Below are 121,196 nucleotides of genomic sequence, written 5' to 3'. Positions count from 1 at the left end.
GTTTGGATAGTGTAATTCTGAGTTTCTCAGTTCAGGTGCTTTCCCAATGAGGATAAAACATGGGGACCTTCAGCCTCTTCCATACATATACAGTATGTTTGGTCTTGCTGATTTACATCTAAATGAGGCATTTCAAACTGCCCCTCCCCTCCGTCTTTTTTTTCTGTTCTGTCTGTGTATTGTGAGTGATGATGTCATTGTTGGCAGCAACCCCCCCCCCCCCCCCCCCCCTTGGTCCCTTGCACATTTGTTCAGTTCTGTGCTTCTTGCCTAGTCCCTTTATCTCCCAACATGTGGCAAAAAAATGTCTTCTAAATGCCAAAGAGAATGGTAGGCATACAAAACAAGTGAACAGATAACACCAGTATGTTATCCACAACCAAAGTAATTCTGACAAAAAACATCATATAAAGTGTATTTAATGCATGTATTTAATAATTTATACATGATTATGCAAACCTATGCATGATTATACCAGCATAAGTAAACAGTTCAACCTCTATGTCTGACCAGCCGCTGTGCCTTGGCTGAAATACACAACACCAATGTTCATGTTGTGGTGTAGACCCAACATAAAAATTCTATTTCACAATGTGTTACTAGTAAAATCAAAATGGAGGAGCCTTAGGCTGCTTGACAAATGGGCTGAAGCCACAAACCCCACAGAAAGAAGCCAAGAAACCTGTATGCGGTGCAACAAGAATAACCTTCTGTTTACACAGCTCTCGGCGCGACACAGACTGCACCGGCTGCTTTCCAAGCAGATGGACCGCAAGCGATCTACGGCTATAGCTGCTTGTACACCGTGTGCTTAATCTGTTGAACACCATTGTGCATCTCCGTTTCTACAGAATGAGCTGTTCTTTATCAAGAGTTTTCTGCCATGTCACATAGGTTAGCACGTTACACAATCAAAATTGATTGCTGTTCATGTCATTTTGACACTGCAAGCAATTTTAATAAAGCTGAGCAATGTTGAAAAGCAATTTGAAAAATCCATTATTTTTTATTAACTATTTTTCACATAAAGTTAAAGAAATTGCGATTAAGTGATTTGTGGGGGAAACAACAATCGTATCCACAGTGGTGAATGTCGACTTTTTAAGTTAAAGACAGCATAAAATAAATTGGATGGGAAAAGACACCTCTAGAACATCCTAACAAGATTTGTCATTGCTAATCCTAGTCTAATCTTTGCCATTGACTTTAGACTTGAATATAGGACTATTCTGTCGCACTATATCATTCCCAAATTTAGACAGCCAGTGCACTCCATGAACTTTCACACGCTATTTAAGATGACGTTTCGTGTAGTGGAATTTAGTCATTTTAACATTATTTTACAATAAACCCATACCACCCATCCGACATATAGCCTAATCTGTTTTGTGGCTTCTACAAGTTATATTTGCACGACCCAATTCATTTTGCATAGCGCATCTCAATGAGATTAATTTTGCTTTTCAGAGCAAATGCCGATGGAATTCGAAATGCAACCCATTGAGATCAGAACGTCCTGTTTTCTCCTTCGTTAATAGCCTACGTCAGTGCATCTCTATCTGGTACACATTCATGCAAACCGGTTTAGTAGAAATAACAGTTTGATGATTGGCAGCTACAAAACTCATATGCGGCCGCAGGACGATGGTCTGTCGCACTGCACGAGTCCATCAGTCTCCGAAAGGCAGAGAACTTGACCTCAAAGCGAAGCTCACACGTCTTCGGCTCGGGCTCATGAATATTCAGTGCGCTGGGTTCTGGTTGTTGAACGGAGGCGGGGGAGGGAATTGAGGACAGAGGGAAGATTTTGGAAAGAGGGGGTGATGCTGACACTTGCCGTTCTAGAGTTGAGCTAGCTCATTAACCGGCCTGTTTTTGCTCAAAATCTGTATCAGCCAGCTTAATTCGTTCAAGATCGGGAGGGGAAAAACGTAAAAAGGGCTTTGCATATGACATAAAATAGCGCTGCTATTGTGTCTGTGGAGAGGGATGCTTGTGTTCGCCTCTGTTTCACCCGTGTTGAGATGTGCGAATGAAAGTACAGGAGATATCTGCATCGCCTAGGAGGGGCTCTCCGCCACACGACCGGAACGCAATAATCACAGGTAATTTACACGGATCCATTGTTTTCTTACCATCCCGAAGCAATTCTCGAAAGTGGTCCTCCTCCTGTATCCCCGCGGTATCTGCATTCTTCCCTACGTTCCCTCTTTGGCAGTGGGGATACGGTGGTTGTTTACAATGTTTTGTATAGCCTGTAATCATGTTCTATTGATATAAGCTACCGATAATTACCGCTGTGTTCTTATAATTGCGTGTTTTGTAAATAATTAATTTAATTCAGTAGGCTTGTACATTGCAGAGTTCATTTAAAAGGCCTATTTTTGGCATTTTAATTCCGATATTTTCCTTCTGGAGAGCTAATGTAATTTGGGCTCGTTTCCCGCAAAATGAAACAGGCTATTTGTTCGAAAGGAGTGAAGTGAATAAAGGAAAGGTAGGCTACGTGATTTTGGTGTTTATACATCGCATTGTTTGCATTTGCAAACGAATAAATAACATTACATTAAAACATTGTTTGTGGAGTCAGTGCAGTGATATGAGCGCAGTCATATCGCTGGTCTTGTGCAAGCAGGTGTAACTGAAACATGCTCATCCCAGCTCAGCGTTGTTTTTCTTCTCACTCTAAAATGGGGACGGCTTCTGTTGCAGCGAATGACCTCTGTTGTTAAGCTGTCTTTGGTCGTTCTGGTGTGTGTTTGCATAGCGTCTTATCCGATGTAGTAATAATAATAATACTATATCCAGAAGACGATGACAGTTTCTTTCAGCCGAGTAGAGCTCATTTTTTGCTGGCTTTTTCTGCGAGAATCAGTGATGCTGGAACGAGCGATGCTGATGCAATAACAGCAATGGTCGCCTACTGCAAGCAGAGACAGGCTACATGTGTTGGGTAGAATCGAACTGAATTTATTTTTGGGTTGATTTATGTGCAAAAATATTGCACCCTTAAAGAAGAGAGCATGGCATCCTGAGAATGTATACCTGAAAGAACAAACATCCGTAACAAGTGTTTTGCTGCCATTAAAAAGCAATGTGCTGTACATTTCACTTCACTTTGTATAACATTCTCGTGAGTAATAAATAATATATAGTAAGAAATGGCTGCAATTGTTTACAATTTCAGATCCAGAATATATTACGTTTGTGTGACGGCAGAACTAAGTATGTATGGTGAATAGTCTAATCCCCCCATAACCCCACCCCACCCCCACCCTAAAAAATATATTTTTAAAAATCAGAATACTAACAGAGTTAAGCACTGGGTGAGTTGCGATTAGACTGAATCATGGCTTGTGTCTAGCCTGTAAGAGACAGATAAGGGTGCTTGGAAGGCTCTTATCTAGCGTAGTGTTCCCAGGCTGACTGCAGGCTGGCCCGGACCCTCGGTAGTTTGACTGCAGTGTCAGATCAATTTAGCCCAACAATCATTTCTACCACTGAGAGTAGAGATTGGGGGCAGTGAGAGAACTGCTGGGAAATTCCAAACCTTCCTTTAAATGTATATCTCCATGATCTTCCTCCTTGCCTGGAGGTTCACTGTAAGCTTCAGATGTAACACTTATCTTCGTTAACAGTTTGTTTCTTGTGATGGAGTAGGAGCGCTAATTATATTATATGATGTGCCGTTGAACTGGTCTTCCATCAATGTTAAGTCACATAAAACATTCTATAATGTAGATTATGTCTGTTACTATTGACTGGCAAGCCAGTCTTCAATTTTTAGTCTACCTACTGAACTTGCTAATTTTGATGGTTGGCCTTTATCTTATGAAGTGCCCTTGGGATCTGGAAAGGTGTTATATTGCCTAATGCCATTTCGTTTTTGTCATTCTTCGTAAGTCCACTTCATAGGCTAAATAAATTTTGGTGAAGATGGAAGTTAGTTATAGTAGAGTTCAACTCAATTGAGCATCAACAGTGTCACACATAATTACCTTTTCTTTATTTGACTGATGTGGAAATAGAGAGTCGTTGCTGTCCGTATGCTAATTAGCACTCTAATGCTCCCCAGCACCATATGTTTCCTGGCTGTATGCAGTCTCATTTTATAACAAAATCCCTCACACCTTTCTCTCTCACCTTTGAGCTCAGGAGAATATCTGCAGCTATTTTCTAAAATGGAGAGACACTGATATTTGTGTAAAGGAATTAATAATGTCATATTTTGAGATGTGCATTTTAAAGGGCAGGGAATGCCGAGACACTCAGTTACTTTTTCATATATTATTCCATAGATGGTAAACATCTCCGTATTCATATATATAAATTCTACTATTTATATATTTTTCCTTCTTTTTAGGGCGTCTGCTTTTCCTGATTTCATGGTGTATTATATTGGTTTTTATAGTGGTACCCAGCGTGGTGGTGCTATCCAGTTTGGCGCCAATAGAAGCATTGATGTATTCCTGTATCTGTGAGTTTACTTTATCTGTTGACTGTTCTTTGCCTCCCAGGGCTCTCTGAGGGTGTAGATCAGTGGGTGGATGTGATGGAGGCCCCGCTGGTCAGTCTGGATGAGGACTTTGAGGATCTGAGGTCCTGCCGGGCGGAGGAACTGGGACCCGAACCTCTGCGCCTGTACGGGACCACTCCCCCAGCCCGGGAGGACTTCTCAGAGCTGGATAACTTCTCAGAGATCATGAGCTTCAAGTCCATGGAGGACCTGGTCAACGAGTTTGACGAGAAGCTGAACGTGTGCTTCCACAACTACAACGCCAAGACTGAGGGCCTCGCCCCCGTGCGCAACCACGCCCACAACGATGAGGATGAGGAGCGCCTGCAGGACGAAGAGTGAGTGCTGGCGCATGCTTCGGCCGACATTCCATCCCTCATCTGATCTTGCTAGGAGGAGAAATCTTGAAAATCTTGATATAGGACTAGAAACTAGATCAAGATTTTTTTTGAGAGAGAGAGAAAGTTTTGAAAAGCTTAAATCCCTCATTCTGTATAAATTGTGCTGAATTATGTGAACCAAATTCATATTCTACTTGAAATGGTGTAGATTGGGGCTTCAAACAGTTGATCTTGTGACAACATTCATTTAAAAAAACATTAGGGAGCATTCTTTAAACAGCTTTATTAATGGTCTGGAATTTAGACCACTGCATATTTTTATACGAGTTTTTGAATTTGGGGGGATGGGAGCATAAAATTATTACAAACATGAGCATGGACAAAATCCACCATTATGGATATATGGATAGGTGCTTTCTGGGGAAATCTGCATGGATTAGATCAAAAGCTGCAAACATTGTCACCAGATTGTGTGACAAAGGCACCAAGTTAACAACTGTGCAGATTCTCCATGCCCTTCACCTTTCCAGAAATAGCATGACAGCTTGATATTTTCATTAGATATCAGAGATGAACTGAGGGTCTATCAAGCAAAATATCAACTCAACCAAAAAGTCAATTTAGCCAAATTCAATTTTCATTTTTATAAAGCAATCATTTAAATGGGGAGATTATATTTAAAATGTTAAATTGAATTGCATTTAATGTTATTATTTTTATTTAAATAGGAGAATCAAATAAATTAAACATTTAAATTTTTTTGATAATGCACACATTTTTAAAATGCATCTCCGTAGTTATCCGTATTTGTACATAAAAGGCTCATTTTGTCTTTAAATATAAGATTATTGAATGGGCACTCAAACATTTACATGATACCTTTCTACAATAATGCGTTGTGTCAGTTATTTGTTTTTTTCTGGTTCTGCCTGCATTGCTGCACTTTTCTGTCAGTTCTGAAGCTGCAAACATCAAAGTTATTGAAATGAAGCAGTGTCTAAAAATGGCTCCTCTTGCTATATATAGTTTGTATGTGGTTTTTGGTAAGTATTTTTGGCGGATACACGTACCAAAATTCCCAAGATCTTTGCGTTTGCAATAGAAGCAAATGCTGTTTGTATTGTTTTTGTCTGCTGTTTACTGTATAGAAAGAGCCTCCTCAAAAATGTAAATTATTGTAAAATTAGTACAAAACCATTTACTCTGTTTGTTTTTTAATGCACATGGTGCATTTAGAGAGCGTTTAATTGTTGTGAAACCAAACGTTTACCTCATTTCTCTGTAATTGAATAGTAGCAGTGTGCACTTCTGCGTTTCTGTGTGCAGTGAGGCAGACATAGCCGGAAGCTTAATAACAGCATGTCATTTCCGACGTACCCTGGTAATGCAAGAATCACGAGTAGAAGTAAAACAAACAAATAATATATAACATAATCATTAAAACAGAACTATGAAAATATGCATAGCATGTACGCACCGCAGGACATTGCCCCCAAAACAAAGAAAGCGAAGCGGCTAATTAGCTGAAGCCGCGGACGCGCTTGTGAAGCCGCTCCGTACGGTATGTACTTCGGGAGAGTCTATTTTTAGGCCTGGGCATGGGGAGCTACGGCATGTGACACTGCCCCCCTGCCTGGGCCTAGGTACTGCAGCGTGGGCCGCTCGGTGCCGTGCGGTGCCAGCGGGCGCTGGCCTGTTGTCTCCATGTCGGGCCGGGTTCGCGACAACAACAGAGGCCCGCTGTGCGGACGGGGCGGCGGTGAATGGCCTTCTGTTTCCAGCGGTGCCGGGCCGTGTCGCTCGGACCGCGGGGCCAAACGGCGGCGCGGGACACAAAGAGCGGCCTCTCTTCTCCCGCCCCTGCGATGGCCGCCTGAGCCAGCCGCCGTACTCAAGAAAAGTGCGGCCCCTTTTTTAAGCGGCCCACTGTTCGTTTCAAATCTGTCTGGTTATCTGAGCAGCTCCATCTTTTTGTTTTGGAGAAACGAACAGCAAGGTTTGCACCGGACCCTTCTGTGCCACCCGAAATATTTGGTAGAATACTGCTTTTCTGTTGATCGTGTTCGGGTTTTATATTTTAGTCTTGTGTTGTCTCTTTTGTTATCTGGCCCCTCCCCATCATCTAATTTTATATTCCTGAAAAGTATAATAATGGACACTGTTTTCAACCAGTGGTCATTATATACTTAAGTAATTGCGTAAGAAATTGCACAAGAAAGAAAAGACCCTGTTACAATTGTAGTATGAGTCACGGTTGTCGTGGCGGAACACAGAGGTTTGCACACAGTGGCTGGCTTCTTCAGAGGGCGTGCGTGTGTGTGTGTGTGTGCGTGTGAGTGTGCGTGTGTGTGTGTGTGTGTGTGTGTGTGTGTGTCAGAGGAAAATGTAGTGGTGGATGCAGCTCCGCCTCGCCTCAGGGATTCTCTCATCATTGTGTTTACTTAAGCTTTGTATAATGAGCTGGAGTCACCCTGTCGCTTTCAGCGAGCTTTCTGCCTGAGAATTACTCTCGATAATCTGCAGATAGCATCATCATCTTACCATTCTGGAGCACGCTTTTATGTCCTTCTTCAGAATACGAAACGCTGAAAATACATGTCGAAAAGAATTGATTTCGTTTGTCAAAGCTGATGGAAAAAGCAGATGGTTTTCAGTGAGACCTGGGGAAAAAAATTGTGTTAATTTGCGTTCCGCTTTGTGCGTCTGTGTACAAGCGCGAGCCCGCCCACTGTGATTGTTTGCGTTCGTTTTGTCTTGTTTTGTTGTGTAACCCGTCCACCCCCTTTTTTCTCTCCCTAATTTGGGAACGGCGGTTATGCTGTGATTTATCACCGTGCCGCGTGCGTCTGTGCAGCTGAGGCGGAAGCACGTGCTCTGTGCTAATGGGCACAGAAATGTAGCCCTGTGCTAATACTCTGATGATGCTGATGGGTACAGAGATGTAGCTCTGTGCTAATACTCTGATGATGCTGATGGGTACAGAAATGTAGCCCTGTGCTAATACTCTGATGATGCTGATGATGGTACAGAGATGTAGCTCTGTGCTGATGCTCTGATGATGCTGATGATGGTACAGAGATGTAGCTCTGTGCTAATACTCTGATGATGCTGATGGGTACAGAGATGTAGCTCTGTGCTGATGCTCTGATGATGCTGATGGGTACAGAGATGTAGCTCTGTGCTGATTCTCTGATGATGCGGATGGGCAGAGAGATGTAGCTCTGTGCTGATGCTCTGATGATGCGGATGGGCACAGAGATGTAGCTCTGTGCTAATGCTCTGATGATGCTGATGGGCAGAGAGATGTAGGCTAGCTCTGTGCTAATGGTCTGATGATGCTGATGATGGCACAGAGATGTAGCTCTGTGCTAATTCTCTGATGATGCTGATGGGCAGAGAGATGTAGCTCTGTGCTGATGCTCTGATGATGCTGATGGACAGAGAGATGTAGCTCTGTGCTGATGCTCTGATAATGCTGATGGACACACAGATGTAGCTCTGTGCTAATGCTCTGATGATGCTGATGGGCAGAGAGATGTAGCTCTGTGCTTTTGCTCTGATGATGCTGATGATGGCACAGAGATGTAGCTCTGTGCTAATGGTCTGATAATGCGGATGGGCAGAGAGATGTAGCTCTGTGCTAATGGTCTGATAATGCGGATGGGCAGAGAGATGTAGCTCTCTGCACAGACAGCTTCTGGCCTGGGAGCACTGGCTACATTGCTGTGACCATACAGGAGAGCCCCGAGGAACTCTGGCTGACCAAATTCAACCTTGCTAGACAGAGCAAATAGTGTCCCATTACCGTAGCCTCGGTCGTAGTCGCAGCTAATGCCATAACTGCCACAGAGCCCAGCCTGGGCTCCTTTACCAGCCTTTTCCCCCTCTGTTTCTCTGCATCGTTATCCCTCTCTGTTCCTCAGGGTGTGGGACGCCCTGACCGATAACTACCTGCCCTCCTCCGGCTCCGGCTGGGACGACGACGACACCGAGACGCTCAACGGAAGCTTCTCCGACCAGGAGGTACGGAATCCAAAGCGCCCAATCACATTCACCGCCGGTGCAGCTCTTCACAGTTTAACACAGCCGGTTCACGTTCACACATCTATTATAAGCAAACGCAGCAGGTGTTATGCGGGGGAAGGTTGTTGCCCAGTGTTGCCAACTGCGTGCCGGATTTGGAGGACCCACGTAGTAGTTCTTGAAAATGAATAGAGTGGCAATATGCACGCGTGTCACTGTTATACATTCTGGCCTTAATGTTGAGTCATTATTAATGTCAATCTGTCACCGATGAAGGTGAGGGTAAGTGGTGAAGTGTGTAGCATGTTTCTGTGGCGTCAGGCGTTCGATTCTCTCTCAGTCTGTGCCGCACGTTAAAAGCTCAGCGCTCACACAAACTGAGTGTGCCTTCTCGCTGTGCCCTGCCTGGTCTCCTAGCACTCCCCACCCTGCAGTGACCACACCCGTGCTCGAGCGGTGGAACAGGACGGGGCGTGAGGGAAGAATGGGCGGGGCTTGTGTCCTCCCTTTAGAGCGGCGATCTTCATTCCTGGTTCTGGCAGGCTGCAGGTTCTGCTGGTTTTTGTTGTAACTCAGCACTAAATTGACCAGTTAAAGCAATCGATAGCTCAATTAACTCTCCTCACCTGGTGTTTTGGGTCTGAATTGGTTGTTGAAATCAATGCCAAAATAAAAACCAGCAGACCCTGCAACCCACTAGGACCAGGAATGAAAATCACTTCCTTAGAGGAAGTGGACATGGATTTGACGTTGTTTCTGTATGATGACTCGCTTCTCTGTATTTTGTCTCTTCAAATTAATTTCAAATATTAGAGGCGTATCCTTTTGAGAAACTACACATTTGAATTACGCATACACAGAAAGAGGGGGCAGACTGAGGGCAAGACTCACTGCGTCGTTTGCTGATGGGAGAATTCAGTTGAAATGCCAGGAGCAAGGAAATAATGAGGGGGTGTACTAACAATGTCACATCCTTTCAAATTCATGTTCAGGAACTGTTTTGAGGGATGATGTCACTATGTGCCCTTGTCAGTGGTGCGTGTGCAATTTTTTTCTTATGCACACAATGTTCAAGTGGAACGCACATTATAAAACTGGAAGGGGCTTTTAATGTAAATTATTCTCTTAAATTTATTCCATTCATGTTTTGCTTGAACTTATATGCAGCCATTACATCACCATGATTTTTTTCAGCTGATACAGGAAATATATATGTGACTAACTACTATTTATTTATTTTTTGCTGTTGCAACATTTTGCTGTTGTTAATATCTAGTCCCGTTGACTTATGTAAATGAGCTACATTTTTATCCATGTCCTTGTGGGAAAATTGACAAAGAGGACTGTCAGCGCTTGGAATGGTTTGCCAGGACAAGTATTAGAGGCAGAGGCCCATGCGAGCGACAGACTGCGACAGACTGCAGACTGCGACAGCGTTCAGTATTCTTTAGAGAGTAGGCTAAATGAAAAGTCGAAACGGGTTGAGTCTTTGCGCATTAACTCCCAGTTACAGCACGATCATTTATTGTACTGATTATCCAGCTTTAGCCTATGGGTTCTATTTACTTCTTACTGCTTACTGCTTCTAAAGTACATTTGGCCTTCAGTGTCTCACACCCGGAATAAGGACAGTAAAGCAGCTAGCTGCCACACGCACGGACTCTTATTGTCTTGGAAGCCGAGTGGCTTTGAAATGAACGTTGAGGTTTTGAAGCGAGGTGGGCGGGTGATTTATAAGATTGAAGCGCAGTGAAGTTTTCAGGATTAGTCTATTCCCGGTGCTCAGCAGACTGCCGCGTTTAATAATTTAAATTAAGAGCTGAGGGGAAACGAGCAGGAAAATGCAGATGATGAAAGCTGGACGCAAGCGCTCGGCGGAAAGCACTTGCGCTTGTACGCGCTGATTGGATTGCGTGTCTTTATTGGGGTTTGTCTCCGGCATCGAGGTTTAGATCGCATTTGTCAGTCCCTCCCTGCATTCGATTCGAGCTGCGCGAGTGAGCCATTTAGCTAAGAGGGGCAGAACGCGGGTTTGGCCAAGTTTCAATGCCGTCGTTTCAAATGCATGACCAGAGGGGCGGGGGATTGGGGGATTGTGGGGGGGTGCTGATACAGTGAAAGTGCAAGCAAAGGATTTTAGTGGAAGTCGACGATATGCTGTGATTTTTTAAATCGCTGCCAAGCTTTCGCCGTGCGATGGCGACGTGCATAGCAACAAGCTGCAGCAGAAGCGTGGGGGGGGGGGTTTGGCGTGAGGAACATACAGTATGAGGTCATACGTGAGGAGTCATGTGGTGTGTGAACTCCCCAGCAATCAGCAATGCCATACGGTGCTGCCCACGAATCACTGCTGCTACCCTACAAAGGTGGATGGATTTTAAACTGCCATGAAAGTGTTATTGGGAATCAGAAAAACAAGCGCTTCGATGCGCATAGCGTAACTAGCAGCAGATCAATAGACCGATTATTATTCCACTTAAGGCCCTTTAAAGTGCGTCAGACGCACCGCTGCAGACGGGCCACTCTCTGAACGCGCGCGCTTCCTCTCTCCGTCCGCAGATCCACGAAAAGGAGGAAGATGAGATGAACGAGAAGAATGAGAATGCGAGCTTCGTTAGCGAGGAGCCCCTCGTTACTGCTGACCAGGTGACGGCAAGCACAGTGCCCCATCCCAGGGTTCATACACGGCGTCTAAAAGTTATCTGACTTTTAAGGAAAATCTCAGCATATGTGATACTTCTCTGAGATTAAGTGTTTGTGAGTCATTAATATTTGAGTGCATTCCTGTGGCTGAATTTCTGAGTGGCAGAATATCCCGGAATAAATCTGGGAAAAATAGGATTCAAGCATGTGGAAAAGTTGCATGTGAGATGTCCGCTTAGGTATTAATCAGGTTTTGGGCTTCTGAACCTGAAAATGGGCGGAGTAGTCATTGGTTATCAATAGCAGATGAAGTGGATGATGATGGTCACAGGCTGTCACTTTCTGTATTGAACCAATCACAGAGTTTTTTTCTGTGGGAGCCTTTTGATTGGTTCATGCAAATAATTGATTAGCAGCATACTGTAACTGTAGCCATTGCATGGTTCATGCCACCTCACTTTCCCTTCATTATTGTAAGCTGCTGTACGTTTGTGTTTTTTTTTTTTTTTTGGTTTCCCAGGTGATTGAGGAGATCGTGGAGATGATGGAAAATTCTCCGGACCCGGGGGAGACCGAGGAAGAGGAGGAGGAGGAGAGCGTGGACTCGGCCGCGCAGGGCAACGCCTCCCTGCTGGAGGAGATCAGGGTGTTGTCTCGGGCCTCCAACAACAACAGCTCATGCGAAGGTACAGCCGGCCCCGCCCCCTGGGACAGGCCACGTCTCCGCTGATGGAGACTGCTGCAGTGCTTTAGCAGCCTCGGCTACGCCCCAAAGGGCAGGGGGAGAGAGAGAGAGAGAGAGGCACTCTATCACTCTCTCTGACTGGGACCTTTGGAGTGGGAGCCAAGCCTTTCATGTCACACACACTCACTTAAGGCAAAATGTGAGCAGAGGAAATACAGATAAATTGCTTTGACAAAATTGAGCCGTTTTATTCTAGCTTGTATTTTTTTTTTTTTTTTTTTTTAAGCTGTTGTTACTCAGTGTCTTGTGAAAGCACAATGTGTTGGACTAGGAAAGTACAGATTGCATGTCCATATGTGCAAAAATATGTGCATGTGTGCTTGTGTGTATGCGTGATTTGTCCCATCAAAATGGTGGAGTTTTGGTTTGCTTGCTTGACCTGATTGTGCCCGCAGTTATAGCCAGTATTGCTTGTTCATTGTTTGCCTGTGTCAAGCGCTTATCTACTGTCATATTCTGTCGTACATACAGTAGCTAGCTGCGCTCTATGGTAAACAGACGCCATATTTGTTTCAGATGGATTGTGCACCTCTTATTAGTGTACGTGTATGGTGTGCGCCTCTCATTAGAGTATGTGTCCCCGCAGGTCTAAGGCTGATGCCCAGCTCCGTGCTGGAGGAGTTGCTGTGTCGGCTGGAGTCAGCCATTCAGCAGTACTCGGAGGAGCTGGTGGAGCAGCTGGCCCGCAGGGAGGAGCTGGAGTACGAGAAGGAGGTGAAGAACTCCTTCATCACGGCCCTGATGGAGGTGCAGAACCGGCAGAAGGAGCAGAGGGAGCTGAGCAAGAGACGGCGCCGGGACAAGGCCACGAGCCCGCAGGGACCCGCCCGCACCGAGAAGACCAGCGCCATGCCCGTGAAGGTCTGCGCCCGCTGCGTGTGTGTGCGCGAGTGCCTGCGTGTGTGTGTGCGAGTGTGTGTGAGTGTGTGTGTGCGCGAGTGCCTGCGTGTGTGTGTGCGAGTGTGTGTGTGTGAGTGTGTGTGTGCGCGAGTGCCTGCGTGTGTGTGTGCGAGTGTGTGTGTGTGCATGCCTGTGTGTATGTACCTGTGCAATATCCTACGGATAGATCGCTTTCAAAAAGGATGTGTTAACATCCAACACACATTTTCTGTCCAAGTTACTACAATTCATGTTACAAAGGGAGACAAAGGACAACATGTGTTGTCTTTAACTAGACATGTTGTGTGTCATTTTCAACACGTCTGTTTTCAAAGTGTAAAGAGGTAATGTGCTAATATAGCACCAGAGTGTGAGATCAGGGACAGGACCCCGGATCATTTGGGTGTAAAGCACAGTCTACAGGCTGTGTGTTATCTCAGGTGTTAAACACATTGGACACCCCCCCTTACCTGAGCATATGATTTCTAACAGCGCTTCAGCATGGAGGGCCTCTCCAGCATTCTGCAGGCGGGGATCAGGCAGACGTTCTGGACCTCTGGAGCAGAGAAACAGGTAAGACTGCGCTGTGAGCGCTTCTCTGGCCGCGAGAGCACTGGGCAAGCGGGAGGCCTGCGCTACACAGGGTCTTTCAGCTGGAAAAGATACGCTTGGGATTCATTCTTCTGCCTAAAGAACTACATATCTCTGTGCAGTCTGAAATTGTAGTTTCCCACGTTACTGGTTCAATCTTAGCTAGTACAATGTGATTTTTTTTTGTTCCAAAGTCTCACACACTGAATATTGTGCAAATGTATTTTACTTCTAGAAGAATAACGTGTCTCTGTTCTCACCTTGAATTACTTAAGCTAGGTCAGTGTAATCATTCTTACAGATACTCTGAGAGCCCAAATGGTTGCCACATTATGAGCAGTATTTAGTCCTCTCTCTCATGCCCAGGAAGTCAGACCCTCATACAGGCCCTTAACTAGGTAATGAGTCACAGCTGCATGATTGCCAACGAGTTGCAGCTGCCACCGAGGCAGATTGACCAATCACAGTCAAGCTTCACTCAACTCTAGTCGTCTCTTGATTATTTTTGACTGATTTATTTTTGCTGATTATCTCTCGTGTGATTTTTTAAGTCGAGGGATGCCGAACGGCTTCCTCAGCGACAGGGGTCTCAAACTCCTGTTCTGAAGGGCTGGAGTCCCCGCTGGTTTTTCTGATTTCCTTCCAATCAGCAGCCAATTTAGGCCCTGGAAACAAGGTTTGCAGGCTCTTTAGCCGATCAGTGACTTAGAGTAAGTGAAGCACTTAAGTGCAGGAACACATAAAAAAACCAGCAGACACTCGAACCCTCCTGGATCTGAGTTTGAGATCCCTGCACTACAACACCAGGGGTGCTGTTTAACGGGCCACCCCCTTCTGTTACAGTATTTAAACACCGTGATCCCGTACGAGGAGAAGGGAGCCCCTCCCTCAGTGGAAGACCTTCAGATGCTGACGAGAAGTAAGGCATGTTGAAGTCTCGTCTTCACGACTTGCGTCTGAAAAACGTGACCTCACTCACTGATGCATAGATCGCACTAATAGACACACATCCCACGCGCACACACACACGCATCCCACGCACACACACACATCCCACTCACAGACGCTCCGAGGCTGTGATGATTCAACTTAACTTTGAAGTTTTTTTTCTTAAACAAACACAGTTTTGAGAGTTAATTTTACTGACTGTGGAACTTTGTGTAAAAAAAGTAAGGCTTGCATTTTGTTGCGAGTGTAGTATACGTTGATTGAGTCCGGGTGACAGACCAGGTTATAGACTTCTCACACACTTAAGATCAATAATGTGAAAACCCACCCACAGACACTAGTTTATTCTGTTTAACCTTTTTGCAGTCTTGTTAATAACGCACTAACTGTTTCTTTGATAAAAACATAATACACTGTATTTTGGAGACACTCATATTCTTATGTTGATGAGAACTGTCATTATCGTAATATGGAATAAAAATAATGATTTGTTCTATTGATATTTATATTATTTCCACTGAGCAGCTTTATGCATGTCATCCATTTTCTACAGTTCTTTATGCAATGAAGGAAGACAGTGAGAAGGTCCCTACCTTACTGACTGACTACATTTTGAAAGGTAAAGTTCCACATTCTAAACTCCAGTTTTCATGACAATGCCAGTGATTGTAACTGATGAAGATAAAGATATGATGCTGATGATGATGATGATGCTGGTAATGATTGTTATGTAAGGATGATAATGAAAGAGGTGAGCAAATGGTGATGAGGATGATGATGAAGATAGTTGTGGTTACATTACTGAAGGTGATAATGGTAGTTGTGTTGATGATGATGATGTAATAATGATGGTGACAAATAAGATTATGATCATTGTGTTAATGGTGACGATGATGATGATGACGATAGTTTCAGCAGTGGTGATGGTGATGATAATTATTATTATGATAGTTCTGGTAGTGGTGATTCTGGTGATGATGATGATGATGATAATGGCTCTTGTGTTTTTCAGTGCTGTGTCCCACCTAAAGAGGTGTTTGGGTCACAGAGAGAAGCGGAGAGGACCCCCCATCCCACCTGATCTTCATCTCCAGCCCTGACTGCATGACAGCCCATCTATGACTAATGATATATCACTGTATCTAACCATCCTCTCTTACGCATCCAGACCCTGAATATATCCATCTGCTCATCCGGTCTGGGCATGCCTACAACTGCAGGGCCACAACAGCAGCACTACACCCTCACAATGTTCAACCTCCTGGAAATTTATGCAGTTACCAGGCCTTCCGACAGTCGATCGGAAGCCTGTTGTTTTTTTCCTCTTGTATTGTTATGGTTGATGTCATTACTGGTTGTTCTGTCTGGGGCAGTGCCTTCTTTAACCAATTAATAACCGAGTAATTGAAAAGGGACAATTTCTTGTTTTGTTTTTCCAATTCCAATTCCAATTATTTCCAATTCTGCTGTTCCTAAGTTCACTGCGGCCATGTCCTCTGGCATTCTGGGAGAGCTCAGACTGCTGCGCTTCTCCTCAGGAATGCATGCAGCCAGTTGCTGCTTGTTGTTGCGCAGCTGCTCCGCATGCGCAGCTGCCCCATGCAGACTGCAGGCGCCGGATGCGCTAGACGAGCGGCCCCTGCATGCGGAGTTGGGTAGCCCCGCTGACCAAACCCCCGTCTCCCTGGGCGATGCGTGTGTCCATTTCATTCGTTACCGAAATGTGCGCCCTTTATGCTGAACCAACATAAAAAGCCCAACCTATCTGGATTTTAGAAACAAATACATGAGGTAATGTTATCCATAGGGAATGCAAAATTGAATAAAACAACCTTAAGGTCCATGTGAAGTTACCCAATTGGTACTACGTAGGGAACTATTATGCAACAACAAATTGTTGTTGGCAAATTACATGGTTATTACTTGGCTAAGGCACTATAAATGAAAGTTTAGCCATGAGTTTTGTTCTCCAAATGATTGTGATTATTCTCACCTGTTTTTCTTCTGTGTTGCAAAGCCATGCGCTAACATACATTGTGTGTTCGCAGAAATACATACACGTCTCGAATATGTACATGTACATTGCTGTATAGTAGCTTGAGGTTTGCCGTTCTACACAAGTAGCTACTGTAACTGACCTAACTAATGCTGTAAATGAAACGTTTCAATGTCATTCAGTTAGTCTGCTGCACGTCAAAAGGTTGGCTACTGCATTCTGTATATACTTGTCTTGAAATGACCTTGGCAGGAACTTGAGTCTCATATAATGACAGTTAACAGAAAAAACAAAACAAAATTGCAAAGCAGATGTTTTGTCATTAGATAATGGCAAGGTGTCCTAACAATTTAGCATGTTATTGTGGGCACTTTCCTCAGCCCTTCTTTCCTAGTAATAATAATAGAAATTCTCTACAGCTGTGGTACTGAAACTACAGAGGCAATGGTGGGTGCACGTCATTGGCTGAGAATGTTATTGCTGTTGAAGTCTGTAAAAAGGTAGAAGTAAATCAGGGTCACGTACAAGAAATGGACCTATTGCCTCAATAGATTCCACCGCCACCTTATGGATCCTTTACACCTTTAGGGGAATTTAGAAAATCGAAATAGCGTCAGTCATTATGATGGTAGCTGGTGGTGCTTACCGGTAATCCTGTAAATAACTTTACTGTATATCATCAAGTTTATCCCCACGAGGCCTTCAAGCATGCTTGTAAATCACGAAATTTGAATTACCGAATTACCATGGTCAGGTGACACAGGAGGAAATTAATTCAGATTCAAAAAGCCATATTTAACAATGTCATTTGTAAAAAAAAAAATGCAATAGAATGTGCATTTCTCAGGAGTCCCTACTGTGTCTGGTTGTATGTAGCTCATTCACACTCTCCCCAAGCGCCAACACCGACAAAGCACAGGGTCTTATACAGTGTCCTCTTAGCCCAAATCACACCATTTTGGGGTTTTGGGGAAAAAAAAGTAAGGTGTGTTCTATGTCCCAGGAATAAATCCCAATTTTTAATAAAAATATTCATACCATTAAATGAACTTTGTGACTGCTTTCTTCTTTATAAAGATTTTAGGAAGACTTAGGACAATTAAGGAAATAAAATAGTTATATAGTTAATCTAATTTCTGTGTATTTTGCTGACAAAATGATTTGGTAAAATCCACTCAAATGATCCTGACCCATTAAATCCACACTCAATCAATCCACAGAGAAATAATTTACTGCCTGCACTTAGTCATTTTACCCATGCTGTATCTAGCCAACTGCTACACAGAAAACACTATTTTACACTCTTCTCTTGGAAGAGAATGTAAACTACAGTGAAGTACCATTTCACCGTATGTTAATTTGGTGAAATCATGAACTATTTTTTCTCTCATTTTATAATGGCTGTATTCAAGAAAGTATTCAGAGCTGTTTTTGTTTTTTTAAGAAAACTTTAAAAAACAAAACTTTGGGATTTGGTGACTCATACGCCAGCGTGACACCCCTGAGAGGGAGATGCGGCAGTGCCGGGGAACACCGTTAGTTTCCGCTTGGAGTGAGAGCGCGCACCCACACAAACATGAAATAAAATAAACGCCATTTTCACCCTTCCCCCTCATGGGTTCCAGGCAAAAACAATAAACTAAAACAAGCTAAAATAACAAAGACAAAAGAAAGTAAAACAGAGGGGCAACGTTTCAGTTCTCTGCTTGTAGCTGGCCAGATTTCTGCCTGACCAGTTCCTCACCCTTTTCAGAGGCAGATTACTTTTCTCCATCTTGTTAAAAGAAATAAAACTGAAATTAAACACAACTCAAATAAAGAACCACACTCTTGGCATTGGCTCCCACTCTCAGCCCCAAACTGTGGAGAGCAGCACACCTTTAAGCACCTGGGCTGATTAGCTAACGCAGCCCAGGTGCGTGTGCTCTCTCCACCAGCCGGCGCAGCTGAGACCAACCCGCTTCTCTGGTGGACCGAATGCTACAGTGACAACTGCAGTTTTTAAATTCTTTTTTGCAATTAAAGAAAAATGTACTCTCACTTGCCCTATACATTTTATATTTACACAAAAAATGACACACTTCATTACAACTTGAATGTTATTTCACATATTTCTGGGAAAAGGCTTTTTTTTTTTCAAAGAAGCACTAGCATTTAATTGAGAATCAGAATTAAGGAGGAATGTTAATTGAATCAGGACCACAACGAGACAGAGAGACTCAACACTTGAAGTCATTACTGAGGCCCAGAACACACAGCAGTGAGTGTGAGGGGACAGAGGCGCAGGGACTCATTCTGCCCCTCAGCCCCTCCCGGATTTCTCATATCTGTGCAGAGGGAAGAGCAGCATGAGCTGAAGAGCTCACAATCCATTTATACAGTATGCTCTCCACTGGAGTTTCAATGATTTCAATGGTTTTATTATTTTTTTTCTATAAAAAAAATGGAGGGAAAATGATTTTTAATACTGCTGTAGCCATGACGTTGGGCTACTTTTAGGATTAACTTTTTGGGAGCTAAGTATTTTTTATTTTCAATAAGCATGAAATTTGTACTTTTTTCGGTAATACATACTTTTTTTGTCTACATTGACACCTGTCTGCTTGAAGTACAGAAGACCAACTGCCCATGGCTTTTGTGCATCATAAAAAATCACATCACACAACATATATGGAGGATATGATTGGATTACTGCACTAAAGACCAAGGTCCCCAGCCACAGGCAGCACTGTAATCACATTATGACATGAGCTCCAGGGTGATACAGTATGTTCATGTCCTCTCTCTCTGTCTGCAACCACGCACTGCATTTCTCCAGCACAATGACTGCACGGCTCAAACATCCTTCAAAAAAAGAAAAAGGCTTAAGATGAACACCACTGGGTTAAGCTGGCACAGCACCAGAGACCGCAGCTATAGCGAGGAGCTCACCCTCGGCGTTCAGTATGAGGGACAGCCATTTAAAGATGGCAGGGAGCCACGCCTTAAGTGTGTGTGCTGCACAGGGCTGGAAGCACAGGGCTGGAAGCACTGAGCTTCGCAGTGTTTGCTCAACTGCAGACTGTGAGCGTATTCTTTCTTTGTTTTCTTTCTTGGGTTCAGTGGAATGCTGCCATTTTACCATGTTTCCAGTTATTTCCTGAAAGTGTGTAGATGTTTTCTTAAACATATAAAGACTGCATTTACACACAGCTCATGTCAACAACAAAAAATAACATTAAAATAAACAAAAAAATCTGAATTCTTATTCTGAAAAACCACAGGAGCCCTTGTGTGTTTGTATTAATTTAGAAAACCCTAAAAAATTGAAGCATCCTTCCCTCTCTCTTCAAGATAACCTTATAAGGAAAACTTAGTTAGTTTGTGTGTTTGCTCTTAGAGGTCGCATCATTCTGGTGATAATCTCCTGTTTGTGATTTTGAATTAGATCCTTCAGACACCCCGACTGACACGCTGAGTAAAACTGCCAGCTGGTTATACTGCCTGTAATACCGATGTGTTTTATCGCGTGGGTCTCCTTGACGACGCACCGGGTGAAAGTGTCTGTGAGCTGGCAGTGCTGTTTGTGATGCGGTACTTTATCATGTAGGCCTCTGAAATGACACGGCGACTGAATCTGTGTGCGAGCTGGCAGCAGGGCCCTGGGTGGTCTCGCGTACCCCCCCCCCCCATGTTGCCCAGCGACAGCGGCGGCACTCTTCCCTCTGCCCCAGGAGCAGGTGGCCCTGAGGGGGGCACAACAGAGACACACATGCCTGACCTCAGCATAAACATTCACTGCAAGCCATGTACTCACTTAGGAAATAAGACGCTCTAAACCAGGCGCACCACCAGGGATTTTGGGCCCCATGAAAAGATCTCACATTGGGCCCCCACCACACCAAGCCGCCACATCGCTACCCAATTACTGTAATCACACCTCCAGAACATAAGGATCAACCCTTTTAAACTTTAAATAACTCTACATTAGCAGTTCTCTTGTAGTCCGGTACTTAGCGACCAATATTTTCTATTATGAATTTTATAAACAAGTGAAAATTTCATATTTCACATTGAAAATAAAAAATACTTGGCTCCCCAAAAGTTTATCCTAAAAGTAGCCCAACTTCATGGCTACAGCAGTATTAAAAATAATGTTCCATGCATTTATTTATTAAATTTTCTTTGAGAAAACGCAATGGAAATCATTGAAACTCCAGTGGAGAGCATAATGTATCAATGGATTTTGCAGAGGAAGTTAGTCATAACAAAGAGATGTGCCAGATATAGTAGTGCTAGTACTAATGTGAATGCCAATGCAATACTGAATACAACGATAATCTCTGGTATGACGCTGGAGGTGACAGAGCCAGCCGAAGATACTGTACAAAAACACAGGTGTTGTAAGGTTGGGGCTGGCGAGCAACATCAGAAGCGGACAATAAAACGGGGAGTCTAAAAGCTGACTGCGAACAGCAGTCAACCACTAAGCGAGGTAGGAGAAAGGAAAAAGGGGAATAAACCCTGGCAAAAGGCCAAACAAAAGGCAATCCTCAAAAACAGGATGAAAGTCTCTTGACTGAGAACCAAAAACAACACACACCTAGGTAAGGAAGATCTCTCAGCTCAAGCCTGAGACTAGCTGGAGATAACTCTATCCACAATATCCTTCTATGAAAAGTGACAACTCTCAAGTGCCCCGGTTGCTACGTGTTTAGCTCCCATACCGGATAGCCATCGAGTAAGTCACATCTAGCGCTCGAAATACCCAGAGCATTACCGGCTGCTTGTACAATGCAAGAGCACCGAGCAGAGGGAGTGAGGTCCCTATAAAGGGTAGACTCCAGGTGGACCGAATCAGCAATTAGCAGGGAATGAGAGAGCAAGGAGAATGTCCTCTGCCGCCACCCAGTGGCAGCACCACCGCAAGCACAGGCACATTACAGGTGTGTCCTCATACGAAATAAAGCAAAGCAACCAGGGGAGACATGCACCGATGCTGTGAATGTATCCTATTATTATAAATATAATAATAATTATTATTATTATTTTGATCATAAATACATTCTGGCAGCATTCTTTGTGTTGTCTCCCCTCTCCCACTCCAATTTGAAATATCCAATTGTGTGTGCGTGCATGCATGTGTGTTGTGCTGTTAATATATTTTTAGCTCAAATAATAATTATAAATATAATAGGGTGCCCTTGCTGTAATAAAAATGTCATGCATATTCTGGATAATTTTGATCATAGCCTACATATTTATATTTTGGCATACATTTGCTATGTTTAATTCATGTTAAACTGAAAATACAGCTGGTTGCACAGCAAATCCTCATTTAAAGCATTATATTAACATGAATTGTTAAAAGAATATAAATTATGTAGCAGCTACAACAATCAATATCGTATACTGACTGACAATAAACTAAGCTTTGATAAACCCTTAAAAGAGACATTGTTGATTGCATGAATGCATCACTGAACAAAAGCATCACTGAAAATGAATACAAGACAGTTTTATACCGTTTTCATATTAATTCACATTAGGTCATTTTGAAAGTGATAGAGTAAGTTGTCCAAGGTAATGAACTTTGGAAATTCGGCAAGTTCTAGATTAGACATGAAGTAGTTTACAGCAGAAGCCGGCAGAGGCACTTGAAATGTAAACTGGTACTGGTTTCCGGACCTCATTTCGTCTTCAGTTCTGCCACCCTGTGGATATACCTGGTATTAAACTGGTTCTGCTTTCCGGACCTCATTTCCTCTTCAGTGCTGCCACCCTGTGGATATACCTAGAATTACTAGGCAGTGACGAAAGAAAAGTCTGCAATTCAAAACATTTGTAGACTAATAATATTTACAATACATTTTATTGAATAATTATAATAATGGCAATACAAAAACAACATACAAAGTATCACCAAACCTTCTTCAAATGCCATAAACATAAAAGTATGTAGCCACTGCATGTGATCACGTCAGCGGTATCAGGACATCAATAATAATCACATGATGTTGGCAGGACATTTTCGTATATCCAGGAATAGTAAGTTTAAAAAGGCATTAACTGTTGATAACGTCATAGTTAAAATGGTACTTGTTTACAGAAATGGGTCAATTCAGATCTCCCAGCATTAAACATTAATATCTTATGATTTCAAAAAGAAAATTCCCCTACATTTCAAAGAAACAGGGAAATATTTTCTTGATTTTTTTTTTCTACCCAATAACCCACATACACGCAGAGTACAACTTAAAAATACACAAGAAAATATTCCCAATTTTCATTAAGGTATCTAGTATTGACAGAAGAGACCTGCCTAACTTGCAACGTTCATTACGCATTTTAACAAAGCTAGGGGCATTCTGTTTTGATATTCTCTGGTATTACACAGGAGAAAAATTATTTAGCATTTATGCAGCTATCTGAAGATGAAATGGCTTCATTAGCCACAACATAAAAACAGGCTGTGGACTTTTCTCATCTCTCCAGAAATCTGCCCCGGTTAACTCTAAAATCCTGCAATCAAATGGAAATGTCCTGACAGAAACCAGACAGACTTACAGGATATTATTTGTATCCCTATTATAAGGGAACAAAAAATGGGACTGAATCATAATAATAATCAATGTGGAATATCGCAGGAAATGTGAAAAACTCTACACCTTCTTAATATTAGGGCACAGTGTAAATTTATCAAACTGGCCTGCTCAGAAAACTTTACGTGCTGTAAGTTAGAGATGTTTCTCCAAATCCTTCTCTTTATTCTATATTCTATAATGGTTTCAAACTTGACTACGCTAGCTGGGACAGTGAAAAAACAAAACTGCATGGAGCTCTGGTTCATTTTAAAACGGGAACCCAATGGTCATCTGATTAAGCCAGAATGTCCTCTGGCACTCCTGTCTTGTATGGGACATAAAAGGCATTTGTTTTACCTGTAAAAAATAATATATTTAACATGGATAAATAATACTCTCTTTAAAAGTGCAATTATTGGGTTTGCTAACAAAGTATATAAGCTAATTATTGACTTATATCTTCTGTGATCTATATTATGTAGCATGTACCAGTAACTCATTTATGCTGAAAGAAATATGCAGTACACAGTATATCCATAAATAGGCAGCATATGCATAGTGTGGCTATAGCCATGCAGCATGTACTATATCTGAATACACAATGATGTCAGTGTTCCTAAAAGTTTAGTAGCTAAATAAAATTTGGTTAAAAAAAAGAAAAAGAAGATATTTCAGTTACATTTGCCATATTATTAAACCAAGGCGAATAGCTGAATATACGATTTTTCATACTGTCAGTCTCCAAATCTCCGGCAACCAAGCAGAGAAAAGAGTGGTGAGCTCTGGCGAGCTTGATCTCCTTTGGCATGGCCGGGCTTGGAGGAAGTGAAATGTGACGTGTATCTGATCGCGGTCTAATTAGCGAGCGTTTGAGACTCGTGTGACGCACACGCCCTCCCTCCTTCAGGTTTTCGGCAGAGAAAAAACCAGCGCGTCCCCCGCATGTGCTGTGACTGAGGCTCCTACACAAACACACCCACGAGGTGTTGTCCTTAGCTACACGAAACTCATACTGTTAATGTTGAACTTATAAAAATATCAAATACACCACCTGATTAATTTTTAACAGCTCAAGATTTGAGCAGCAGCTCTGTTGTGATGAGAGGTCGGGGGCTAGAATGTGGGCACCAGCTTCGAGTTTCAAGTGGCATTTTCTCATTTAAAAATCACTCTTTCCCAATAAAACGACACCATATTTAGCGTTCATCAGCGTCACGCTAACCCTTGGTGGAGAGTCGTCTAGGCTACATACAAATAATCTGGAACAGAACATGGCCAATTAAACCTGAGAGTGAGAATCAAACTTTCGTTTCGTTTCAGCATCTTGCTCAGTCTTCAGAAACTATTGGGACAGAGTAGTTTCAGAACAGGTTCTAACACCAATGCCACTTGTCCTGTACACTGACTCACAGAAATGGAACTGAACAAATGGTAGCTTCTCCGTTTCTTACGCTATATTTTTTCCTCATTTTAGTAATGACCGAACCCAAATTTTAACAAGGACCAAAAAATGATTTGAATGAGATGGTTCAGAGGTGAGGACATTGTATGCTGCAGTGTTGATCAGTAAAAGGCATTCCTTTCTCAACCCTATATGAGCCACTCCAGTAGTTTATAAAACCAGCACTGGAATTCAGCTTGTAAAAAAAACAACAACAAAAATGATACATTTTGTAAAAAGATACTGCAGAACAGTATTAAATATTTATACATTTTAGTATATCTTGAATATATTAAAAAAGCAAACTATACAAACCATATAATTTTGTATATTCTTCAGTAAAGTAAATGACATAATTGTGACATTGCTTTATGGTCTTACGGAACTTTAAGAGTGTACTTCTGGTTTTATTCACTCAATAATTTTTTTTAATATTCCGGTCAGCATGAAAAATTCTTAAAATGTTTTTTTTGTTATGTCCTTCAGTGTTTTGGTTCTGTACAGTTAGTTTACCGGATAGGTTTACCGGTGCTCTACACCAGAGAGCCCGCCTGGTTCTGGGCGGGCACCATGACAGGCACCGCCCCCATGCGGGAGAGATTGGACGCGGTGACGCCGACGGGGACGGGGGCGGGGCGATGGGCCGGGGGCTGGGCCTGGGGCCCCTCAGTTCTGTGCAGAGAGCTGCTGCTGGGGCTCAGGGACCCCCGGGACGTGGAGCCCGGGGCGTGGTACCCGGGGAGGCCCTGCAGGGGGTTCTGCTCCCCTGGCCGGACCTGGGATAGGCGTGGCCGCTCACTGCTGCCCGGTTGCCGTAGGTGATTGAGGCGGTCAGAGACCGGTGCGTGGGGAAGTCGGTTGTGCTGACTGGTGGTTGTGGTATGTCTGCGTATGGTGGTGTGTTGTGCTGCGTAGTCGTTTGTGGTGGTGGTTGTGCTGCTGGTGGTTCTGGTGATGGTGTCGTTGGAGATCCTGTGGGGGCGGGCTGGTGGCGATGGATGACAGCGTGCCGTTTTTGGAGACAATGTCGGAGCCCGTGCCGCCCTTTGCCCACGATACTCGTTTGGGAGCCTGAGCATCCTCTCTGTAACAGACCGTCAGTGTAAACAGTCACGCCACATCCTTTCTGTAACAGACTGCTAATTATAACAGTCACATCACATCCTCTCTGTAACAGACCGTTAGTTTAAACAGTCACACCACCTCCTTTCTGTAACAGACTGTTAATTATAACAGTCACACAACATCCTCTCTGTAACAGTGAATCCGCTGAAGTGAATCAGCACTGATGAACAACGAGGGTTCAATAATGTGAATAATGTTCTGACTTAATGTTCAAGCTATGTACATAGACCAGCACCAAAACATCAGATCAAAACATCCTGCATAATATGGTACAATAACTGTCACATTTGTGAACAACAGGAGTAGGGGGTTATTAAAATATAAAAGGTGAATTCATCTCAGTCTGTGCAAATGGTGGTGAAAAATGATATCATTTCCTTATCAGGCTACTGGCCCAGGTGGCCAGGAACACACGGGGGCTTAGAGGCAAAGCAGGCATTAGCGTGGGCAGCCACGCGATCCCTGATGGGCAGCACAGTCATTATCCTAATCTATTTTTTGGGTCTTATTTTCTTTGGGATTGATAGCCCCATTGGCACGGACCGGATAAGACACACAAACACACGCGCACAGATGTGCCCACAACACGCAAGCAGGGATAAGATAAGACAGGCTCTGACCCACTCTGAACTGCCCCCCCTTCAAAAAACCCCTGTTACTTGTCTCCAAATCTGGGATAAATAATCATGGAATCTCACTTGATGTCGTTGGACATGTCCTCCTCCGTGTCCTTCTTCCTCCTCAGGATGAAGACGAGGAATAGCACGATGGCCACGAAGCCCACCACAGACCCCACCGTGGCACCGGCGATCACGCCCGCGTTGATCGCTGAGTGGGGGGGGGGGGGTGACACGGGTAAGGACACAGTCACTCAGAGGGAACAAAACTGATGATAATCTTGCAAAAGCACCGCACTGAGTCTTCGTGTTTTAGCAGGTCATAAAATAATATTACATCGAGGGTTCCCAGCGAAATCTGGTTTACACTTTTCCTGACTTTTCCATGAATTTTTAATAGCTAATATATGAATTTTTGAGTTTCTTGATGAAATTAGAGAAATTCAGATGAAACTAGGTCACACTGAAGATGGAAGTGGAATAGGTTTTAGACATGCAATTCTTTCATAGTATTCTGTGTCTGCACTGACGAACAACTTATCAATAAACCAACGAGCAGACCATATATCAACAAATGACAGCCTGTTTGTAGGCATAAGGTAAGACACAGAGCCTAGAGTGTACATACACATAATTGGCGTGGTACAGGTTTTTTCCTACAGGGATTTACATCTCTGGACATATGGCGTACATGCGTGTGTATGACACAGACAGCATACATACATGCGTGTGTATGACACAGACAGCATACATACATGCGTGTGTATGACACAGACAGCATACATACACGTGTGTGTATGACACAGACAGCATACGTGTGTGTGTATGACACAGACAGGATACATACATGCGTGTGTATGACACAGACAGCATACATACACGCGTGTATATGACACAGACAGCATACATACACGCGTGTGTATGACACAGACAGCATACATACACGCGTGTGTATGACACAGACAGCATACATACACGTGTGTGTATGACACAGACAGCATATATACATGCGTGTGTATGACACAGACAGCATACGTGTGTGTGTATGACATAGGCAGCATACATACATGCGTGTGTATGACACAGACAGCATATATACATGCGTGTGTATGACACAGACAGCATACGTACACGCGTGTGTATGACACAGACAGCATACGTACACGCAGAGACTTCCAGGTTGATGAAGCAGCTCTCCGAGCCGGCTGTGTTGCTGGCCCTGCACACGTACTTCCCCGACATGTTCTTAGTGAGGTTACTCAGCCGCAAGGTGCCCAGCTTCTCATCTGCAAGAGGAGACACGAGTTACACATGACAAACCCCTGCCACATAAAGATACATAATCATACCTATCATAAACTCACCTAAAGGACATGGTTATACACTAAACTACTCATATATTTCCCTTAAGAACACACTGTACTGCACCACACCACCCTATCATATAGCCTACTCATCTAAACGACACACAGAATTATACAGGAAACTCTTCACTTCAAATTCACATTTACCCATTCAATTGCAATTCAGTTAAACATCTAAGTACCTAATGTGAATACAACCACATACTGTATAACTGGTATTCAAAGGGTCCCAAAAAATAAGTGTAATTCTGCAACTACAGAATGCGCAACGGTTGATTTTTTTGTGTAATTAGCCTGCATAAAGATGTGTAGTTGATTTGCCATTAGATTTCAAGTTGGGGTAAAGTGAAGGCATTCAATTACAGTAAGCTGAGTGGAATTTAGAATGTGGATGAGGAGGAAGGTCTTTAGGACAAAGACATTTTTATTCTTGATTTGGCTCTATACTCCACAATTCAAAATCCAAATTAAGGTAAGGTAAATTCTTGGATTAAAGACAAATCATGTCATCACATTTTAAAAAGGTGGACAGTGATTCATTGTTTTCATTTCACCAGACTGAAAAGTGTTATTTTTGTACGGTTACTTTGATGAGAAATGGATTATGCAAAATTCATTACAAAAGAAAGTATTTAATCAAACCTGGTCTCAATACAATATCAGCGTTTCAGATCATGGCTGGAGTTTTTCAGGGAATTGTTACAGACACAAGAAACGTAAAGACAGCTCGTGAAACTGCTCTGATGGGAAGCAAGCACAGCTCACACACAGATCAGCTCCATACAGGAGCAGAATTACACAGAGTAAGGACAGAGCACCCGGTATCAGTGTCACTGATACCTTCCCAAGGGACACAAGCAATCCTGTTGTTCGAAACAAGAGCCACTCAGGTGGCACATTACGTTCCAAAGGCTGCCATTGGCTCGCACAGGGCAGCTCTGATTGGATAGTCTCCTGTTCTGCGGTCAGCCTAATACTGCTTGGACAGCAGTGTGAGACTGGACTGTGTGCAATGGACTGGATTTTGTGTGAGAATGCAAGACCACCCTTAAGAGCCTCAGTTACAGCAAAATCCAGCTCCTACTGAAATCCAGCCACTTCCTGCTTGCTAAGCTGTAGCAAAAAGAGAGTGCGGATCATGTGGATTCACTTAATCTGCTGCATTTACAAACTTTCATAATATGTCCGATGTCCAGACCAAGCCCACAGCAAAAACAGAACTTCATTTCAAACATTGGGTCAACCATTTTGTAAGGCTTGAGTGTGGCGTCTGTGAGAAGAGCAAGTAGGGAGTTTTCTCTTCTCACAGAATGGCCTTTCCAGACCTAGGTCAAATACGTATTTGTTTTCAATTCAAATACTTTTCTATGCTTTACTGATCTTGTCTGATGAGTTCGAACCAATGAAATACTCTCAAAAAGTGAAAACCCTGCCTTCTGGTCATATTGGAAGGCTCAATTTCACCAGGCAAGATCAACAGAGCACAGAAAAAAGTATTTGAATCCAAAACAAATACGTATTTGACCCAGGTCTGGGCCTTTCTCCTCCCCTTTGGAAAGGGAAATGGCTCCAGTGACTTTCCACAACACATGCTGCGCAGAAGAGCTAGTGCCAATCAGAGTAAAGGTGCATCTCTCACTGATCACAGCCTGTGGCGTGTAACTGGGAACAGCTAATGTGGTGCTAACCTGAAGACACTATCACACCAGCCAATCATGTCCCAGTGCTGTGGACTCCCAGTCATAACTCACTGCCAGCAAAAGACAGACTCAAGGATGTCAAACTAAAGCTTGTCTAGTAATTTTACTTTGCTACACATGCTAGGGATAAGGTTTAGTCTGTCTCTAAAAGGGTATGGGACTGGGTTCTAGGGATTGGGGGTTTTCAGTCCCTTACCCAAATACCCCAGAACAATTAGGGGCTGAGGACAGACTCTCCACTCTGTGAGCACACAGGAGAAAAGAGTGACAGATACACAGCTAATCAGAAATGGACACAGAGAAGTGGGAGGGTCAAGCTCAGGACAGAAACAATGGCATTGGTTGGACTGGCAGCAGACATAGGCTTCCCCTCATTTGTCTCTCCTCTGCTAAATCCATGGTGCCTTATGGTGCTACAAGTTTAAAAATGTGGTGTGTAAAAAGCCAGATTTAAGGGAACCCCTGCTAGGGAATATTCTCGTAATGCAAAGGAATTTTTTTTCCCACTGGATAGACACTTAACATTTATAATACAGCAATGCAATTCTCAGCTTCAGGAAGCAAGCAGCGTATTATAAAGGCGTAAGTATCTAACTACTACTATCACTACTATAATTACTATAATACACTATAAGAAACAATTATTGACTACTACATCTACACTACTGTAAAAGAGTGTCACTATGATGCACACCATCATATAATTTTACCTTTGTTAATTAAAAAAAAATGAATTGCTCTTTCCCCAGTTCAACATGAAGGTTCTTTGTGAATACATATGACCCCCCCCTTTTTAGGAAGCCTTAAAGGGTAGTCATGGCAACAAACGACTAAGTTATTGTACAGTTCTACACTTTCTATACTTAGTACAGACATTACCATAGGGAGACTTATTACTGCACCACACATGAACTTGCAATTATTGGCAGATTTTATTCAGGAGATGCCCAAAGAGCTATTTGAGCTCTGTTGTACAGGAGATCCTATAAGCGCTATTTGAGCTCTGTTGTACAGGATATCCTGTAAGCACTATTTGAGCTCTGTAGTACAGGAGATCCTGTAAGCACTATTTGAGCTCTGTAGTACAGGAGATCCTGTAAGCGCTATTTGAGCTCTGTTGTACAGGAGATCCTGTAAGCACTATTTGAGCTCTGTAGTACAGGAGATCCTGTAAGCGCTATTTGAGCTCTGTAGTACAGGAGATCCAGTAAGCACTATTTGAGCTCTGTAGTACAGGAGATCCAGTAAGCACTATTTGAGCTCTGTAGTACAGGAGATCCAGTAAGCACTATTTGAGCTCTGTTGTACAGGAGATCCTGTAAGCGCTATTTGAGCTCTGTAGTACAGGAGATCCTGTAAATGCTATTTTAGGTCTGTTTACAGGAGATCCTGTAAATGCTATTTGAGCTCTGTTGTAAGGAGATCCTGTAAGCACTATTTGAGCTCTGTAGTACAGGAGATCCTGTAAGCACTATTTGAGCTCTGTTGTACAGGAGATCCTGTAAGCGCTATTTGAGCTCTGTAGTACAGGAGATCCTGTAAGCACTATTTGAGCTCTGTTGTACAGGAGATCCTGTAAATGCTATTTTAGGTCTGTTTACAGGAGATCCTGTAAATGCTATTTGAGCTCTGTTGTAAGGAGATCCTGTAAGCACTATTTGAGCTCTGTTGTACAGGAGATCCAGTAAGCACTATTTGAGCTCTGTAGTACAGGATATCCTGTAAGCACTATTTGAGCTCTGTTGTACAGGAGATCCTGTAAGCGCTATTTGAGCTCTGTTGTACAGGAGGTCCTGTAAATGCTATTTTAGGTCTGTTTACAGGAGATCCTGTAAGCGCTATTTGAGCTGTGTTGTACAGGAGGTCCTGTAAATGCTATTTTAGGTCTGTTTACAGGAGATCCTGTAAGCGCTATTTGAGCTGTGTTGTACAGGAGGTCCTGTAAATGCTATTTTAGGTCTGTTTACAGGAGATCCTGTAAGCGCTATTTGAGCTTTGTTGTACAGGAGATCCTATAAGCGCTATTTGAGCTCTGTTGTACAGGAGATCCTATAAGCGCTATTTGAGCTCTGTAGTACAGGAGATCCTGTAAGCGCTATTTGAGCTCTGTAGTACAGGAGATCCTGTAAGCGCTATTTGAACTGTGTTGTACAGGCGCAGGTGAAAGCACGGGGGGTTGCTGGGGGGTAAACGGGGCGATACTCACTCTGCATGGGGGAGAAGAACACCTCAGACAGGGGCGCGCTCTTGGTCCACTTGTACTGAGGGACGGGTTTGCCGGCGCTGGACCGGCAGCTGAGCGTGACGTTCCCCCTGAGGACCGGCTGTCCCGTCATCTCGCACACGGGGACCGACGGCGGCACTGCGGGCGGCCCGACACACAGAGAGACCGGCGTTAAACCCGAGCGGCAACGCGACGCGACGGCAAGAACCGAACCGCCGCCGACGAGAGAGCGAGAGAGAGAGAGAGCGCGCCGTACCCTTAACGCTGAGGCGGAGCTCCCCGGACAGGCCCGGCGCCCCGGGGATGATGACGTTGCACAGGTAGCGGCCCGAGTCGGCCTCCTGCGTGTGGTTGATGAAGATGGACAGGTTGGTGGAGGGCATGGTGAGCGAGAAGCCCACGCGCTTCCGGAACTCGGGGCTGCCGATCCCGATCTGGCCCGAGGAGTACGATATCACCTACGCAAAGAGCACAGCCCACAGAAACACCAACATTAACATGGGGGCGGCAATGTAGCACAACGGGTAAGGAACTGGTCTCGTAACCTAAAGGTCACAGGTTCGATTCCAGGGTAGGACACTGCCGTTATACTGTAATGTAATAAATTATAGAGGCCTATTAAATAACGGTGGAAAACAGTCTTGATTTCAGACTCACTGAAACTGCTTTCAGTTAACAGCATGCACAGCAAAGTAGTTTACATGCCCCTCTTCAATGGAATATAAAATCGATTTTGGGATTTACAGGATATTTGTGACACTGATCTTGGTTAAGGAAAATCTAATTTAAAATAATACCAGTTGGGTTGAGAACAAAATGTTATGTATGCACTGACAACTACAGATCTAACATCTTGACAAGTGAATCATAAGGAATCCTTATGATTCCTCTTTGAAGGCCTCCAAAGCAATGCATTTTCCAGATTAACCGTATAACTGAAGTGAACCTTCTTCACAAAGATAATCCTGAAAACGAAGAGCGCAGATGGCAGAGTTGAGGAATCTGCGGCTGACTTTCAGTTTGCCGAGATAAGCTTTCAGGCGACGGCAAGTGAAACTAGAAAGATTATCGTAATCGCAACAAAGGATACACAAAACAGTCCAGACTCCTCAAGCAACACTGAATTCATTGACGTTAGCGCCACTCCTTCGCCCGACCCTACCCATTCTTCGCCGCTGAGACGGTGTGACCCGCGAGGGTTAGCCCTAATCCCTCTGACCCCCAACACTATGCACCTTTCACCTGAATCCTGTGGCCCCCGATCAAAACAAGTCACTCTTACGCCTGGTAAACCGCACACATCTGCTGGCTTGCACTAGGTCTGGGTTAAAGGGGCGAGGTATCTGCAGTCAGTGCTGCGTGGGGCAATCTCTGAGCTGCTGGGGGTTGTTGGGGGGGAGGGGGGGCAACGTCATTTGTGAAGCATTCCCTGGAGGGGTCATTAAGTTAAACATGAGCACTGCACTGCATTGTAGTAGGTGGCATCACAATGGCTGTATCTGCCCACAAACCTGAATTACTTCAATGTAACGATCCGCGCAGCATAATCCATTCATAAAACAAATGAAGTGAGCACTGCATTTCATTCTTAAAACGCACACAGGCAAACGTGTACACACACAAACACACTCACTCTTTGAGTACTTTTATTTATTTTATTATGTTTGTCTACCGTCTGTGTTGTTTCTAAATTGTGTCAAGACGGAGGACTCTACTACACACCAAATCTACCTACGGGTACAAATAAAGTAACCTGAACCTGAACCTGAACACAGTTTTAAATAGTGCAGTCAAGACTGAGGAAAAAAAAGACGCTCACCTGCGTGGAGTCGTTGGCCATGAAGTTCCAGATGACGGTGTTCTTTGAAATTTCAGAGGTGGGGGTGTACCAGGCTTGCAGAACCACCGTCTGTCCCTCGATCACCTCCATGTCCTTGCGTGGAATCTCCACTCTTTGGGAATCACCTACGGGGGGTCAACCGTTAAGCCGCTTCCCCTCAACCCATCTCAGTGTTTAGCATCCGATATCAGACGGATCGTCCTTCACTGCACAGGACATCACACATGTTGTAATCCAGAGCTCACGTACAGAGACTACTGCAAATTAACACTGCCCATGTTCAGATGTAAATGTGTTCAACCCTGTAAGCTTCTACAGGATGATTATTAAAGCCGTGCTGGAACACTTTGGAAAAAATGATCAAACACACAATGCAGAGTGTAGTTAGATTCATGACCAAAAGAAAGGTTCTCACTTACATATTCAGAGTAAGAAGTACTTATTTCTTGTATTAATAAATGCCCTCTAAAGCTGTTCTTACTCATCTTTACATGACATCACTACAGTTAGACGATCTTTTATACTTTAGTGTTCTTAAACAATGGTGTGATTTTCCTCTTTTTGTCATCTTTCCTTTCTAGGGATGAATACAGCTTGGTCTTTATTTCTCTTAATTTATTTATATGTGCATTTATATTTTCCTAATCCCAGCTTGAGAGTGCTCACTGTCATTAAAAATGCTGATATCAAAAGTCTTAGCCTATAAAAGACCAAAAAAGGAACAGACCACAAACAGACAAGGTTAAAAACTACATCTCACAAATCATTATAATACACAGAGTCATATGAAGACTACATCAAGTGTTTCAGTAGTTGTTTCAGTTTTAAATACAAAATAGCTATTCTCTTTGAAGTGGTTGCAAATATTGAAATAAACTGCCAGAAGAAGATGACCTGTGGATTGATTAGCTGACAGAGGTTCCTTGTGCAATAGCGTTTGAAAATAAAACTTCAAAAATACAAGCATATTCAGACAGTTCAGGAAGAAGAGTGAAATGACAGCTGCAGTCTTGAGGAGAGCGCAAACTAGCTAACGGCACGAGACGAAGCGCGCGGCTGCACCTGACTTACACGGCAGAAAGTCGCCTGAGCTACTCAGCTGGAGGTGGATCAACTGATCCCAGCAATCGCCGCCGTCCTGATCAGCCAGCTTGGACGCGAGTCGGCGCCGTCGCGCAACGAAATCGATCCGGCAGCTACCGCGTCCCCGTTTCTCTTTAGTTTTTGGAACGAAACCGAAATTCAGCTCGGAGCGCCACCGAGAGCGCAGTTGTGCGTCCCTGCGAAGTCCGGGCACGGCATGTCGTTTCAGGCTTACGGTCGTGGTGATGGGAGTCTTTTCCTTATTAACCCTGAGAGCGAGTGACCCCGGTCGCTACGGTGGCTCTTGTTTAATTTCTGCGGTGAAGCCGGTAAGTTAAGTCCCACGAACCAACTAATCCTTCAACAATCTCTTTGTACAATCCTTCAACCCATTCCCTGGCATCACGTAAATCAAGCGCTGCTTTCTGTGACTTCATTATGCAATGCAGGGTAACTTTGACATGTATCCGTTTGGCTGGAGTGTCTGGGCCCCTGTCTTTATAAGCTGTATTACTGAGACTATGAGCCCCTACCAACACCCAGACTGAAATATGACTGAACAGCAGGACCAGAAAATTTACTGAACTTTCCTGGAAGTCAATAAGCCTTAATTTGGTTTTTAAATCTGTGGTGCCTGGGGCGGGGGACGTGGAAAGTGGGGGTTAGGAGTATAGAGTAACGGGAGCAGTGCCACCGTCAGATGGGGACAAACGGGTACGTTGCCCCGGGCCCTGGAAGAGAGGGGGACCAAATGGTCTGTGAACCTGTGGTAAATATTATTGTCCCGGGTCTGGGAATAATATAATAATATCATTTTGTCCCAGATCTGGGAATAATATAATAATATCATTTTGTCCCAGATCTGGGAATAATATAATAATATCATTTTGTCCCAGGCTCAGGGATTTCACCCAGCAGCCCTGAGGGGAGTACGGAGGACATGAGGGGCCTGAGGGGCTCAGAGGAGAGGGCCTGGCTGGCTCTGCCGTGCTCCTGACTCTCCCATGATAACCCGCAGTCTCAGGTTTTATCCCTGGTACCGTGTCATCTCTTCATTGTTTATTAAATCAAGGAAAATCTTCCCTAATCCCTCAGATCTGGCCTGCCTCCATCTGTGCCACAGCAGACAGCTCAGAGAGAGAGAGAGAGAGAGAGAGAGAGAGAGAGAGAGTGCTGCTGGAATGTGTTTGGGGGATCTGTCCCTGTGCTCCCCCCCCTTCCCCTCAGCCCCAAAGCAGACACCCACAGCCATTGCACACACAGGAGACCTTGTGAAGGAGACCTTGTGCAGGAGACCTTGTGCAGGAGACCCTGTGCAGGAGACCTTGTGCAGGAGACCCTGTGCCTTGTTTCCTTAAACAGAACCAACTAGAAGGCTTATTTTCCCCTGCTGACATTACTCCAATAAAATATGAAAAGCCCATAATTCATGCGCTATCCTACCTACCATCAGTAGAATGCATTATAAATTAATCTTGTAGGATGCTTAATCACCTCCATCCCATACATACTGTAAGTCACAACAGTGCACTTCTCTGCATCTACTTGTACTGCATTTAAGAAGTCATCTGAAGAAATGAATCAATGCAAATCAAAGCCTTGGATCATATAATCTATTATGAAGTGTTTTTATCCTTATCTGAGAATATGCACAGGCATACTTCAACTGCAGGGGAATGTTCTCTTTAAATATTTAGAGTTGTCACTTCATAATAACACACCCCTCTCCCTACCCCCAATGCTGGGCAGCGGCTTAGCATGCAGTACATTCACAAAATTAAAAATCCATAGCCCAAATGAATGCATTACCCTTAACTGTCGAGAGGGGGCAGCAAACCTATAGGAGTCACGTAAATAAAGTGCCGGTCATTTGACGTACATATCAACAAGAACTGTAAAATTGACCTGGGACTGCCATGGCTGCCTGACCCTCGTTTCTGTGACTGCCTGCTATTCCAAGCTTAAATAACTTTCAAACCAATCCTCCCCCCCAAATATTTTGATACAAGTTAAGTGTGGCTTTTATAGCTGGGAGCCTCACAGCTCATCCAGGAAACGATAAAGCACCAGACTGCTAGAAACATCTGCGTTTTAAATGAACACACAATAACAATGGGAGCAGTAAAAACTGAACAATCGCCACGGCTGTAGACGTGCCACTGTGGTGAAGGCTTTGTAAAGTCCCACTGGCCTTAAGCCCAGAATCTGCCTCTCCAGCAACACCTTAGTGACCAATAAACCGGCAAGCAACCGCTACAAGCTCGAGGTCTCTCTCTCTCTCTCTCTCTCTCTCTCTCCCTCTCTCTGTCCCTCTCCCTCTCCCTCTCCCTCTCCCTCTCCCTCTCCCTCTCCCTCTCTCTCTCCCTCTCTCTCTCTCTCTCTCAAATAATCTTTCTCCTCACGTATACAGCAGTCACCCTTACGGGCTCCTTCTGATAATGGCTTTCTTCAGGCAATCTGCCCCGGCCCTCAGCACACCTTAAAATAACCGCTAAATCCCGCCCAGCAGCACCGATGGCCTCTGTGAGCAGCCGGCGGAGAAGAATGGGCTGTGGGGGAACCTCCGCCAGGCCCTTGCCACCCACTGAATAGGGCTCATTGTCATGGGAACAGGGGGCATAATTCTTAATTGTTCTGTTTTTTTTTTGCCATTGAAAGTGGTAAGAGCACTCAATAAGGTAAAAATCTGGATTATAAATGATGGTTTTTTACTCTCTTTTTTGGGGTGGGAGGAGTTGATTTTATGGGTTGACTTTCACTTTGGAGTTGGGGTGTGAGGTGGAGAGGGGGCAAAGCTTAAAACAGATGGAATTTAATTAGTGAATATTAAAGAGGGTAGGCTCTCAATTGTATTACATGAGCTTAATCTCTACACCTATTTTCAGCGGTTTTGAGTGCGCGATCACATCAGGGAAGCCATAAATCCCTCTTAAGTTTTCATTGCGCTTAAATGAAGCCTTCTGTGAGAAATAACTGGCAACAATGTCATATACAAGAACACAAGCTGTCTGAACCCTTTCCTCCACCCTTCTCCCAAACACACACACATACACAAACACACTCATACATGCATACACACTGATCCACCCACTTACTCTGACACAGTAAGAGATCACGGGGAGGCGAGGGGGGGCTGTGGGGAGGAGGTTCAGAGCTGATATGTTTCAATGCATTAATGAAAGTGGATTGAACACCTTCTTAACATTTAAGCAACCATCAGCATAATGGCACCATGTGCAAGCTCCCAGGCCAAGCTCTGCTGCTTACGTGTCTATGTATGTGTGTGTGGAGGGGGGGGGGTGAGGCGCTTTACAAGCAGGCTACATTGCCTGCCCATTCTCTCAGCTGCCCACGGCGATGGAGGGAGAAGATATTCGTCGCCCCAATCTAATCTGGATGGGAAATATTAATCCGCGCACACAAGCAGATGGACTAGACTTAAATAATACATTAAGGATAATCTCCGTGAGCGGCCATGCTGCTCATTACGGAGTTCATTGGGAAGGGGGGGGTTTGGGAGGTGGGAATAAAAAGTGGCCTTCCATATGCTGCCTCTGGCCCAGCCTGTAATAACATTAACATCTACAATATGGAAACCGGATATTGGGAGAGTCATTCAGCTGTCGACTGTGGGCAGCAGTTCCATAGGGCAACGGGCAAATGGCAACTGCGTCGCCCAGGGTATGGAAGGGTTCAGTCAGTTAGGGGTCTGGGTTTCATTGCTCTCTAGCGACCCCTGCTGATCGATCTGGCACAGGTGGACTGCATGTTAAAGGCTTGTATGAAGGGTCTTCCTCTGACTCCACTCTATGCAAGCTTAGCTGTAGTCTGTGATGTGAAAAGAAGCAGCTGGTGACATCACGTGTTTTGGACGTCTACACTCCCCAGAATCGGCAGTGGGGTGTGTGCACGAACACGGCTGCGATTGCAGATCATTGGACGTTCCCAATTACAGGAGTAATTGGATATGTAAAAGCCCCACGTTGGGCACCAAATTTATGAAAAATATAAATGAAAAAACTGTAAAAAAAAAAAAAAAAAACTAATTCAATTAAAAAGGTATATGGGAACCACTTCAATGGTTTTACAAACATCAGTACATCAGCCACCCGCAGTAATTGCTAAATGGACTGCATTTATATAGCGCTTTTATTCAAAGCTTTACAGTTGATGCCTCTCATTCACCCATTCACAGGCTGCCATACAAGGAGCAATTAGGGGTTAGGTGTCTTGCTCAGGGACACTTTGACACGCCCAGGGTGGGGGGATCGAACCGGCAACCCTCCAACTACCAGACAAACGCTCTTACCTCCTGAGCTATGTCGCCCTGTTAGTGGAGCAGACAACCGGGGCTGACTCATACCGAAGGTCATGGGAACAACTACAAAACACAGGCCCGATAAGCAGTACCTTATCGGACCTGTGTTTAGTAGTTGTTCCAATGACCTTCGGTATGCACTTATTTTTACGTTGCTTTGGATAAAAGCGTCTGATAAGTAAATGTCATGTAATGTAATGGGAAGAGATGTGGCAGAGGAGTGATGTAAGCACGAGAAACAAAGACAAGAGAGTGAAAGACTGTCATAGGAATTAGGAAACAGATCCCATTGATGACACGCCAAAACACTGGGAGGACTAAAAACTCAGAAAATGCAGTTATCTTCACCAACGACAGCTTGGGGGAATTCAGCTGTTCGGTAAAATGAACTTTCCAACTCTCGTGAATCAGACGTAAGGACACATAAGTAATCACTTCAAGGTGATACATTCCTGGCCCCAGTGTTTTCTTTAAGATTAAAGCAGCAGGAAAATATTACTTCATTAATCACTATACGGACATTTACGACGCCTGCCCTTCCCACCTCCATCCTCCCTCGGGAGATACGTTAGCCTGTAGCATCTGCAGATCTCTCAAGCTGTCCTCTCCTTCAGAGCGACGGAAAGCGCCGGAGCGAAAGCACGTCGGACCGGCCGTCTGAAGGCTCCGCTCCGTAGCGTAGCTGCACGGCAGCGACGAGCAGACGGCAAACACGCTAACCAAATATTTACCATCGGCCCCGCGGCGGCACGGCCGCGGCTGACTTTGGAACCTGGGCTCTGTTTGTTCTGGGCGGCGCGTCCGTGTCCGGTGAAAGCCGACCACACTGACGGCGTAGAGCAACCCCGGCGAGACTCGCCGCCGACGGCCGCGCCGACGCGCAGTTCGAGAGCGCGTCCGCTCCTGTGAGCGACCCCTCGCCAGGAAGGGCCATCAGCGGGAGCGAATGCCGGGAGGAAGAGGGACACGCCAGGAACAGACGCGCGGAGATGAAGGGGACGTGTTCGGGGCGGCTGCTGATTTTCAGGACGGGAGGCCCCGACGGGAGGCCTTTGATGGGGCACTCACTCAATTTGACACTCTTCAAAGGGAGCAGAGGGCTTCATCAGCTAGATGGGCTCAGGCTCGCCATACAGGGGCAGGGGAGGTCGCCGGAGTGAGGGGTACGGAGCCAAAATGGCTTCCGGTATCCAGGAAAACAATAGCCGGCTCTCTTTCTCGTATGGAAAAACCGTGAACCGACCGGCACAGAGCAGCCACCGCCCTCCCTCCCATAAGGCAATTCGGGGATGGACTCAAAAGGAACCATTGACGGCCTTTTCCTTTTGCTCTCCTTCCAGCCAAATACAGCCCAGTAGTTTCCTTCCACCTTTAAGGCATTGCTGAATATATTTATACCATATCCTGGTGGTTTATATATACACACACACACACACACCCACGGTATCCCAGCGGTTTAATTGCGGGGCGAGTGCGGCTCCTTCATCTCCCGGCTCGGTGTCGTTCCTCCGGTGCGGCGCCTACGCCGGCGATGTGGGGGCTGATGAAAGTACCGCGGAGCTCAGCGCCGGGAAGGCGGGAGCGCGAGGTTAATCGAAGCGGTAATTGCTAGGCCGTGCGCGATCTCCCTCTCCCATCCCGTCTCCAGCTCGTTTTCGCTCCTCCGTGGCGCGGTTCCTAATAACCGCTCGCCAAAGCTGAGCCCCGTTCCAGCGTGGGCGGAGGGAGGGGTGCGTGCGGAACGGATCTGCCTCCGCAAACAAACAAACGTGTCCAAACACAACGGTAGCAGGGGCAAAACAAACAGCAGGGCCGGCTGCGGAAGGGAGCGACCTTGCTCTCGCTTGCTTCCAAGAAAGAAGCCACCGTCAGGTGTGCAGCAGATGGAATATGATAGGTCTTGTAACCTGAAGGTCGCAGGTTCGATTCCCTGGTAGGACACTGCTGTTGTACCCTTGAGCAAGTCACTTAACCTGCATTGCTTCAGTATATATCCATATATGTATAATTGGATGCAATGTAAATACTATGTAAAAACAAAACGTTGTGTAAGTCGCTCTGGATAAGAGAGTCTGCTAAATGCCTGTAAGGTAATGTAATATGACAGTTGGAGTGGCAGAATTGTTACAAAGGAAGCTCCACGTATGCCTGTTTAAATACATTAATAATTGTCCTGGCTGACACTGCAAACAAAGCTACATGTTACACTGTATGTGTGCTAAAGTATTGAAAAAATAGGAGCTCCTAACTCCTAGTGCACATAGGTCATGTCTGACACATGACTTTTTTTTTTTAAATGCCAATTTAGAGGACTGCTCTTGGCAACATTTGATATAGAGATAATCCATTCCAACAAAGATACCCATAGAGTCCATGAATGACTGGCCATCTGTTTCCACCCTTAACAAACCAAGCTTCTTTGCCATTGTGGGACAGGAAGTACTTGAGCCCCCCGATAATAAAGAGATTGGAAAGGACTCCAAAATTAGCCAGTGCATTACACAGGAGTGCAGATCAAAGAGTACCGACAGGAGCCTGGACATTCTCTCTCTCGCTCTTTCTCTCTCTCTCTCTCTCTCACACACACACACACAGAAATGCATGTACAGACACACATACACACCTGCATTCGCAGACAGAGACATTATATAAAGACAGAGTCAGATGAGAAGTAAAAAACCTGCTATCAGGTTTACAAAGAAAGCTCATCTGTTAATGCCACTTACTGGGGGGGGGGGTCATCAAAGAAAGAAATCAGTATTTAGAATGTTCCATTACCTAACAATAGACTGGTCTAAACAGCCTCTGCATCCAGACCAGCTGGTCTTTGGAATATCAACGGAAGCACACGGTACCGGAATGCCTGTAGCATTGTATCGAGACACAGCAACGCAACACGTTTCCACATCGCGGAGCTCTGCATTAAATGCCTAGGGCCCAAGGACATGACAGCTGAGGTATCAAACTGCACAATGCCACACGTGCAATGTAATCCCTGCAGCTCCTGGGATTTGCAGTGTATTTACAGACCTGTTCATACAGATTGGATTTGCACACGTATCACCACTGATATCATTTTACTCATAGGATCTTTGACACATCGGACCTTTATTCCATTTCGAATACACAGCACCATCCAGATTAAGAACATTCAAAATGAATCCTCATTGATTGTTTGATCCGTACATTCACAAAGGACCGATTTTCAGTGGATGCAACGCTGAGCGAAGAAAACATGATTGAAATTTAAATTAGTTAATCGGTCTCCGTGGCCTGAAATCGTATTTGAATTGTTTAGAAGCTAAATGTGTGGCAGCCACCACCTGCACTGAGGTCAAGACTCATACGTAATGCGTGCCACCGATTTACCTTGTTCTGCATGTGCTGTGTTGGTGCTGCTTTATTGTTTTAATGTATTCACTTATCTGTTTTACTTAACTGTCTATTTATTCTTTCATTCTTGAAGTGGTGTTAAACGCATTTAAAGGCACACTATGCAGGACTTTTACCTTTAAGATTTTATAAAATAACCACCTGGGCCTGAGAGCATGGAGACTACATGGGCAGATAGAGACTAAATGAAAATCTTTATTACTGTGGTATATTAATGACAAGCCAAGGCCACTCAACAATACTGGGGGTTGGAGGGGGGATTAGGCATTACAAAAATAACCACCCATCAGAGCAGAGTTTGGTTTTTTTTTTTCTCTTTTTTTTGAGATGGAGAGGTATTATCTGTTGTATTACGGGAAGGGTTAACGCTCACACGTTTTCAGACCGTAAAAAAACATCTGTCCGCCAAATCCTCCACGTGTTGGTGGGCAAAAAGAGTCTCTCATTAATCCGTTTTGCAAATACTGCCATTGAAATATATGACTCCTCATCGCTGAGATGCGTGGGGTATGTAAGGAATAAACCACGACAAGCCGTGCAGTTCTCATGACACATACACACGCCTGGGGGGGGGGGGGGGGGGTGAGGAATACAGCAGGAGGCTGAAAGCCTTCCCTATCCAGACATGCACGTACATCACCAGAACTGCCCAGCTAGTAGTTACTCATTCTGCTTTTACCATTACACTTACCACATAGAAATATAATCTCACAAATGTACCAAAAGTAAAACAGTCATCTAGTAACATGTATAACATTTCGTATTTACCGTACGTAGTCATATAGTTCCTAGATTAGAAAGATGCAGGGAGAGTAACGTCACATTTTTTTTTTGCAGTAGAAAGGCTGGTATTGACCAACAATCAAAATAAAATTGGAAAGATCATCGGAAACTTTATGAAAACTTTTTTCTGATTCATACATATGGAATGGCAGCAAAACATGTGACTTTACATAAAGTTCAGCTAAAATTAGATGCACACAGCACTAATGTTAGCAAGCCACCATTATAGGTCTAAGTACTATGTTATATATAGGAGATGGGTTGAATTGTGGGTGAGCACTCAGTGTCGTAGGACAGTGCTTAGAGCAGTGGAACAAATGTATATAACTATGTTATATAGGAGAAGGTTTGGATTGTGGGTGAGAGCTCAGTGTTGTGGAGCAGGAGATGTTGTGCTCAATGTAGTGGATGTAGTGCTCAGTGTTGTGGAGTAGGATATGTAGTGTTCAGTGTAGTAGATGTAGTGCTCAGTGTTGTGGAGTAGGATATGTAGTGTTCAGTGTAGTAGATGTAGTGCTCAGTGTTGTGGAGTAGGATATGTAGTGTTCAGTGTAGTAGATGTAGTGCTCAGTGTTGTGGAGTAGGATATGTAGTGTTCAGTGTAGTAGATGTAGTGCTCAGTGTTGTGGAGTAGGATATGTAGTGTTCAGTGTAGTAGATGTAGTGCTCAGTGTTGTGGAGTAGGATATGTAGTGTTCAGTGTAGTAGATGTAGTGCTCAGTGTTGTGGAGTAGGATATGTAGTGTTCAGTGTAGGAGATGTAGTGCTCAGTGTTGTGGAGTAGGATATGTAGTGTTCAGTGTAGTAGATGTAGTGCTCAGTGTTGTGGAGTAGGATATGTAGTGTTCAGTGTAGTAGATGTAGTGCTCAGTGTTGTGGAGTAGGAGAGGAGATGTAGTGTTCAGTTTAAGAGATTTGCTCAGTGTTGTGGAGTAGAAGATGTAGTGTTCAGTGTAGGACATGTAGTGCTCAGTGTTGTGGAGTAGGAGAGGAGATGTAGTGTTCAGTTTAAGAGATTTGCTCAGTGTTGTGGAGTAGAAGATGTAGTGTTCAGTGTAGGACATGTAGTGCTCAGTGTTGTGGAGTAGGAGAGGATAAGTAGGGCTCAGTGTAGGAGATGTGCTCAGTGTTGTGGAGTATAATATGTAGTGTTCAGTGTATGAGAGGTAGTGCCCAGAGTTGTGGGGTAGGATATGTAGAGCTCAGTGTTGTGGAGTAGAAGATGTAGTGTTCAGTTTAGGAGATGTGCTCAGTGTTTTGGTGTAGAATATGTAGTGTTCAGTGTAGGACAGGTAGTGCCCAGTGTTGTGTGGTAGGATATGTAGTGCTCAGTGTTGTGAAGTAGAAGATGTAGTGTTCAGTGTCGGAGATGTAGTGCTCAGTGTTGTGGAGTAGGAGAGGAGATGTAGTGCTCAGTGTAAGAGATTTGCTCAGTGTTGTGGAGTAGAAGATGTAGTGTTCAGTGTAGGAGATGTAGTGCTCAATGTTGTGGAGTAGGAGAGGAGATGTAGTGCTCAGTGTAAGAGATTTGCTCAGTGATGTGGAGTAGAAGATGTAGTGTTCAGTGTAGGAGATGTAGTGCTCAATGTTGTGGAGTAGAAGATGTAGTGCTGAGTGTTGTGGAGTTAGAAGACACCGAGTGAAAATATAAGGTATTTCACCTCAGCTGATCTTGTGCTATCCTGCTCTAGATTTTAAGTTTCTTTCATGGTCAACAACCCACGTACAGATGGTCTGTGATTTGCAGACCCAGAATGTTCTGTAGGCTATAAGAGGGAACCTTGGAGACATGCTGTCAAACATTGTTAATTACAGTGGATTTATATGCAATTTAAAAGACAGCAGGTATAATGGGGCATATATACAGTATGTAAACATACAAATTGGCTAGATTTAAAAAAAACATCTTTGAGAGGTGCTATGTAGCTGTATCCGTTACTTATGATTTTGATTCAGTTTCAGCTTAGCTTAATAAATAATTACCCATCCTGATGGGCAATGCCATCGGGGAACTGTTTAATGTTTTAACAATGTAAGGGACCAAAAAAGAATCTTTATTTAATGGTGGACAGATGGCTGAGGTCACCTCACAAAAATGAGGAACTCCGCATCACCCCCATTACTCAAGATCAGCCTGGGGAGCACTCATTTTTTAGGACAGTGCAATTAATAATTTCATGTTAAAAAACAAACTGCAGCTGCTACTATGACTGCAGACAGAGCACTGAGTATAAGAAGACCTACAGTAAGTGTTACACTCCCATTGCTTCATACTACAATTCATAAACACCCAAACAAAAGTGGAACTGGGGTACGGTAGTCCAACAGGAATAGAAAATAACTAAATAAATAAATAAAACAAAGGGAATTCTTTTGGCGCAAGTATACTTGCACTTGCACATAATATTGGCATGGTCTTTGGAGAATGGCTTTGTATTGTTTACAGAAAAAAACACACATTTACTCAATGTCACAATTCAGCCTCAGATCCAGAGATTACGACATTCGTCACGGACCCCCCCCAAGCTCAAACGAAATCTTATGAGCATGCTATTCTCTCACGGCTGTACATCATGTTTGGCAAGGGCTTGATTCATTTCAGCAGAAGAACTGCCAAAGGGCACCAAGCAGTATCTCTTTAAAAAACAGAACCTTTCCCATAATGCACTGCATCTGACTGAGCCTGTGTGAATACACACTGAGCACAAAGCACTGGCTGAGCAGAACGTTAATACTCAAAACAACTTTTAAGCCCACTGTATTAACCCACTTCAGCCCAGTGTTAACATCTGCCTTTAAATTTTATGGTACCGTAGGATTCGCCTTTAAATAGCTAGGAATGGTGCTGCTAGGACTGTAATATGCAAATCCATGATAAAAAAGAAAATATGCATGGAGGTGAACAGAGTATTGTGTCAGCTTTCTCCCAGCTTAAATCTTATCAAAAGATGAGAAATTTATACTCGGCTGAATAAGCAAATAAACCCTGAGCAATATTTATCCTATCATGATCAACAGTAAACAGCTCAAAGAAACAATGTTTATTCATTGCTAGGCGCACGCAGGGAGATCAACCCAAGAGTGGCCGATGAGAGCTCCACCCCACGGCAGATCGCATCAACGTCTATAGGATGAGGCCGCCCCACACAGCGGAGTCCTCCCAATCACCTCCCTCCCTGCGTATCTATGGCTACTCATCCCACTGAGGCCTATCTGATGCCCCCCGAACAGTTCTGACATTCTCACCCCGATACGGGCGGTACCAGCATCCATCCGCTTCAGTAACAGGGCAGCGAGCCGAGCGCAGAACCCGAGCTCAGGGGAGAAAGGCCACTGTGACCCCTGCGCGTGCAGGCGTGATGTACGAGTGTGTATACAGGTGCACGTACGTACGGATCTGTGATATACGAGCAAGTGGACGCATGAGTAACGAGCGTGGGTGTGTGCTCAACTATGTGTATGTAATTAAAAGATAAGCAGGAACTAGACAGGCGAGAATGCAATGCATTTTTTAAAAATAGTACAAGTTAGTGTGAAACAGCATGAAACCCAGCTCGCCATTTCAGCATAACAATATGTAATTATACAAAATAAAAATAGATGTGTTTCATTATAAATAGTTCACTAGATGTATACTAGTGCTATAGCTCAAAAGTTCCATGCTCTCCACCTACCTATCCACATTCTTTGGGTTAGTCTTATTTCAAGTTTTGAAGAAATGTATACTGCAGATCTTCTGTGAGTGTAAGAGCGTTCTCGCTAACATTTTCTGCAAACAACTTGCTCCTCTAAAGCTTCGCTGTGATTTAATATAGAAGTAAGGGTAATGGGCCATGAAATGAAACATATAATGACAATAGCAGACAGGCCTCTTACATCCGATTTAATACATTCATAAGGTGTGTACATTAGAACATTAGTATCACCTTATTGGAACAGACTTCGGACTCATCGATTTAATGTGCCTCCTTGTAGCTGCTGCAAGGTCGTATGACTGATGTAGCTATATCTAAGTTTATGCTTTATGCCTCTAGTGCTAAGGACGGTAAGGACACAATGGCTGTGTTCAGCGCCCCCAAATCCAACCTGAATTTTCCTAGGGATTTCTCAGGACCCTAACACAGAAACAGTGTGCTCAAGTGAGCTTAGCAATACAGCTCTACTGACCAAACAGCACTGTGAACATGTGAACTCCCCCAAAACTGCATCTTGATTTGGCCCCGAATTCTCCATGTTGAACGCACGAAGCCCTACGCTCACAATTAGCGTTATGATGACATGCAGGGCAATGAGCTCACTGAACTGAAAGACTCATCATTAAAATATACTATGGCTAGTTAACATTAACAAGTACTGGCAAATACGTTGTTGAGCAGATGGCCGGGACAGCCTCTTTAAACAAAGTAATTAATTTGCTAATTCGACAACGTACACGGTGTGCTGGAACTCCCACTTCTGGACCGGTTCAGGCCTTCTGGTCTGAGCACTGAGAGGTAGAGGACCTAGTAAGGAAAATGGGTCTGAATAGTGCAGGGGGGAACTGGAATGTTCTGTTCCGCTGTTTCCTTATCATCTAATTATCTCTCCTGTGCGTTTATCATCTCGCTTGCTTTCCACTGCCTCACTAATGTTTGGGAACCAATGGGTGCCAGGCGTCACTGCTTCAAGGGCATGACGGCAAGCTAACCCATGGCATGATAGCCGGCGCTATAGAGAGAGACACCCTGACGAGGAAATCTGCAGGGAGCGATTGACAGCGCAGATGGAAAAAACTGGTGGTTATGTTGTGTTCTGTGAAGGTGACCTTGTGTATTGGGGCTCAGCCAACTGTTGTCCATAAATGTGAATGTATCACGGGGTTTTACAGAGTTCCTCTTGGACTTCTCTCCCTGTGATCACTGGTAAAAACACCTTTGCAGTGACCGGCTAACCGTTTCACAAAGATAGCTGCTGAGAGAACAGCGCTGTGTTTACAGCCCAGCACAGTGGCCACTGCTTCTCTCTGCCACAAGGCAAACCTATACAGAGAAAACTCCATTACAGTACATTACAGGTATTTAGCAGACACATTTTTTACATTTACATTACGTCCATTTATACAGCTGGATATATACTGAAACAATGCAGGTTAAGTACCTTGCACAAGGGCACAACAGCAGTGTCCAAACTGAATTGAACCTGTGACCTTTAGGTTACAAGAACAGCTCCTTACCCATTGTACTACACTACCACCCTCAATTACATCTGCCCATGGCTGCAGTACGCAGCTGGACTGGCTTCCTCAGCAGGTGTACTATAGGTACAGCTCAAACAGTCACAGTTATTACATTATAACGACCCACCTAACTATGACTAAATCTGGAAGACTTCTGACACTCACACATCACCTAGGCCACTGAATAAAGCAACACAACTTCTGGCGAAAGAAACCCACGTGCCCTGGATTGGAAAAATAAAAAAATTAAACAAGGTCACTAAGGTGAGGTTTTTAAAGGCTTATTTTAAAGCCAAATATTTGGCCAGTCATGCATTCATACCTGCCACCCATCACCCTCATATTAGACATCTCAGCTGTAAAACTGCCAAACAGATCAGTGGATATTATGACCTTGTTTGTGTTGCCGTTGACCGTGAAATTAAACAATCATTAATATTCATGTGTGAAGAAAGGAAAGACAGATGGAGTGTGCTGCCACTGTTGCACACACACACGCACACACACGCACATGCACACACACACACACACACGCACAAATGCACACACACACACAAATGCACACTCACTCACTAGAGAGAGACCCCTGCCTTTTAAAGATACTTAATAAGCATAATAAAAGACATTAGGGGTAAAGAAACTTGTTACTCTCACCTCTATGAGTCAGATCAGATTCACTTCTTCCTCTATATCATGCTTGCAGTATGGGCGAGGTAAGGGGGAGAAAGGCACAGACAAAGAGAGGGGGAGAGACCTCCGTCATCACAGACCGTGAGTCTGACTATAACTCCAACCCTCACGTCACAAAACAAACCTGATCCGAGTCACTACTGCAAGGCCAAAAACTCTCATCTCATCACAATGGAACTAACTATCTGTGTCTGTTATCAACTTTCAAGAGATAGAATAGAATAGCTTGCATAACACTCAATCACTGTATGGCCAGGATACAATTAACTGTGGTTCGAATGAACTCAAAAAACACTCATCTTACAAATTCAGTAAATGCAATTGTTAACTGGGCACAACTCACAACCTGGTGAGTTCACACCCACCAACCGCGTCTGAGAAGGAAATAACGAGTTGGTTAAAGCTGCTAAATCAAATTTACCCCCCCGTTAGTGCATAGTCTCCATCATTTCATTTTTTCTCTCCAATTTGCCACTTCCTCAAATTGCCACCTGTGGCTTGTGTAAATGCACCATGCCTGAAGCACGCAGACTGCCCTGATGCACTCACACACATGCAAATGAGCTTTCAGCCTGAAGAGGCCTGGTGCGCTGTTAGCAAGTGCTAACGCAGCAGTAACTTGAGGAACCCTGGCCAACATAGTCCCACTGGGGATGGGGAGGGTGTAAGTCAACAGCATCCTGCTTCTGGAGATCCAGCCAGCTAAAGAACATTGAGTATGTGTGTGTGTGTGTGTGTGTGTTTGCGTGTGCGTGTGCCTGTGTGTGTGTGTGTGTGTGCGTGCGCATGTGCCTGTGTGTGTGTGTGTGCATGTGCGTGCGTGTGTGTGTGTGCACGTGTGTGTGTGTGTGTGTGTGTGGAGGACAGGGGAGGGGGTGTCATGGAAACACAAAGAGGAGGGGGGCCTTTGAAGCAGTCTGGACCAGGGAAAGTTCAAGGCATGTCCTTGTAAAGGATGATTAGCACCAGCTGAGAATAAGAGGGGTGGGCATTCGCCAACCCCCTTGTTTTGTACAAACCCCTCCCAAGCCCCTCGCTAGTGGAACCCGGCTGAACTCTGAGGAGATGAGGGATTGGGCGTTGTTTCTAAGGCCAGGTCGCTAAGCTGTCTCAAGACTCTAATCCTATTATCTCCCCAAGCTGTCTTTAAGAGCCCGGGGGCCAGGGACACGCCGGAGAACACGTCTTAATCTGGGGACGCTTCTTAAACTCGACAAACAATTGCATTAAACATCAATGCCCAAACACAGGTTACCATAGTGAGGGTGGGTGGCTACCCTTTTCACAACCCATTACACATTTTCACATGATGCATTATTTACAAATTATCAGAATTATTATTAGAATTATCTTACTGTACAGCTTCCCATGTTCCTAGGTTTGAATAGTATAAAAATGTATTGAAGACACTCTCAAAGGAGAAACATGTTACAAAACGCAAGCTTGTTGAACCATATCCAACAGGCTGGTATCCGATAGTATTTTAGCATGCATTCTTCTTTACTGTTTATGTAATGTCACTGTGAAGAAGAGATATGATTGACATGTACAGGGTTGCGCCTGACAAGTTTCTCTTAGTTTAGAAATATAGCCAATCTTTGCAAAGAGCCTGGACTGAACCATGTATCAGCTACAAATATAAATATAAAGAAATACATATGCGTAAGGAACTGGGCCTGTAACCTAGAAGTTGCAGGTTTGATTCCCAGGTAGGACACTGCCGTTGAACCCTTAAGCATGGTGCTTCACCTAAATTTCTTCAGTAAAATATCCAGCTGCATAAATGGGTGTTATGTAAATATGCAATTGTATGTACAGTAAGTTACTTTGTCAGTAATGTAATGTATGACTGTTTCCCTGTGTCCTTTAAACACGTAAACACATGCATTTACTCAGAAATATGTACATAAATATTGTACAAGTAATAAATCTGTCCTATACACACTTGTGACTCTTTGTTGACCTATATTTCCAATCGTGGGGCACAGTAAATAGCTAGAAATGCTTTCAAATGTATTTATGTGTGTAAACTATTTCATTTGTACACATTTTTACGATGTATATTTACAGAATGTGTATGAATTTCCGATTTTAGCTGTGTCACAAAGCATCTGCTCGTGGAAGGTTATCAGTAACGGTCCTGTTCCAGTAGCCTTACAGGGAGGACACGATGGAGGACGGATTAGGTTGCCCATTAAAATGCTCATTTCTCTTTCCCCAGCTCGGGCTCTGATCCTGTTACAGGATGAGTGCAGCCGGACTGCCATTCAGTAAATGTGGGGCACAATGCCTTTTAAAGAGAACCAGGGTGGTGTTCCGAAACTAAATACCACCACTGGTTCTCCACTACTGTCAGGCACGTATGTATATTTGTTTAAAACTGTCAAATGAAATCAGAGTTATGTTTTTGAGACAAAAAAAGCAAGCCGTATATATATCTTCAACATCACATCTCCTCACCGTGTTTTATCGAGCACCGTTAAAAATGACTACTTCAACTACCGGACGTGAAAAAAGCAACATAAATTAAAGATGCCGTAAAGATTGCGCTCCGTGCCGTGAAAATAAAAACCAAAGAGATAAAAACAAAATAAATCTGTGCTGCTTGGTGGAAAACCTTTTACTTTCGGTCCCATTTCTCAAAATCCCTTAGTATGGGAGTGTTTCTCTTTCAGGACCACATCCCCCACCATCCCCCACTTTGTTTTTATCCTTCTATTTCTCCTCGAACCATTAGCGCTCGATAATTCTCCCCGGAGCCCGAACCACGTCTTTCCCCAGCTCTTGGCGGGGAGAACCCTCAGCACACAACCTGAAGTGCCCTTCTATTGACATGCAGAGTGACATTTCTTTATAAATTCCGATGGCATTATCAGCGATCGGTGAACAGTGGAATTGCTTCAGAGAAACGCGGGGGGCTTATCTTGGAGTGTCAGGCCTTTGGGGAGGTGAGGCAGAGAGCGAGATAGAGGACGGGCCCAGCAGACTCTCCGCTAAAGACAAGCACCCTCAGGAGCAGCGGGAACCCTAACATTTTACATTCAATATCCACTTTTCCAGGTTCACCAACATATTCCTCCCCATTTCTACCTTTAATGTGCTTGCATCATATGTACAAACATGTATGTTGTTTGCTTTATTGGACATATGATGCAAGCACAAACACACACACACACATACACACACACACACACACACATATATATATATGATTTTAATGTGTCATTTTTCAGACATGTATGGATCTTTCGCTCATTTAACCTTGGTGTGATCGTGTTGGGTCACCACCTGCATTACAACATTGTACCACACTGTAGATTGATTAATTAATAAATAAATTATCATAGGAACATGTGAAAAAAATCAATTCGTCACACATTCTCTCTCTCTCTCACTAACACACACACACACACACACACACTAACTGGGGGGACCATGGTAAAATCAAAGCCTGGGCTGTCTGCCTCTTAAATTCATACATCCCATTTCAGGAACATCTTTGTAACAACCACCAAACAGCCTAGTAGCCTATATTTTCTAAAGCAATTATGAAAAAGCAGACAGATAAGAGTGTCTACACACACACACACACACACACACAAGCGACTGGCCACATACACCTTTCAGGAATAGGGTGACCTCAATTTGCTGGGAAATACAACCCCATTACCCACATATCCCTTTGCCAATTTATAAACGCTGACTTCTGTAGAATACTCATTGGGGATATAAATCTACAGCTCTGTAAAAACATAGAGAAATAAGGCTCTTGTGTATTCTTTTTCTTAATAGTAATTAAGCCACTGCAGTGATTTGGCCTTGGCTGGATGAAAGTCAAGCTGTTACCAGCCATGTCCCAGGCATCAGGGGTCTCCCAGACTCAGTCCTGCCCCCCCCATCCTCCAGTACGCTGCCTGTTCTCACACCCAATAAATGAATGGAAAATATATGCTTTTTAACACTTTTAGGAAAATGGTTTGGGCTGTTTCTATTTTCCTAAATTATATTTAATCGTCTTTTGAATTTTTAATTCAATCACATGATTAAGTTCCAGTTACCAGAGGGCCACACCTTCAGCATCTAGATCTAATTAATAGAAATTAAGAGCTTGTTGTAATTCCGAAGTTGCAATCTTGATAACAGCATATGGGGTGTGGTGGGGGGGGGGGGGGGGTGGTGGAGGGGCGGTACACAATTGGGAAACCCTGCCATTCAGGACCATCCTTTTAGCCACCTAACAACCCTACATGCTCTATGTGAACAGGTGGATAAATCCAGCTAAAAGCTTTCGCTCCTGCTTTCAGCCATTTCTTTTCAATACCCCTGACTTTCAGGAGTTCCCCTGACTGCCCGTTTCCTGTGCTCACATAATAATTGTCGTGTAATTAGCTCAGATTTTCCTTTTAACCCCTTATATTCCCTCTGGAAAAGGTACTCAGCCCGGTACGTTCTGACAGCGCAGTTGTAAACAACGTCAGTGCGAATGTGTTTTTGTCGACTTGACCAACGGCTTAACTGAATCGCGCAGTGGAAGGAGACGGCAGCGATCTGGAGATCGGGGAGCCGGTTCTTCGATGACCAGCCATGTTTCTTCTCCCAGGGCGGCGCCGGGATCTCATTTCCTCTATCCTCTGCTATCATATTACCGCACACGGGCCACAATGCACAAGCCAGAATTTACTCCTGGTGTTTATGCCCACTGCTTGTGTCATGTGTCACATTTCCAACAGGCCCCACGTTGGTATGGATTCAAGAATCAATTTTAGCTTATCCTTTCTCCCATTGATCAAAAGGCAAAAGTCCCGCACAGCCACACACACACACACACACGGTTTTAAATGGTTATTGATCCAAGTAAATGGAGGACTTGTAATCGTTTTATTCGCCCAGTGACACATTAATTCCTGAAATGATTAATCTCTTCAAGTTCAACACAGGGGAACTGATGTTTTTTTTTTTTCATCGATCGCTCAATGAGAATCTGTTCGACATCATCATTTTGCAAGTGCCACAATAAAAACCAAATCATTAAAAAAAAAGTTTTAACAGTTTCGTGCAAAAGTTTTCAAACAAATGCCAGCACTTTCAGAACATACTGAGTCTTAGTGCATTCTGCTTCTCGCTAGACATGCACAAACATAATGTCTGGATCCTCTTTCGCTGAGGGGAAAAGCAGGCTCTAAATAGGGATGAAATAATTCTGCACCCTTAAAATGGCTGTTCATTCACGCAACGAGGTGGACACCACGAGCCCGTTTGGAATGGCCGCAAGGCGCGACACACAAACCTCAATTCAGTGCATGACAGAGCAGAAACTTGATTTTTTTTTTTTTTTTTTTACCAAAATCAATTTTTCTTTTCATCTCACTGATCTCAAATCCAACACAGGGATTGTCTGATTCACTGAACCACCAAATTAGGTCCTGGTGTATCGCTTCTGCATCTCATACAAAAACCTCGGCCTTTTGGTTTCTGAGGGAGGCCCAGTTCAGGCATGGTCTCAGAGTAAGGCCACACTTTTACAATACAATTCACTTAAAAATGCTTAATAAAGTATTAATAACCACATTATACAATTCAATCTTTTTTTATATAAAAAGGCTAATTAATATTTGTAATCAGGAGGTCATCGTGGAGTGTACCTTTGCTTACTATTTCAGCTAAACCCAGATCTCACTGTTTTACACTGAGAACCCTGTTAACCAATAGGGTTAAGCTATGGTGCCGCTATTGCTCGAAGTGCTGGTGATCAGCTAGGCTAAGCACGATTCTGCATATGAACGGATCAAAAATATCACTCCACTGTCAAATCTGGCACATGAACCCAGGTAAGATTACTTGTAAAATGTACAAAATGTACAGCATAAGGTGCATCTTGAATGTAAAAACTGAAGCATATCCTCGTAATACATACAGATTGTTCTTTTGCATTTACAACACGTAATTCACAATCACAAACCACAATTTATATTGACATTTAACTGAAATTCATCTCTATATTCTTTTCTGCATATGTACGTATTCTGACAGTGATTTCACTCCATAGACCAGGCAGGGCAGCACTGCAATGTCAACAGTTGAGAAGGGAAAACACGCAAGAGAAATATCTTTTACGATATTTCTCGATATGGCAACCAAACCTCTTCGATAGTACATTTGCTAACATTTTCTAATGTTGGACTAATCATCCACCAAAAGCATCTGCTGATGACTTATAATGCTGTCATTTATAAGCAGGTATTCTTCTTAAGTGTTCTTTATGAAGGCTGGTGATAACCCTTCAATGAGAAGTGGGTTTACACAAGGCCCTTCCACAATCCCCAAGGGACAAATGATGTTAAATTATCAGAGCAATACAGTTTAAAAACACTAATTATTAACGTTATTATGAGGTCATTCAGCAGGCACCTGGTGAATGATTTACATTTTTAAAAAAACTGAGTGCTAGCTCCTGCTTTCCTGTAGGTGTAACAGGTTGTGGACTCTACATTGTAAAAAAAAGATGCTTCACATTCAAGCTGGAAAATGTGCAGAGTACAGTGTTAAAATACAGGACCTGCAATAGGAGATCAAATCCAAACCAGCCTTGCACACAATGCACAAATGTAAAAATACTGATGGAGGGGTAAGTCAGAGTATGTCAAAATGAATGCTGTATTTTGGACTGATTTAATCCAGCTTTGAGCCAGATAACAAGAGCACACTGATCCAATCGCGCTGCTCCATTAACATCCAATGACAACAGTTATTTTTTTCCTGGGGCTGTTTAGAAAAGTAAGAAATCACAGTGTGCAGAAAAAAAGGATTTATCCAGTCTGTGTCATTTATCTGAAAACTACGTTAGACACAGAAGGCACTGGACATTGGTGCAGTGACACACCGGCTGGTCTGGAATGGAATCCTAGCTGTGCCACAGGGCGAGACACAGTTACCAACCGTGTCACCCAGAGACTGACTTTTTACATCAGGAAGGTTTTCCGCTGTGCAAGAGCCCAACTCCTCTGTCCCTGCGGCCTGCCTTGCACCAGAAGTACACCTAGTGTACTCCGTGAAGCAGTGTTTGCACACCTTACCTGGTGGGCTACAGAGTGAGAACAACTGAATTCTGGGAACATGTTTAGTGCTCTAGCTGATATTACACAAAAAAAAAAAAAAACAAAAGGGAGAAAAGGGGGGATTAAAAACTGGTTTCTAAAAATCAATAATACACTCTATGAACTACACAAAACGCATATGGATATGAGTTAGTGGTATGAGGCAAGGCTGTTTCCCCCCACGCTAATAAATAATGAAGATAAGATGTTCACCTTCAGGTATGTGTACTGAGTAACATGTGACTTCACCCGCCACTGCAGATAGTGAATTAAACCATCTCGCTGTTGCATAACTTTACACGTGCTTTCCTTATCTTCTCCTGCCAGGTCTCCACAGAAGCCACACAGCTCATATTACTTCAACTGCACCAATTTAATAACTCAGCCAGGAAGCCTCACTATTTAACAGCTTTTTTAAAAAAGGAAAAAAAAAGTACCCGAAGGTATGGGAAGTCAGGTATGCCACACAATAGGTTCACTGAATTTAACTCTCTAATGGTCCTTTGGCTATGCATCCAGGGGATACGATTCATTATTCATGGTACAATACATACAAAGGAAATGGGCTGCTCAACACAAATCTTTGGTGTTTTGAAAGAACCTCGTGACTAAAGCTAACTGTTGCCGATGACTGTTCTACAACGCACGGCTTCTGGCTATATTTTGAGAAGATTGCAAAATCATTTGTCTTTGCCATTTGCCGTCAAAACCAGAAAAAGGTCACACTGCATGACAATGTTAAGTAATTAGTATCTGAAAACCAACCAAAACCCATCCAGATTCCCCTGATAAGCCTCATTCAGATATAAGCTCAAGAGATGATTTTCTAACACTTCCAAAGACCATCCAAGCATCCAAGCCTTCAAGTGCTCTCTTTCTCAGCAGCATATTCAACATACACTCTCTCACACACATGGTTCTCGTCATCTCAGTGCACTGACAGCTATTTCATATAACCATGATGCACATTATCCTACCCTTCAAATTATACATTTGTTCAAGTGGTTTGTTTTTCCCTCATGTTAAATTCAGCTAATTTCAGAATCTGTTGCCCTCATTCGCCCTGCAGAAGAAAAGGAAGAGAAAAACACTCTCAGTACGCAAAATAAGCACTCACTGCAGGAAGCACAATGCAGCCAGACTGAGCCGTTCAAATTACCAACCAGGACCGTTTTCATGCAATTTGAAATGTCTGGATTTGACTATGTTTAGCATTACAGGCAAGACACCCAAAGCAATTTGCACTTGGCATTGCCAGAATGAAACTGCACACTGTTAACCATTAGACTGCAGTTCCAAATGCAAGCTCGACGTTTCCTGCCAACGTTTCAACAAAAATGAAGTCTTACTGTGTCTTAATCCATCCAATAACCTAACATACTTAAAGAATTATAAATCAGAATCAGAATGTCAGAAATGCTTAATTTTCGGACAGACTAGCACGAAGGACCTGCTAAAGAAGGTACGGTTTCTGGCTCAATTATACGGGCCTTTATTTTCATAATAATTCAGACATCTTTCATCAACATGCCCTAGTGGCAACGCGGGTCAAGGAAGGAGAGGCGCCGACAGCATTTTAATCAAGTGCTCAATAAAACATCGCAGCCGAATCGGGGCCTAAGTCAGCGCGAGCTAATGAAGAGGTCATCTGTCTGAGGAACCTCGTCCATTTCAGATTTATGTTCAGAAAATTAGCTTCCCGGTCGCTGGCTCCACCGGCGTCCGCCGGGACATTTCTGTAGCGGGCTCTAACGACTCTCACGATTACCTCGGGTTCGGAAGATTGATGTATTTGAGGAGCGGAAGAAAAAACACATCGCTGATGGTGGGTTAATTTTGGGTTCCACAGCGAGAGGTATTACACTTTTTTTTTTTCACTCGGACCCTTCGGCAATCATTTTGAAGGCAATTTCTACAACTGCCAGGAGGGCAATAGAGAGAGAGGGAGAGAGAGAAAAAAAAACTGATAGTGGAGGCACATGCTCAGGGAAAAGATGGATGTTAAAGCTATAATGAGCCCCTATGGGTCTGTCTGACAAGACCCCTGTATATGTTCTGTTATATATATATATATATACTGGGAGCTCCATAACGTTTGGCAAAAATAAGTATTTTTTTATTGATTTGGCTCTGTACACCAAAATTTTAGATTTGTAATCAGATTATTCACATGTCTTTAAAGTGTGCATTCTCAATTTTTTATTTCATGGTAAATTTATATATTTTGGTTTCTCCATGTAGAAATTAAAACTTTTTTTTATACATAGACCCCCATTTCAGGACACCATGACCTTTCGGACATATCAGTGTTTTGGAAATGAAAGTAGTCATGTTCAGTACTTTGTCGCATATCCTTTGCATGCAATGACTGCTTGAAGTCTGTGACCCATAGACATCACCCGGTGCTGAGTATCTTCTCTGGTGTTGCCATGCCAGACCTGTATTTTAGACATCTTCAGCTCCTGCTTGTATTGGCGGCTAGTTGCCTTAAGTGTTCTCTGGAGGGATACAGTCAATAATGCTAATCTTTGCGATGCAACAGCTGCTCCCTGTCCTGGTCTTTTCCGCAACTCTCCCTGCTTGGCTCCCAAGGGCTGGATTATCCTCGCCCGCCCAGAACTATGGCCTCTCAATCCGGGTCAGACCTCCCAGACAGGGGCTCCTCCACCTGGACTCTTAAATTTCCAAAGGGGACAGGGCCATTCTTCTGAGGTTCTCTCACTCCATAAGAACTACGCTCACACTTAGAGGTACGACACTGTCAGGACCTGGCTTGTGTGCTTCTTTTACCCAAGTGGCTGTTGTGCGGCTCAAGCTAAGTTCCAGTGTGTGGTTACCCTTCGCATGCCAAGATCCACAATTCACCGGACAGTCCAAATTGGGAGAGAAGGAAAAAATCAGGGTTTAAAAAACATTTTTTTTGAAATTTCGGGGGTTATATGAAAAGGGCAACAACAAAAAAAAAACTCATGGGAAATGTTCTCCTTTCTATTTTACCCATAATCCACAATCCTTTTCTCAACAAAAAAATACACACAGAAAAAATAAATAAATAAATGCAGCAGGCATTGATTTTATTCTACAAACGTATCGCTGAGATACACTTGGGCTTTCATTCAACACCCCCCCTCCAAATTTGAAATTCAATTTTTCCGTGCTTGGGAATGTTATCGAGCGATATCACACCAAAGCCCTAAGAAAAATCAAAATGCATAACTGTTATTAAGTTTTTTGTTTGTTTGTTTGTTTGTTTTGGGTTGACATGGAAAAACGCGTCTTCAAAATTTTCCCAAAGAAGCGAAAGTCATGTTCAACCGCCTCAAATCCTGACTTAATCCAAAGTGATCCTGTTTAGTATAAACTTTAAAATTCCACTGTCTCTTCAAAAGTATGTCTGTGATCGCTCAGCATTTTTTCTTCTTCATTAGCTCTCAGGGCTATGTGCAATTTGCACAAATAAATTACAGTCACTGGAGCAATAAATGAAGTGGACACATTTCAGAATATTCAAGCTTGGGAGAAAAAAAGAGTTTCTGGAAGAAAGTTAAAAAAAAAAAGTTCTCTAAAATCTTCATCTCCCCTGTGGCCACACGCACGGAAACTGTACCCACTGAAGGTTGACTGCGCTGTTAATATATTGGTAGACTATGCGGCGAATATATTAGCACATTATATTTTAGCATTGCCAAAGCTAGATCATTTAAATACTGGCACCAGATCTAACAGCCCCACAAGAACTGCAATGAGGCAGAATGCAGGCGTTCCATTCCACTGCTCAGATCAATGCTTTTCATTTACCAACTAATTTAACTGCCTCTAACTGTAACCTGTCCAAACCATTTTACCATTTCCCCTGTTAGATCCCTCATTACATTTCTGTTGCCATTCCTTCTATCTTCACTATTACACCGGGGCAGCCAGTTGGAGGATGGGCTCCCCCAACTATAGTCGGTTACTCCCATAGAGTGTAAAAGAAAATATGGACAAAATCACTGTGATGTCACCCATTGACTCTCCATGAGCTTGGTGAAAAGTGTTTTGAAGCCCAGGAAGTGCAGTCTGTGGGCGCCGCCATGTTGTACAAATTGGAGCCAGAAACGGCACAGTAGGGAAAAAGGGGGACCCGTATATGGGCATGAAGTTCGGTTGTCCACTATGCACATGACTTGACAGTGACTCGGCAAACTGTCCCTGAATTGTCCACAAAATATTAAAATCAGATTATAAAAACATTTCTATGTATCAAAATATCTATTTTGGAAACCAGAGAAAAGAACTGCATTTCAACGCCTAATTATAATCAATTAGGTTTTTTCTAAATGCTTTCCGATCTAATTTACTCAACTCTGTGGCAAGCTAGGGTTTTCCTTTTTGACATGAGCATGCAAATGTGGAAACTTCCACTCGCACTCCACAGTGACATTCCCACATCGCCGAAAGGCCAGTCCTCCACAGGAGGCAAAAAAGTCCACTGAGAAAGCACCTCCTAGTGATGTCACCCTGTCCATCGGATGTGATCATACAATACGTTATTAGTATAGGACTGGGAATTGTTCTATTATTTAAAAAAACATGTCAGAAAAAAGACAGAGGGAAGAGTCAGTTGGACATCTGGACAAAAACAAATATGCCCCCCCCCCAGTTCCAGCTTTCTGGATGCACCATTCTCAGAGAGTTTGGAGGCAAGACGGAGAAAAAAAACGTGCTAATCGAGTTATCTTTTACCCACAGGACTGTGGCTAATAAACCAAAAACACTAAATCAACCTGACGGATCGGAAGCCTGGCTATAATCTGGTGCAACAGCCGCCCGAGCTACACTATAATAACCTCTGACCCAGGGAGACTGAAAATCTCGTTATCATAATAAGTGGTAGAGGCAGGCTGCCGCTCCTGGAAGTGCAGGGGTGACCCCATTAGAGCTCGCAAGCAGAGCTGTGCGTTACACACAACCGACCCACCGCCAGCCAAGGCCCCTGTTCCCCCTGCTCCTGCTATAATTAGGGCATTGCTGTGGCACCCTCCTCCCTGAAACCTGCTGACAAGATGGCTGACGCCCCCCCCCCCCCGCACTCCCAAGGCCTCTCGAACACACCACTCCACCCACCCACGGCCTGCCAGCACAGCACCGGAGTACCTGCAGACAGGTGGAGTTACTCCACCTAGAGTTACCACCCATGAGTGGCTCCATTGCCGTAGCGACAAGGGAGCCATCTTGCATGTCGAGGGGCGCAGGTTTGGTGAGGCTTTTTGGAACTGAGCGCGCTCTTTTTCCCACGTGAGAAAAAGACCAGGAGGGCGGGGCGGGTGCGATCGATGGATGACGGAGACCCTCTAACCGGGTTTGCTGGGACATGCTGAGACCACACAGCAGTGACCACATGCAGCCAATCAATTCTGACTGCAGGAAAAACACGTAGTTGCTGGCAGCATGGCTCCAGGGATAGAGTAGCCGGAAAAAGGATTCGGGATCGCATCGTTTGATGGCGAAAACTCCCTTTGGCGCGAAACCCGTTTCATCGTCGTCTGTTCTTTTTTTTCCCGGAGATAACAAGTAAAAACTTTGATCGCCATTTTTACCATGACAACCTGTGACGGACGACTAACGAGAGGGAACGCGCAGATATTCACCACGGCGCCTGCGCCACGCAGGGGGTCCCTATAATTGCTCCCGCCAGCCGAACGGCGTCCCTGCTAATGATCTCCGGCGCGAGACGCCGGTGATTCCGGGATCGAACTCGCCATTAACCGCGTCGCGCCGCTAACGCGGGAAAAGCAGCGTCCCACGGCGAAAGCCACATTAGTGGATTTTTATGAATATCTTTACCCGCTGAAACATGGTTTTTTTTTAATTGAATGCCTTTCCTTTTCCGCTGAATTACGGCCGCCGCATTAGCCGGAATGGACCTGAAACAGAGTCGTTATGCTGTGGCAGCGGCACACTGATCAGTCACAGAGGCTACCTTTCACCTGCTCCGCTTCCGGCTTTACTGTAAATCCATATGGGTTCCTCCGCGCATAATGAGCCCTGCATACAGAGTTACAGAAGGGCTAGGAATCCCAAACCCTTTTCATTTCATCTTAAAGAACCACCCTGTGGCTGAGGAATCCCACCTCAGTAAGACAGTTCACTTTGGACGGCCTTCTCCGACACTCGCAACAGGCTGCAATTCAGTGGCCATTGACCGGACTTGCATTTGAACGCAGGTCTAAATAGTGCTGTCATTATATGGTGGCGATATATAAGACATGGGTACATTCCACACAATATAAATAGGACTTTTAAACCAAACCAAAGATTTATTTTATCTTTAAGTGCAAAATATGCAAAAATATGTTCATGTTGCTGAGGACCACCTTCGACTTCCTTCGCAGACCTTAGCTTAGGAACCCCTTCTCTTTGTTCCTGAACAGTTTTAGTAATTGTTTCTCAGTTGAATTAATTTACTTGTTGAGAGTCACTGGAAGCTCCCGTGGGTGAAAGAGTGCCAGAATCATGTCATTTAGGTAAGAAGATGCATTTTGAATAGTGCAGGAAATGAACTAAATATAGAAACTGGAGAAGGAGGGGAAGCTGTTGCTGGTTCTTTAGACAAAATAAAGTTAGACTGGGCTTACTTCCCAGTCAGGGCTCTCTTGTTGGAAGAAGGAAACAAAAATATATGATTTTAAATTAAAATGGCATATTCAACAGTAAACATTTTAAAAATCTTTGTGTACGTCAATGCATTCAGGAACTTATACATTTAACTTGTTATGGAACAGAACTGCTTAATAAAGCACCAAAAACCATGAATTAAAAATGGCGGTTCTGTCTTTGACCGACAAGCCACCTGAGCACGTGGAGCATTAATTCTTTAGCACTTGGTGGCAGTCCCAAGGTCAGGCTGTGGTCTGACAGTCTGACAGAGACTCTAAGACAACGCTGCATTAATAGGGGTGACGGAGGTCTTCAGGATTAGAGGTGGATTTCTCCTGGTGACAGTGCAGACTAACTCAAACCCTCTTTACATCAGTACTTTCTGATCAAAGAGAAGCCTGAGGCTCATTCTGTTTGGCCAAATACTTCATTATAGATCTTTGTGCAAAGTTAAATCCGCCACCATCAACATTCAGGCAATATTGGTTTCAATGATCACAAGAAACTATTCGCCTAAAGCCTCACATTACCCCAGTATAACAAACGCTGCAATTAGCTAAGGAGAAAGTGACAACATAATGCTTCGTTACAATCACCTTGTATTAAACACGTTACAGTTGCACACAAGGTTTCTGAGTAACATTTAGTAGTGCACAACATTGTTGAAGTGGTGTAAACCCAACTTAATATACTTTTACTGTATCAATATTCCCAAAAAACAAACACCCACAAAAGTTTTGAAATGGTAAATATAAGAGGACATTTTATTTAATAATAATCCCAGGGAAACAAGGGCACAGGTTTAAAATGTGGTCTGTGACAACAGCCTGTACAGAGGCTAAATCTATTACCCATTCACCAGGCTAACACCCATTTTGTCACCCTAGCCAGATACCCTACCCAGTGTAATGGGTAGATGTGCTGTGGCTTTCGAACCACAGCCCTGGCAAGCTGCACAGTAAAACAAAGTGCACCAGTAGCACATTTGGCTAAAATTAAAAAAAAACTCTAGCCAAGGGAGCTGCAGGAGGTGATGTCATCCGCTGTAGCAGATGTGACATCTCTGGACTCCACAACACAAACAGTCAATGGGCAGGCTTCCCAATTCATCACAAAACCCTTTTTTGGGGACAGATAAAACAGGCTTTCCAAGGTCATGAACTGGGAAAGACAAGACTCGGGTGGGACTCCACGGGAGCCCCTAGCCAACCTAAAGCACTGGCCTATAAAAGCACTGAAGCCATAAATGACCTATGACCCCTTATTTTACTCAGAATGGTCTGCAGGGAAAGTGGGAGAACCACCAAACGCTACATGCACTGTCCACATTGACCGGCAGCATCCATAACTGGAGATGCTGGTTTTAGCAAGAGAAATTCAGGCGTACATGGAAAATGTACCTTATTCCAAAACACAACTGGGCATTCAGGAAGACACCTTTACAAATGAATGACGAGCACCAGTTAGGCACCATTCTCAAGACCACTACTACTCTTGCTCACAACTTAGCACACAGGCAGTTCTAGCATTTACGCAAAGCCTTCAAATCTGAGTGTTCTTTACTATTTTTCTTTACACCAATTAAATAATTATTATAATCTTCATCAGGTAAGTGCTAAAAAAGACAGCATTATGTTAATTGCCCAATCAGGATGCATCAGAGGTAAAAGGTTTTAAACACTTGCTTGATGAACAAGTGGCTTAAAATCATAGATCAACGTGTAGTGACTGACTCGCAATTAAATGCTTCGTTAACTGTTCATCACACATTTGGTAAGAGCGGGAAAATGATTTTTCTAGAGAAGGGAAAATTAAGGGCAAAGGTTGATTGAATCCAGAACTAATCAAGTGTAAACTCTCTATAACAGGATAATCTTTATTACCTACTTATGTAATCTTTATTACCTGTGATTCCTGCCCATATGCAGATCAAAAACCCACCAATCAAAATACATTTCAGATTTAAAGTAGGAAAGTAAAAATCTTTAACAGGAAATTTTGTAGAATTTGAAATAGATATACTACTAGATATACTACTACTACTACTACTACTACTAATAATAATAATAATAATAATAATAATAATAATAGGTAAAATATCACTGGTAAAATATCTCATTAACTTCCATAGATGCGGCAGTAACATCTCCATCAAAGGCGAGGACGTTTGATTCTCTGAGCAGCGTTTTTTTCGTGCTCATTACCTCTCTCTTCTCCGTTCACCTCTCCTGTGGTAACAGGAGGGTACTGGACAGACTGGAACGGTCTCGACGGCACAGCTGCCTGTCCACACCGTCCGCGCGCTCTCTCTCGTTTACAGCTCTACCTCACAGCGAACGCTCAGGATTCCCGCGGAATTCCTCCAGGGAGGCAGGATAAAAAGGCACGCCATATCAGCAAGTCGCTGTCGGTGGGGCGGGGCCCCAAAACGCCCAGCCAGGGAAAACAAACCACCGCGGCTCAGCCAGCGCTAGGGAATCCGGAATCAGCATTTGGCCAACAAACATCTTATCATGGACAAAGACAAAATATGGTCCGTGGTTTAATAAACACTGATTACCTTGTAATATAATTTTTTAAATCCAGGAATGCAATTTGTTAATATAAGCTAAGTGCTGTTCCAAAGATGTGGCTGAAGATTCAGTGCAATGCGCCACTGTCTGACACCGCAGGTCTCGTAAAAACACATTCCACTATTTTCAAAAACCAGTACAAATTGGAAACGATGTACTTCTGTATTTCTACAAAACAATCATTTGCTTTCTGGAGGTGGGGTGTGTCTCAAGTTGTACCACTGGCTTCATCGACTATATTCAGAAGAATACCCTCCACCAAAATGAATATCCTTCTCTCCCACTCTCCCTTCGTAAGATGTTATAAGATCATGCTCTCTTCTTTTTTGGTGGCGTCTACATAGAGGAAATATAGGAGTTGTGCGCCTGTGAGAGTATACACATGAGAGATAGCTGTAAACACCCCTTTGAGCACGATGACTGCTATGTGTTTTTAGAGCAGGAATTCCCAAGCGTTCTGAGCCCACAACCCACTTAATGAGCGAGTACATTTTCAGTGATCATCCCTTAAAATGCAGCCTTAGCACCATTCAAAAATGGAAATAACATTTTCAATCATAGCACAACTACCTTTAGCCTGTAAGCAGTGCAGTGCATATAATGAGGAGAGTGCTCAGTTTGACAGGTGTGAATGTCGATAGAAAGTCATAATACAGAGGAAGCATATTATACCTGCCCTTTCCATTTCTCACCGACCTCCAGGATCAGGGAAACAGTGGCTGTGGAGTAGCAGTGTGAGGAGAATTTAATCCGCCAATGACATACAGTGGGACGCAAGGACACTATCGCTGAATAAGGACATTTAAAAAAAATAATTACATTTAATTCTCGCCGTCTTCAAATTATTAATAAAATGAAAAGCCGCATCTCTGCCATCTATCCTTGCCAGGACTTTCATTTTAATCCAGTCAGAGAGCGACAGGGCTGCCACTGACTTACCTTGTCCTTGCTTTAAAAAAAAAAAGGCAAAGGCAATTCAGTGGATTACGATCAGCTTCTGATTTCAACAGCGGCGTAGATTAGTCTGCACGGTGCTCATATCGCTGCCGTGAGAATGACATCTCTGACATTTATTTTTATTTATTTATCTTTAATAACTAGACACAGACCATCAAAGAATATCTGCGGTGCTGTCAGTCAGAATGCAATCACACACACACACGGTCTGAGCCACACAAGATAGCAAACCGGTCTGAGATTCAGGCAGTGATATTCTCTTTCGCAGACACCCGTCACATAATATTTTATCAAGTAATTTTAGATAAGAGAAGGAAGCTGTAAATTTAATGTATTTTAATGCACTACACAGTCCGTGTCGTCCTGGCTGGATTCAGAGCACAGGGCGAGCTACACAAAGGACATAAAGCAGTGAAAACAAACAGAAAAAAAAGTTTTAAAAAAGAGTAGAAAGTATACTGAAAACTCAACTGTAGTTCATGCTCTACTTGACGTGAGGACCACTGAGATGAAGATAGACAAGCATCATCAGTGGCTAACATAAACATAACATAACACGCTACATAAGGATCATACTACACACGCATCTTGAAGTATTTCACCCGGTCTTTGACCTCAGCCTCCACCTCCTACACCTGAGAAGCCACGGCCAATCGGCACCTGGTACCGTGCGGGGAGTGTAAGCGTGCTCGAGCGGAATGGAATGAGAGGGGCACAGCCGAACAGAGCTCGTCCATCACCAGCGTTTCTCATATAAACCCGCCGCATAAACAGTTTAACAAATAACCTGGATTTGAACTCAGGAACTCACGAGAATTCGTTTCTGCTCTCTGCCTACACCGTGTTACATGGCTCAGACTGACGCCAGTACTCCAAGATGCCAATCCAGTTTTTTGTGTGTCAGGAGATTGCGTAATGTGTGTGTACTCTTGTGTTCGTGCAAGTGTATGTACGCATGTCTCCATGGATGTGTGCGCTGGTATGCATGTATTTGTACTGAATCTATATGCATGTATGTGTTGTTCATGCTTGCGTGCATTCATATGTACATTTGCGTCTATGTTATACTGCACATACCCACAACGAGCTGTGAGTTTGAGTATGGCACGCAAGGATTTCCCTCACATTCCAAGAAGAAGTTGGCAAGGATTCACTGTTCAGTGAACAGACAACATGGCCGCCCTTTCACCCCAGCATCCCAGACACACGAAACTATCTTTTCTCCATAGGGCCTGCTCAGAATGGCTCCATTCTCACTTCAACAAGGCATCCCAGTTTGGAATACGGATGGACTTCGTTCTCAGTGAAATTACACTTTACTGCACCCAGTGTACACCTGTCGATCAAAGTAAACAATGAAGCTTTCCCTGAGTTCACGCGATGGAATGGGTGGCCAACACTCGGCCTGTACCATCTTGGACACGTGCGATAAGTTTGACTACATTACATTACAGACATTTAGCAGACGCTCTTATCCAGAGCGACTTACACAACTTTTACATAGCATTTTACATTGTATCCATTTATACAGCTGGATATATACTGAAGTAATTTCGGTTAAGTACCTTGCTCAAGGGTACAACGGCAGTGTCCTACCCGGGAATCGAACCTGCAACCTTTCGGTTATAAGCCCAGTTCCTTACACACTGTGCTACACTCCGACTAATTGCTTATCAGTACTCACTAGGCTACAACATTTTTCTTTTTGGTTTTAGCTATTCTGAGACAATGAGTAATCTTTGACTCATTTCTATGCAGACTAGGAAACTCGGTTATCTCTATAAGAGTAAATGGGTAGCTCAGTAGGTGCCTTAAATGGTGCTGCAGGCCTATTCTCAGAGATGATAAAATGGAAAAAATATTTGATGTCACACATACCAAGTATTCTCAAATGATGCTTTTCAGAACTATAAATGGAGTGCATGCACCAAGATCTTTCCAAGAATTTCGCTTTCAAGGCTGATTTCCAGAAACCAAAAAAGTCAATTTCAAAATCTAAACAAATATATATTGAAAGAAGATTAGATGATGATTAATTGCTAGCGTTGCATAAACATAGTTACCTTCATAACAGTAGAACTTCTTTTATCAGTTCCCAAATTATACACTTTTCAACATCCATAATACATATATCTATATTTTTCTTTGATTTAAAGAATTTGGTGAATAGCTTAGAATAAAACAGAAAGCACCTTTTTGAATGGTGTGTGGTTGGAGGGGTGGAGGGAGGGAGAGAGGGAGGGAGGGGTCTGCTGCCTGTTGTTCTGCAATAAAGGGCTGGGCTATAACTGTAACAGTAATTATCCAGTATCACTGTCCCCATGTGGCGTATCAGCTTTCTTTTCTGCTTTTTCTGTAATCATACCTACTATGACAGTGAACCTACAAACGTCATAGGCCAAGTGAAATGCTTCTGGGAAGGAAAAAAAATAGAATCTCCTACGTATTTATTGGGTGTTCATATGACAGCCAATCAGAAGCGCAGTCATGCAGCTTCCGTGATCAAGAAAACCACATCCCATAATCACACAGACGTTGAATATATTAACCATATTGTTTGTTGTCCAGCCCTAACACAATATACATGATGATAATCATCAGACAATAAAGAGATAAGATGTCTATGATGTGAGCATGACAAGAGTACATGCAATGTCATATGTGATGTACTGCATACTTTGCTTAGACTACTCACCATGTGTACGTATACACCATGTGCACATGCATTCACAAAAATTAAGAAAATTGAAATAGAATGGTGATATACATCTGATAAAGGAACGAAATATGTTTAGAGAGTGGGTTATGCTGGCATACCAAACTATGCGCAAACACCCTGGCAGATACACTTCTCAAAGATGTTCTACTGAAGTTGCAGAGTGCCTACTTGTGTGTATGTGTTCTCATATACAATACGAAAACTAAACTTTGATATGTTGCAGATAATAGATTTATATCTCTCTAGGAGCAGTAATAGAAACCAGTATAATAGATAAGTGTATTTGCATGAGCTTGTGATGCCAGCTGTTGATACCAGCCTACCTACTTATCTGGCAAGCCAAGACCATGACAACAACAGTGCTATTGCTTGGTTTCATTAGCCACATGAAATGAACGTAAAGCTCGGAATTAGGGGTTTGTTCTGATAAAAAGGCCAACTGATTTCCTGTTTTATTAAATAACATTCAGGTGACTACAGTATCTTTGGTCCTGTGCCTTCTGTTTTATAAGAAACCATTCCTCCCCAGCTCTTGAAAGAGTACCTTAAAGGTCACTGTTGGCATTGATTAATGTTGAATTCCTCACTGCTGGAACAGTGTTGAGATGGACTCTGTGAATTCTTAGAATGGGCACTGAGCTATAACTTAGGATTTATATTCTAATTCCATGCAGACATGTATGTACACACCCAATGATTAAGTGGTCCTTATATTAGCAATGTTACTTTGATAGATTGTGTGCATCAGTGACTGCGCAAAGATCATATTTATGAGCTTATAATGGAAAGCTATGTGAAACTCGGATAAGAAGAATATTATTTTATTGGAGTCTGTTAATATATTACTGAATGTTTACTTCTAAAACTGTGTAATATGTGTCATAGCAATAAAAAGAAAATGTATCAAGGAGATTAGTTTAAAATATCAGTAGATTTAACAATTAATCTCATTTCCAATATTGCTAAACATTGCGTTAGTCAATGTCACATTAGAAAAACATTAGCTATATTCCTGAATCCAATAAGCATACTCAAAAGGAAGAATCATTATTATTCATGACGTGAACAATGCCTACTTGGCCTTAAGTGTAAAAAAACTAACATCCTAATCTACTGTTCTGAATGAAATAAATCGTCTCTGACGGGTGCTTGAGGAGTAAACTAAGTAGGCCTACGCATTACTTAAAACAATAAGGTAGCCTACACTGAAGCTTCACATTTTTAACAAAAGATAGGCTACTGGGCCACTGTAGTGTTCAGCTGTTAGTTTGAGAAAACAATAAGTTCCATTGATGACACACACGACATGACTGTAGCCTTTCATGGGAAATACAACGTGCCTCGTTTCTCATTCAGGAAAGAACAGGTGTTATGTTCAAATCCTGCCGAAAAGCCGCTCTCGGTAATCTTCTGCAACTTTAACATTTCCATGGCCTTCGGGAGAAAGTTAAGTATTTTTAAACAGGGGGACATTGCCCTTGCTTTCTCACTCTCACCTATTCCCCCACCACATTCATGAAGACATCTAAATAAAGGAGCTATTGTGTTATTATCTCGTCACCGGTGAATTATGATACTGGGTTGAATTAACAGAAATTATACAGTACACGCATAAAGTACTTGCCAAAAACGAATTGAGATAAAAACACTGTGCATCCTTCATTCACAATACCTTCCCTGTAGCATTAGTTGCACAACCTACCTGTAAAAGCCCAAATCATCAGCAATGACAGCAAGGCGCTAAGTTTCCCAGAAGTCAGCATCTCCATCGCCCGACATGCAGTCTGTGTGCCCGCCCGTCCTGTTGCCTCAGAAGTACAATCCTCCAAAACAATTCCGTTATTTCCGCACGATTATCCTTTGGTCGGGGGCAAGCTCACAAGTCAGTCCCAAAAGACAAAACTCTAGAGAAAACGCGAAAGGTGGAAACGACAAACTGGGACGAGTATAACTGGGCTGTGTGTAAATCGCCTCCGGTTTGGTTCCGATGCACAACTGTGAGCTTGAGCTGACATTTGCACCGCGCAGGAGCGGTTGTCCTGATGTACACGCTCAACAAGCAAAGAGCCAGGCGAGGCGCGATGTTCTGCTCCTTCTAGAGTTTTTATGTCCCTCTGTCTCCGTCGCCTTCAGAATTTTGAAGCACTTTATCCCACGAAAGCATTACTGTGCGAGCAGTAAACATCGCTGAATGTTCCGGCTGCGCGACGCTGGAGTGGCCGCCCTTCCCCCTGCACCTGTGAGGAGAAGCTACGCCCGCTGTGACAGTAGGCACGCCCCCAGTTTCGACAGGTGCTCTGAGCTGGAGGTCGCCTCCTTCCTCGGCCCGGTGGGGGCTGAAGCTTCGGGCTTTGGAAACAATACAAACTTTTTTTCTGGGGGAAACAGAAGCGAACACACATAGGCAAAAAAAAAAAAAAACAACAACAAAAAAAAAACTGATGATATCGCTAACATCGACATGTTTACAACTTTTTCTGTTTTTCTACAATTCAACAGAAATGCATTTATAACACCACACATTACTTACCGGTATTTCTGAACAAGTTCGTGTAGGCTGTCGCCTACACAGAGCAACGTATGTTCAGGGACAGGTCATGCACAACGAATAACCTGCGTCAATAGCCGAACGACGCAGAGAAAAAAGGCTTTGGAATTGTGCAGACCTGTATGCCTATGTATGCGCACAATTAAGAACGCAATAAGAAAGTTCATTACTACAGAGACGGGTTGCTAGGTGCCAGTCATTCATCACTAGCCTACTTCGAAAGATTCAGACAACCTTATCTATAGATAAGCGGTTTTGTAATCTTTATTTTGTAAGGTATAACTGGAAAAAAATGTACACGGTTTTTAATAATTTTCCAAACCTCACCACAGGAATGCAAAATAATGATATAGCTCATTATAGGCTCGACTTCAGTTGACAGTCAGTAGTGCTGCAGCTCCAAGTAGCCTACTGTACCTACAGTGTGGTGTGTAGAGTGCAACTAGGCAGAGGTGAATATATCTCTAACACCAATTTAGGTATAACCAGTTGCCATAGAAACATATTTGAAGTTAAAGCAGCGAAATTGCTCAATTACTGGTGGTGGATGAGCTTGCTGAAGTCTCAGTTTATAATCCTGAATTTCTGAAATGAGAGGGCACTGAAAAGTGATTGCTTAAGAGATTTTTGACATGGAAACGTGCTGCAAGTAAAGATAGCGAAAGAGCTCTCAGCAAGGAATAGCATCATATTTAAAATGGCAGAGAAAGAAATAACATTCTAGCACAATAATAAATGATTCATATTTGAGTCTAAATTTGTTCCTGGATTTGAAAAAAAACTAAGGTTATTAAGCACATAAAACATTTATAACAAGTCCAATCCCAGCCTGTACTGTTGACATGAAGCAGGATGGATCCATGGATTCATGCTGTTTACGCCACATACTAACCCTATATCTGGATGTCGTGGTAAAAATCAAGATTCAACAGACCAGGTGACATTTTCCCAATCTTCAATCATCCAGTTTTGGAGATCATGTGCCCTCTGTATCCTCATCTTCCTGTTCTTAACTGACAGGAATGGAACTTGGCATGGTTTTCTGTTGATGTAACACACCCACTTCAAGAGTTGACGCATTGTACATTTAGAGATGCCCTTCTGCACACCACTGTTATAAACAGCTGTTATTTGAGCATTTTTTTTTACTTTCCATTAGCTTGAGCGAGTCTGTCCATTCTTCTCCGACCTCTCTCATTAACAAGGTGTGTTTGCCCATAGAACTGCTGCTCACTGGATGTTATTTGTTTATCGCACCATTCTCTGTAAGCTCTAGAACAGGGGGTGGCAATTCCACTCCTGAAAGGCTGATCTGTATGCAGGTTTTTGTTTCCAACAATCACACTGGCTAAATGAGCTAATGGACTATGTAAACCAACACTGGTTCATTCGTAGATTATATCACATTAAAATGTTTCATGTAGGGACAGTCTGCGCTTATCAAGATATGTAGCTATAATATCAGATGGCATAAATATTAGGGCTAATTAAGTAATTAAGGCCAGAAGTTGGCATGAAAAACAGAAAGAATGGCGGCCCTTGTTGCCTGTTTCTGCTCTAGAGACTGTAGTGCGTGAAAATCCCAGGAGGGCAGCTGTTTCTGAGATGCTAGAACCACCACATCTGGCACTAACAATCATACCACGGTCAAAGTTGCTTCGATCACGTGTCTTGGCAATTTGTAATGTTTGGTCGAACAACAACCAAACCTCTTCACCATGTACGCGTGCTTTATATATTGAGTTGCAGCCACAGTCTTGTTGGGAGGAACAGACTCGAGCAGGTGTAGGCTAACTAATGAAATTGCCACTGAGTGTTGTGTGTTTTATAGGATAATTAAACAGCCTATATTAATCAATAATCATAACAATAGTTTTTCTAAATCAAAACTAATAAACCAATAAATTCAGACTTATCCTCTAATAAACGGGATAGGGTGGAGATATATACAAATATTACGCCAGTGTCATATTGTTGTACATTTGGACTGAGATATTCATTTTAGCTTGTAGTGCAACTCTGGAAACCTGGTTTGATTCGTAAATTGTGAATTATTAATGCCTTCCAGTGCTGCAGGCTAGATTCTAATGGATTTAATGCAACATATCTAAGGCAAAGCAGGTTGCCCTGGCCTTAACTTTTCACTTTCTGAGTTAACATTGCAACAGTGTAGACTCATCCTCCTCCACTACACAATCATGACAAGACCATGTGGGATTTGTAATGCCTCAACGGCAAGTTAATTATTGAAGGGTAAACTTGAATGTCTCATATTGTCCTTTCGAATAGTAGTAGGCTACTGCCATTTTCAGCTGTTTTCCAAACACTCAACAAACCAGTCGTAGGCTACATAATAATGTACTGGCTTACTTTTCTTGATAATATTTAAATCTAAGAAAAGGCAAGAAAATGAACGAAGCGCTTGTTCATCGTGTTAATCCACAATTCCGCCATAACCTATAAAATGTGTTACGTGTAGCTTCTCATGTACCATTATGAAATTCAAGAGCTCCCAATAAACATGCTAAGTCTATGCTTCTTCAATGCATTTGACATGGAGCACATGTATAAAACGGTGTTTCCTATTTTAAATACGATGTTATAATTTTCTGGAGTATTTTAAACGCTATTTAAATAAAAAGATCTTACCTTCTTTGCAAACTTAATTAACCCTGTATTTTTTCACCGATCCAACATAAGCAAAGCCCCGAGAGTTATATTTCGCTGGGAGGATTGGCTTGCACATAGGGAATGAGGTGCTGGCGACGCTTTTTTGAATTATTAATTAATCCCGGCAGTTGAAAATAAGGCTTCTCGCGCATGGAGCAGTAGACAGGCTTGCCTTGATCAGCGCGCTTTCACACGCCTTCTTGACGCTTACCTCTGCCTTTCCTGGAAAACTCTCAAACTCTAGGGTACGTATAATTATGTGCATTTTATATAAAAAGCATCAGATAACTCAATTCATGTAAACATTTTCCAGTGGCTTGGGCCATAACACCTAAGCCCTGCCAAGGGTGTGTAAAAACAACGTAAAATGACATGTCCAGTCAATTATTAAACAATATTGTGGTGCAACTCGTGCTGGCTCCAGATAGATGGGTGAAGCCCTGGGGGGAAAAGCAATGACAAACGAAAGACAGTCAATGAAAACTTGATAAAGAAAAAATATGTTATGAGATGAATACGAGACATAAATATAAGATGCAAACCCCCACAACCGCTCAGTTAATATTACTCTTATTACTCAATAAAATTAACCTTATTTAAAATGCACGAACCGGTCAAAATTTGGCCTAATTAATATCTACCAAGCCGTTGAAAATGACAAATCCAAATATACCTTTAAAGACATCGAAATAAATACCTGCCTCTTTATGATTCGACACTGCCATCTAGTGGTAAAATAAAATCCTACATGCATTACTGCGTAAAAACAATTTCGCCGAAGATCCCATTGCACATTTTAGAAAATTGACTTCGGTAGATTTAGATGAGTACATTTTTGTTTACATTTTTTGTTTTAAATGATATCACACCAAAATGTAGCGTAAGTATCTGATTATTTCATTTTGTTCCTTGAAAAATTGGCCTTATGCACCATGTGGCAGAAATGACATAAATATCAAATCACATATTGCGTAAGCCAATGACCATTACATTACATTACATTACAGGCATTTGGCAGACGCTCTTATCCAGAGCGACGTACAACAAAGTGTATAACCATAACCAGGAACAAGTATGACGAAACCCCTAGAGAGAAGTACCGGTCCAAGTGCAGGGAACAACTGCATAGTTCAACTTGGACCCTGAAGGTTAAACTGATTAACACTAACACAACGAGAACGGCAACAACGCAATCTATGGAAAAAATACAAGCAGTAGTTAAGACAGTTAATGCACCTTAATTGCTTGTATTTTTTCCATAGATTGCGTTGACCAATATGAACAATTAGAATGTGTTGCATTCGTACTTTCTGGAGCATTCAACAAAGGATTATGTGATATTCTTTGCTTTCACTGTTGTATAAGTGCACAACCATGCTTTATACAGGAACCACAGAAAACCTTGAAAGTAATGTGGTTTGGAGTGCCAGGAGTAAAAAATTGCTACTTCATTCGCAAATTATCACCAATACAATTTTAAATATACTTATGCAATAATACATTGACTTGTTTATCCAGCCTACACACAAAACAGCAACCGGGCTGTCAGCCTTGCTTTCTCCTCCACAAAGACCACCGCAAAGGGCATTTCCACACTGCAGGGTGCTATGAATGGCAGGTGATTATCCACTTAAGTAATTATTTTGTTTAACAAACAATGTAAACATAAGACAAGGTGATCAATAAACCACAGCGTGTTCTAAATATGTTTGCTGTACATGTATAAAGCTTATTATTATTTTTAAAAAAAGGAAAACGGTGGAATATATTTACAATATATATACAATTTTAAATAAATCTTTATAATCAGATGGGCATAATTCATACTGGGATTGAATTGTACACATAAAATGATTCCAAAATGAACATTATAACTTCTTCCCACTTCCTGATTCGCTTTCTGTTGGTATCTCACTTGGACACACTGATTAACATTACGATTAAAATACGAGGAGATGTTCCGTAGCAACGAAAACCTTGTTTTTCAAACCCCCCAACTGCTTTCGGAAGAACGCAAAGAGCCTCTGGAAGACCACCAGCATCTCGCTAAAAAGCCAGAGCAGAAGAAGGTTAAGGTGTCTGTGAGTGCACCTTGTGTTACACGTCCTGCTTCCTGTTCAGTTTTAAGGGGTAACCGATGGCCGTTTCTAAACATTCCACCAGTGACCCGGCGGAGAGGAAGTCCAGCTCCACCTCGATGAACTTGACGTAAACGGTGGGGGGAGGGGGCCCCTGGTCCTCGTTCTCCCGCAGGAAGCGGGCGACTGGCGAGGGCTCCCGCTGACCGCGGCGCCCTCCGGTGGCCCTGAAGTGCCCGTGCAGGCACTGCCGGAGCGTCCGGCCCTCCGCGACGCCCAGGTAGCGGTAGGTCACCGCGGGCGACCCAAGCGTCTGCGGGCGGCCCCGGCCCGGCTCGGGTTCGCCGGGCTCCGGGGAGGAGTGCTCGCCCCCCGGGCGGGAAACAGCCGCCTCCTCCTCCCCGCCCCCGATGGCGTAGAGGCCGTGAGCCCGCGGGACGCCCTCGGGGAGCGCGTAGCGTCCAGCGGGCCTGCTCGGCCGCACCGGGACCCAGTCCACCTCCAGGTGCAGCTCCAGGCAGCGCGCCTCGCTGATGGTGATGTCCAGGCACTTGTAGAAGACGCCCTTCCAGTTCATCTTCTGCACCCGGGCCGTGAGGGCGCGGCCCTCGGCCTTCTCCGGGTTGAAGTACTCGCGCAGGCGCTTGCCCAGGGGCACCTGGGCGCTGATCTCGGCGTGGTGGTACCGTACCCCCTCCCGCCAGCGCGTGGCGTAGCCCACGCCGAACAGCGCCAGCTTGTTGGAGAGGTGCAGGCGCGAGAAGTCCGTCCACGTCTGGAAGGGCTCCCACTTCACCTGCGCCGACTCCAGGATGCGGATCACGTTACGCATCACTTCCTGTTTCCTGCAGAGAATGGGGGCACGAAGGGGCACTGGGTGCAGGCTACCAAAACACAGGCATTGAATGAAACCTTGTTTAGCATGGTAAATTAGCCTTACATGAACCATGTATAAAAAAATTTTTTAAAGGCACAAACAACTGTCAGTCAAGTACCAATTAATAAAGTTTTGACCAAGTTGTTAACTTAATTCTTGAAATTTGACTGACATCTTTTACTTTAATATGAAAGTAATTATTCTGAAGAAAACACATGCTAAATATGTTACTTATTCTACATATTTCTCCAAATACCTTCCCTTGAACACATTCAATTCACCAGACTCAATCTCTTGTTTGATTACTTGTTCTAGACCTCTATTCAGAGAAAGAAAACGATGCACAAAAAGGTGACTTGGTGCTGCTCGTGGTCATGTTACCACAAGCTGTTGCCGAGCAACGCATCTTCTACGGTGGATTACGGGTGCCTGTTCAAAAACACTCACTGGATGCCGTCTGAGGATCCCTGGCTGAGCTCCTGGGCTGGCTTCTTCGGAAGCCGGATTTCAGCTAGGGAACAAATAGCGCTTTCAGACAAGCTGGACAAGCAGAAAGACAATAAACGCTCTCAGAGGCAGCGGCCGAATCAAAAAAAACGCGCCTCTAACCCAAAATCACAGCCGTTTCATTACAAGGTTGCGGAATCGAATGTTTCTTTACTGCTGGGGACAGGAGAAAATCCCTGTCCTGCACTCAAACAGGAGCTTTAGTGAGACTTAAATATGTTAGTAAAAGCAAAAACATGCACGTACATTTGCTAAAGGATAGTCAAAACTACATTGATTTGATACCTATACCATAGAAACAGCTTCGCCCCCAGAATATATAATCTTTCTTTCGGAATAATTACATAATCTAGAATTACATTTTAACTTTGACTTTTTTAGAAAGCCATAATCATAAGCCATAATGCACTAATCCCGACATGCGACCAAATCATTATTTCCCCTAAATCTCTTGTGAATCTTTCCTGCACAGCACAGCAGCCAAATCTCCTAAAAAAAAAGATCCCAGACGAAGATTATAGAACCTAATTTCAACCTACTCTTCCTTCTGTCAGCCAATTCGCGTCTTGAATACCCGTTGCCAGATCGGCGCCTCTTGGATTCCTCCGGCTCGTCGTCTGTCCCAACCGCGGTGGTGCAAGGCTGCTGCACAGAGAATGAGTCCCACTCGCCTGTCTCCATCTCCCCCTCCGGAAAGACGGCGAGGTCCCGGTTGCACCACTCCTCCTGGGAACACTCCTCCATGGTGCTGCCATCCGATTCCACTTCCTGGTAGAGACCACTGCTGTTGATGAGGACGGGCTGGCATGGCTGAAAGTCCCAGCCACCCTGACCGAACACTTTCTCCAGCTGCTCCAACGAGTAGCTGCTCTTTCTTTTCCCGACCCCGTGCTCCTTCACCCGGCTGTAGCATCGCCGTAGTGTCTGTCACCAAACAGAGCCGATAACAGCATCAGAAACGCGAGAGTAACGTGAAGGGGCAATATGAGTAACATGATCAATTATAAGTTAAGTGACATGATTCTTAGGAAACCGTAAGACCTGCCATGCACAATACAACGTCTAACTTCTTGCTGACGTCATTGATTGGACTGTAAAAATGAATACATTGTTTCAATTAAAATGGGAAAACCCGTCCGACCCAAACACCAGCGCTCCAGCAGACTAATTACAACAGCTAAGTTATAGTACAGCATCTCCGCAACCAACGTTAGCTACTGTACGTTTTTACTTAAGCAATAAGGCAACATTACAGATGCTTTGATACTACCAGCTACCTGATAATGCCATGCCTGTAACTGTGCTCCAAGAACTAGCCTGTAGTCAAGACATGCTGAGCACTTCATAACACACAAACTTACAATGTTAATTAGCCGTTCACAGATACTCCGCGACCTAAATTAGCCAATGTAGCTAGTTAGCAGTTAGCTAGTTACCTTCATCCTTTCCCTGCATTGGGATGGGGTCCTTTCATAGCCCAGCTCTGCTAAGGCTTTGGAGACCCGCTCATACACAGCTGGCCCCGGCCCCTTTCCAGAAAACATGGTCCCTGCTACCTCCAGTTGCTGAATCCGAGCTTCGTTCAGCCGCTCACTACCCCACACGGCAATCAGGGAATTTGTTTCGGACGGAGTCCACGACATACCCCGGCAGGTGGGAATGCTACTGCTGGAAGCAGTGGCCGACCCACGTCCCGCGCTACCAGAACCGGAGACGGTTATATCAGGAGGCGAGAAGCGGCTCGGTGTTGACGGGTTGGAATGATACTGGTTGCTGTCACTGAGGTCTGCAGACTCGGGTGATGAAACTTCGCTTTTTGGGATCTTCATTGCCTTGGGAATTTCGGGCGAATGATCAGAGTTACAGGGCGCCGCCATGTTGGTTCTGTTGCTACGGGGAGGTGTATGGGAGTTGGTGTTCTCCACAACAACATGAACACCAGATAGGTTGTTTGAATAGTTATCTGAGATAACTAGCTGTACTAGTAAGTTATCGCTACTGTATGTAATTGTTTCGAGTGATTGAAGAAAATATTTGATATAAATATTAGATTGATATGTTACAGTTGTATTCGTGCATTAATTGTATAAGTATAAGTTAGCCAGTATATTAACAAGTCATATGTAAAGTAGGCTTATGTTATGGGCTTAAACTGAAGCACACGGACATTTCAATGGCAGTGTTTTCTATTTATCTTTCCAGTGTGAAATTGGTGCCCAGGGCGGCTTATTTTTGTTTTTGCATTTTTATTTCACGTGTTGATTCGATTTTGAATGCAGTGTTTTGCAATATTTTGTTTATGCCTAATAGTTTTGAGAGCGTGCTAGGCTTGTTGTTACTACTGCTGAAGAAATGTGTGCAAACAAGTGATAAAAACTAAGTAGCACATAATATATTTAAATATAAATGTGGATGTAATATACATGCATGTATCTGCCAGTAGGGTACCCTCACACCCTCAAAATAAGTGCCAGTATGCAAGAAAAGTTCTCGGTAGTAATTTCTGTTATTAAACAGAAAAAAAAGAGAAGTATGATCTTTCGCAGTGTATTTAATAATAATACGATTGCTTTCAAATATAGCTAATTGGATGTCCGCATTTACCAATTTTAATTCTAGAAATCACAAAGATTTTCCCTTTTTGTGTACAGAAGAATACTATGAAAGTATTGGTATCTGTAGGCTATTGCTATCAAGATATAATCCGAGTATTGGTATCGGATCAGAAATAAAATCAGTGGTATTGCCCATCCCTACTTGATAGAATAACCTAGATTCCAACCGAATAAGACCACAAAAATAAAAATAAACGAGTATGAAAAATGGCTTTTTCACAGATGAAACTATATATAGAGTTCGTCACTAGGTGGCGATAACACCACCGTAGTCAGCTGTTTCGGAGCTGGGGCCAAATTAAAAAAGAAGGAAAAATCATTTTAATTGGCTGATACCAATTTTATTGTCGTTCACTTTAACTGTCTAGTATTCCACCTTCTTATAGATTACACAGCATTGAATAAGTTTCTTCCAACCAATTTGCTTGATGAAATGCAGCTTGAAAAGAAATGTAACAATTTCTTTGAAAAAGAACAGATATGAAACCCTGAATACTTTGTATTCCTGTGCATTAAGATCCTTCCCATTGAAACACTGAAAAAATGTCTCTTCAATTCAGTAAGAGGTGACGTATGGCACATGACAAATATAGTCATGTTTAAAGTGGTTTCAAGCAGATGTTTGCCTTTAAAATATGACTATCCCAGAGAATTCTCTTGCTCATTCCTGAACAAAGACTTCCCTCTCCAGAGAAAACGCCAACGCACCCACACTCTCCCGTAAGGCATTTACCTAAACCCTGGCTATGAGATCACTCGCTCCCGCCCCCACAAGGGAACAGCCCCGCCCGGCCCCCATCTCCCCCAAGGAACCAACGGAGGACCAGGTGGTATCTCGTGGTCAGGCAATGAGATAATTCACCACGCACCCCTAAAACACACACACTCTCTCATAATCCCCGATTCCCCCCCTGCTACTGTACGTTCGATTGTGTCTCATTTGTTTGATGTGGCCAAGGCTAGGCTTAATGACAGATTAGGTAAAGGCAGAAAACATCTGATCTCACCAGTAATAACAAAACAGCCGTGGGTGCCAGAGTTGATGCCAAACTCAGGGCCATGGCCATGTATTGTGGATGGGGAGCAGGCAGGGAGACCAAATTTAAAGTTCCACAACATATTTGGCTGCGAGCAGAGTGCAGGCTTTGTGCTTCGTGGTGATGGATTGTTACTGGATGTCATTACAAATCAATCCAGGGTTTAAAAGTGTGCGTTCTTTTCCCAGTAGGTGTTGAAAAATGTGTTATGTTACATTAAATTAACATGGAATGGCATTGATTGCTGTTCTTACTCAGATAGAATGGCAAGCTCTTGCATGGAATGTGCTTTGCATAAAAATGTGATGCTTCATTTAATGCTTCGTGTGGATAATTTGATGAAAAGTGCTACTTGTGATTGTGATTCAGATGGCAGAAGGAACTCGGAAAATGATTGATGGCCTTTTTATGAGGCAAGGCAGTGAACTTCAGTGCAATCTCTTCACCCAGTTCTCTCAATTTCTGTGGAATATGATGTGATGAGAGAAGTAAAGATATGATCTTTAAACCGGTTAACAAAGATTGCAGTGTTACATTGTACACTGCAGTGTTACAGTGTACATATCTAGAACCACAAGTTCAATTTCAAGTTGTTATCAATTATCAAAGAAGATGTCACTGTCACAGGTACTTTCTTGTGTATCAGTAACCTTGATGATAAAAAACAGACATAAGCCAAACCTTAGGCTTTCTAAAATAAATTGTTTGGAACATTGCTTAGAAGAAAGAGCACTGGTGTGCTCAGTAATTGCAAAGAGCCTGGTAGGCCCAGGAAATATATATTCAACCAAACACAAATATAGCCGTTTCTGTAAAATGATAAAACATATGCACATGTATACCATTAAATGAAAAGAGACTGTCTGTACTTTTGTCTCATATTCATATTTATCTCAAATCCAAATGCCTTAAGTATATGGCAAAATAACAGATTTCACTAATATTACCATACTTTTGGGAAGCACTTTACATAAAATGGTTCACAGAAACAGAGACATGCATACGACCTAACTAATTGGTAAAAATAATAGCAGTGCCAAATAGCAATGGCATGGGTAAATTGAGATACTTATGCAGACAGGTATGCATGCGCACACATAATTACACTTCATTTGGAACGAGGACTGTAAGCCTTAATATAATCATCTGTTTACTATTGCACACCGTACATGACCAGTGGAGCCTGAAAGCGGCATTGCATCATTAAGATAACCTGAACGTCAGAAATCATTTCAGTTATTATTTATTCATTAAGCAGATGCTCTTATCCTGAGAAGCCATCAGGGCCGTCAAGCTCGACAAAAATTACTTATCATTATGGAAGTAACAAATGAGGGCATGTGTATGGAATAGGAACAATTTGAGTAATGATAAAGTTCATAGGAAGTAACAATTTGAACAATGATTAAGCTCACGCTATGCCGTGGTAACAGGTATACAGTGTCACACGCTTATAATTGCTGCTGGAAAACCTTTTATGCCTGCAGTTATGAGAGCTACATGTGTACAACACCGAAAAGGCATTGCATGCAATTTTACCTTGAAAAATATTCTGACTGTACCATCGCTTTCAATTATATACAAATACGCCAATGACCTTCGGTATGCACTTATTGTACGTCGCTTTGGATGAAAGCTTCCGCCAAGTAAAGGTAATGTAATGTAGCTTCAGGTAATCAAAACTTTAAAAAACACTCACTAGTCTAAAATGATGTCATTAGAATTCATTATATTAGAATTGGTGTTAATGGGAACATAAAAATATAATTACTACAGATAAAAAGAGGAAAAATTTATAAATATGGTCTTATGTCAAAATACTCAGTTTCACATTTAAGTATTGGATAACGATATTAAACAGCTTCCCCTAGAGGCTGAAATGGAACGAACACTGTTTGTTACTGTATTGCACTTCAAGTTAAACATGACAGGGAAACAGAATCTGCGGAACTTTAGGTGACCCTACAGCAGTTATGCCAGAAATGCAATTACGTTAAGGATATGGTCTGAACTGAATTGAAAACGTAGTTTTATAGTGATAACTATAAAAACCTTCCCTAAGACTGTGCAGTACAGTAATAGAAGATGGGTTAGGGTAAGGTCAGTGCCAATCAAAATAATTACAAGAGGAGAACTAATGTTAATCTATATCTGCAGGAAAGTGTAATTGCATTAGATGGACTGCTTTCTGACTGTTCAATCACAAAGACATTCAATCACAAAGCTCTGAAGATACGAACCAACGCTGAAGACAGGACACACGCAGGTGTTCAGACCTGCTCTGAAGCCCTTTAATAAAATCTCTAAGGGCAGTGAAAATTAAATGCAAGTGTAATCTGACCCCCTGGTACCATCACTTCCTGGCAAAATAAAATGCCTTGTTTTAGGCCAAGGAGTAGAAATTGACCCCGAAGAGAGCAAATATAATAATAATAATAATAATAATAATAATAATAATAATAATAATAATGTCATATTCTGTGACTTTGAATGTAGTTGGAAAAATCTGGACAATTCAGGAAAAATATAACATGAAATAATAATGAACAAGTGAAACAAGCATGAGGATTTCACCCACATGATTCCTTGCTCAGGGTTGTGTGCTGTCCTGGGCCAAAAGACCTCTGTTTCCCAGGCATTCAGCTGGTCCATTCAAATATTCAGATATGAGTCAAGGGCTCAAACCAGCAGAGACAAGTTGGTGAAAGAGGCGGAGGACCATAATTAATGAACAATCCATAGTGGTCATCCCTGTGATGCATGGCCCCACTGCTGAGGCCAGGCTCTCTCATTGATGGGGTGTGTGAGAGGGATGGGTTAGTGATAGACTGGCCTCGTCCTCCTGTGGGCGGTGGGATGTCCCTGGGGCGAGCGGGTAGACCGCTGCCCCCTTCGTGGACCCAGGTGTGGGGCAGCTGGACCCTGAGCCTCGGGGCCGGAGGGCAAACGCTAACCCTGTGGACCTGTGCCCCGCCCACCGCTTTCAGGGTGCGAGAGAGTCACGATCCATAATCCATTTTTCTACTAAAAAATGACTTGTGCTACAATATGCTACTGCTCTGAGGTAACCAAATCTTTTGAGGTAAGCAGGCTTTCTTTATGGAAAAACAATGCTAACTAGCTGCCTACTTTGTTAACATCCTCTGTGATGCCCACTCACTGTACACTAATAGGCACCGATGTGGCAGTTGCTCTGGTACAGTATGTGGACCAACTGAAAATTATTGTATTGGGAGATTCAAACCTTAAATAATACTGTGTTGTTCTTATGCTGGGACCTCAAATTCCTGGAAGGCCGCAGTAGCTGAGTGTCTTATCACAGTGGTCCTTCTAAACTCAGAGTGGATTATTTGCCCAACAATTTGGATTTATTTCTTCCACGTCATTAGTATCAGCAACTGATTCTTTAAAGAGTTTGCACACCTTGGTTCCCAGGCCTAAATTGGCTGCTGATTGAAAGGGGGAAAAAACAGCAGAGACTGCAGCCCTCCAAGGAGTGGAGTTTGAGACACCTGTTCTTATACGACAATAGAAAAGAAACAAGCTGGTGGAGGACAGCATTCAGCAACAGTAACGTGATAAGGTTTAGCGATTAGAACAGATCACTTCTGTTCCTCCCAGTTTCTGATAGAGCTTTTTTTAATGAGCACCAATGTAAAATTAATCAAAAATATTAAATTAATTCTATCCCTGGTTGTAATCATAATTGCTGAGAAGTACTCTGTCTCCTTTTACTTTTCCTCGGGCAGAGATTACACATCCTTAGAGAGCGGAAACCGACAGGAAATTTGACATTTTGGAGACATTTCATCTCACCCCTTCCCTGCGTGATAACTCACCTTTGAACTCGCTCATAATGAGTCTAATTCGCATGTGAGTATCGGGGCGGCGTGCTGTGTGGCTCACACTGTACGGAGGTGATTAATAAAGGCAATAAATAGCAGAGCTCTCCCCCTACTGTTCTTATTCCTGCACTGGGGGTTCTGCTGAGCTTCCCCTCGTCTATGTTTGTTCATATTCATCCCTTTCATCTCACTCATTTAGACAAATCATAATAAGATTAATTGCACGGTGAAACATTCTCCTTTATATGTGTTGATCTGAGTGCAAACAAGCAATAACGATCTGGTTTGCAATGCATGTGAAAAGCTGCGACGCCAAATATCATATTAATCGTGCCAGATTTACCAAAGGCTTTAACTCGTTCAAAGTGGTTTTGCACACATAGACCGCTATGCTTAATGTAATTTTGCTGGACCAGCTTTTGTGCATTCAGAAACCTTCAGTTTGCCTGGCCTTAAACAGTTAGGTTTCTTCTTTTCACAGGAGTGTATCGGGTGTAAAAACTGGGTAGTTTAATCTTATTGTGCTCCAATTCCGCCTAATTCTGTCAGGGTTGCTATTGAAGTTGGCCTGGAGATTGGATATGATCAGTTTTGACTAATCGGTCATTTATAATTGTCTAGAGATGAATGGAGGTTGATTCCCTATGTATACTCAGGACTAGAGGGTGCTCCATTGTGGCCACAATTTAGCGGCCTGGTGTTTTGCTTGAGGGGTTGAAGGTCTCGCCCAAATGTCACCTGCTCATGCTGTCCAAGCAGAAGGTCTCCTGCTTAACCCGACCATTACAAGAGAAAACAAACTGCAGACATGGAATCACCAGACATGTGTGTTTCAGCTAGAAAGCTGTAGACAGTTGTATCATTCGTGGATAGTAAAATAAGTCTAAGAATGCTGGAAGAATGACAGGTACCCCATAGGAAACTCCCCCATTGATAAAAAAACAGGACAATATCCCAATTATTTTAGCCTTATTAGTGAAAATATGGTCTTTGATAAAACATGATGCTGAAAAACAAAAGAATAAGTGCTAAAATGTGCTAATGGTCTAAAGTGCCAATGTTCCGGTAGTTGTAGCAATTAGAGATAATGCAATTGCAGAAAATGTGCTTTGACATCATGTGTACAAATTTGCACAGATTAACTGAATTTAAGAACAACGCCAAACCAGAATCAAATCCTTATTATTCTCATGCTGAAGATCGCTGACAGCCCTGTGGGGCATCGTAGCATCACCCAGGGAGGGAGAGTTTCCGTTTGTACTGTTTCACCCTCTCCATCGTGCACGAGCAGCTCCTGCAGCCTGCCTGTGCTAGCGTAAGCTGTGCACTGCTCCGGTGCAATACCTGCGCTAGCTACTTAAGCTGCGCAGTGCTCCTGCGGCCTGCCTGTGCTAGCCACATAAGCTATGCAGTGCCCGGGTGCAGTGCCCGCACAGCTCAGCTGGTCAACGCCAGAGGGAGAAGAAATGATGACATGCCATTTGGAGGTTTCCCATGGTCCTTTGCTCATGCCCAGCCCTGCCTGGGGGAAGGAAAAAAAAACATGTGATCATTTATGACAGCTTTTCACTTTGCTTTCTCACACATGGATTTCACAACACCCATTTATTTGGTTTCTCTCGTATTTTCTACGTGTCACTAAAGATTACCGAACACCTCACACAAGAAATTGATTTGCGAAGCTTGACAAACATGTTTGTGGGGAATGGCCCAAGAGGCTAAATGAATTCAGCAGACGCTGTAATGAACTGAAACCAAGACTGACAGACTGACAGATGAAGATTTAGGAGGTGGGAGATCTGTTTTCAGATCTGTTCACCTTATTCCCCTGGCCTCAGGGCTTGTGCGTATGATACATTGGGCTGTGTTCAGTAAGAACACACAGATTTCAAGGTCCTGACAGAACACAGGCTTTGAGTTTTGTGTGTAAGTGTTTGGCAAAATGTTGAGTTTTTATGTGCGTGTAAATGCGTGTATGCATGTGTTGTATGGGCATGTGTGCTCACGTGTGTGTGTGTGTGTGAGTGTGTATGTGTGTGCATGCACATGAAAGAGTGTGAATGTGTGAAAGTATGCAAGTGTGTATATGAGTGAGAGTGTGTTTGTGTATGTGGTGTGTGATGGATTATGTCTGCTTGCATGTGTATGTGTGTGCATGTGTGTATGTATTTGTGTATATTTGTGTGTGTGTGTGTGTGCACATGCATATGAAAGAGTGTGTATGTGTGCAAGTATGCAAGAGTGTATGTGAGTGAGTGAGTGTGTGTGTGTGCATGTGATGAGTGTGAGAGTGAGTCTGTCTGCTTGCATGTGTATGTGTCGTGTGATTGTGTGTGTGTGTGTGTGTGTGTGTGTGTGTGTGTGCACCTGTGCGCTCCTGTGCGTGTGTGTGTTACAGAGACAGCAGAGAGTGCTCTGCATTGGATTGAGGGATTAAGAGCAGGTGAAGAGGCAGGCCGTGCTGTTTCCTCAGATGCATTAATGCAGAGTCAGAGCTCAAACCCATTTTACCGCTTCTGCCCTGCGCACAGTCACAGTCTCTACCCCTCTCTCAGCCTTCCCCCTGCTTCTGCTACCGTCCATCATCACCTTCTACCCTTTCCTTTCCAATCACAAATCCTGGTGCATGCTGGGAAATGTCTGAGAGCCACTACGGTGCTTCTGTCTGTTTAACGCTACACTTCTCTGCTGTCTTGGCATCATTTTCCATGATGGATAAACCAAAGCTACACAGACCACACTAAGGAATCATCGTCAGATTGGTGTGCATTCGTGCTGGTTTACTCTCCGACCTTAATTTCACTAATTATTCATTTACTGTACTGTGATGCACTGCACACTTCTGCCAATAAAGAAGCAGAACTGAAAACAATGCCTGTGCTAAGAAACAGGCTCAAAATTATATCACTGCAGTGTGCTTTGACAAATGCAAAAAGTGATATCAGTGTAAAGTACACAGATGAACCCAGTTAATTCAACCGATGGGTAAAATTGGTCAGGTCATGGGTGAAAAAAGAAAATACAAAGAAGCATAAACATGGGCCAGCATGATTCATATTTGATGCCATTGCTCTACAGCGCCCTCCAGTGTTTGGAGGCCCAGTTTCCTGTGTTGGATTGCTGTTTTTTGTAAGGGGTGGGGGGGAAGGCGGGTGTGGTTGAGGGGGAGCAGCCCGTCTCTCTTTCTGTGTGGGCATGTTCCTCATTACACGGGGCCTTCATTAAGTCCTTTAAGGCATCTGTGTGAAATAAGAGCGTGGGGGGAGCGGGCCCTTTGTTAGCGGGGCCCCCAGATGATGCCAGACCCCAGTCGTCCATCACGCTGTCAGAAGGGGGACCCCCCAGAGGAGCCGCAGCCGCAGCGGCCCATGCATATGCAAGCGGCACCCCGAAAACCCCCCTAAATCACAATAAATGTGTCTCCGGAAAGGAAATGAGTCCTTTTAGGACCACATTTCAAAATGTGTTAATAAAGAGAATAAAGATGTCCCCTCGTGGTGCTCCCCAGGGGGCACTGTGAGCCCTGACTCTTATAGGGATGGCAAATGCTCTTTCTGCAGTCTGCTACCACTCTACTTTGAGCCCTGAGCGTTATAAACTTTGGGAATTTAAGTTTTAAATTGAAGTTTGCTTTCTCACTTTCTGCTATACTATAACGTTCTCACCTCTGATTGGGGATTAGTCTGTTTTTTATTTGGCATGGACAGTGTCAGTTGCTCAACAATGATAATGCATCCAGGGCATTGAAGCAGTTTTTGAGTTAGCTCAAATATCCTATATTAATTTTAACTAGTTGAAATGTGAATTTCTATATCTATGTTAGCCATGAACAGAATTATATATGTATTATTATGTATTGCAGTGCTTCTGTCTTTCCCTATACATTTGTTGATGTAAATGGATTTTAATTAGGGATACAATACTGCCAAATGCAACAACAAACAAAAATCCCATAATGCAACGATTGTATGTCTCTGAACAGAGCAGCACAATTAGCTTAATGAAGTGGTCTTTGTCCGTGACGCCATTGAGCCTCTCGCTGTGTCTCAATGCGTAAGTGAGTCAGCATTGTGTCACGGCTGTGAGTGGTCCTCGGGGCGGGGGCGGGGCTGTCTGAAGGCTGTTTGGCTGTCGAGACCCCACGGGGCTGCCGAAATCGGTAAACCTCCCGACCGGCCCCCCCGCTGTCCCTCCCGTCCGTCCTGAGATATCGCTCGCTAGGCGCTGTCAAAAACATGCCCGCCCATACGGGACGGCAGAGTTTCCCGGGTAACCACAGTGTTTCCCCGGTCACAGGCCGAAGGTAGCAAAGCTGAGGCTGCGCTCAGTACAGCAGTCCTCAGTGGTACTGGTTAGGGAACCGGGCCTGTAATGCCCCGGTGGGTGACTGCTGACCCCTTATGAAAAAAAACCACATGTGAACTTACCTTTTCACACATAAACTTCACACAATTTCACATGTGGATTTCACAATTTCACACATGAAATTGGAATCTTCTCATGTGATTGGCTTTTTTCACGTGTGAATGAAAATTTCCACGTGCAAAAACGAAACATGTGACAGGAAACAACGTTAAATTTCATGTCCTCACGTGACTGAATTTTTCAAATGTGAACTGAAGTTTTCGCATGGGAAAGTAAAACATGGCTTCCGATAGCGTAGGCTACCTTTTCCTGCTCTCGTCTTATAAGTAGGATTTTCATAGTTCACATATGTACTCTTCACATGTCAGGGGTTCACATGTAGTTTTTGGACATGGTTTTTAAACACGTAAATTATTTTGTGAGGGATGTGCCCTTGGCCAGCTATCCAGCTGTTAGAATGTACAGAATGGGAAGATGTAAGTGATGTGAGCGGGTCTGGATGAAACCATCTGGCACAGTCCCTCCTCATTAAGTCCAACTAAGCTCTGCTTCTTTGATTTTTCCCCTTGAGAAAACTGACTTAATTTGCGAGTTGCAATTATAAATACCTATTAAAGATGCAAGTGTAAACGATAACTTCTGAGGGGACCTCTAGGTGGGCTTTTTAATACACTGGAAGATTCGGTATCGTATGAATCCATGGACTCCAGTAACTCCTGGTTTATTCCCTAACACTTCCTGGCAATTTTCTAAACTCCTTTCTCCTAGATTAGCAGTTACTGCTTTGGAATTAGACAAATATTACATTAAAAAAACATTTTAAAAATTATGAAATGAGACATGTTCTCATTTTCTGTTAGTAGCACTAACAGACAAAGCGGCAACGCCAGGATTTTGATGAGTCAGATCTGAGCGGGGAAATAACAGCCGGTTTCTGCTGTAATTAAGCCTGGTGACGGTGACCTACAGCCCATCAATTCATTACACTAATAAAAGACCTGCTTACCTTGCAGCTAAAGACCGTGTAACAACTGATTTGTACCTTGAATTAGTGGTGCTGCAGCACAGTAAAGCCTGGGCAATGGCCAGAAATGCAGCCAACGTGTACATTTACAGGAGATGGCATCAGGAGAAACCGCCCACACAGCGTTACAGTGAACGCACCGTATAAGAATTAAAAAAAGGGGTAGCGCACTTTAAAAAGTATGCACCCTACAAGACGGATAAACAAGTAGATAAATATAACTCATGAATGTGATATATTTTTGCTTTATTCATTTTCGTTCAGAGCAAAGAGATCATTCACACTTTCTCTTCCAGTGACAGAGCTGCTGCATAGGCTAGTTCTGGGGGAAAAAAATCTCACTCATAATTTGGGTTTCCGAATAAAAAGCCAGACTGGTATATTTGTCAATTTATGCAGTGTTGTGATGATGGAAGATTCCGTCTAATGTTTAAAAAAAAAAAACTCGGAAATGTCACTCTGGAAGGTTCTCTAGCAAGCCAGTTTCTTTCTGCTGGTTTTCTTCTCACATTTGGAGTATATAAATTTGTACCGAAGTAGCAGAATGCCGGATTTATTTTCCTGTTTTTATATTTTGGCTATCGCTTTCATAGTCATCACACAACCATTCAGCCACAACCTATTATGTATTCCCAAAGACCCATTCTCATAGCAGACTCCATTTCCTCAGTGTGTTAGTGTAAATACCTGAGACATAACCGGGCTCCGGTATTTAGTAGCTAAAATGAACAGTAGAAGAAACACCTGACAGTGGGAGGAGTCAGGTTCATTGCCCTATTTTTCAGCTATTCCCCATTCTTCCTGCTTCAATAAGGAGACATAAAAGCTTCTAAAGGAGCAAACCGGCCTCCCCCCAACAGTGAATACCCAGCTCATCACTGGGACAATGGGAGGTGAAGCGCCCCACTAATTCAGAATGTGATCACGGACACGCCCCCTCCTTTTTGTTTAAGCTGGTCGTTGGCTACGTGCTCCTCGCCCGGCCAGATGGGCAAATCCATAATGCAGAGGTGAAATTAGTGTCCCCTCCAAGACCCATCCTTACACGCGCACACTCCCGTCTCATCTCTGCCTGTGATGACGGGCCGACCAATGGGATTCCTGGCTCGCCTAATTAAGCGCAGCTTTGCGAGCGGCAGGCGTGATGGGTTTCCTAGCGCTCGGGAGAGGCCCGCACCTGGGGAGGCTACCTGTTGCCCACCCCCCTCATCAGCCCCTGTGGTGCAGGACCCAGCTGTTTGCCTGGAGCATGGGGGGTGGGGGGGGGGGGGGGAGTGGAGGGGGGTGTGAATGGTGCGGCATGTTCCCCAGGCTCGATGGCGCATGGCGATTGAGAACAATGTTGTTGTAAGGACTTCAATGGACCTGGCAGATCTCCCCTGTGTGAATGATCCAGCATCAGACACATCACATATAAACACACACACACACGCACCCACACACATGCACACACACACACAAGGACACACACATACACACATACACAGCAGCAGCAGCCATGCTTTGCCTGCTAAAATGTGGCAGAGACATGTATAAGCTCAGACTGATGTGCTGAGCGTGGATGTGAAGAGAATGACAGTGTGGCTGTGGAAAGGAGAAGCAGGCATTTGGTTTTAAATAGTTTTTATTTAAATTAAAAAAAATTCAACTTAGTGCTGCCAACATATGCTTTAAATAGATGGCGTCTGCTACAGTGTTGCTGGAAGCTTTCAATTTGTCCGTTCTGCTCTGGTTTTAATTAATGCTCCATGTTCAGTGACTGCAGTCCATCCAAATCCAATTTTCAGTATATAATCTGATTACAGTGCTCAGCCCTGGTCATGCTACTTTTTACAAGTTATTTGTGAAGCAAACACCTATATTGCTTTCCTGTGTTGTAAAATTAATAATTGATCATCCTCTGTTGTACATACCTTGTATTAATATTATTATGAACACTTTCATGGCAGTAACTGTCAGCAATTATTATGATATGGTGATGTTGTTACATTGAGTAATAGGCCATTGTAATAGCAAAACTTTTATACAGTTAAATTACTGTATCGCAGAAATCAACGCCGACTTTAAGGATTGAAAAGTATTTGCCCACATTAATTCATCTGTAATAGTTTTGCAAAGGTCTACTTGAAAACATACTGCAGTATGAAGAGCACAATCACAAATGCTGCGTCTACGTCCAAGTACCAGAGATAATGTTTTCCCCAATCAATACCTCGCGCACATCCACCGTTACATCGATGGTGTTTTCTCTCTTCACTGTGATTGGAATGACCTTGGCCACGTTCTACCTCTGCAGCCTTTAACTGCATCGATTGAAAGAGAGAGCGGACAGCGCTCGCAAGTGTGTCTGGCCTGTTTGTTCTGAGCTGATTAAAGTGCCGGAGTTTTCCTAGTTTTTCAGCACTTAAAAGACGTCTTCGGGATCAGAGCCCGGAGTCTGGGGTCAGCAAGCGAGAAGTGAGCCAGATTTAAATTAGCACTGGGGTTTGGGAAGGGTTGGGTGGGGGTGGGGGGGGTTGTCATAATGCATATTTAAAGCACGATTTGCATTTTATTTTGTAAATTAGCTTTTGTCGGGGTTACACAAATTAATGAAAAAATTCATAAAAATGCAAATGGCTGAAGGCTAAAAATGATGGATGGGAGACAGAGGAGGGGGGGAGTTGTTTTCTGAGCTAATGTCCGAGGGCTAACGGCTAATTGTTCCTTTGTTGTGCGATTAGGAGGGAGTTTGCTCTTGGATTAGAAAGACAGGCCACTTGGCTGGACGGTGAGGTTTGTTTAACTTTGTTTTCGCTGCTCTCGGTCCCTCCCTCGTTCTTTAGAGAGCAGATAAGCCCTTAGTGATCTCTGGAGTGTCAGTCCTGTCATGGCCTCTTTCTTTCTCTCTCTCTCTCTCTCTCTCTCTCTCTCTTTTCTTTGTACTTCTTTCTAACCTCAGCAATCACTTCTGACTAGGAGAGCAAGAACACAACAACAATATCAGTAAACATGTTGCACTCGCCGGTCTGTGAAAAGAAATCCACGACAGTTGTGAGAGTGAACAGCTATTTCAAGGAACCAAACGTGTAAACCTTTTTCACGTCCTTCCAAACGTGAGTGCGTTTGAGAGAAAAGTACAGACATCACAACGTTTTTACTGGCTCTCTGTACTGCATACAGTTGACACAGTGGATAATGGTACAATCCCTGGGTCTCAGATGAAAATGTGTAATTGACATGCTGTAATATAGTCTCTATAAGTGATGTCTAACGATGGTGGAGGATAGCTGTTTGTGTACCAGCTGAGTTGAGGGAAGGGGCTGTGGAGTGAAAGCCAGCTGGCTGCTCCAGTGTGAATGGGTTAGGGTCGGTTACTGGCGGCTCGTCTCAGCGCTGGTGCTCACTCCAGCTGTGAGGACCAGAGCCCACAGGCCTGCCATACCTGGAGCCGCTACACCTGGACCCATCCTCCTCCTGACGCCCAGCTAGCCCGCTGTCTCCATCTCCTCACCCTGGTCCCTCCAGTCTCCCTCTGGAGACCCTCCAGTGCAGGCCATCGGTTCATGGGACACCCCCCACCCCCGCCCCCAACCCTAGATTTTGAGAATTTTCATTTTGGGGCTCAGTGCAGCAGCTTCAGGAATCGCAGAATCCAAACTAGCATCATTTTGATAGGTCAGTGCCGGTAACCCATTTTTTATCTTTGCTATTTTACCATTTCAGGGGTTGGATATGATTAATCAGCAAAGGGTTCACCCTGCATCACCATGCAGATGAATTACTGTTGCATTGTATGCATTTTTCAGCAGGAGGATGCGTTTTTGTTGTTGGTTTCATACTGTTAAATCTCTTTGCCGTAGGAAGCAGTAAATATCCTGTGACTTACAGTTTTGAATGCACACTCCATACCTCACTGCGCATCGTTTTGTGACTCAGAAAAATGGAAAGAGCTATACCTGAGGGAATCTGTTTATCGTATTCCAAGAAGAGTTCCGTCTTAATGGCCCATAATGCCGCACACTTTGTCTTTCCCTGGCAGCCGCTTCAAATAAAACAGTCTAAAAGCGCTTCTGAAAATAAAGTCTTTTCTTTGTTCCTGTGCCAAGCCTTTCATGAGCTTGCAGTTTTGTCAATATTCTGCTACAGTGTGTGCTTCCCTGCTAATTCAATTGAGCTAATTGCAGCATTTCAGAGAGCGAAGAGAGAGCCAAAGTAAATGAGAGTTGGATCGGAGATCTTGTTCGCCAGCAGGTGAAGGAACATACAGAGCGTTCCTCTGAGGCTTTGCAGTGATTTCTCTCTTCGCGCCCCCTGTTAGAATCCTTGTTTTGACACCACAGAGTGTAAAATAAGAAGGGGCGTGGATACAATCTGTGACAGATGCTGAGCCGGCAATATTCTTCTTCCAGGTGAGGTTATATTGGGGGAATCGTTTTGAAGGTTGGCGCTGTAACTGGTGGTGAAACAGACAAATCTGCTTCAGTACCGGGACAGCTACAGGAGTGCACTGTCAGCTACAAACATAGATAATATGTAAGCTGAGCTTGTCTAGCTCAAGTGGGTTGAGAATCTCAAAGGTACACATTCCTCTAAAAAGACAGGTTCATAGTTCTTAAATAAGATTGTTAACGGCAAAGCAACTAAAAATTAAGATGTGTTCCATTCTTAAAGGTACTACATGAACTTGCAGCTATCACAGCTAATATTTTTTTTTATATTACCCATAAATGAATGAATGAATAAATAAATAACTAAACAAACAAATAAATAGCTTAGAATTTCATCAATTTCCATAGCACTTCACCCAACCTTTCTTGCAGAAAAGTCTGGGATGTTCGGCTGCAGTGTACATGTGGAAAGTTCCACTTCCTATTTGAGACGGTCGCGGGCCAGGGGGCACACTTTGGCCGCACGTTCACCGTGACGGTGACGGAGGAGCTACACGCCCCACGGATCAGGTAGCGGAACACGTCTTTTCAGCCCGTGCCTGATTCGGGCTGCAGTTCTGCTCAGCAAAAAACATCGCTGAGGTCTTTTGAGGCCGACGCCCAGAAGGAGATTAAACTCGCGATCGATGCAGCCAGGCACGCCTGGGATAAAAAGTAAATCTAAAGAATGAAAGAAATAACAGGAGGCCGTTCTTTCGGAAGCGGAGAATACTGTGAATAATTATATTTGCGTTGTGGGAAAGGAGAGGAATAGGGACACTGCTTGTCATATTTTACATGGTAATTACCTGCTTCTCTGCCTTGGCATTTTATCACGCTGTTTTATGGAACAGATAAAGTTTAATTCAACAGCAGAGATAATGAGAACGATAATATAGCGGGCATCTGTTGTGTTTTAATTGCTTTTATTGGTGACTTTATGAATCCTTCTTGAACAACAGCATCAATTTTTTAAACAATCTCTGTGCTGATTGCAGTGATACTCGAGGCTAGCAGATAAGCATGTTGGCAGAGACGGTTTATTGTAAAACCATATGTTGTTATTTGTGAGACATCTCAACATAAAAAGAAATGAAAGTAATTCCATGGTCATGCTTAAATCAATCTTGGAAGGGGAAGGGAAAACATGCTTTTCTCAGGTGACACCATCTGTACCTGCGTGGCCAATTTTCCAATTCTAGTTGCGGTATAACGAGACCTGTGAAGTTAATGTGAAAGGATGACATTAGATGCAGCACACATTCTGCACCTGTCCGGTACGTGCAGTGACTGAGCACGGTAATAAAGTATTCGCCTTGCTACACGTGACTTTCAAATCACAGAATCACGGACTTAAGTCACGTATTCTTCCACTAGAGAAGAGAAACACATCGATATGTCCACAGAATCAGGCATGTCTGTGTTAATGGATGTATTGCTCTCTCTCTCTCTCAAATTCAAATTCAAAATGCTTTATTGGTGCTTTATTAGTATAATGCTTCATATTTTGAAATACGTATTGCCGAAGTGCAATAATCAATCAGAATTATAGCAACAATGATGAAAGGAATAGCAACAACAGTAAATATGAAGATTCAAATATAACAGACATAAAATGTATAATACTCTCTCTCTCTAAACCTATTCTGGACACCGCTGGGTGGACTGACTGACTGCTTATAGCCGTAAATGAAGTTGAAACTGTGGAAACACCACACCCACGCATATATTGGTGTACCTACATATCTATTGATCAGTCACAGCGGGTCTATATCTTCCCGCATATTGGGGCAATTAAAACTCCAGAGTTGATTGACAGGTACCAGCTGTCGTATAAACGCACAACACCCCATAAAAGCACCGGGTACAAAACGTCAGGCCCAAACCCCCCCGAACCCCCTCCAGGGTGCAGACTGAGGCTGGTCACGCCGACATTGCCTGAGGGAGGGTCCCCCATTGTCCCAGGTGGTAGGGGGAACGTCCTGGGACGGGCCACGCTAATACTGGGTGTCACGCCGATTTGCCTCAAATGGGGGTCCCCCGCGTGAACGTGACTAATCTGAGCGATTCCCGGCACCCCGCCAACTCCTGACGGAATGTGCCTCCGGAATGACATCACACACAGGGCGGGCTCTGCAGACTTCAGGTGTAGTGTAGGGGTAACAGGGTACATACAATATACACAAACACCACAACACCACTCACTCACACAAACACTATGTGCTCTCTCTCTCTCTCTCTCTCTCTCACACACACACGCCCCCCCCTTTGTCTCTCTCTCACACACACACACACACACACACATGCACACACATGCACACTCCAACGATTTAACACTTTCAGGCAAATACTGGAGCTCTGCTCCACCAGATATGACCTAGCACAGATCAGATTCTTGTTTTCTCTTAGATATGAAACCAGATGGGAGTAACTTCCTTATTTATTCTTGTACATTCTTGTGTATCTTTATTTTTTTTAATGACATCGTGAGGCACATCAAGTCAGTTCTTTGCTAAATATTGTCTTGGCTTAGCAGGGACAACATGGTATATGGTTTTGATATCTATTCCTGTTTTGTCCTGTTGTGTGCTAATGTGACAGTGATTGAGCTTTTTATCACGTGCTGCTGCTGTACGTCTATTCTGCTCAAATTTCAGGTGATATTTTCTGGACAAATAAGTGTAGAATTTCAAATGGGTTCTGAAAAATCATAATGATGGAGCTTTACAGATCTTTAATAGTTACATGCATAATGTGCTGGTGAATTTGGGATAGTGTGTGCAGGTTTACAAGCATTAATGTGTGTGTGTGTGTGTGTGTGTGTGTGTATGACAGTGGCAGCACACTCCTTCTGTCTTCCTGTTCTCCACACATGATTATTAATTTGATAATTAAGCATTTATTACCAATAGCACCTGGTCTCTCTCTCTCTCTCTCTGTTTCTCTTAGTACTGAGACCCCCTTGGGACACTGTCATACACTGGAAGGAAGCTTGACGATGGGGAGAGAGAGAGGGGGAAAGAGGCAGCGGGGGGAGAGGGAGCATATGTGAAAGAGAGAGAGAGAGAGAGCGAGAGAGGGAGAGGGGAGGGAGAAAGGGAGGGGAAAAGCAGCAGTCGCTCAGGAGGGCCGGCACAGAGCTGGATGCTTTCACACCGCAGAGGTGCCGTTGTCTCCGTGAGGACGGCTCCCGCCCGAAGTTATGCGAGTTCCGGAACAGGAGGAGACGAGCCGAGCGCACGCCGCAGCGGAGGGACACAGCGGCAGGATGTGAACTGGCAGCTCCCCCCCGGTGAGAACCGCTCCTCAGAACCCGACTGATCCACGGGAAAAGTTTGCTTCTGCTTCGAGTCTCGCGCTGCCGGACTTCATTCCAGAGCCCCACCAAAATCAATCCCCATTTTAAAAACAGAAGAGGGATCACCAATTACACCATTACTTTGACTTAAATAAGAGAGGGGGCGAAAGATCCTGCCCTGATCGCTTGAGCCAAGATGCTGCGCTACCTGATAAAGACGCTGCTGCAGATGAATCTGTTCGCCGACTCCATGGGTGGGGAGAACGGCACCGAGCTCCTCTCCAACCTCACCTCCAACTTCTCCCTCAGCGGCCCCTTCCTGGACCTCGCCAACGTCACCGGCTTCAATGGTGAGTGACAGCCGCTAGCCTCAGGCTTCGGGACGCGCTGTCCCGCGTCCTCTCGTCAGAGTCACCGACAATCAGAGCTGTGTATGAGGAGTTCATTTTTAAAAAATATGTTCTTGCGTACGTTGCTTCTCGCTTATTGGGATAAAGACCTATTGCTGTAGATGCAGTCTAGATATGAGCTGTAAGGTTGCAAGAGAGTTCATTGTGAAAATGTATCACATTTTGCACTGGAAGATAAGCATCTATTGCAGGCGAGTATCTCAGTGTCTCAATTTAAAAAATAAAATAAAAAACTTTTTAAACAGTGATTTCTTCAATGAAATATTTTTCTTAAAATGCTTGACATAGTTATTTATTAGTAATAAAAGAGGTCACCTGATATGTTTTTCTCAAAATTCTTCACACTTATTTGTAAGTTTATGACAATTTGTTAGTCATAAATAACTTCGGAAACAATCCTGAAACCCTTGCAGAACTATTTCTGAAGAGGTTGACCTGAAATATTATAATACACCAAAATGTTACTGGCGAGTCATTTTTATTATAAATCTACCGTAAGAAATTCACAATAATTACAACCAAAACTTGACTTAAGTTTCACATTGTCATTTTTAAATCAATGAAACAGAATTCTTTTCAAAATGTGACGCATAATTTTATTCAATACCAGACACTGTATGACTTATACCTTTTAATTCTTTAATGACTTTTATATTGAAATATTGGACATTATATTCATGGATAAATCTTACCTCGTATTTAAGTGGTTGCTGAAAAATAAATACGCTTATTTTGTCATTAGCCACCTTAGTTTTTGACTGTTTTATAGAATTTGGTCTACTCCCCTTATTGTCATCCTCTTAGGTTATCACACAACAGACTTGATGGTTATCCTATCATGACATTATCTCACAGAATTCTGGGATTGACAGATGATTGGGGAAGAAATATGAAGGAAGTAATTTACGTCACTGACTTTCATGCTCAATATCTGAGGTCTGTAATCAAGCTGAGCGAGATTTTAGATTGAGACATCTTTCTTTGAACAAGGTCGCGATGTGTCATTGGTCAGTGGTCTGACATCACATTGCAGCATTTTTGTTCTTTCTTTCTTCTCTCTCTCTCTCTCTCTCTCTCTCTCTCTCTCTCTCTCTCTCTCTCTCTCTCTCTCTCTCTCTCTCTCTCTCTCTCTCTCTCTCTCTCTCTCTCCCCCTCTCTCTCTCCATTCTCTGGCAAGTCAAGAACGATTATTTGTTGTTCCATCCGATGGTAATTTGCAGCTTGTCAGCGGCTCTCAGGGCAGATTGATGGAGTTTAAGGAGGAAAGGAGGTGGCAGGGGGTGTTCTCAGAGGAAGGCACGCAGGGGCTAATTTGCTTTCGGAATGCAGCAGAGGAGCCGGGCTTATCTCAGCGGGGGGGGGGGGGCATTGCCGCCGTTGATTCTGTGTGATTGAGCTGTCGGGGGAGCTCTCCTCCCTTTCCCATCAGAAGCCAATGGTGAAGGGAGACAGAAAAGCAGCAACACTCACGCTTTGCTCCAGACAAACCCGACTGTGTCGTAGCGGAGGGCGAATCCGCTGGCAAAAACACAAGCGGGAGGGAGGAGGGGGGGGGGTGAGTGGGGGTCTTTTGGGAAGAGTGTTACTTTGCACATCTTGAATTACAAAAGATTGAGTCAGATCTTGGTGATAAAAACACTGAAGGATTTTCAAGGATATACTACTCGCTTATTCATATTTTATGATCAGTGCTTGATATAGTCGTGCAATTAAAAAATGAATATTTTTAAAGTTTTTATGGATAATTTACTGTATCTTAGATTTTTACATCATGAAAATGTAATTTTAAAGTGTACAGAGAGTTACCAACAAAATTAAATATTCCTCTCTTGATTGGTGGTCAATTTGCCACATTAAATTCCATTCCAAGAATTCCTAAATGTTTTTATTAAATTTAAATTTAAATTTTACAAGAACACTACAGCTCTGACTATAACATGTTACGACTTCAGCCAGTTGTGAATACTTCATCATTCATGAAATATTTCATTTCTTGTTTGTGTCTCGTCAAACTCCCCCCTCAACATTGTGCTTACAGTTACGTTTGCTTATCTTTATTATAAACATACGCTGTTTCAATCGTTTTATTCATGATTTCCGCTTTCTACTGCTGTTTACTTTGACATATTACGCACTTCTTGGAAATTCATGCTGGATAAAATCATGAATAAATGTTAACTGAAGACAAAAGCTATAAATATGATAGAAGGAAAAAAAAATGGTGATTGCATGTTGGTGCTATAGAAGTGCTGGGGCATAAAACGTTAATTTCTTACCCCCTGAAGTAAAACAAAAAAAAGCAGCTGCCTGTGAATTTTAATGAATGAATTCACTTTAGTTTAGTGTATCCGCTTGTGTCGGTCCAGTTGCCGTGGCATCGGTCCAGCTGCTGTGGCACTCCCATCTGGAGCCTTCCAGGTAAAACATTAATGTAAAATAACAAAATTGAATTTAGTTTGACGATTCATAAAAATCTGAAGAGCTTGCTGATACTCTTGCTTCACAATCTGATGTCGAGGCCAAGATTGAACTAATGAATACCCAGTGCTGTTTTAAATTATTGCTTGCCGTTGAAAGCAGAGCACCCACCAAATCTCAAACCTTTTTTTTTTAAATAATTGGGACACAAATCTCCTCCTGTGTCAGAAGGACTGATACTTTTCGTGGGAGTAATCAAACCTAAGCCCCCGTCCCCCCCCCCCCGCCCCCCCCGTCCCCCCCGTCCCCAAACCCGGTAAACTCCTGCGGGGGTCTAAATGAGGAAGAGGAATCAATAAAACCCCATAACTAATTCAAGAAATAACGGCTGATTCGCTGCGGCAGAATGTGCAGATGACCTTTTCGGGGTTCAGTGGGCTGATGTGCAGTTTTGGGGGCCCCCTTTTCCACATTCCCCGTGACTGTGCCTTGCTTTGGGTTTACGGGTCCCAGCTGTCTGGCTGATGAGGCTGTTTTTTTATCCAGGTAGTGAACGATACATACATCTGGGTCTCTGATGACATCAGTCCCTGAGAAAGCATTTGATTGGGCACACCAATATTTTGTTTGTCTGTCAGGACCTATAGACTAGATGTATGCATCTGATGGCCTTTAACTTAAGTTTTCCAAGTATTCTTTATGCTTTTCTCTTTACTTGGCTCATGTCAACTTTTTTAATTACAGTTTTTCATGGACATAATGCAATTGTTCTTTTCTTTATTTGTGTGTTCTATGGCAGGATATTCTTTGGTTTTGTTCCAGTGTGTGAGTGTATGTAGGAACTCATGCATCTATGCAAGTGTGTGTAAGCTTGCACTTATTTGCATGTGTATGAGTGTGTGCGTGTGTGTTTTGTGTGTGTGTGTGTATGAGCATTTGTATGTGTGTGTGTGTGTGCATGTGTGTGTCTGTGTGTGATTGTGAGTGTGTGTGCGTGTGTGTTTTGTGCATGTATGTGCATGTGTGTATGTGTGTGTCTGCCTGTGATTGCGTGTGTGCATGTGTGTGTGTCTGCGTGTGATTGTGTGTGTGCGTGTGTGTGTTTTGTGCTTGTATGTGCATGTGTGTGAGTGCGTGCATATGTGTGTGTGTGTGTGTGTGCATGCATGAGTGACTGGCAGTGTCTGTGATGCAGGATGTCAGTAATAACAGTCTCAGCTCCCATCTGTTTGGCTGCTTTAAATCTGTATCCTGGCCCACCATCAGCTGTCAGCATAGAGGGACCCTCAAGATTAGGGACATCTCTTATTTTCAGTCCTGGCATTGGGTCCTGGCAGGGCCCGAATCCTCTCTTCTTTAATTGGCAGTTTTTGGGGGGGGGGGCTATGCACAGCATGTTGTGTGACGTGTTTGCCAGTTCCAGTCCCTCAGAGCTCATGTGACAGTCTGCCTGCTGGGTTGAGGTTTGTTCCCAGAACCCTGGACCTTGCATTTCCTTCCTCCGCTCAATATAGATTCAATTTAGTTAAATTTTTATTATAGCGCTTTGGATGTGCCTGTGGTAGTCTCATTTTATTCAATCCTTTAAGATTACTGAAAGATATTTTAACTCATGAATGGAGAGGTTGTATTCATCATAACAGTTTCCTCAGTTCCCTGCACTCACCCTGCATTGCGTGTTGCAATATTTTGTTACTGTCGTTTCTGTTCCAGATGAATCACAAAATCAAATCACGCACAAATATTTTGATATAACACTTTTTGTGAAAGCATATCCTATTTTCATGGGTGCCACCAGGGTTTTTGGGCCTCATAACAACATCTCACATAGGGCCCCACCACCCCAGAAAATCCCATGTTATTTTGTGAGGGCCCCTGTCGGTTGGGGCCCTTGGAATTGTCCTAAATTTTCACCATCAACATTCTCAACGGCAATAGCTGAGTACAGTTCATTGCATTATTTTGAAGAACGCTACACCACAGTTCAGTACACTGCATTACAGTTTAGGAGTTGATGCCTTAACGTAAGAAACAAACCAACTCAATCACTTACGCGGGGGCTGCTATGCTCCCCCCCCCCACAGAGCAGAGACCCACAGGTGAGACAGATGGGCTTATGGTGTCTCAGCGCTTCCTAACTCAATTTGAAGATGTACCACGATTCCGACAGAGAGAAAATTCAGTTTATTCTCTCCTTCACTAATAGCCCACTAGCCCCTCCTTCTCCCATCCTCCTGAGACCCAGCAGAAAAAAAACACAGTGTGAAGTACTTTAATTTTCTGTTGACGATATGCAAGTGTTTTGAATGACAAAAACATGTTATAGTGAAAACATTTTCAAAAATAGTATTTATTGTGTGTTGAATGTCCCTTGTAGTGTAGGTTTCAGCATAATAAAATATATGTGTAGTTCTTGAGATTAAGACCAGAGATTCATGCCCCCTAATGGGCAGACAATGAATAGGAAAATGGAGTGCAAATTTAGTCCAAATCAACAGTGCAGTGTAATGAAGTCTTCCTCAGAAACTGCAGTCAGCTGTAATGCAATGTACAGAGCGCTCTTTGAAAGTACTGCTACAAACTGTACTCAGCTGTAATGCAGTGTACTGAACCCGTATTCAAAGTACTGCAATGAACTGTACTCAGTTGTAGTGCGGTGCATTGAACTCTTCAAAATACAGCAGTGCACTGTACTCAGTTGTAGTGCAGTGGACTGAACACTTCTTAAATATTCTGCAGTGAGGAGTGATGCAGCTGTAATGCAGCATTTTCCATTGTAATAAACTTCGCTGTAATCCACCAGGAACACACTGCTTTACACTTACCAAATATTTCCCATGTATTTTTCTCCATGTTCTCTCTGGGGATAATGCACTCAGCCTTTGACATCTCTCTCTGCGTGCGTCATTCCCAGAGTCCTCCTCGATATTATAATCTCCATCTTCCGCTGAGGTATAAATGATATTTTGATTAGATATCTGCCATGTTCCGGCAAATTACTGTCATTTATATTCCAACGAGTAGAAGCAGAGAGCTCTCCAGCTTAATCAGTCGGGTTGTCACATTTCCACGCTCGCTAAAATATCCAGCGCCCCCATGCTAATCCCAATTCTAACATCCCTCCCTTCTCAGCCACCTTGTGCAGGATCATGTGCGCTAGAACATGGCCAGAAACCTGAAACAGTCGAAATCAATTTGCGCCTGCAGGTGTGAATCTCGCAGAGACGGGTTGCTGAGAAGGTTGATTGGGATTCAGTGCCCTTGAGGATGACAGGAATGCTTATTTTCCCTCATTGCTTAGTGAATCTTTTTTTTTTTCATTTGAATTGAAGGAATAGTGATTGAAGGTGCATTGATGTGGGATCAACTTAGAAAGAAGGGTGGGTTGCGTTTAAGGTTTCGGGCGTTCGTATCGAAAGGTGGCCTTGTCACCTGATTAGCCCAAAACCCGTATTTCAGACTGGCCCTATCAATACTGATCAGAAAATAAGAGCACATTTCAAGTTTATTTTAATAATTAAAAGTCACTTTTTGTGCCACAGCTGGGAAAATATACTCTTTTTTAAAAACGTTTCAGAATTTGACTCTGCCGTAGAATATTTGAGAAGCGTATATGTGTGTGTCCATGCGCTAGTGTGAGACTATGTTGCGTGTACATTTGTGTGTATATTTTTTATTCTATGTAAGAGGTCAAATTTCTGGCAAATTTGTATTTCTCATTGTTTTGCAAACATGTCAGTTCAGCGCCTCTGTGTGACCTGTGTACCTCTCAATAACGCTAACGCTCGACAGCAATCAGAGAACAAGATGCTATGAGTGACAGGCCTCATAAGAAAAGACAATAATGCACACACACACACACACACACTTGCATGGACACAGGCTCATTTTACACCCTCAGTGCTGTCGCCTTTCTTCAGGTGAATCTTTAAAAACGCAAGCTGTGATTTGACTCGTTTGTTTGACAGCCACACGGTACTGTGTGCTCGTTCCGTCAGCACAATTTTTAACTCAATACTTTGCGGCAGGGGAACACACATTATGTCATAGGATTTGCTTTGATGGAGAAAATGGATTAAGCAGCTGTGTAAGAGCCCAGCAGAGAGAGGTTTATCCAATGCGGCCCGCCGTAGGACCCACCCAATCACCCAGGGGGAAAAACCGCTAAATAAGCACGCAGTCAATGAAAGTAGGGGCAGAGTGTGTGGATGCCCCTGGGGGACGGGTGGGGGAGGGGGGGGGGGGGCCTGGCAGGAAGAGGGTATCTGTCGCGGTCTCTGCTCCCCGCCGCCCCTCTTCATTGGATGGCGAGCGGGTTCATTCGTTTCTCATCCTCTGACACAGGTCAGTGACCTTTCGCCAGGGGGGCGGGGCCTCCGATAGCCTTCGGCATTTTTAATAGAGTCCGGCCTTTTGTGCTCGGCATCTGGCCCCGAAGCATTGTCATTCAAATCAGCGAGCTTCTCCAGACCAGCGCCGAGTGTCCGTACACAGGGGGCAACACCTGTACTGCACCAGGCTACTGGCCATCGGAGAGAGGCGCTTGCACACGGAACGCACACTCGCGCACACACACACATACAGGCACACACACGCACACAAGCGCACACACGCACATACAGGCACACACACGCACACTCGCGCACACACACACATACAGGCACACGCAACGCACACTCGCGCACATACAGGCACACACACACATATACAGCCACACACACGCACACTCGCGCAGACACACATAAACTCACAGAATTCAGTTCAGATATGCTGAACTAGCAGAATGTGTAATATGCTATACAAATATTATTGAACAGTGTAATATGGAAAAGAATGCCTGTGCTTGGTCTCATGCTGTATATATACACACGTTCATGCATACATACAGAGAGGGTAAACACACGTATATGTGCATGTACATGCAAACATAAATCTGCGCTTGGATTGTATCCTCTCTGACACGTACAGGCGCACACCCACACCGTAACACCAACCGCAGACCACAGCCAGCCAGGAGCGCTTAATGCACCGAGCGAGGCAGGCGCTCCTTTTCTTAAGCGCTGGTAATTTAAGCAGAGAGAGCCTGCCAGAGGAGCAGAGGAGCAGATAGGTGTTAGATGTGAGCATGTCATGGATATTCATGCGCGCTTGCCAGCGCCTACTTAACGAATCAACAGCCCCCTTCCAGGCCTTTCATTCATTTGGTATGCCAACAAGGACAAAAACAAAGGCTTATCTCCGTTAGTGCACTTATATTTGAGAACATGGCAGCATTTCTTCCATGGAGCACACTGCTTTTTAAAATTTGGAGCGTTCTGAAAGAATTGGGGTAGGGCAGCAATGTTGCCAGGTGACTGTCAGCCCCCAAAATATTCCTTCCATTTTTGATTTGACTCCCATGTAAATTTGTAAGACCCCCCATAACATCATTTTTAAAACTTCCATATGATTTTTTTCCCCTCTGAAAATCCATGCATTCCCCAAAATTCCATGAATTGTCAGATAAATGTCTAGGGAATGGGATACTGACAATGTGTGAGTGACAATGAAAAACACTTAGATCAACCAAAAACACCTGGAAGCATAAAACCTGTCAGGATAACATTCAGCTGTAAAAATCAATGGGAGGGAGTCTTAAAAAAGCATGAGTCAAAAAGGAATATCTCTTGACAAAGGAATCTCTCAAAAGCCCCCAAAGGAATCTCTAAAAAGCCCCATAAGGAATCTCTAAAAAGAAACCCCTTTCAACTGAGATGTCTTCAGGCTTTATCCAGTTGACTTAGGTGGACACAGGTGCGCATCGTCAGGCAATCAAGCCCCAATCAGCCCCACCTGCAGGATTAGGACGTGCACTCAGACTCACAGAGCAAGGGAACGTGCCTCCGGCCAAGATTACTTTTACGTAAAACTCTTCTTTTTGTGTTATTGTAGGTAGAAATGGGGGGGGGAGTGTGCATTGTTTGGGTTTGTTTTTCATTAAATGTGCATTATGAACTTAATTCTTCTCTACCTACAATTTATTTTAAAAACTACAGGTGGCCTAATACGTTTGGCCTGTACTATACATATATTTCAACCACTTAAAATAACTTAAAGCATAAAATGCTGTATGATGTTAATAATTTCCAAACAGTAAACATTAAAAAAACAACTTGCCTTGCTTAAATGTTTAGAATACTTTGAATATTTAAACAGACTCATCTCCATACTTGAGTACAGTGTGAAATCAAAATGTCTCAAACTGACAGCCTGCAAGTTACATTGTGTCACACTACATTTCAATTATTTATTCATCATTGCCACAGTTGTGAATTGTTAAAGATATGTGGATTTATATTACATTACATTACATTATAGGCATTTAGCAGACGCTCTTATCCAGAGCGACGTACAACAAGTGCATAGGTTTCATGATGTAGAGGCGCAAAAGAAACACTAGAGTGAAGTAATGATCGTAGTGCCAGAAGTGACCACATCGATCAAGACTCCAACCCTGTAGAGTAAGCTGTTATACTGTTCATATCATCTGTACCAAATGTAGAGATAATCTTATGACAATAGCAAACTATCAATCTCTATGTTGTATCTTGACTCTTCATCTTTTAAATGAGTGTTGTATTATTTGTACTGTATTAATTTCTGTCTCTTTTCCATTGCTGTGCCTTTATCTGATGTATTACTCTTAAGGTAAGTTATTTTATTTCACAACATTTTTCAAACACACACACACACACACGTGCACACACACACATTACCACACACCCCAGCAAAAACACGGCAACTGAAACAGGCAGCTGTAAAAGCAGTTAAAGCTTGACAACGCATCTGAAAGATCACATCATGAATCTAGTGAGGTCCATGAATCACAGACTTCATACAGTCATCAAATGTAAGGGGCATACGATGAAATATTGACTTTGCAAATCATTAAATTAGTCAAAAATTACTGTGTCCCAATACCTATGCTCACTTGAAAATGGGGGACTTGACTGATTGAATAGCATTGCTGTAATATAGTTCAACACACATTAAACAAAGGCGATGAAATAAATGTAGACATTCTGAATTTTGCCTCATGGTCCTTGTGTGATTAGATAAACAAATGTGATTAGCACTGAGGAAAGGTGCACCATTAACACATCATCTCCCCTCCACGACACAGAGGAAGGTTAATGGAGCTCAACTCAACACCTCTCTAATCAGCTCACACACAGCACCAAAGCCAAACTAACTTCTAGCACCAGGGTAAAGCATTCTTGTTTTTGAAAGGGCTTTTATATCCTGAAAAAGAATGGACTGACTCATGCAGTAAATGGGAAGTTGGGATGCATGGAGATTGAGGACATGTAATTTATCACTCTCCCTCCCCTCCAACACACACACACACACACACACGTCACCTTCAATCAATGCCTGGGAGAGGAGCTACAAATCCAGTCAATAAGCATTTCCCAGTTTAACACTAATTAAGTCATTAAAGTCCCAATCGTCAGCATCTGAAGGCCCAAATGCCCCCAGGGAGATGAGGATGCAAGAGAAAGCCCTGCTGGGACCAGCTGCACAATACAAACACACACACGCACACACACACACACACACACACACACACACACACGCACACACACACACACGCGCGCGCGCGCACACGCACACACACACACACACACACACACACACACACACACACGCACGCACACGCACATGCTCACACACTCACGCACACACACATACACACACACACACGCACACGCACGCACACACCAAAGAGATTATTTTGTAGCCTTACAACTCATAGATGACCTCACAAACAGTGAATCACATGCATATCGATTATTGCATTTACTTGCTTGAAATGACCTGTGTTATGTTGTTTACCCCTGAATTTCCGATCTTTAAAACTTTCCCATTGGTGCACTGTAACACTGTTCATAACTCCAGGGGGTTAGGGGTACAGCTGTGAGGGCATGTCTCCATGAGCCCCACGGCGGGGAAGGAGGGAGAAGCAGGCACCCGCAGGACCGTGTAGTCGGATCAGCAGGTCGCTACGATGGCTCGCCTGGCCTGAGTGACATTTCTCAAGTTATTTCTGTCCTCCTGGAGATGCCTATTTAACTGTCCTCCGCTTTCAGCCTGCGCAGGGGCAGAGAGAGAGAGAGAGAGAGAGCACGGGCAACCGCTTCCTCCCTCTCTTTCTCTCCCTCTGTCTTTCTGCCCCTTTCTCCGCGATGGAAATTTAATATGTGTGTTACGATTGGAGGCTATATCTCCGCTCACTGGCTACATTAGCATAAAGCTATTTATTAGCCTGATTTCTCGGCGATGAGAGAGAGAGAGAGCCGCGTCCCGGTTTCCGGCTAGCAAGGGAAGGAGCCGGGGTGTGTCGTCATGGCAACGGTGCAGGAAGCGGTCTCCGAGAGCCGGGCGTGTGGCAGAATTTCCGCGGTCCATTTACAGGGAAAAGAGCGCAGTGCCGAGGAAACAAATTACCTCAGGAGAAAAAGGGCAGAGAGCACCGTCGCAGACCGGCCCGTGCTTCTCATTCAGGGTCCAGTGAATTTCAGCCATGGGTCCCAGAGCTGATTTCATATTTCAGCCTGGTGTTCAAGTCTGTGGGCTGTAGCTGTGACATCTGAGTGGGCTCAATAAAGATGTGAACAGAAAGAGGAACCTTAAAATTGTGTGTACCTCACGGCATGTATAAACAGAGTCGCTGTGTTCTGTGCGATTGTTTGGGGAGCCCTGGTTGGTTTAGACCAGAGGCTCAACAGCACGCTACCGCCACCACTGAGAGCTCAGCGTGGCGGAGAGGCCTGCTGTGCGCTGTTAAATCCCTGCGAGGTCTCTTATTGGTAGGCGGAGATTTGTGATTATACGATTGAGGTTTCATTATCAAAACCCTGATTAAAGTAGGACAATTAGACAATTATGGTCAAATCTGAAGGGTCAGTTTGATTGATTAAATCAGGTTTTTTTTTTTTTTTGCTTGTTGACATTCGGGAGGATCAAAAGCAGAATCAGCTTGAGCTTCATCAAGCTGTGACTGTCCGTGCAGCTGTGCTTGAATTTACATTCACAATAAACCACATCAGCGTAGACGCATGCATGTATTAACAAGATATCAATCAGTTCAACACACGCTGGGGATTCTAGTGAAACACTGTTTAGTGTAATGTTGGCAGTCACATCAAGTACCAGACCAGTCAATTAACATTTATATGTCCCTTATTAACCAAGACTATATTGGCTGAAAGAACACATTCTTAAAATCAAGCAGAGCTTACAGATTCAATCAAACTGCAAAGTGCTTTGTCTTTAAGCTTGACTGAAACTACTAATCAAGCAGTGCTTGCACACAACAGCGTGGGTTTGAAAGCCATGTGATAAAGGCAATATGTACATGTGCCACACAATTGAAATACAGTCTATTTTTTCAAGAGAAACAAAGCTCAAGTCATATCTGGTGAAAACTCAATTCAGTTAGGATGAGTAAGTCTGTCTCCTTCGTTTTTAAAGGTGAATGTGCTGCTTTTTCCGTGTACAATTAACACCACAGGGGTGAATGATGTGCTTTTACAGACTCCACTTGTTGGCACAACTACATGAGTTGCAGCTTGAAGCATATGATTTTCTGAGCACGGAGGCAGTATGGCAGACAATACACCGGATTAAACACAGCTCTTATCCTTTGCTGACTGATAACAGACTAGCCTTCGACCAGAACAGCTCTGACTATAACAGCTCTCACAGATAAAAGCAAGAATTCAGAAAACACCAACAAGAAAAGCAACAATAATCACATCTGTCATTGCCTGGTTCAGGGAACTGCCTGAAAACTTCTGCAGATTTTTTGTTTGACCACAGGGAGGCGACAGTCATCCATTTCCCACATTATTTATGTGTTACTTGTGATCTATAATGGATTAAAAAAGAACTCAAATTGATGTTATTGAAACTCATTAATTTGCTCTTTAAAATGAAACACTAGGAAACTTCTTATTAAAGAAGAAGGTTAGAGGTTATCACCTTAAGATATTCTACAACTGATCACATGGCAGTCTAATTATCACATCATTGGCCTGGTCTTTAAATTACAGACAGAATGAATAGGGAATTCATAAAGGCAGGTGTAGCGGTTACTTGAAGATTTGATTGTAGGGGGCATATTTACTCCCTTTCACAAACACAGCATAGGTATTAAAATGCTTCCAAAGACGCCATCTTTCAGGTTAAATCTTACCAAGCTTGCAGCACTCTGAGGTGGCTGGATATCTACCTGTAAAATCAGAAATATAATTATAATTCTTTGTTTAGGATGGCACACATTCTTTATAAAGTACATATAAAACGGATTCCCATGTTTAATTTTTTCTTTGAGACGATCCATATGGCTCAAAGCCTCATTTGAGATGGTTGTTTTTGCTTTACTTACCTCATCGGTGTCAGATGAAACAGCGGCAATAATATTGAAACAATATTTTGAAAGCTTTGTAAAACTGAAATGTTAGTTAAATTGCTTTCATGTGTTCTTTTGATACAGTTAAGATAGCCTGCATCAGATTTTTCATAAGTTGAATATTGAATCAGGTTAGGAGTTACATATTCATGCCATTACTGTCTTCACCATATTCAGTATATGTAGCATTTGAGACTGAGAAAATTAAGCAAAGCAAACCATGAATAAACAACATAGAAACCTGGTATTTGACCCATTTTATTGTTTTCTAGTCATGGTATTAGGAATGTGCAGCAGGGGTGCAGTTCATTAGGAAATGAACAGTCTGATTGTTCTGTTCTGGGCCTCAGAGACATTGCAGTAATTAATGGATATTTCTAATTCATTAGCATTTATTCACCACAGAGAGATAGAGAATACTGCATCTGGAATGAACAAACAGTGAGGAGGGCAATGTTTTTGGAGTCCAAACACGACTCTATATTTTTCACCTTCATCTATATGAAGACGATAAACATAGCATCTCAAATAAATTTTTGACAGGGCAAATTATATATTAAGTACAAATTCCTTGATTCTGCAGGAAGTATTATTTTCATAAAACAACACCAGAGGCTCTGTTCTCATTTTAAATGTATGGGGTGGAGGCGCTGGTTGTTCGTTGGGGAGGGGAGGGCATTCGGTGCCTTCGTGTGGAGGGGCGAATGTCATTCTCTTAAATGTTACGTTGGGTACATACTGTCTCTCAGAAATTGCTCTTGTGCATAATATTTGTTCATGGGAACCTTTTGTTATTTCCCCTGTGTAACACCATCCTTTATTTACAGTGAAACACGAAACAGAAAGGGGACAGCGGTTATGTGGGGGCTGGTAGAGTGTCTCTCTTAGCGAATCTAAATTTATCATCCTACAAAGTCAATTACGCTATCAACCTGAATGTTTACACTTGAGAAGAGAACCAACAGAGTCAAAGCTTAGGATGACCATAGGAGACCCCAAACCCCAAGTAGCCCATCCCCAACTGGAAGGAAAATTCTGATTGGAGGATCATGTTTATCTACTCATCAAAGCTTCTTATTACTGGCTGATATTTTCAGAACCACTTCTCTCACATGCTGGGCTAGACGATCACGTGAGAGAACGAACTCCACACTGGGTGACTCCCTGCTATTCCTGCATTTTATATAGTATATTCAATAATCCCCTTAGACCGAAGAGAAGCTAAGTACTGACTGCAAGGACTGTGAAAACAGCGCCATCTAGTGGTTAGAACAGAGGAGATGAAAACAATTGCTGTGTTCAAACAGCTAACTATTGTATATTCCATAGGCTCAACTGTCAGACTGGCATAAAGCAATATATGCCTATATAGTGATTGAATATTATTGGCACATGAACAAGGGGCTGCACTGAATGATACTCTGGGACTTTTTTGACAAAGGTGAAAAATTGTACCAAATGTTGTGCAGACAGCAAAACAATACTTGTACTAAGCACTCTAGAGAAGTACAGAGGAAACTATACACGACTGGCTTAAATCAAATGATCAAGTTAAACACAAATCTTTTTGTCTTTTTTAGCCTTTCATTTTCTAAAAGCCCACACTGCTGAAAACTATTTCTTCATTATATTTCCTAAAAAAAACTGAACATTTACTGCCCTTCACTATAAAGAATATATGCAGTTTTATGCACTGAAAACAGCACGTAACAGTGTGAGAGCTATTTCTGTCAATCAGTGTCTATGCTTAATTAGTGGCAATTGATGTAGATTACTGGGGCAGTGCTATGTGTCTGACAGGAAAGCTCTACCAACCTCTTGATTGAGGCATGACTGAATTGTAGGTGAGAAAACTACCCTATATGAACTGGTGTTAAACTGCATGTCACCATTGGTTTATTAGCCAGCTAATCTGTTAGTGATACATAACATTTTTTAGAAGCATTAGCAACACTATAAGTCTAAGGGTGAACCTGGCTAACACTATTTCATTTGAATCTATTCTATCCATTCAAAACATTGATTGGCAGAGATTAGTAGGAATAGAGAGTCAAAGAAATATCTAACCTAGAATGATAAAAAGCCAGCCATCACCACAAAAGTGCAAATGGTGCTACACACTTCTACCAGGACCTCTTGGAATATCTGTCTTCTCTTGGGAAAGGTGCTCCTACCATCCTGCCAAAACGAGGGTTTTCCCCATTGTCAATTCAAAGCTGTTTTAAAGAGGAAAAGACAGAGGATTTTGTTTGCCGCAATCCAGTCACACCTTCTCCACGCCTGCATACACAGGTGAAAAAGTAATGTAATCAGTCATAAATGTTTACAATTATATGTAAATATGGGTGCCCCCCCTCCAACCCCCCCACCCCACAATATGCTCATGCTGCTCTGTATCCCTGTGATTAACCACAACATTGGCTTTGTCATAACAGAGCACTCAGTGATCTGGGTAGAATATTAAAAAATGTGTTTCCACGCATCTATTTTTATTCCCTCTTTTGCTAAAGGCTGATACTCAAATCAAAGAAAGAAGCAGTGTGCATTTTATAAATGAGTCATATTATTTTGCTTCTGGCGGCTGTTTCTTCAGAAATTGATTTTAATTATGTGGCAGTCACGCTGAAATAAGCAGATTATTCTGCAGATAAAGTACTGGATGGCAGCACTTGTGCTGGAGAAAGAATACTAAAAGTCTTCCCACTTTCTCCATAGATCAGTCTCAGAAAACAGCAATGGATTTTTACAAAACAAATGTGTAATTGAATTGTTTTTTTGTTTTTTTTCGACTCATGATAATGCCAAAATTCTCTCTTCAACACATACATACTTTATAAAGTGATCTGGATTATCAACATTGATGGCCATTTTAAAAATAAGACAGGACTTGAATAGTTATTCTGTGCCAGAACTGAGCAGTTCTACTTGATGAAGAGTCCATGAAAATACTAAGCTGAATTTGAACTGAATCTGATCGCAAGGCAAATGGAAACTTGTAACTTCTTGTAATTCACACAAAATAATCAGTGCAGTTTTGCTGATATATCTTCTGTGATGTGCACAGAAGTAATACACTGCCATGTTAGAGGTGGAGCTCTCAAGTCTTCGGACAGTAAGCAGTAGGTGCATTTGCACAGAAGCATACCCTAATAGTACACACGTTTCACTGAAAAGATAGATGTACACCCAGTGAATATGCCACTCAGAAAACCGACATGTATACAATGTAAAATGCAACTTTTATTGGACAATATGATGCTAATTTAACTGTTATACATATTAAGATCCATGAGGCCCACAGGCCACAGGTAGAGAAATACTGTGATAAACACAAGGAAATATGAAAGGAAAAACAGCAGGCGATGGGTGATTCTGAAAAGCTGGCAGGCTTATTAATCACAAATCAGATTTGAGGCCATGGTCAGTTTTTAAAGGTGAGTTCTCTGCCTCCTTGTTTCATTTGCTGCTGCCACTGTCCGCAGAATACGGTCATTAATACGGACAGCTCCATTTTCTCAATGTTCTCTCAGGTTCGGGCAAACAGTATGGAGGTGACATTGCTGTTAACTGGCTGATGCTTTGGCCTTCCCCATTTCTTTACCACAAATAGCTTTGGACTTTCCCATTCACTGGGTCCTGACATCTCCTGGCCAAGGTTTCAGCTCTGCATATTTTCACCTCATAAAACATTGCATCATTTCACTTTTTTCTTACAAAAATCGGGAAAGAAATCCACACCTCTCAAATTCCCATTTATGCCCACGCCTGCATGTCAGTAGCACTGTAGTTTAATCGTGAGCCCGTGGCTGTTTTACCCACTTAACCACCACAAAGTGCTACAGGAGAGCTAGCAGTGATTGGTACGGAGCTGTGTCTCTCACATGCATAAAATTGTAGCTCATAGGTATACTCCATGTTGTTGGGAGATTCTCCTTCAGCAGTAATCCTGGCTGAATTAAATCCATGATAAATTGCAATGATTGCGATTCGCCTGATTTAAATGTGATTTCTATGCTGGAGGGCCCAGCCTGCAAACTGGGTGTGATTAGTATAACCCACACGTTGAGACAAGTGCAGAAAAACAACATTTTTTGTGTAGTACTGTAGGTGGCGTAGAAGGGCTGGATACTTCAGACGTTGTCCTGAAAGAATCTGTATGTCTGACTCACTGCGGCCAAATGGGAGGCGAAGGGGAGCTGATTATCTTGGGCTACTCCTCTGCTTCTTACAGCTGAGGTGCAACACCAAGACTGAGGGGGGAGTCTTGCTGCGGCGATGACTTTGGAAAGCCTGAAAATGTTATCAGTGGACTGACAATACTTGACTGGTTTAAATCCATCATCAGCGATATCTTTAATTTAATGTTTTTTAAATTGTATGTAACTTACTTGGCTTATAATGAATCAAATATGTCCACAATTGTTTACAGATTCATATTTTTATATCCTGTTCATGTCCTTGGCTTCTGCAATTACTCCTTGCAACAATTTATGAAGTTCTTGCAGTTGCCATGAACTACCACCTGGGGGCAGCTTCAGACTAGACAATATTTTTCAAAAATCATCAATGAATGTTCATTTTGGCCAGTAAGATAACATGTATCTGCATAAATGCCAAGGATGCTATACATCATTTAATGTTTATATGCAAATTTCTATCACACATTCAATTATATAAGCCATTGGTGCAAATATGACTTGGCTTCATTTAAAATTATGAGTTTAATGTGCAGAATTTAACATAACCACTAGGGGGCAATGCAAGCACGCTGCATGTGAAAATCAACAGCCGTCCTGTCAATGAGAGGCATTTCATGCAATTTTATCTCAGTTTTCAAAGTGATTGTGTGAATCACTCCATTTGACAATATGTCTTTGGGAATCTTAAAACCATAATAAAATTTTCTTGAATGATGTCATTTTCGTGAAGCAAAAATCTGGCCATTATAGTGTCCTTTTCTGCTGTAGGTGAATGTTAGATTAAACTAAACAAAGATCATGGACCTGCTTGCTTGCCAGTTGCTGTAGGCTACGCATTATTGCAAATCCAATATGCGTTATGCCTGACTTCAATCTGAGCATACATACCATGTCAGATTAATTCAGAGTTGCCACTGCTCTAAATCTAAATAGATTTGCTCTCTTTTCTATTTGCCTCTCCGTGATGTGATCTGTGATAAACGATTTCCCTGTAGTCAGTGGCTGTGCTTCTGTGGGGGTGACCAGTGCATTAATAAAAGGGGCTGCTCTGAGCTGTAATTAGAGAGGTGCCGGTCAGGACCAGGGCTTTTGTTTGGGGCATTTATTGGGCAGGTGTGGGGGCGGATGTGGCTGATCCCCCCGTTTGTCTGCGGAACACACCCCTGACGTCTGGGAGTGACCCCCTCTGTCCCTGCGGGGGCTCCCCTGATCAATGGATCACTCCTCTGCCTGGCCACGACTAATAACTCACTGGCACGAATCTGCTGTGTCACTTTCACGCCCTATATGTGCATACAATGGTGAGTGTGTGTGTGTGTGTGTGTACGTGTTAGTGTGAGTGTGTGTGTGTCTGTGAGTGTATGCGTGGGTGTGTGTGTGTTAGAGTGAGAGTGTGTGCGTCTGTGAGTGTATGTGTGGGGGTGTGTATGTGTGTGTGTGTGTATGAGTGTATATGTTTGTGTGTATGAGTGTGTGTATGGATGTGTATGATCATGTGTGTGTGTGAGTGTGTGTATGAGTGTGGGTGTGTATGTATGAGTGTAGTGAGTGTGGGTGTGTATGTATGAGTGCATATGAGTGTGTGTGCTTGTGTCTGGGATGGGCCATTTTCAGCAGTTCCATAAAGCACCCTGCCCTTGGGTGACCCGCTGTCAGGGGGTGCAGACTCACCCCTCCGTATCCCTGACGGGACGGGTCTCAGCTGCGGAGACAAGCGGGGCAGCCATATGGCCCCCTGAAGTAAAATACGGGGCCTCTGACACCCCTCTTAACAGGGGGCGGTCACGGGCGCTCAGGGGGCTGAAAGCTACGTCCATGAAAGTGCAGCCCCACAGATGCACAGCCCGGCACAGGAGCACTGCGAGACAATAACAGAGACAGTGCCGCCAAAATCGCCACGGTGCGCCAAAGCGCTAGATGTCCCAGTGTATTCTTCTTCTGTGTTTTTCCTGAGAATGTTAATTTTCTTGAGTGGGTGTGCTTTTGCACCACTCTATGTCGCTGGAAAAGGCATTCAAAAGCTGTGAGAACAACGCCCTCGGATTGATTCTATTTCATCGTGATATTTTCCAATATCAAACAACCCAAGCTTCAGTCTAATCAGCCTTGGATTAATTACATTATGCGCAAACAACTGAAATGGACCAGAGTGCTGCATTTACAGTGTATGTTTACTTCATAGTACTTGCCTGGTGAAAGCATTTCTGTGGCCACAGAGGGACCCTGAAGTGGTGGCAGAAAACATGATGGCTCCCCTACTGATATTTCTGGAATGGCAAACTGGCTTGTATTCTCACTTAACCATTAAATCCCTTAGATCCCTAATTACATTATTTTGCGGTTGTGCCAAACCCGGAAAATGTGCAAGCGCTCCTATTTATTTCCCATAATCCGGCACTTTCTCTCTTTCCCCGTTGGGTCATGAAGCACCGTGCTTTTTGCTCATGGCCTAACTTTCATTCCGCGCACGTGCCCGCGCTCCAAACGAAACCGCTTCATTAAAACGGCATCACACATGGAGTAGCGCTAATTCCGTCTCAGCCGCCCGTGCCGGTAATCAGCGAGCGGCCCGCCCGCGCCGCGGCGAACCCGCCGGATGTTTTTCTGTACCGTTTACCGACGAAGCGAAGCGCGGAACAGACAGCCCTCCTCTCTGCCAGCAACAAGAGGTGGAGCGAGCACGCAAAACTAATTTTTCCCTCAGTGGTAAATTTTGAACAGCTAATTTATTTCGGTGCATTCACAAATAACCCCGAATGGGTGAGACTTACGAAGCACTGGCAGGTAAAAGCGGAGAGGAAGAGTGCAAATTGCAGTGCAAATGTAATTCCATGGCAGTCATAGGTTTAGGGGGACGCGTGATGATTGTGGATTTGCGTGTGAAGTGAGAGCTAACCTCATTAAAGCCTCATTGCCGAGATTCAGAATGCAGGAACAGATGTGCTAGCAGTGCTCATGTAGAACGAGGCTCATGTACGCTAGGCCTCCTAAAACATCAGGGAGAATCAGCTGGTGTGTGGGGAGCAGGGAGGGCAGCAAGCACGAAGGGAAAGATTTACTAGATGCATTTGATTATCCCAAAATATATCAAAATCATCCAACTGGCTTTCTCACTTATTTCTAAGACTTACTTCATGCTGCCATTTTAAATTTCCATCGTAATTGACTTCAAAATCCACCATTTTTGGTGGAAACCATACACAGTGGCGACCCTGTGCTAGGAAGCTAACCATGGCTAGTCCAAGAATCCTGGGATTCTGGGGCTAGGGTCAAAGGGAAGCTTCCCAGGTGGCAGGTGAGGTCCTGGCCCGGGAGGACCTCCGTGCATACAAGATTCGTCTCCGTGCAGCTGGTGATTGGATGCTTTAAACAGGACCGCTTTTCTGAGTGGCCAGAGTCACTGGATGACTGACCAATCAGAAACGTGAGACCACGCTGCTTTGTCAGACTTGTTTTTGCAATAGTCACACAGAGGCCATGAGAAATTGATTTTTCATGTATTAAAAAAAAAAAAAACAGAATAGCATTCCTGTGGGGTATTGCTTCTGTTATTTTAAGAATGAAGACTGCAGATAAAGCCAGAATGGCTTAGCTCAGCAGATTGAATTTGACTCTTGGAAGCAGTTATTGTTACTCTGCTGTTCCCTCGAAGAAAGCCAGAGAAACATATCTCCATTAGATAACTTTTGAGTCCAAAGAATTAGGGTCTGTCAGCAATTTTTTTGTGCTTTTCTGTTGGTAGTCAGTACTTTCTCTGAATTAATGTAAGGCTTGCAGTGCAAAAAATGTATTTGGTTGTTCATAAGTGCAGACTATTGCTTCTTCAAAATGAAATTTCTGATACCGCCTTGGAAACTGCTATAACTTTTGGTTTATCGAATTACCTTTATAGCCCAGTCTGTGTTGGGTGACCTGCAGTGGTTGTACCAGTTGTAGATTGAGTAATTAAAGTTTTGGCCATTTTGTCTATACTGACTTTCCCTTATAGAGCCTTGGCTGAAGCAAATGAGTGATGTGGAATCATACTATTCATGATTCCAACAAAATACTAGAAAATACTTGCTAATACTATAAAAAAATAATGATATAAATATGTTTTGCCCACCCAGCATATCAACATTAGACTTACAAGGTTTTATAAAATTCTAGTGGTACATCTACAGAATTATAAATGTTGTGGCAATTCAATAAATAGCACAGAAACATGCAGTAGTACTCATCTGAACGTTCCCATGACTGAAAGAATGTTCACATGCAAGTAAAGGATCCAGAATGTGCAGGATCTAAGAAGATGATAAAAAAGAGAAAGATTACAATAAAGTGCATTCATAGAAATCCGGTGTAATCTAAAGAGAATTTGGAAACGAATGTGAACTAAGGTCTTTAAAGAATTCAGAGTTTGAAGATGAATCCAGAGAGTGTCCCTTGCTTTGTAAAACTATTGGTCTCTCTTAAGACAAAAGAAGGATGGAAAATAGGTCTAGAAGGCTAGTTTCGTCCTGTCTTGATATTACGCTTTGGTTTGTGGAGATTCTGAAGCACAGAATGTAACAGTTTTGTCACTATGAGCAGTTTTATACAGCATGAAAATAGGACCATTTCCATTCTTCCATTTTTTCCCTTCTGACAAGCAAAGAGATGTCAACTACGATTGCAATGAATGCCTGGGACAGCTAACCTCTCCCATGGCCGAGATGGCATTTTCTAGGCTCAGTAATCGGTTTATAACGTGTGAAAAGCAAACGGAAATATTCGCCAAAAGTTTTCCTCCACAGCACAAATCTGATACGTTGAAAAAAGGCTACGAAAGGACTTCGGAAGCAAAGCGTTAAATCCCACCCAGCAGCGAAAGATAAACAGAAAAACATTTCTGTGGACAAAATTTACCGTGGAGTGCGCGAGAAAGCTCCGGTAAATCCCTGCTCTACAATTATGAGAATGAAACGTTAAACCGGGCCAATCCAGAGCGACGAGTTGATGCTGTCACCCCTGGGCCACAGAACGAGACGGCAATCTCCGACCCTGTTCCCCCCACCCATCCGCCACTTATCTGAACTAGCCACCTGTTGGGATTAATAGAGGAAGAAACCCAATCTTTGTGAAATGACAGAACGGCTCCGTGCACTTATCACCCTATTCAAATCTATATGCCTTTAATGCTACACTGCAGAGAGGTAATCTCACGCGCGCAAATCGTCTCCCTCCCTCTCTCTTTAAGTGTGTGTGGCTGTTGGAGAATGCGCTCCATCACTGTCTGCAGATATGTATTCCCAGAACATAACGCTGTCTGAAACACCGTTCTTAGACACGGTAATGAGCCCATTTTCAGACAATTGATTGGCTTGCTTGCATAAGGGCTACTGTTTTTTAAATTAAAATTTAGCTTATTAAATGAATTTCTGTGCAGGTCAATTGCGCCATAA

The 121,196-nt window shown here is 43.3% G+C and overlaps 4 protein-coding genes and 1 long non-coding RNA gene across 7 annotated transcripts in view; 2 read left to right on the top strand and 3 right to left on the bottom strand.

Annotated features, from left to right (window-relative positions):
* The first annotated feature begins 1,625 nt into the window (after positions 1-1,625).
* On the top strand, positions 1,626-17,727 carry LOC135236076 (fasciculation and elongation protein zeta-1-like). The gene is made up of 10 exons (XM_064302247.1): positions 1,626-2,105; positions 4,518-4,854; positions 8,781-8,880; positions 11,440-11,526; positions 12,044-12,209; positions 12,855-13,129; positions 13,640-13,720; positions 14,582-14,657; positions 15,240-15,305; positions 15,699-17,727. The coding sequence occupies exons 1-10, from the start codon at positions 2,033-2,035 to the stop codon at positions 15,713-15,715; spliced, it is 1,278 nt and encodes a 425-aa protein (XP_064158317.1). The 5' UTR covers positions 1,626-2,032; the 3' UTR covers positions 15,716-17,727.
* Positions 12,166-14,204, bottom strand: LOC135236077 (uncharacterized). The gene is made up of 3 exons (XR_010324509.1): positions 13,999-14,204; positions 13,618-13,800; positions 12,166-12,285 (listed from the first exon to the last, which is right to left on the bottom strand). It is a non-coding gene; the product is annotated as an uncharacterized LOC135236077 (long non-coding RNA).
* Positions 17,728-22,514: 4,787 nt separating the features above from the next.
* esamb (endothelial cell adhesion molecule b) lies at positions 22,515-74,272 on the bottom strand. The gene is made up of 9 exons (XM_064301963.1): positions 70,723-74,272; positions 33,536-33,681; positions 31,973-32,174; positions 31,699-31,854; positions 29,689-29,733; positions 27,592-27,714; positions 26,510-26,639; positions 25,627-25,770; positions 22,515-25,553 (listed from the first exon to the last, which is right to left on the bottom strand). Exons 1-9 carry the CDS (start codon positions 70,787-70,789, stop codon positions 25,220-25,222), a joined length of 1,347 nt encoding a protein of 448 aa, XP_064158033.1. The 5' UTR covers positions 70,790-74,272; the 3' UTR covers positions 22,515-25,219.
* Positions 74,273-75,983: 1,711 nt separating this feature from the next.
* Positions 75,984-79,718, bottom strand: LOC135235922 (myb/SANT-like DNA-binding domain-containing protein 2). Of its 2 annotated transcripts, none has more exons than XM_064301961.1 (4): positions 79,137-79,718; positions 78,372-78,624; positions 77,641-77,704; positions 75,984-77,161 (listed from the first exon to the last, which is right to left on the bottom strand). In XM_064301961.1, exons 1-4 carry the CDS (start codon positions 79,575-79,577, stop codon positions 76,336-76,338), a joined length of 1,584 nt encoding a protein of 527 aa, XP_064158031.1. In that variant the 5' UTR covers positions 79,578-79,718; the 3' UTR covers positions 75,984-76,335. The 2 variants fall into 2 exon arrangements, with proteins under 2 accessions (XP_064158031.1, XP_064158032.1); XM_064301962.1 differs by having other exon boundaries at positions 78,240-78,624; positions 79,137-79,704.
* An 18,412-nt stretch (positions 79,719-98,130) lies between these two features.
* The window catches only part of LOC135236089 (roundabout homolog 2-like), a 124,952-nt gene continuing 101,886 nt past the window's right edge, over positions 98,131-121,196 (top strand). For both annotated transcript variants that reach the window (XM_064302270.1, XM_064302269.1), the window contains exon 1: positions 98,131-98,643. In XM_064302270.1, coding sequence (XP_064158340.1) covers positions 98,490-98,643 — 154 coding nt within the window. In that variant the 5' untranslated portion in view covers positions 98,131-98,489. The remainder of the gene's footprint in view (positions 98,644-121,196) is intronic.

The sequence above is a fragment of the Anguilla rostrata genome, chromosome 12 (assembly GCF_018555375.3).
Source record: "Anguilla rostrata isolate EN2019 chromosome 12, ASM1855537v3, whole genome shotgun sequence".
NCBI lineage: Eukaryota > Metazoa > Chordata > Actinopteri > Anguilliformes > Anguillidae > Anguilla > Anguilla rostrata.
This window is presented reverse-complemented; position numbering and strand designations above follow the sequence as displayed.

Coding starts and splice junctions, on each gene's coding strand:
- LOC135236076 (XM_064302247.1), top strand. CDS start 2,033: ATGAAAGTACAGGAGATATCTGCATCGCCTAGGAGGGGCTCTCCGCCA. Junction 4,855..8,780: donor GAGCGCCTGCAGGACGAAGA/GTGAGTGCTGGC, acceptor TCTGTTCCTCAG/GGTGTGGGACGCCCTGACCG. Junction 13,721..14,581: donor CCTCTGGAGCAGAGAAACAG/GTAAGACTGCGC, acceptor CTTCTGTTACAG/TATTTAAACACCGTGATCCC.
- LOC135235922 (XM_064301962.1), bottom strand. CDS start 79,577: ATGGCGGCGCCCTGTAACTCTGATCATTCGCCCGAAATTCCCAAGGCA. Junction 78,625..79,136: donor AATGCAGGGAAAGGATGAAG/GTAACTAGCTAA, acceptor GTTTGGTGACAG/ACACTACGGCGATGCTACAG. Junction 77,162..77,640: donor GGATCCTCAGACGGCATCCA/GTGAGTGTTTTT, acceptor CATTCTCTGCAG/GAAACAGGAAGTGATGCGTA.
- esamb (XM_064301963.1), bottom strand. CDS start 70,789: ATGGAGATGCTGACTTCTGGGAAACTTAGCGCCTTGCTGTCATTGCTG. Junction 32,175..33,535: donor TGGCCAACGACTCCACGCAG/GTGAGCGTCTTT, acceptor CTCTTTGCGTAG/GTGATATCGTACTCCTCGGG. Junction 25,554..25,626: donor CACCATCACCAGAACCACCA/GCAGCACAACCA, acceptor CACAACCACCAG/TCAGCACAACCGACTTCCCC.